This window comes from Cetorhinus maximus, chromosome 12, assembly GCF_964194155.1.
Source record: "Cetorhinus maximus chromosome 12, sCetMax3.hap1.1, whole genome shotgun sequence".
NCBI lineage: Eukaryota > Metazoa > Chordata > Chondrichthyes > Lamniformes > Cetorhinidae > Cetorhinus > Cetorhinus maximus.
In genome coordinates this window covers 88,057,824-88,202,002 of record NC_135890.1, presented here as the reverse complement: position 1 = coordinate 88,202,002, position 144,179 = coordinate 88,057,824, and the positions used below count along the sequence as shown (strand labels likewise).

The 144,179-nt window shown below is 42.2% G+C and overlaps 1 protein-coding gene and 1 non-coding gene across 8 annotated transcripts; one reads left to right on the top strand and one right to left on the bottom strand.

Annotated features, from left to right (window-relative positions):
• The first annotated feature begins 36,882 nt into the window (after positions 1–36,882).
• On the top strand, positions 36,883–36,967 carry trnal-caa (transfer RNA leucine (anticodon CAA)). Its single transcript has one exon. It is a non-coding gene; the product is annotated as a tRNA-Leu (tRNA).
• Positions 36,968–71,558: 34,591 nt separating this feature from the next.
• On the bottom strand, positions 71,559–139,478 carry tbx5a (T-box transcription factor 5a). Of its 7 annotated transcripts, none has more exons than XM_078554046.1 (10): positions 139,416–139,456; positions 87,348–87,509; positions 84,679–84,922; positions 84,245–84,339; positions 82,586–82,705; positions 81,858–82,005; positions 80,206–80,358; positions 76,867–76,958; positions 75,509–75,732; positions 71,559–74,051 (listed from the first exon to the last, which is right to left on the bottom strand). In XM_078554046.1, the coding sequence occupies exons 3-10, from the start codon at positions 84,826–84,828 to the stop codon at positions 73,462–73,464; spliced, it is 1,572 nt and encodes a 523-aa protein (XP_078410172.1). In that variant the 5' UTR covers positions 84,829–84,922; positions 87,348–87,509; positions 139,416–139,456; the 3' UTR covers positions 71,559–73,461. The 7 variants fall into 7 exon arrangements, with proteins under 7 accessions (XP_078410172.1, XP_078410171.1, XP_078410176.1 ...); XM_078554045.1 differs by lacking the exon at positions 139,416–139,456 and adding an exon at positions 97,181–97,290; XM_078554050.1 differs by lacking the exon at positions 139,416–139,456 and adding an exon at positions 89,338–89,616 and having other exon boundaries at positions 75,509–75,708.
• Positions 139,479–144,179: the final 4,701 nt, after the last annotated feature.

Below are 144,179 nucleotides of genomic sequence, written 5' to 3'. Positions count from 1 at the left end.
GGAGGAGTACATCAGGAGCATGGATCCTGGTGAACTAGCTGTATGCCTCGTGGCATACAGAGAGCAGAGACGAAGCAGAAGAAAGTGCAGAGGTGCCTGGCTGGGCAGAGGGAGGAGAAGCACCCTCAGGAACAAGGGGCAGCTGGGCTCCCACACGCACCGCTGGGCAGCCACAGAGAGCCATCGCTGGTTGGCCTCTAGCTAGGCCCAGGGTCTATAGACACCACCTTTCATTCCTGCAGATGACCAAGTACCAGTGTCAGTGCAGACTGTGCATGTCTAGGGAACTGGTCGGTCATATCTGCCACCTGCTGCAGGATTTGGCACCATGGAGGGCAACCACTGCCAGTGGCTGTGAAAGTGACCATGATGCTCAATTGTTGTGCCAGTGGCTCCTTTCAGTGCTCCACAGGTGACCTCTGTGGGATATCACAAGCCTCCACCCACAAACGCATCCAAGAGGTCACAGACGGCACACAACTTTGTGCATATCGTCTGGGACCAGGAAAGCCAGGATGCAAGGATGCTGGGATTTGGCCAAATGTCAGGTTTCCCATTGGTGGAGGGTGCCACTGACTGCATTCATGTGGTGCTCAGATCTCCATGGCAACAAGCGGCCAACTATGTCAACCACAAGGAATTCCATTTGCTGAATGTGCAGCTGATGTGCGACTAGCACAAACATGTCCTGCAGGTCTGCACAGGGTTTCTAGGGAGAGTCCACAACTCCTACATTGTCAGTAGGTCTCAGATCCCTGATGTATTCCGGGGTCCACAGCAGCTGCAGGGTTGGCTTCTCGGGGATGTGGCTGACAACATCCATGCAGCAGCCTCAGACTGCAGCAAAGAGAAGGTGCAACAGGCTCATGCTGCAACTCACACCTTGGTGGAAGAAACCATCGGGATGCTGAAAATGAGGTTCTGGTGCCTGGACTGGTTTGATGGAGCCCTGTAAAACAGTCCACAGAGGGTGCCACACATCGTCGTCGCCTGCTGTGCCCTTTACAACCTGACACTGCAACAGGGAGGGGAGCTGGCTGAGATGGGGATGGAGGAGATGCACGTCTCCTCCGATGAGGAAGATAGGGACGACAGTGAGAGGGTCCTCAAAGGCAAGGATGACGGCGATGAGTGCATCACACTGGCCAGATGAGGGAGATGCTCTCGGGAGGCCCTCATTGCTGCTAGATTCATGGAGGATGATGACGACATGTAGTGAGGAGGCACCACAGACCTTCACATTTATCTATGAATGTTTGCCTCCAGTCTGGCTGATGGCAGTGCATGTATCCCCTGTGATAAGGCTTCTGTCATGGATACGCAGTGGAGGCCCTAATAGCCACAGGAGTATGATGATGACATACAGTGAGGACACTCCATAGATCTTCACATTGCCTCTGTGAATGTCTGACTCCTGTCTGTCTGAGGGCAGTTTGCTTGCGCTCTCTGATCAGGGTCATATCATAGAGATGCAGTCATGAAACTTTAAAAGCATTTGATCCTTTGTCCGCCTTCAGCACCTGACCCCTTCAGGAGCACAGCGTCACTGGTCACAGATGCTGAAGAGATGGGGGCCAGTCCCACCTTAAAGGTGCTGAGAGCACACAGAGAGAATGATGGATTCCTGTGACGCCTGCCCACGACATTCTGGCAGCAATGACAAGCACCATCGAGGTGCAGACATCAGTGATGTGTCCAGTGAGCATGAGGCTGGACCATCACTTTGGTCTGAAAGTTACACACTACACAGGGAAGAGGCCCTGGACAGAGACACCTGCCTTTATCTAATGCAGGAACCAAGGTTTCACATGAGTGACACGAGTACTGCTCATCAGAACAAGGAGGCATAGGCAAGGAGACACTCTTGGGAATTTATTTACAATAGGGAGCATTTTGTACATGTCATTAACACCTGTGCCCAGGCCATTCAACTACGCCTCTTAACCTTCCTAACCCTGCTGCTATGTCTTGGTGCTCCCCCGACATCCACAAAGGGGATGGAGGCAGCCTGCTGACTGCTACACCCTGTCTGTGATGACCTTGAAGGGGGTCCTCTGGAAGGCCGAGACCTGGGTCCTGCTGTGTGGCAGTGGCACCCTCCTCAGCCTGTGGCACTGGAGCTGTTGGGGTCACAGGAAGAGGGGATTCGGATGGGCCAGACATTCCCAGAGTCACCTGGGCAGACGGCCCTGGGGTGTGCACCTGCTGATCCTCCTCCCTGTGAGAGCCCAAGGGCCCCGGCTGACTCTTTGCAAAGAAGGGAAAGCTGGAGTGAGATCGAGCTGCCCTGCGACCCTCTCGTATCGACACTGTTGGAGGCCAACAATGGCTTCAGCGATCGGGTTCAGCCGGCACAGTAGTGCAGGACCGATGTCCTGGACCAAGGTCTCCATGGCGGCAGCCATCCTAACAGTGTTAACTTCGTGGCATGCCTGTGCTATCACCTCAGACTGAAAGCAGACGGACTCCTCCATTGTACCTTGCAATCTGAGGAGAGCATTGGACATCTTTCTGATGTTCCCGAGATTGAATTTGAAAATCCAGCAACTGAGGAATGACCGAATCTAGAGGTTCCTCATCTGACTCAGTTTCAGCATATTTCTGGCCTCCAGCACTTGGAGGAGTGCTGGAAACCTGGGAAGTCCCTGCCACTGCTGCTATGGACCAGACTGTGCAATGTGCTCACCAGATTGTGACTCCAAGGCTACTCCAGAGCTAGGTCCCACTGAGGTGTGTGTCACTGCGCTGGTGGAGGGTGTGGGTTAGTGCTGTGTCAAGCCTTCAATTGGGGCTTCAGCAGATTCTCTTCCGAGTTGTTTTCGGGGTTTGAGTCAATGACCCCAGTCGTGGACTCTCTCGGCTGTTTCTCAGATGTGCCTTCAAAAGCAAGGAGAGATAATTAGTGCATGGGGGTGGCCTGTGAAAGAGGACACATCACTCATAGCATGGTTGTCTGATGGATGTTGCACTGCCTAACCCTCACTTGGTAGAGCACCGGCGACCTCACCATCTGCACAGGAATGGTCCAGATCTTCACCAACTAGCTGTATGACTTAATTTTCAAAGTTCATGAGGACCTTGATTTCAGGCATTCCTCCACCGGTCTGCGACCTCTCTCTTTTGTTGTGTGCTGGCTTGTCCTGCATGAAGATAGATGGAGAGAGTGTAAGCAGGACGCATGCCAGGCCAGATGATAAGTATGCTTGGCATGTGTGGGTGGTGAGTGGTGTCTGGGATGAGGACCATGAAGATGTGTTTGAGAGAGTGAACGGTGATGTTCCTTGAACTGGCAGTGAGTGAGACCCCCGTGGATGTGTAATAGGTTTGCGAGTGTATGAGTTGAGAGAGATGAGGAGTGATTTATCCTGGTGGAACAGAGGAGATCATTCATCCTCTTTCAACACTGGGTTGCTGTTCTCTATTGAAGGGCATTGGCGCTGACCACCATTGCCACCACCTCCCAAGCTGGATTGGAGATGTTGCTGCCCCTCCTGCAGCCAGAGGAAGGGGTAGAGGACATCACGGCGGCCTCCATGACATTCAAAAGGCATCACTGAATCTGGAGGCTGCAGTCTTCTTGCCTTTCGGGGCCATGTTTTCTGTGCAGTAATCCTGGTCTGGAAGCACAGAGAGGTGTGAGCATGGCTGCACTCTAAACATGACACCTGGCATGAGGAAGCAGCGAGATGACAGCATGGCGGGTGAATGAAAGCCCACCCACCATCAAAATGGTGTGTTTCCCAGAAATGCATGATTAATGGGGCGTGTCTGGGATGATGCGGTGTGAAAAACCCACCACAGTGGCTTGCGGGTAAAAATTTCATTTCCGGCCCGCTACCACACTTAGTGCAAATCTGGGACAATTCTGCCCACTGACCTGGAAGGGCTTCAGGCCAAATTTATTCAAATAGTTAATCCACACGAGGAAACCAAAGCAAAGGTTTTATTAAGTAAATAAAAATAAAAACCAGCCGTGGACCTGGTTAATATCTCAACAAGTGCCTCAGGCCAAACTCTGTCAGTAGTTTCTACAGATCAGTTTAAGCTGTTGGTAAATACACAAAGAAGCCCACTCTGGACTCCACATTACAACTGCTCCATAGGAGTTTTTATTTTTACTGTGGGACATTAGCTAATATTTTATCTTACTCCCGTTTTACAAGGAAAAATAAAATTTGTGATTTGTGATTTTGAATTAAATGGCAGCTCCATGCACTGGTCCAGCGGAAGGAGTCTGTCCAATGTATCCATGCTACATAGTGCTAATTAGCTTCACCTTCACAGCAGCAAGTATTCCCTGTAGCAAATTAACTAACCCTTATTGTACACAAAGGAACTTGCTACCCCAATTTAATTCAACACACTGTATATAGCAGTTGTGACTTTGGTAATAGAGATTTCTATTACATCATCTGAAAATACTTACTATATTCTTTCATGAGATACCAGCATCAGTGGCAAGGCCAGCATTTGTTTCCCATCCCTAATTGCCCTTGGGTAGGTTTTGGTTATACATGAGCTTTAAATGAAGAAGCCTCTCTGAAGGGTGAAAACCCAAAGTGCAGGTTGCCAGCAAGGTTCAAAATGTTAATGAGAAAAGACGACATTAATGAAAAAATAATGCTTCGATAATGACTAGTTTCAAAAGCTGTAGCTTGTGAGAAGAGTGGGGCTGAATTTTAGTGGGATGTCCGAAGCCGGCCCTCCCCCACCACCGCACCATTCGCCATCCACCACCCCCCTCCACCCCTGGGGCCAAAAGCGGGAAGCGACCCTACTTCGGCTGGCAGTGGGACCCGGGAAGGCATGAACTGGCAGTGGCCTATTAAGTAGCCACCGCTGGGGCTGCCATCCACTTAAGGACAGCAGCCTGCCCTGCCCACCCCACCCCAATGTTACTCCATTGCTAACAAAGGAGCATTTACATTTTTTTAATGAGGAGGTCAATAGCCTGCAATACGTGTGAAAAGGGGATATTCACTGAATGAACTCATTACCACCAATGTGAGGGCTAATATCACCAAAGGACTATAGCTATGTGGCTATAATGTTCATGCTATCATGGAGTCAGTGGGCTTGATTTTACATCCACAAACCAGGCGGTCCACTCCCCCTGCGCAAACATAATATAGGGCGTGATGACATCAGGTCGGGTCATTCTGAAATAACTAATTAACCAACTATTGAGCATGTTAACCACCCAATGGTCTGAAACTTTTCATTGCCCGCTGCATCTTACAGGCATTGGCCATGAAAAGGTTTGGGAGTGTTTTATGGCAGCCAGGATGGGGTGGCACAAGGGCAGAATAAAAGGCCTTCCCTTGGGACCTTGGCTGAATGTAGCAGCAGGTTCTGGCGGTGGAGGTGAGAGCGTCTCTGCGGTTTCTTTTAAACACATTTTTGAGGTTTTATTGAGCTTTCAATAAAAAGTGATGAGACATTCAGAGGGGGTCTTTAAACCTGTAGCTGTGACCTACTTCTTGTTCGTGGCGTTAGGTCTCTGCTTCATGATATCCCGGCTATGGTCCCGATTTGATGCGGAGCCCCCCCCCACCTCACACCTCTAATTAGCCTTCGTCCCACTGGACGGCCTCCAATTGGCCATCTGACGCTTGATTGGATGAGCCGAGATGGTGGGGGAAGGAGCGAGCGAGCCATTCAGTTTTCATTCCGCCTCCCTCACCCTGCCGAGAAACGTAAAACCCAGCCCAATGTTTCTGAATGGCTTTCAATGTTGATTTAACCCAAACTGATGATGGAAACTCTGTCAACAGTTTCTACAGATCAGTTTAAGCTGTTGGTAAATAAGCAAAGAAGTCCACTCTGAACTTCACATCACAACTGCTCCATAGGACTTTTTATTTTTACTGTGGGACATTAGCTAATATTTTATCTTACTCCCCTTCTACAAGGAAAAATAAAATTTGTGATTTGTGATTTTGAATTAAATGGCAGCTCCATGCACTGGTCCAGCGGAAGGAGTCTGTCCAATGTATCCATGCTACATAGTGCTAATTAGCTTCACTTTCACAGCAGCAAGTATTCCCTGTAGCAACTTAACTAACCCTTATTGTACACAAAGGAACTTGCTACCCCAATTTAACTCAACACACTGTATATAGCAGTTGTGACTTTGGTAATAGATATTTCCATTACATCATCTGAAAATACTTACTATATTCTTTCATGAGATACCAACATCAGTGGCAAGACCAGCATTTGTTTCCCATCCCTAATTTCCCTTGGGTAGGTTTTGGTTATACCTGTGCTTTAAATGAAGAAGCCTATCAGAAGGGTGAAAGACTTTCCATCATCAACCAGGTTATGCAGGTGGAAATGGTTGAATATCATGACTGTAATAACAAAATAGGCCTTTAGAAAGTGTGAATAATTTGAGATCAACACCTGCCCATCTTCTCAGCCAGGTGAGATTGACAGCCTTTCCACATGGCACTTTGTATTGGCAAAAGCGTTTTCATCTCACGACTGTTTGGAGACTGCTATCTTCATACAAGTTTTGAAAATGTATGTAATGCTTTACAAATACCCAAATATATATGCTTCCAAAATTGAAATATACACAGATAAAGCCAATGCCCTTCTCTGAACTTTACTTTTCTTGTTTGTTCTAATGACCAATGTGCTCTTCTACTCTTCCCCTACTGCTTACTACATTCTTTCATGAGATACCAGCATCGGTGGCAAGGCCAGCATTTGTTTCCCATCCCTAATTTCCCTTGGGTAGGTTTTGGTTATACCTGTGCTTTAAATGAAGAAGCCTATCAGAAGGGTGAAAGACTTTCCATCAGTTACTGATGGAATTTACTGCTCTAACTCGTACTTCTATAGGACCTCACAACTTTGAAACCATTTATTCAGTATTTCAGCCCTGTTGCAAGCTTCTAGCTTTAAACCCCAAGCTTGGAAGAACTTAATCACTGGTTGCTGATTTACTTCATCCTCTATTTTAGTCTCTTCAATCTTGGCGGTGCGTTGCATTCTATGTCTTGGTTTCTCAATAATAAAGCTACTGCAGCCTTTAAACGTAATGCTTATACATGATATGGGATGTCCGTGACTCTATTTCAGGCAGTCATACTTCTAAATAGATTACAGATGTGATAAAATATTATTTGAATGCCAAAAATACAACCAATGTTGGAAGCCCCAGATGGTCTGAAGGGTCGATCATAAATTAAATAATAATGTGACTTTGAGATGAGTTGGATGTTAACCATCATAATCGCAGTCTAAAACAAACTGTGGTTTTGCCAGTAATGACACTGGTATCTATTCTTTTCAACATTCAAGGCAGCATTCACATATAGGCTGAGTTTCCTTTATGCAGAGTTGAAGAGATCAAGAGTGGCTTGCACATCTGGTGCAGACTGGGCAATGACACTGCAGCCACCCACAAACTGTTGATTACGTATACGTATGATGGTCAGTTTTGTGTTGGCATGGAGGTGTTAAATATTTTTCCATGTAGACAGTATTTAATACTGACATCAGGGGACAGTTGTTTGATGAGGTAAATAAGCACTGTCAGATAGATTGTAAATAGTATAGGGGCTATCACACAGCCTTGCTTGACCCTAATCCGTATTTCCAAGACATTTGTTTCAAATCTCCCACTAAAGACATATCAGCATTTCATGTCACTCAAAAGGCCACCATTGACAAGGAGATCGCCTTCGCCAGCTCAGCCTCCTACAAACTACGACAGAAAGTGTTTGACAAAAAAGACCTCCGCAAGTGAACAAAAGTATACAGAATAATTGTCGTCACCACATTCCTATGCTGCAGTGAGGCCTAGACTGTGTATCAGTGACACATAAGAACGCTAGAGAAATTCCATCAGCAGTGCCTCCACCACATTCCTGGATCCAATGGGAGGACCATCAAACAATTGCAAATGTCCTCCTTGAAGCCAGCTCCACAAGTGTTCAGGCAAAACTCCTGCAAAATAAACTTTGATGGGCTAGACACCATGTCCTGATGGCTGAAAACCATCTCCCCAAACTGATCCTTTTTTTCTCATCTCTCAAATGGCCTACGTTTCAGAGGAGGACAAAGAAAATGTTTCAAAGATACTCGGAAGCTCTCCTTGAAATGCAGCAGCATTGACATCAATGACTGGGAAGAGCTTGCTATTTAGTCATTCAGAATGGTGACAAATTGTCCAACAAGCTTCATCACATTTTGAGCCACAACATCTTCATAATGAGGCAGAGCGACAGTAGAGAAGGGAAGAAAAGGAAGCAAATCCTGCACTCTGTATCCCACTACTTTTTGGGATGTCCTGCCCCTTGTGCCCAAAGTTCTGCAGGTTGAGAATTGGCCTCTTAAGGCATGTGAAGACCCATGGCAGAAGCTACCAATCCTGAGTAGAATATTATGCTTAAATCAAAGGACAATATGATGATAACAATGTTTTCCCTAATTGCATCTGGGACAGTTACTAACATTTGCATTATAGCTTTTTAAAAATATTTTCACACCTTAATATGGAAGCTTCAGAACATGTTGACTAAAACTGTATAAATGAGTAGTTCGATTTTATTTAAGGGGCTTGTTTTGCAATGTCCCTTTTCATAATAGTCTAAAGTAGCAGCATGACCATATTATTGCTGCAATATGCTCAAATTCTATTCCTTAAGAGATTTGAAAGAAGACAATTGCATATTACTCTATGATAAATGGAATTTAGCTCCTCTCAAATTCAGAGATTTTGATTAAATTTTAAATTGGCATTCTATCTGGCATACATAGAAATTTATTTTGCAAGTTAAGTGAGATGAAGAATTCCTTATGTACTCTTTCATGGCTTTGGAAGTCATCATTTAAATGCTTCTTACACATCTTGAAGAAAGGGGAATGCTCATTTTTCATAAGCCCAATTAATTAACACTGACACTAAAACTATTATAAAACAGTTAAGAGGTGAAGAATATTTTTGGACACACATTGGAAAATGTCCGAAGAGTAAGGATTTGTTGATCCAATGGATTCTTTGTAAAGTGGGATGTTGAAGGGTGAGATGGAGACACTGACCTCTGTGAAAGATTTAAGTACAAATCACCCATTCCTAGCTATTTAGTGACGACAAATCACACCAGCATCTGAAAGTAACAGGACAGAAATGCTTGTGGTTATGAAGTGCATGTCAGTGATGTAAACTTATGAAGATGAAGCTTTCAATGCTTGCACTAACTGTCCTTTAACTTAATGTTGAAATGGGACCTTACTTAGCTTCTTGCCTATGCATTAGAAAAGTCAAGTGTACTTCTTTTTAAAGTTGATGATTTCCAGTCAAAAATTCTTTTTCACATTCAAAGCTGCACATCAAAATGATATGACATTTGTATATGTAATTTTACTTTCTGTCAAACTCAAATATTTATTGTTTGGAATATGTCAGCAATAGTTCACTTGTAGTTGACTGTCAATTATAAATAGGCTGTATTTGTTCTCAAATCATTGTTTGTCTAGTTTGGGGTATATTTAGCTTTCAGGAGAATTGGCAGTGTGCTGACCACAGTATCAACAAATGTGGAGAACATGGAAAATCCCAGCCCCATTAATAAGGCCTTTTTTGTGCTAAACTTAAATATATTTACATTAAATTGCTGCATTACTGTGACTATTTTTCAAGTACAGGCCCAGAGAGGAATGGCTAATCATGGTGTTCTACAGTTTCAGAGCATTGTCTGTAGTATTTTTAATGGTGCTGGATCATATTTGACATTAATGAGCAACAATCACTGTTTTGAAGGACTTGGCTCTTCTAGGATAAGAATCTCCCCCAATTCTGTTATGTCTGTTTTCAATAAAATAGGGTGCAGATGCCCAATGTTTTGAATGTATGTCACAGGACCAAAGCATTAACAACACGTTTTTTTCAAATAAAGTTGTTATGGTATCACATGGCAAGACCAAAATTTAAGTGATTTGGATACCTTTCCTCCTAAAAGGTAAAATTCTCCCGTAACCACATTAAAGTGGCTTATGTCACTGATCTCAGTACAGATAAATTTGAGCTCCATATTTCAATGACTTTAGTTTGAGTCCCATCTAACATGATGGGCAGAATTTTACGCCTCGTGGGCAGGTGCACGCCCGACCCGAACGGACATGAAATAATGCGAGATGACGTCGGGCGAGGGTCCTGATGTCATCCCACACGCAAGCAATCATCAGGTCGGCAGACGTGCACAGATGTCAGTGTCGCATTCGTCCACAATTAAAAGGCCACTTAAGGCCATTAAAAAGTCAATTGATCTCTCTTTACGTTGCCTGCATGATTTTGTGCTCATTGCATAGGCAAAATGGACAGGCGGGCAGCCCACTTTTAACAAAACCTCATCCAAGGACGGGATAAAAAGGGTCAGCAGCATTGCCAGTATGAGTAGTGAGGAGTGTAGGAGATAGTTTGCTGCTGGTCTCTTATTTGAACTTGATAGCTATATCTTTGTTCTGAGCTTCAGTCTTAGTATTTCTAGGCTTCATTTCAGGACTCATTGGTGTCTCCAAGGCCCCCAGAGAATTTTGACCTTGTGGACCCTCCCAGGTATCAGACAGGCTTCTGTAACCCTGGTAAAGGGGATTGTGATCTTTGCTGGAGGCGCCTCCCCTGAGGAGGAAGAAAGGGGCAGAAGGGAGAGGAGGCCAGGTATACCAATGCAGCTTCCAGGGGAGTGACCTGTGGGAGGAGAGGTGCAAGCACAAGGGGAGCAGGGCCAGCAGGTAGTCCAAGGTGTAAGGGACCGCAGTAGATGCCACTATCCTGCTGCCAGGGTTTTCAGGCAGCAATGCAGCTACCTCAATATGTCCAAGATATAAGCCGAAGGAGCTCCCCCTCTCCAGGGAGATTGACACCCATTTGTCAGATGATTGAGCCTGAAATCAGCAACTAACTCAATAGTTTTCAGCATGTCTGAGACATCCAGTGCTTTTCCTTCTAGTTCCTTGTGCTTCAGTGTCAGATTTACATTTTCTGATCTCATTTCTGTCTTTTCTTTCTCCGTCTGCCACAGAACTTTGTCCTTGTCCTTCATTTTGGTTTCACTGTTAGCCAGGTCTGTCTCCTGTGAAGTCTTAATTTGTTTCAGTTCTGTAATTGTGCTACTCATGGCTTTGTTATCCACTTGCAGCTTGCAAAGTTCTATGTCTTTTCCTTTCAATGCCTCCACATTTTCATTCAACTGGTTCTTCAGCTCTTTAGTCTTTTTCTTGTAGCTCTTGGCTTCCTCCTGGAATATGGAACATTACTGAGTCTTCTCTGCCAACTGGTTCTTCAGTTTCAAAAACAGAAAATGCTGGAAAAACTCAGCAGGTCTAGCAGCATATGTGGCGAGAGAAACAGAGTTAACGTTTCGAGTCTGTATGGCTCATACAGAGTCAAAACGTTAACCCTGTTTTTGTCTCCACATATGCTGCTAGACCTGCTGAGTTTTTCCAGCATTTTCTGTTTTTGTTTCAGATTTCCAGCATCTGCAGTATTTTGCTTTTATCTTGGTTCTTTGGTTTGTTCAAAGTGATGTTAAATTCATATTGCTTCTCTTCGTAATTTTCAAGAGGCACAGACTTTGACCTGAAGGGCTTTTGTAGTGTGTGAAGGTCTTTCAACAGGTTTTCCTGTTCTTTGTGAGGCTCGCTTGCTATATATTGAGTTTTTATGTAATTTAGCAGAGTCTCCATGAGTTTCTCCTGCTGTTCATGCATGCTGCTGTTTAAGACAGCCTCAGTTTCTTCATGTCGCTCAATGGTTACATTCCTTTTGCATTTGATCTTGAAGAACAATCAGTTGTTCTTTCAACTGTTTATCTTCTTGTTGACCTCTTGCCAACTCAGTCTGGGCTTCAGTGCATCGTTTTGTTGTTACTGATAGTTCCATCACAGCTTATTCTCAATGTCCTTTTAGCTCCTCATGTTTTCCATGGCTACATATTGATTCTTCAAGGAGCCTTTCAGGATCACAACTTCTTTATATGCCTTTTCTGCCTGCTGTTTCACCTGGCTGTATATCTGGTTGAGTTTCCCAATTTCTGCTTTGATTTGCCACCTGTGGAATTGGGGGTCATTATTTCCTCCTTGTATCTTTGTGTTGTCTGAACAAATTTGTTTGTTCAGATCTTGAACAGCTTGAAGGCTTCAGTTTATTGTGCATTTTCAAAAGTATATACTCAGCTTGAATCTTGCACTTCAAACCTTCCAGTTCAGCTCTGATACAAACATTTTCCTGTAGAAAAGTTCCATTTACATTTTGCACATTTTGCTTCTGTTGAGCTTCCTCAGATAGCTCTCCTTCATTCACAACCAGCTGCTCACTCCACACTGCCATCTGCTGCTGCAGTTTACGTACTGTGTCAGCGTTTTCAAAAAGCTCTATCTTTAAGTGTTTTGGCTGCTTCTCAGCCATTTCTTTCTTCTGCACTAAAATCTTTGGCTCGTGCATTTCATTGCACTGACATGGTCGGCAACCATCTTGTGATTTACTTGAATATTATCACCCCTGCTCTAGGGTATTTTGACTCCCTCTCTGGAATTTGCTGCTGCCCCCTCACTGGAGTCTTTTGTTGCCCTCGCTCTGGGGTCTTTTGTTGCCCACGGCGCTTTATTGGGAGTGTGTGAAGTCTTCTTCTAGGGCCTGCGCTCTCCACAATTTAGAGTTTAAAATATCTGTCAAAACCTTTCAAACATTGTTGAGCATTGACCTATACTTTGGCTGTGGTGTACTTCACCTGCAAATGGACCAAACACAAATAAAAACTTGTCAACTTGTACTTTTTCTGATTCCTGATTTAATCCTGTAATTCTCCTGTCAACTAAAAGTTATTTTCTCCAAGGCTCGCACTCTTGGGTCTGGTTTAGCAATTTCCTTAGCCAAAATGGATCTGACTCTTCTAATTTTCTGTCCATGGCTGTTTTTTTGTAGTAGTAGTTGCAGCTTTCAATGTGTTTGCTCCTTTAAGGCAGTGACTACTTTTCTTGACTTCAGCTGTCTGCAGCTGTCGGTCCTTTCTCTGTGTGATTTTCCTGTGCTTTTTTGGGTTCAACAGGATCCCTGTGATCATGGCCTTTTGTTTAAACTTAAAGCCACAGCACTTCTGTTCGCTCTGCTTGCCATGAAGGGGATTCTTTTTTTACTTGCAGCTGCCTCTTTTTTTTGCTCTGCATGTTCTTCTTTTTAACTTTTTAAAAATTCAGTGCAGCATAGCCACCACATGCTATGGTGCTGCTGCAGGCCCCCTTCTGCAGCTCTCTTTCAGCTGCTTTCTGGGTGCTGAGCCCCTGGGACTGCCACCTCTTCTACAACATAAATACAGCTTCTTATTTTGCAATTTTGCTCATCTGTTTTGTGATCTGACCAGGTTTCCTTCACTATGGATCATTCAGGGCCTTGCAAAGGAATTCCATTCACTCTGGCGGATTCCTCAACTTCCAAGCCTGTAGCAAAGCTTCTTCAACTGTTTCTTCAATTTTTCTTCTCGTCAGACTCTCTAATCAGGTTTCAAATGCTGTTAGTTTTTCATATCTTGGGATTCTGTTCTGGGTTCATCAGTTAAATGTTACTTTTAATACCACCGCTGATCACCATGTGATGTTACGGATTCATTTGGCGTCTCATTGATGAGATCTTGAGACTTGTATGTTTAAACATGAACCATTTATTAGTCATCCTTAAAAATGTACAGATCTCAGTTATTGCCATGCATGGTACAGTTTCCATGCTGGCTCCTTCTAGATTGTTCTATGAGCCCATTACCATGTGACTCTACACATCATACTGTGGGTAGTGATATTCTCCAGCCCCACTTTAATCCTTTCTCTGCTGAGGACCTTTACATTACAATGGCATGCAGGCACACACAACATAAAAGGGTGACTCTCAGCCACAGTGAAAGAGCTGAACAGGAGCAGCTCTTCCAGCCTAAAATCACTGATTTTATTGGGAACAGCAACTTGGTGCAACATCTATCAAATACCTTGGATTCCATGAGGGGTAACCTCACCTCATTGCCTGTGAGACTCCCTGAAGTGTGTGCATTCTGAAATTGGTTGTACCTCTGAGGAGGGGGTGCAGCTCACTTCAGCAGTCCCAGTGATAGGTACAGCAACTCCAGCAGCCCCTGACTTCTCCACAGCCACGTGCAAGACCCATAGGGTGGAATTTTCAATGCACACTAGTGTCGAGCGTCATGGTGGCTGTGAGCAAACAATATGGTGGGAAGGCCAGAAATCAGTTTCATGACATCGTGAAACTAGTTTGCAATCACCCACTCCACCTGTTAATGGCAGGCTGCATTTCCCCCCACTGCACACTGGGAACTGCATTATAATACATCTGCATATCTTTATAAGTCAAGCTCGCTGAAATCACCCCCCATGCTGGATCATCTGGGCACATCAGCGTGATTGCATGCAGACGTGTTTCACAACTGTACATAAGCGACGTGCACCTGGTGAGCTGCACTTCACTCGGTACTTTGAGGTTTGTTTGCCTATCTTGCTTCGGGCAGCACTCACAGTCATCAGCACCAGGCTTCTCTGACAATACCATATCCGTTTTAGGGGTCTCACGGGCAGGTCTCTATTTATGAGACCAGCAGTAAGGCAGGGGTGGCTTTTCAATGGCTGCAGGGCTAGTGCTTGCTTGGGAAGGGGAGAGAAATGGCCTCAGGCAAGGGAATAGGCTGCAAGGCTGGGGCATTATTGGGGAAGGGGGGTGCCCCAGGGTGTGTGTGGGGACACATGTGATATGTGCAAGTGACCTCAAGAGGGTGAGGGCTGAGGAGGCAGTCTCCACAGGGGATGAGGCCAGATGGAGATGTTAGGGTGTGTGTGAGAGAGTGAATGATGATGTCCCTTGAGCTGGCAGTGAGTGAGCTTCCAGTGAATGTGTGATGGGCTTGTAAGTGTGTGAATTTAGAGTGATGAAATGGTTGCCTTACCTCAGTGGCACAGATGAGATCATTCACCCTCTTTCTGCATTGGATGGCAAACACCTGTGTAGCGTTGACACTAACCACCACTGTCACCACCTCCCAAGCCAGAGTGGTGACACTGATGGGCCTCCTGTGGCCAGACTGGAGGTACAGGACATCATGGCGGGTTCCAACGGTGTCCAGAAGGTATCCCAGGGATGCGTCACTGAATCGGGTGGCTGCAGTTTTCTTGCCTTTCGGGGCCATGTCTTCTGTGCAGCATTCCTGGGCTGGAAACGCTGAGAGGTGTGCATGCGGCTGCACTTTAAATATGGCACCCGGCGTGAGGAAGCAGTAAGGCGACGGCGTGATGGGCGAATTGGAGGCTGCCCACCAGTGAAATTATACCAGCTGCTGTGGTGGGATTTGAACCTATGTCCACAGGGCATTTGCCTGGGCCTATCGATTACTGGCTGTTAATCCTTTCCATTGACAATTCAATTGAAATTTTATTGGCAGATTGCAATTCTGTATTATGGGGCTTATTTTCCTCTAGTTCTCAATTGCAAAACATGCTGGCATGTTGAGATAGAGGATCAGCCATGATCATATTGAATGGCAGAGCAGGCTCAAAGGGCCTAATGACCTACTCCTGCTCCTATTTTCTATGTTCCTACCTCTGGTTTACATTCACATCTGCTGTTTGTAAATATTAGCATATGGAGGAAAATGTACACCTCTGCCCTCTACCATGGATAACCTCCCATAACATACAATTTTATTCGCTGTGCTAGCACTGTTGCAAACTAAAGTAAACTTGTTTGACATGCTTAACTCAGCAGTGTTAATTAATTCGAATGAAGCCAGTGTGACCAAAATTATAATATTCCATCTTTTTGTAATGTAATAATGAGGACAGTATGAATTGCTGCAAAAGGACATAGATAGGCTAGCAAGATGGGCAGACAAGTGGCAGATGGAATTCAATACAGAGAAATGTGAAGGTGGTGCATTTTGGCAGAACGGATGGGAGAAGCAATAGAGACTTAATGCAATAACTCTAAAGAGTGAGCAGGAGCAGAGGGACCTGGGTGCATGTGCATTGAACTTTTGAAGAGGACAGGACATATTGCGAGAATAGTTAACAAAGCATATGGGATCGTGGGCTTCATAAATAGAGATATTGAGTAGAAAAGCAGGGAAGTTATACTGAACATTTATAAAGCTCTGGTAAGGCCCCAACTAGAGTTTTGCATCCAATTCTGGTCACCACACTTTAGGAAAGATGTGAAGGGCCTCGAGAGGGTGCAGAGGACATTTACCACAATGGTTCCAGGGATGGAGTGGTTTTAGTTACAAGGTTAGGTTGCAAAGGCTGGGGTTGTTCTCCTTGGAGCAAAGTAGATTCACGGGAGATATGATAGAGATGTACAAGATTACGGCTGGTTTAAGGTAGACAAGGAAAAGCTCTTCCTATTAGCTGTTTGTAAAAGGGCTAGGGGACACAGACTAAGATTTTGGGCAGAAGTTGCAGGGGAAATGTGAGAAATAACTTTTTTTATGCAGCGAGTGGTGATGACCTGGAACTCACAGCGCATGAGAGTGGTGGAAGCAGAAATAATCAATGAGTTCAAAAAGTTCAATAGGCACTCGAAGGAAATAAACTTGCAGGGCATTGGGGATCAAATAGGGGAGGGGGGCTGACTGAATTGCTCTGCAGGGAGCTGGCATGGAATCAATAGGCTGAATAACCTCCAACTGTGTCATAAGTTACTCTACGAGTGGAATCTTGTGCTCTTGCTGGTGGCGAGCTTAGAGGAGGGAAGGGCATTTAATTGGAACTGAGGAGGAGAAACTCGTCTCCACAGATACATGAAACTGGAGTCCAGCATTGTTATTTTCTTCCAATATTCTCCTTTATCCTCAACAAGTATCAATAAAACAGATTACCTGATCATTATTCTCATTGCTGTTTTGCACCTTACTGCATGCAGACTGGCTGTTGTGTTTCCCTACATTACAACAGTTACTCCACAACAGAAACATTTCATTAACTATAAACATGTTGAAATGTCCTGAGATTATGAAAGGCACCATACGAATGTAAGTTCTAACTTTACTTTGAGGAGAAATTGTTCTGCAGCATGTTGAAGCTTGGCCTAACAAGAGGCCTAATCAGACTTGAGTATGGACCACCTCATGATGAATTATCTGGCCAGCATCATCGCCACATGGTTCTTGAGGTATGAGTAGCTGCAGGGAAGGTAAGTCACCCTACAGGTAATATATTTTATGGTGGGTCAAACATCTTCATAAATGTTTTGAATGCATATCTGCAAATATTAGTGGAGCTTTTATCTATGAAAAGAAATTCACCTGGATAATGGAGACTAACAGGCTGACATTGGTTTATAAGTAGGTAACAGATTGAAAACAGCACTCTGCATAATTTGGGCCCATACACACAAATGTGCAAGGAAGAGATCAAGTAAGTCATTAACCTACATGTCTATAAATGTTCACCAATAACATATGAACCTGAGTTATGCTGAGAATTTGGAGAAATCAATAAACTGATGTTTATTAAAATTGTTGGCAACTATTTTTGATAAAATACCACAGTGTTGCTAATGATGTGTATCTAGCTCAATGTGGTTTTAATTCACAACAGTGCTTTTGGCACATTTTCTGAGCTGAGAACTTTGTATTTTGGGTTGTTTTGGTGGTGACCATTTGTTGGGATTTGGAATCCTGACCATGTACACATAAGTAAACGCAGAAGAATCAATATGTTCTTTTGATTCATTTATGGGATGTGGGTGTTGCTGGCTAGGCCATCGTTTATTGCCCACCCCTAGTTGACCCTGAGAAGGTGGTGGTGAGCTGCTTTCTTGAACCACTGCACTCCATGTGGTGTAGCTATACCCACAGTGCTATTAGGGACGGAGTTCCAGGATTTTGACCCAGCGACAGTGAAGAACGGCGATATAATTCCAAGTTACTCGATGACAGAAGCATCTCTGATGTGACTAATATCAACAACATACATGTATGCACACTATTAGTGTGCATGTAACATTCACCTACTAGTTAAAACAGAAAATGATTAATCTTGATAACAGATTTCACAACTGCAAGTGCAGACATTCCTCTTTTCATGAAGCTTCATAACAAATCAATTTGCGGAAAGACTGGTGAAACGATGGAGAAAATGGCAATAATTATTCATTAACCCTCGTGAATTCACATTTCTTACAGCTATTGTTTAAGAATGAGGTGTGCTGTAGCAATTTTAGCAAATCTGATAGAAGTTTGAAAAACAGACTTTGCATATGTTTTTTTATGAGGGGTATCAGGCCCATTGTATTACAGAAAGTAGCTATTAAGCAAGACGTACTTCAAATGCATGGACTCGTATAAAGGTTCTGATGAAGGCGGCTGTAGAATTGAAATGTTTACAAGCTGAAGCATGATGTAGAGATTCTGTTGAAAAGCATAGACTTGTTCATCTTTTGGCTCAAGAAGCTACAGTCAAATTAAAATTATATCTAATACAAAAACAATAGAGCGAAGGATGTGCACACCTTGGAAAAAGAATATTGAGACAATTGGAAGTGCTATGAATTAAACTACATACCCAATCATTTACCTATGCTGAAATGCAGCTCTAAAATACATTCACTGGAAAACTGCATGATTTGGTAGTTTCATATATTTTGCAAAATTGCAGCAGTTTACTCATGCTGCATGTTGTCACAAATTCTATTGTAACCTTTAACATAATGCAGATACAGTTTACACATGCTGCATGTAATGGAAATATTTGAAAGCAACTATAATAAAAGAGATGTATAAATGTCAACATTGATAGTTGATAAAGAAGTCATCGGAAAATTTAAGTGCGACCATTAAAATATATTGTTATAGCTATTTATCACAATTTAGCTGTTTCTAGCCTACACTCCAAAACACTGAGTTGGGGTAGAGATCTATGGATAGATAGGATCATGTTGGGATCAATTAAAGCTCCACCACAGGAAATTAGAAAAACAGTAAAACATTGATTTACTTGTCTGCAGGGATGGAGTTTAGAGCCGATCTTGGATTTTTCCTGAAGCTGAATATGTACTGGCTGACGCACATCAACATTTCAAAGTTAGGCCGGTGGGTGACTTGGAGGGGAACATGCAGGTGGTTGTGTTCCCTCGGGGCTGCCTCCCTTGCTCTTCTAGCTGGTAGAAGTCGTGGGTTTAGATGGTGCTGTTGAAGAAGCGAGTGCTGCAGTGTATCTTATGGTGCATACTGCTGTGTTTGTCTCTAGTTATTTGATATGTGTTATTGGGGAATTATACTTAAATAATTGTTTAATCAATTAAACATTCAACATAAATTGCTCCATTACTAGGTTATCATCAGTTTGGCACCCTATTGATCAGTACACCGGAGGAACTTCTGATCTCCTTCAAATGGTGCCATGGGATTTTTTACATCTGCTGAAAAGGCTGGTGGGGCTTTAGGTTTTCAAGTCACCTGAAAGACACCTCTTAAACTGTTGCATTCTCTCAGTGCTGTGTTGAAGTATCATCCCAAATGATGTATGTGGCAAATAAACTGGCATATTCAAGAGATCACTATAGATCGCTGGAGTAGTGCTCTGTCTTTGAACACAGTCAGCGATTCTGACACAAATTGTGCCCAAAATTGCACCTGTCCTGAGAAGTGTTTTTTGCACTCAAATTCATTTGCATATCAACGAATGCAAAATCTACCACAAACTAGCACTTTGGGGAGATGTTTTAAAATGTATTTTCCATGCATGTGTGTGTGTATATATATGTGTTAAAAAGTATTCTTTGACAGATATTTGCGAGTGGTAAGTTGGTAAAGTTTGCTTAATACACCTAAAAATGAGTTTCTCATAAAAATGAGCATTTACAATGACTGTGTCACCATGAACCAAATATATTAAGGGAGATGGGGCAAAGGTGGATATATAGAGTTGATTTGCAGGTCAGCCTGAATGATGGAACAGGCTTGAGGACCTAAATGGCCTACTGATGTTTCTATGTTCTTAACCTGATTTTAAATTACTGAAAATGGCTTTTAAAAAACATCCAAACATTTTTTTAGTTAGATTGGGGTACAGTAACAAGTTCCTTAGCAAATTTTAAAAAAGTAGTTCAGATCCTTTCATGACATACTTATTAGTGTCCTATTGCCAAAAAGCTTCAGTTTAATTTTGGACAAAGGCCTGCAAATGACTACAATTAGTGGAAACCCCCAATGGTGATTAATTCACCCTGAGGATGTGGCCAGCTTCGGGCGAGATGCTTTTAAAGCTAGCACAAAAGACCACAAAAGCTCAGGTTGTGCTGAGCACAATTTGCTCTTAAATTCCACCATCTTTTAAACTGTTTCCTCGCTATTGGGCTAACTGCACTGAAAAAATCCAACCAGGCGGAAACCCAGGGTCATGATCATTGTTTCAAAGCTCAGTATAATTGAGATAAAATCAAATACTTCTTGAGAAGGAAATCAAGTACTTTAGCATCTGAAAGAGGGAAGACAACTTCATGTTCAGGGTAATGCCCTTTATTAGAATATTCTCGTCATAATTTGGTTTCAAAAAATGACTTGTTATTTGCTGCCTTATCTTCAATTATCAGGTAACAAACTAGTAACTATGGTCTTTTGGAAGGGAATAGGTGGGATTTCTAAACAGCCCACGGATAAGATGCCTGGTGAAGGAAGTTCAGAAGTAAAGAAACCCTCTAACTGATTCAATGGGCAGGGTTTTCTTGCATGCTTTGGGACCAGTGCTTGGGGGTTCTTAAACCCCACTGGTGATTAACTCCACACTGGAGGAGCTAATTTCTTGGAGATGGCCTCCTAATAGGCCACTCCTGCATATGCTTTCCTGTTAAGGGTCCTGATGCTACTGGTCGAATCACAGGGTTTACAGCTATAGAGTCTTGGCAGTCCCACTGAAAGAGATGGGCACTCTTGAAGCAGGGGAGGGTGCTTTAAAATGAAGACCCCTTGAAGGCATGACAATAATTAAATATTTAGAGGGGAAAAGATGGCAGGCTCCTGGGATTGGAGAAGAAGCCCCTCCATTTGGATCATTGAGGCCACAAGGGGATGCCTTTATCCAAGGCCTCCTCTTATGGCTCCGATGGCCCCCCCAGACTGCTGCAGGGAGGCACCTCCATGGAGCTGGCAGCTTTCTCATGTGGCCATGCCACAAAATTACCCCTAATTAAATATTGAAATTGCCTGCCTGCCTCTGCACAGCAAGCGGGCAATCCGCTTCTCAGGCCACCTTTGGGAAACTTCCCTGGCAGCGAGAACATGTGGAGAGCTGACTCTATGAGGCTCCGCCCTATTTTCTCAGTTGTACCACTTCCACCCCTGCCACTATGGGTTTGGGAAACTGTAGCCCAATAATCCATTAACTAAACTAAGAGGTCTGCAACACTTAAGGGCATGGTTGATAATTGACCAGTTTCAGTAATGAAAAAGTATGCTGGAGGTTGAGATTCTGCAAACTCAGCTCCAGATAACTTTGCAAATCAACAGATAGGATGGTCCTAGCTGGATTGGCAGTAAGAAGTTAACTGGTGCTTTGTAGGGGCAAATTGCAGGTTTGTAGGGGCAAATCAACTATTTGAACTCCAGTAGTGCCCTTGTGCACACTTGAGTCCTTAAACCTTCGCAATGCCATCCTGCCCCTAAATTGTCTGATTTTAGGTAAACGGGTGTGTTGTTATGAGCAGAGAATGTGCACTCCACACTGGGTAAAAAAGAATGCTACATGTAGATTTCTACTTAACTTGTTCAGAATATTAAGGTATGGATTTTGTGTGTTTCAGATATTTCAGCAAAACACAATCATGTTGCTTTTCCAGAAAAGTTTGCTCTCTTAACTGGTTACATTTGGGCTCTGTATTGTATGTTATCACATTTAGAATGGTCACTTTATTTCCCAAAAACAATCACCATTTCTTAATTTTCAGTTGATTTATTACAATGGGAGTGAAAATTGGCATGACCAATTTTTTACTAATGACAGAACCATGCACAGAAATTATTATGCCATAGCAGTCAACATATGCATGTTGAAGTTACAAGTTTCTAAAATGCTCTTCCGATGTCATAAACAGAATGGCAATGGAATCGACTAAACATCATTTAGTTCATTAATTGAAGTTGCTGTTACAATCTCAGGGGCCACTGCAATCATTGCACACTTAACGGGTCAGCCAATTAAAGTCAACCTCTAGAGACCCAGGTTCGTATCCCATGGCAGATAAAAATCTAAAAATTCAGCCCAAAACTGGAGTGAAGGGGATAAAGTTTTTGCCAAACTCAGCAGCAATGAATGCTGTTCTTGGTCATTGTTATATCCTTTCAGCTGAGGATTAGAAAGTAAAGGAATTTGTAGAGAAGCTGATTGCCATTTATTTCAGTTAAAGTAATTCCTTGGGTCAAAGTGAATAATATTTGGTTAATAGCAAGAACTCATAATCACCCATCGAAACAACCTATAGAAACATTACATCTACTTTTATATTGAAAAATCATGACCAGACTATTTATAGAAACCTCCTCTCCATTTAATCAGTGATTCTAATTGAAAAGCTTTGATGCACTCTATCAGCAAGCGCCTAGAAGTACCATTTACTTCTGCAACTCAATGCCATTTATAGAAGGTAGCAATCAAGCAGACAACTTGTTGTACTGTTGGTGTAGTCAAGATATTCTTCCTATTTCTTTAAAATTGAACCATTTGATTGAATGTAATTGGTGTTATAAATATTGATAATTCAATCATATTTAGTAGATGATCACAGCTTTGGCAGAGAGATCGTGTTCCCCAGTTTCCATGTATTGACTGAGGGTAAACAGCATCAAACTAAGTCGAAAACTGAAAGTGTCCTTAAGTTGGTTCATTTTTATTCATAAACTATAACATCTTAGACCACTTCTAGCTTGTTTGTATCTGACCCGTTCCATGGCATCACACGAGTACAGGAAGAAAAAATGTTTCAGTCTATCCCTGGAATGCTCTTTTTGCTAGTAATTACCATAATTCTAATCATGGCAAGCAGTACCCACTTATCAAATCACCAGAATTTTAATTAAAAAAAGGCAGTTGTCTTGGATTCATTAGTGAATGCTACGAATTACATTCAGTAGATTCATGGTGAAGGATCCGCTGCTGCAATTATGGTATCTTTGTGGCACAGTACACATCTGATTCCATTCCTGCTCATTTTTATTTTAAAACTTTTAATGAATCACCTCCAATCCCTGAAAGTTTAATATTGACAGAATCCAATCCTTGGTAGACTAGTGGTGGGGTACACAATTAATTCAAAATAAGAAAATGCAGTTTAGTCTTTATCAATCAGTGGAGGAGCTCTAGATAGATTTTCATACTGTTGTACAAAATTAAACCATTTGATTGAATGTAATTGGTGTTAGAAATATTGATAATTTTCTATCATATTTAGTAGTTGATCACAGTTTTGGCAGAGAGGCATAAAACCACACAACCATCGAACCACAGAAAAGTTAATAGAAAATAGAGAAAAACATGCATTGCAGAGTGGCTGCTCTTTAAAGAAACTGCCTGATTTTCACCTTAGTGGTCTCTAGATGTGCCGAATGGCAGTTTTACATCTGGGCAATAAGTTGAATCCAATGTGACTTTTGCCAAAGTAGCTTAAGGATGATACCTGTATTCCTTAACAGTCAAACGATGAAAGTGCATCTAATCACATAAGCCTGCCTGCACTTGTTTCTAACTAATGTCTAAAAAAGGAGCCAATTTTCCATTTTGAGCACCAACTTTCAAATGGGTTGTACAATTTAATTGCAAAGAAGAAATCTTCCACTTGCCTTTTTAGCTATTAGCATTTTTGTACATATTTCTTATTCAGCATTCCATTTTTAGAAGTGTTAAGGAAAATAGGAAAATGAGTTAGTGTGTCTAAATTACTTCTTTCTTTTGAGAATTAACTGGATAAAACTTGCTTTTTGTCTCAGTGTTTCGTATTTAAGGTTTCTAGATAGCTCTAACAATTGCAGAGTGGCTGAGAAAAATAAGCACCTGCAGCAATTAATACTGCATGCCGAAGGATAATTACATTCTTAGCAGCAAACTATTGTAGTCATATTTTTACATATATCGTAAGTGCATTAAAAATGAAAACGCCTCTTAATTTGAGTTTATCAAGATATGCTGCACAGTAAATCCTGCAGATAGTCAGCCTAACTCATTCTATTCTTTCTGAAATTACTTAATGCATTGATCTTACCATTCAGTATCTGTGAACAAAAATACCTGGAAAAACTCAGCAGGTCTGACAGCATCTGCGGAGAGGGATACAGTTGACGTTTCGAGTCCGTATGATCCTTCATCAGAACTAAGACATATAGAAATGAAATGAAATATAAGCTGGTAGAAGGGGGTGGGACTGGAGAGCTCGATAGGGGGCCAGTGATAGATGGAGGCCAAGAAGAGACTGCCAAAGATGTCATAGACAAAAGGACAAAGGGGTGTTGATGGTGGTGATATTATTTAAAGGATGTGCTAATGGGGACATTAGGGAAGCAAGCTCGTGGCAGATGGCCCTAGTGCGGGTGGAGTTGGGGGAAGGGATCGAAATTGTCTAAAAGGTGGAGATGAACTGTATCCCTCAACTGTATCCCTCTCCGCAGATGCTGTCAGACCTGCTGAGTTTTTCCAGGTTTTTTTTGTTCTAGATTTCCAGCATCCGCAGTATTTTGCTTTTATTCAGTAACTATGTCCTGTTCAGAGCTGATTTTCCTGAAGCATTGCAGTATTTATTTGTATGCAAAATAATCAAACAAAATGAGAATAATGATTAAAAACAAGGTACAGTGCAACTTTGAAGACCAATGTACAATTTGAGTTGGAATCATTGGAATGACCCGGTAATACACACAGTAAAAATATTAATAACTTTTGCTCAATCTATTTTGTTGCTGGGTGAGAAGAATTTTGCAATGATCTATTTTGCAGCTTTTACTTTCTGTGATTCAATTTCTTCAAAAGATTGAGAGAATCAATGCATCACAAAATGTGAGTGTCACTTTTGAAGAAACAACTTTGATAGACTGACTGACCTTTCCATTGTTTGGGCTTCCCTATGTTCATTTGCTCTGAAGTTATGAACTGAGATGCATTGATGGAAACAGCACATTTTCAGGTTATTCATAATCGGGGCAAGTGATTTTTTAAAAATCACTGAATCCATTCAGAAGTTTACAGCTTTGGAGATTTTCATGCAAAGTTGTCATATTTGGACAGGATATCATGGGCCACATATGGTAATTCACAGGACTTGACATGGGATGTTGCACTGTGGCAAATTATTTATCCCGTTACTACTGATATCATTATCAGTTCTTGACAAAATATTCCCTGTCAGGGAATATCTCACTAACTGGCATCAGCTGTAGGAATAATTCCCCATCCCTTCCAAAAATAAAACAAATTCAATCCCACTATATGAACATACGAAAACCTTTTGACATGAGTGAAAACATACTTGACCCTGCTTTGCAGGACATCCCAGATTTCCACATTCATCTTTTTTGAGCTCTTATGTTATCTTGTGTAACATTCCAACAATAAAATGGATCGGTAGAATTTTTTGAAAGTGAAATGCATCGTCCATCAAAAAGAGAAATTCTTTGATGAGCTTGTCAAACAACTCATGTTTCTTCAGAACGTTTAACATTTATTTGTTGATCTTAGGACTGTTTATATGCACACATCACATGTGTAGAACAAGAGACTACATCCATGTTATCATGAAGCTGGCTACAGCCCAAAGACTGCTTCTCTCATTCTCTGTTTTGTATATTTGACATGATGGTTGCTGTACTGCTCAAGCTGGAGGTGGGGGTGGGTAGGAGTGTGGAGGACGTTGAGAGGGATGATAGGGAAAGGTTGTTCTCTGTTGAGTATACTAGACAGATTTGGATAGTGGTGATGGATTAATATTCTGGATAGTTTTGGGAAAGAAATTTTTAAGTAGCATCTTAAAGAAGACAATCGTCATCCGAAGAGGTTGGATACAGTATGGAGGACGTGGCTTTGATAAAATAAGTGATCTGACATCATTCCCATATTATCTTGCATTCTTTTCATAGGAGCTTGTATTATGCTGTTGGAAGCTGTATCAGAATCACTAGTAAATTGCTGAAGTTTGCATATAATGGGCGGAATTTATTTGTTGCGACAGGGGTCTCACCCGTCAGCTGAAGAGCTGGCAGGAACCTCACGTCACCCCCGCTGGTGAAGGCCCGCACTATTAAGCACCCATCAGGCTGTTGACAAGCCTCCCTCCCCCTGACCTAATCGGGTGGAAGTTGGAAGGCGGCACCCTCCTGCCTGATTAAATGCCCCCTGCCTCCAAACTTTCTGTAGGGGGGTGTGGGGGAGCATTAAATTCTGCCCAATTCATTACACATTTTTTTAGAGATAAAATGTTATCATGTTGTAATTTTTTAATGACCTTTCATTTCAACCTTGATAGCTGATACTTTTTCAAATTTAAAATCATCCCCATGACATTTTCCTCCCCAGTAAATTTTTGAAATTATCTTTTATATTATAGGCTCTTTTTGCAAAGCATTTGTGCTTTATAGCATTGGCCTTTTTTTGTTGGATTCATCCATCCTATGCTTTGTTTTTGTGCAACACTGGTCTGTCTACAACATTGCAAATCGATCCAGCGATCAGCTGCGTGCCGCCATTTTACATGGGTGGGCCAATTAAGGCCTGCCCAGTGTGACGTGCACCCGGAAGCACTCAGCGCTACCTGTGTGGGCGGGAGGAGGGAGGGAGAGAGACGCATGCGCACAAAAGAGCACAGAAATCTCCCTGAGGCACAGAGCTCCCTCAGGGAGATTAACTTAAGTTTTAAACGTGGAAAAAAATCAAAAAATAAAATTATTTAGACCTGTCCCCTCATGTTGCAGTGTCACATGAGCTGGGACATGTTAATGAATTTTCATTAAAAATTTATATTTAATTAATGAAACCTTCAGGAAATCTCATTCCGCCCATGGGTGAGGTTTCATGAAAAATGCGAAGGCCGCCTGGGCTCTTTGCCTGCCCGCTAACCTTAAGGTTGGATGGGCAGCTTTCGCAATAGGCTTAATTAGTTCATTAATGGCCTTAACATGCCTTTGACAGTTCGACGGGAGCACAGCCGATTCCGCTGCGTGCCTGCCGAAAGGAACATCAGAATGACACGTGGCGACATCGGGATGCACGCCTGTAGTCACCGCGCGTCATTTTACATGTCAGCATGCGGGGCCCGCCCCCACTCACCGAACGGAAGATTCTACCCATGGTCTTCTTGATGCCATAAAAGTTGCTATTGTGATATCCCTCCAATTTAAACAAGGATGTCATTTTCTTGTGGGTTTCACGTCTAATTTTTTTTGTCCTTTGTCAATGTTTTGCATGGTACAATAGATGAGGTTGAGGCGACCTGACACTAAATTAAAGCCACACAAATGTTTAGTTAAGCTCACTCAAAAATTTTGCTTGGAAGTTCATTCAATTTAGGGTGTATTATGTGGTCTGTCCAGATTTGTACCATGCTCTCATGTAACTCTGATTTTTCTGAACACTCTTTCAGTTACATATGTGGCCTCTCCCCTTAGATTTAAATGATTCAAAAAAGGATTTGTTCTACAACAATAGCTTAGAAAGTGTCACCATCCAATTCCACACCCATCATGAACCATTCTCTAATATTTAATTTGTTCTTCCCCACTATCATGCTCGTACAACAGTGCGCTGCAATGCTGTACCAGCTTCCATCCATTTTTAATTCCAACAGCACCTGTGATTACCTGGTGGATGCAGCAAATCCACAAGGATGTGATCAGAATTCCTTCACACCATCCATAGGCAGTATGAGCATAAGATCCACACACAAGGCTTTTTAAAGGCAACTGAGCAAAGTTTCAAAGAATATTGCCCTGCTTTACTGGGAAAAATAAAATTTGGTGGTAAAACTAGCTGAAATGTTATTGTTCAAGGCCGGTGCCCATTGATTTTGGGATAGAAGTAATCAAGCTTAGGTTTCCAATAGCCCACAGAATGTAATTACAGTCACAATTCAACACATCCTGTCTCCCTACCACTGCTGTGTCAGTGCTGCTCATATTTTATTGTTCCTGCTGTGGAAAGAATAACTAAAGAGATGTCTCCTATGAAGGCCCACTGCGGCTATTTGATTTGATGTACATGGAATTCTTCAGATAAACACTGCCCAAAGAGAAAACATTATCAGTATAGAGAAGGGGTAGTCCAAAAGGAAAAATGCAGCGGACAATCTTCCTTAAATTGCATTGCATATTTACCTAGTAAAATGGATTGGAAACTCAGTTTCAATCAATATGATTTATGAGCTCAGTGATTTGTTGGATGTTGTACATGAACCAGAAGATGTGCTATCTGACAAAAATTGCTTAATTGAATATCCTGCCTTGACTGGCCTTCTACATCTCATCTCACTCATGCCTAGCCAGGAAGCTGCTTTTACTTATACCAATTGACTTTAGGGCTTTAATTGGCTTGTGTTAAACTGGATTATCCAATGGTATCTATAACTATTACCGCAAACATTGTCAAAAATATTTCTTACTCTATTAATGAATATTTTAAAACAAATGAAACAAGCAAAGAGGCAAAAGTTAGTTGCATTTTAAGTTCTTATTTTTATTCAACTATCTCACTTGTGGTAAGAAAAGCTTTTTTATGAAGTTTGTCCTTGACATTAAAGAATTCAGTCCTGTGCCTAGAGGAATTCCAATATTTTATGGAAAGATTACTTTCCTACATACACAGGAAGGAAAATAAAAGCTGCTGGTATGAAAGGAAGAGAGGATTGTAGGAAAATAAAGAGACTGTGGAGAAATATATTAGTCCTGAAATTATGCCAGTAGAGGTATTTGTCTGAAATTTATTTCACCTCTTTCGTACTGGAGGCATTAAACCATTTATTTTAAAACTGATTAACGGCCCTGTTGAAATAGCAGAAGCTACAACATCAACAACAACAATTTGTATTTATATAGTGCCATTAATGTAATAAAATATTCCAAGGCTCTTCACACAGACATTATAAAACAAAATATGACACTGAGCCACATAAGAAGACATTAGGGCAGATGAACAAAAGCTTGTTGTTAGTTTGTTGGGGTGGATGAGATACAGAGAGAGAGAGGGGTAAGGCCATGAAAGGATTTGAAAATAAAGATGAGAATTTTAAAATCTATTTTTTTCATTTAAAATTTTAGAAAGGCATTTCAGATAAATGCAGCAAGAGTCTGGCTGTTAGTTTCAGCAACATATGGCAAGATCTGATCCTGAACTGGATGAACAGAAATTAAGAATATTTAGCTGTAATTTTAGATAAATCTTTTCCAATGTGGACATAAGTGAGTTTTATCTCTAGTTATCTTCTTGGAATATTAATGTGTGTATAGAAACAGTAAAGCAGCTTTTTAATTCATTCATGGGATGTGGGCATTGCTGGAAAGGCCAGCATTTATTGCCCATCCTTAATCACCCTTGAGAGGGTGGTGGTGAGTTTCCTTCTTAAGTTGCTGTAGGTAGACCCACAGTTCTGTTAGGGAGGAAGTTCCAGGATTTTGCCTCAGTCATCGTCAAGGAACAGCAGTATACTTCCAAGTCAGAAAGATATGTGACTTGGAGGGGAACTTGCAGGTGCTGGTGTTCCCATGTGCCCACTGCCATTGTCCTTCTGAGTGGTATGGGATGTGGGTTTGAAAGGTGCTGCAGAAGGAGTCTTGTAGACTTTCTGCAATTACATCTTGTATGTGATACACAGTGCTACCACTCTGTGCCAGTGGCAAAGGGACTGAATATTTAAGGTGGTGGATGGGGTGTCAATCAAGCGCTGCTTTTCCTTGACGATGTCAAGTTTCTTGCCTCATCCAGGCAAGTGGGGAAAGAGGAGATCACTGACTTGTGCCTCAGAGATGGTGGACAGTATGTGGGCAGTCAGAAGGTAACCCCAGAATTCCCAGTCTCTGACCTGCTCTCATCACCACAGTATCTAGTTGGTCTAGTTAAGCTTATGGTGAGTAGTGACCCCCAAGGAAGTTGATGGTCGGCCATTGAATGTCAAGAACTGATGGTTATATTCTCTCTTGTTGATGATGGTCATTTCACTGGCCCTTGTGTGGTGTGGATGTTACTTGCTGCTTATCAGCCCAAGTCTGAATGGTATCCAGGTCTTTCTACATGCAAGCATGGATTACATCATTATCTGAGGAGTTGCAAATGGAACTGAACGCTGTGCAACAATCAGCAAACATCCTAAACTTATAATATATACCACCGTGCCACCACCTCTCAAAGGTCCATTCTGTCAGTGGGTATACGCACGAATGGTGGTGGAGGAGTCTGGGACTTTGGCTGTAAGGTATGGTACTGTGACTATGACTATTTCAAGCAATTGCTTCATTAGTCTGTGGGACATCATACCAAATTTTGACACAAGGTCCCAAAATTTGCAAGGTTGAGTTGGCAGGACGTGCCTTTATCATATTCCCCGCCTAGTTCGATGACAGGTGGTCTGTCCAGTTTTCTTATTTTACTTTTCCATCATGTTTAATACAACTGAGTGGCTTGCTGGGCCATTTTAGGTAACAGTTAAAAGTCAATCACATTGCTGTGAGTCTGGAGTGTTACGACCACATGAGGAGGGGTGAAATGACACCCCTATTCACCCACTCCAGGTCTGACCATCACAGAGTTTTATGTGAATTTAGAGAGGATGCACTTTGCCAATTCTGTAACAGTCCCACTATTTATGCTTTTAGGTTGTAAAGAATTAGTCAGACATGTTTTCTTAGGTTAAACCAAAGAACAAGATAAGTTTATTGAAACTTTTTTTAAAAACTAGGTAATTCGCAACCACCGTTCATACATCACACGCATTTGTCTGGGCCCACACACACACTAGTACAGATTGCAGAGCAAGAGGATAGGCTGACAGAATTTTTACAGTTCATGAAAAATAAAATAGAGAAGTATAGAGTTAGCTGTTCCTTGACTGGTGATTCCACGTTGTGGCCATTTTGTTCAGTTGCCTCCCTGGATGTAGTTGTATGGAGCAGGTTTCCACTGTTTTTTTCCCAGGAGGCCTTGGTTCACAGTAGATTTCTCTTCTCAGGATGGTTACTTTGCAAACCAGGCAGCACTTCCAAGAGATAGAGAGACAGAGAGGGCACACAGCTTCAACAGCCTGTGTTTAGTACAGCATTTTCTTTTGTTCTTTCTTCTGCTTGGTAAAGAGTCCTTAAAGTACCTTGCTGGCTGTCTATTCCAGAGAAATTCTATTAGTTCATGTCTGCTGCAGTTATTATTTCAGAACAGGTAATTGCACTATGATATCTATCTCAGGAACATTTGAAAAGTCTCAGGATGGTGTGAAGCCAACAGGAGATGGGGTCTTTCACACTCCCCAAGGGATTGAGTGTCTGTTTTTTCATCCCACTTGGTGAAATGTGAAATTGTGGTTATTGTAGCAGTCTGAGCATTTCATCATTGCCTCTAAAGGGTTCCAGTTTTTTTTAATACAGCAAAATAAAGAAAATTGAGAGATTACATCTTTACAAATCACATCCTTGTAACAGGAGTCATATGTAAACCAGACTGGATAAGGACAGCTAACCTCCTTTGCTGAAGAATATTATTGCTTGTTAATAATGGTCATTATTACTGAGACAAGCTTTTATTTTCAGATTCATTGAATTAATTTAAGTTAAACTCTCCAAGCTGCCATATTGGGATTTTAACTCATCCAGATCAGTAGCCCCAGTTTCTAGGCTACCAGTCCAATAACATTCCATTATGTTATCACTCCCTTGTAGTGCTTACCAATACATTAGTTGCTCGCTACAAGCAGCTAATTAGGAATCCAGACATGACTAATTGCATTTTAAATAAAAATTGGGCAATGGACACAATTATTGGGCATGTGATCACAATGCTTATATTTGCACGCTTACACATGTGCACTTTAACGTACAAATTAGAAGCAGGAGTAGGTCATTCAGCCATCTTAAATGTGAGACCCCTGATTTTTAAACTGTGTCCCCTGGTTCTAGTCTCTCCCACAAGGGGAAACATCCTGTCATCAGCATCCACCCAGCCAATTCCCCTGAGGTTCTTATATGTTTCAATAAGATCACCTCTCATTCTTCTAATCTCCTATTGATAAAGACCCAGCTTGCCTAACCTTTCCTCATCCCAGGAATTAGTCAAGTGAACACCCTCTAAACTGCTTCTATTTCTATTATATCCTCGTTCAAGGAGGCCAAAAACTGTACACAGTACTCCAGATGTGGTCTCACCAATGCCCTGCACAATTGAAGCAAAGCTTCCCTACTTGTATAATAAAAACAAAAGTGCTGGAAATGCTCAGCAGGTCTGGCAGCATCTTTGGAGAGAGAAACAGAGTTAATGTTTCGAGTCCAAAATGACTCTTCTTCAGAACTTACATATTTCATACTTTTACATTTCACTCCCTTTTACTAAATGACAGCATTCCATTTGCCTTCATTACTGCTTGCTGTACCCACATACTAACTTTTTGTAATTCATGGCAGATGGTGGAATTTGAATTCAATAAAAAAAATCTGGAATTAAAAGTCTAATGATGACCATGAAACCATTGCCGATTGTTTTAAAAACCCATCTGGTTCACTAATGTCATTTAGGGAACGAAATCTGCCGCCCTTACCTGGTCTGGCCTACATGTGACTCCAAACCCACAGCAATGTGGTTGGCTCTTAAATGCCCTCTGAACAAAGGCAATTAGAGATGGGTAATAAATGCCAGCGACACACACATCCCACAAATGAATTTTTAAAAATACCCAGATCCCAAAGTTGGCCAGGGCATTGAAAGAAATTCTCCACTCTTCCTCAAATACTGCCATGAGAAATTTTAAGTCCATCTGAAGTCAGAAGACAGAGCCTCGCACTTAACACCTCACCCAAAAGATGACATTGTTGTTAATGCAGCACAAAGTGTCAGCTTGGATTATGTACTAAATTTCTGAATTGAGCTTTGAACCCACAAACTTCAGAGTCAGAGACAAGCAAGCCATTTGTAAATCGTTCAGCCTTCTATCCAGCTTCACTTGTTCCACCCCCCCTTAAACAGTATATATTTCACTACATTTCTGCTTTCCTTTATTTCTGTTGAAGAGACATATGGACTCAAAACATTAACTCTGTCTTTCTCGCTACTGATGCTGTCAGGCCTGCTGAGTTTTTCCAGCATTTTTTGTTTTTGTTTCAGATTTCCAGCACCCGCAGAATTTTGCCATTTATAAATCATGTTGAATCATGAAAGAAATCTGGAAGTGATAGACTCAATGTTGTTTATATCCAGTCTTTGCAAAGTTATCGTCAGTTGTGTCACACAGTATGGCACAAAAGGTGGAGAGTTGAACACAGTAAAGGGTAGGTCAAGGATACCCAGAACCTCTAAACATACCAAATATGAATAATCATGACTCAATACCTCTCCAGGAAGGAGTCAACAGAAAGTGCCAGGGAGACCCATTACAAAGGGAGTGGATGCGGGAGCACTTGCACTGAGGATATTCTGAAGTGTTTTTGACTGAAGAGAAGTGGCTTAGCTAAATAGGTTCAGCTGCAATAAAGAAACTGAGCTAACTTGGTGGTTATGAGTAAATAATAGTTATTTTGGGAATGTTTCTGTTTTGATTTTCATTTCCTAATCTTTGTCCATCTGTTTGTAAAATGTTAAGATGAAGATAAGTTATTTTTTCAATTGCTGTGTGTGTTTTACTTCCTTGGTTACTGTTTTTTAGTTATCTGTTAAAATGGTGTTATCAAGAGGGAAAACACCAGACTGCAGCGCATGGAAACACCGGCAACATTGTACGTAGAGTGGAACTGTCATCGTGGTCAGCTTGACTAATCAGAATAAGCCCTCCAAAGCAACAGAAGAAAGAAATCCTAGCCAATACCAAGTAGCTCCATCTGGGCTTGTCATTACAAAGGATGAGCAACATCCAATCATTTTCTGGTTGGAGAACAGGGTTGGGTACAGCACATCTTATTGTGTTAGTCAATATTCTCAGCAATCACTCTGATGATATCAAACTATCACTCACAACTACTCAACAATAGACTATAGGCAGTACTAAGATATGCAATGTCCATTAAATCTCTACAAGCATTTCAAACTTTAACCAAGGAGAAAATTGCAAACTTCACAATGAATGGTGGTAGTGGTTTGATAAGTAAATTGACATATCAGTTTGAATTTTGTGTGAGCTCAGAATTTCCGTACCAACTTTCAACAGCAAGGTCCGCTCCCTTGATTCCTTCTCTAGGTCTTCCAGGATGAATCATCCATTGAACCTAAATCTGTCCCACTCTTCAACCAGAGGATGAGTTCCCAATGCAATCCTGCCTGGTGGCTAACAGAGAACAGCCTTTTCCCCTGTTGCTCACAGCAGCTGCTATTTCCCTGCTTCTCTCTCCAGGACTGCTTCTTTCTCTCTCACGCTCTGTCTCTCTCCAGGAGCTCTGAGTCAGTAAGCCTGCACATGGCAAAGCCAGCTACTCCTTTCTTTGTGTTCAGGTGTGATAGTTGACACTTTAACCCCAAATTTACTACATACGGTACGGGTAATATCCTGTTATTACGTTTAGCCATTAAACATTTTGTCTTGGCAACATCATAATGCTTAACCTGTAACAACTAACTGCCTGTGACAGTCAAAAAATAAAGTTCAGTTTGCATGCGTTTTTAGAATTCCAACTCTCTTGGAAATGAGTGTTTACTACTGGTGGCCCCACTTCCATCTCCATTTTCTTTTTGCGTAGTTTTTCAAACTTTTCCATGTCCTGGGTTAGAAAATTGTTACTCGGTTTGGTTAACTTTGTCAAGAACAACATTGTCATCAGGGTGTTGACCTTTTAACATAGTCTTTGAACTACCCTGTTTATATTTTAACTCCCCATCTCCATTTTCTTCCATGACTGCAGGTTTTTTAATGTCCAAATCTGTAAAGAAATTCTCAACCAGCCACACACATTTGAATTGTTCTTATCTTGTTTAAATGCGGGATTAATTTTATCTTTAAATTCATTCCCATGATTTAAACATTCAGTGTTCTTTTCCAGGAGATGCAGGTTTAGGACTGCCTCCTTCTATGCACGCAGTTCATTTTTCTGTTTCTAACCTCTTTAGCTGCTTTAAGACCTTCGTTAAGCTTATGTTGGTGATCAGACAGAAAAAGATTGACACTCTCCTAGTCCGTTCATGAATACTTTTAAATTCTTTTTGTTTTTCATCTTTCCATTCAGCACGAGCATTGTCCAATTCTTTTCTGGCAAGAGCAATAGCTTTGTCATTCTGAGGTTTAATTTACATTCAAGAACATAAATCCTTCCTCATAGTTCTATGGTATCATTATTGGCTGTGGCTGAGTCTTTCGGTTTCAAAGCAATGCTTTCCTTTGTTCCATCATCAGCTTTGAGTGCTGCTGCTATCCGCTTTGACACCTCTTGCTTATGTTACAATCTGGTTCGGGACCAGTAACATTTAAAGACAAATCCAAATACCTCGTTTTAATCAATAGAACTACACCACAAGATTTGACTTTTTTTTAAACAAAACACAAACTCTACTGTATATAGAACAAATTAAACAAAACAAATACGATTAAGCTAACACTATAGCTTACACCCACATATACTAGGCCGTTAGGCTTAGTTATTACTTCCTCCTAGAATTCTCTCATATTACAATATCGTAAAGTTATTTACTTCCATAGGGAACAGTCAAAAAGGTCCTCTGGAAACGATTTTGAATTCTTCTCAGCTCCAGTTATTCTCAGAGGTAAAACTTACATTTACCATCTCTTGGACGTGGATGTCTCAGCCCCTTGTTGTGGTTACTTTTCCAATACTTTCAAGCTAATCTGGTGGTTGCTTTCTTTGCCACAGATTCTGTGAAGCCCACTGTAGATTTTTCCATAGGCTTCAAACCAAGTGACCTTCCAGCTTCTGATCCAATTCATTTCAAACTGAGATTAAGCCTCACCCGCATTCCACATGGTGAATGATGAAGCTAGTTTTTTTTTTTACTCTGCTTACAGTGCAAGTCTATCTGTCACTTACTTTGGCTATCTTCACTCAATGACCTGCAAGCTGTGCACACCTGGTCCAAGCTACAACTACTGAGCTTGGATGACTCTGCACCCCTAAAATGGCCTGAACCAGTTTCAGAGAACAGCCTTTTGCCCTGCTGTTCACAGCAGCTGCTGTTTCCCTGTCTCTCTTTCTGGGACTCTCTCCCTCTCTCTCTGTCCAGGGTGTCTGAGTCAGTAAGTCTGCACACAGCAAAGCCAGCTGCTCCTTTCTATGTGTCCAGATGTAAAAGCTGGCATTTAAGTTTCAATAGAACTTGAGCTGGCCCCCAACCCCCATGGCAACCACATAGGCTTGGCATTGGGCAGAACTATTAGGAGATCACATGCCCCTCTTCACTACTCAATTTTATCTTTAATTAAAAGAGACGGTTTAAAACATAACCATTGTATTGTTATAACCGCTGGACATTATAATTAGTTGCTTTTTTGATCTGGCAACCATCGTTCTCTGGTATACACTCTACTTCCTTAAACCTGCCCCTTTAACCAAGCATTTGGTCAACTAATACCTCCTTCTTTGGCTCTGTGTCAATATTTGTTTCAGTAGGGTCCTGTGAAGTACCATGTTGAGAAACCAGTAAAACTTGAAAATGACTGGTACTGGTCCAAACTGGAGCTCCATTTAAAGGTATATATGACCAGTTCCACTTTAAAGTATACAAATGCCCGTAGTCATGGCCGAGTGGTTAAGGCGATGGATTCAAAATCCATTGAATCCAACTTCCCACGTAGGTTCGAATCCTGCCGACTACGTTTCCTCATTATTCCCGATTTCAACCAAAAAAAAAAAATTATTTAAAGTATACAAGACCAGTTCTGACCAGTACCAGTCATTTCCCAAGTTTTGCTGGTTTTTCCCCTGAAAGGTCTTATTATGTTAAAGGCACCATATAAATGAAAGTTGTTGATGTGTATGACAAGCACTTTTATAAATGATCTCACATATTTGTAATGATCTAAACTGGCTATTCTCATATGGCAGACGCAGAAACTTTGTAAAATGTTTATGAGTCTACAGGCAAACAATTTCTGTTGTGTAGTGCTGCCAAACAGCAGTGCTTGGAAGCAGCACTGAGTGGGGAGTAGGGTCATTCTGAGTCTTTTCTCCTTCAATTTTTTTCTGGGTGCATTTGTTAACCTTACCTATTCTGAAGCCATTGCCTCTGTACACACATTAAGAGCTACTGAATGCATGCTTAACACCAGTCAATAATGAGATACCTTGAGTACACTGCATTCAATCCAATTAATCAAAATTATCATTGCAATTAACTAAGGTAAGACTGTGGAACTCACTAACACAAGGAGTAGCTAAAGCAAATAGCACGGATGTCTTTAAGGGGATGCTCAATAAAGGCATGAACAAGAAATGAATCGGAAGATGTGCTGATATGGTTAGATGGGGAGGCTTGTGTACAGTGTAAATGCTAACATAGACCATTTGGTCTGAATGGCCCGTTTTGTGCTGTAATTTTTATGCAATTCTATGAAATAATCATATCAACTCATTCTAATAGAATAGTAATTTGGTAGATGAGTATTATACTATAAATGCATTTTCAATCAGCAGTCATTCTTACAATTCAGAGCTTGTGCTAACTAATTTGCAGCTGAGAATTGTTTATTAGCTTAAAAGAAAATATTGATATATTATCCGCTCATATATTCTGAGGTTGTTTAGGGGGGAAAGTGAAAACACTTCATAGGAATTACAGTGTATCTTAGGAGTTCAACTGTCATGTAGCTGGCAAGGGGTGAATAGAAAGATCAAAGACACTGCCAAAGCCACAGACATTTCTCTGGAAAGTCAGCCATCATCACCACAGACGGCTCTTCTAGAGAGAAGGCATGAGACAGCCGACAACATTTGTTTAAAAAAAAAGCCCCCGTGTGAGGGCCTCATGTCTATACCTTGATTAAAAACTTGACTAAAATATGTGACCTGGGCAGAAAAAAGTTTGAAGAGAATTACCATTTCACCTCTGACAGCCTGATAGATATGTACCGAAGAGTGCAGCTTAGTGCTTATGTTATCAATTAATAATAGGTAATTTGGAAGTTTGAGTTGGAATGATGTGCCTGTTTTTTGATGTTGTAAAGACAATTCATAATTATGGAATAGCATTTCTTTATCTTAGAGCTGCCTAAACATTTTGCCCTGTAATTATTTTGCATACAAAATTAGCTACCGGGATAAATACAGATTTCATTTAATTGAAAAAAAGTTGAACAAGATGAGTGGTTAGCAGTAACTAAAGAATGAAACATTCTATAAAATATAGATTGCGTTTGTCAGTGTCTTCACATTTTGTTAGAATAGCTAAAATAGGTCTGTGCTTAATGCTTTTCTCTTGATCATTAAATCATTGATAAGACATTTCCTTTTGTTAGAGGAATAGACTGGACTTAATGGCTATCTGAAACTGTACCTGCACAACATCACTTTGACCAGACTCCCAACATGTTCCTGTATTAACACCATTATACAAAGATAGTGAAAATTAACGCAGTAAGATGTAAGCTTTTACATGGTGTTTCAGCCAAGTAACATTAAAAGTTAAAAGGAAGATTCTACAACAGAACATTAAATGGTTATTGTTTTGAGTTGTTCAGAAGTAGACCATAAAAGCCACTTTCAGCTATATTATTTTTTCAAAATGTGCACATAAAATTTGACTCTTTAGTTTGCTGAGCCATTTATATTTTTGCTTAATATGCAATTTTACATTGTAATTGAAATTTTAAACTTTTAGCACTGGGCACTTTATTTTCCAAGCCATTCTGTTTTGCTTCTGGTGGATTAAACCTTGATCCAATGTTTCTCCACATTTTAAATTTAGCTTCTGTTATTATAGATCAAAACAAAAAAGCCAGCCATTTGGATTGCAGCATTGGCTGGGTTCGGTACACTGAAAGCATGTGCAAATTTGGATCACAATCCCTCTGTTCTGAACTGTTTTAGAGTTTGAGCTTTCAGTTGGAATCTTTGGGAAATCCTATCATTTGCGGTTCATTTGATGTTTAAGAAAAAAAGAAAAACTTGCATTTGTCTAGTGCTTTTCTTGACCAGATGAGGTTGGAAAGAACTTTACAGCCAATGAAGCACTTTTGGAATTTAGTTACTGCTGTAATGTAGAAAGCGCAGCAGCCAATTTGTGTGCAGCAAGCTCTCACAAACAGCAATGTGATAATGACCAGGCAGTCTGTTTACTTTTCGATGTTGATTGAGGAATAAATATGGCCAGGACACCGGGGATGTCTCATCTTCTCTTCTTCAACATAGTGCCATGGGACATTTTATGTCCACCTGGGAGGGCAGAAGGGGTCTCGATTTAATGTCTCATCCAAAAGATGACACCTGTGACAGTGCAGCACACCCTCACTGCTGCACTGGAGTGTCAGCCTTGATTTTTGTGCTCAAGTTCTGGAGTGAGATTTGATACACAACCCTTTGGCTCAGAGGAGAGACTCCTCCCAACTAAGTCATGGCTGCCACAGAAAGAGGTCTATCACTGAAGTCACCGAAATGTAAGTTTTCAAGGAACATAAAAACTAGCAATTAAGCAGCATGTTCATAGGCTCTTGATCTATTAACTGGAGAAATGACTTGGGCATCAGTGCAATTTAATGCCTTTTTTTTACTAGCCAAGCCACTTGGACATAATGGTAGAATAAATGATATGCATTATTAAATGTAATTTACATCAGAGATCAGCAATCGAAATTAAGTTTATTTAATCAGAATTTTATTTATGCGTTGAAAGTGCTGACCTTTGTCGGTATCAATTGGATACATTTCCTAACTTTGGCTGGGATTTTCTGGCCCCATCATGGCGGGACCTGCCGCAGGAGATTCAGCAACCCAGCCAGAAGTCCATTGACTTTTGGTGGGGCCAGACGGTCTGGGAAGTGGGCGGGGCTGGAAGATCCTGGCCTTTGCATTCTGATCAGCCATGAACTTCAGACATTTGGATGGATGCCACTGTGATATTTTTGATTATTTCTATTAATGGTCATATGTAGTACACATCTAAATTTCTAAAACATGTTCACAGCAGCAGGGATACCCACCAGCAGGACAGTTGGAAAATTGCCCAGGAAGATGGGTGTCCCCATTGGCAGCAAGTATCATGGCGGTCAAGGAGGCGGGGGACAATATGGCGGGAAGACCAAAAATCGTTTTCACATTGTCGTGAAACCAGTTAGCCATCGTCCACCCCGCCTGTCAATGGCGGGCCGCCTTTCATGCAGTCCAACATTGGGAATGTAATTTCAATGCATTTGCATCTCATCATCTTGCCTGCCCACTGGAATCACCCCACAACGTTGAATTTACCTCCACATTGGCGTGACTTCAGAATGACGTGATACACAACAGCATTTAAAAGGTGAGCTGGTGAGCTGAATTTCGATGGGGACTCGGAGGTGAGTGCACAGTAACATTGCACAGCGCTCACGAGGGTCACCCATTCGAAATCAAGGAAGATGCACCGTGAATACAGGCGAGGGCACAGGCAAGTTGCTTTTTCCCAGCTGGCTGACAGTATGATGCCAGGGCAAGGGCTGCATTGTGGTTGGATCAAGGAGGGGGCAAGGCAGCATGGTCTGAAGGTAGTGCACAAGCACATGCGGGTGTGGGGGGGGAGGAAGCCGCTAGCCACGCATTAAAGAAACCTTGTATTAAGTGAGCATTCTTCCACAGCTGAGACAGTTCCCACACTGCCACATTGACATGTTTGGAGTTGGGCCTCTAGCTTATCTGCCCACTCAAGTAATGCTGAGGCATGAAAGTGCCACCAAATGTTGCTGAACCTTTCACATCTCGGGCACAGGCTACAAATTAATGAGAGTTTTAGGGGGCTGCAGAACAATTGGATGTCTGGACAAGTTGTACAACCTCCTTGCTAAAGCTGGCCAAGGAACAGTCACTGCTGGAGGCGCTCACAGCCCCTTGCAATGTCATCATCCCGGTTTGGACCAGTCTCCCCCATGGTTCAAGCTAACAGTGCAGCCCTGCAGTGTGGGTTAGGAGAATGGCTGTACCTGAGCTGACTGCACAACATCCAGTCCAATGGACGAAGCTGCCACCAATCAGTCAGATGGAGTGGGGCGGGAGTGGGCGGGGTTTCGAGCAGCAATGCAGCGCACTAAACTCTGGCCATCCAAGTGGTGGCCACCACTCTCTGGCATGCATTAAGGGGCCTTGAGACAGAGCTGGAACCACACACATAATCATGAGAAGTCCCTAGGAGACCAATGCTAACCCACTCATCTCTATCTTTCATCCTGTAGGAGTAGTACATCAGGAGCACGGAGCCTGATGACCTAGCAGTATGCCTCATGACTTACAAGGAGCGGAGATGAAGGAGAAGGGAATGACAGAGGTGCCCAGCTGGGCAGAGGAAGGAGCAGCATCCTCAAGAAGAAAGCGCAGCTGGGGCTCCTACGCATGCCGCTGAAGAGTCACAGCAAACCATCGCGGGTCGGCGCCTAGATAGAGCCAGACTCTACAGACAGCGCTTGTCATTCCTGCAGATGACTGAGAACCAGTATCGCCAAAGACTGCGTCTGTCCAGGAAACTGGTCAGTAACATATGCCACCTACTGCAGGATTTGGCGCCACGGGGACATGGAGGGCATGGTGACTTACCTTGCTGGAACGAAAGAGATCGTTCATCCTCTTTTGGCATTGTGCGGCTGTCCTCTTTTGCAGGGCATTGGCGCTGAGTGCCACTGCCCCCAATGCTGAATTGGTGACCTTGCTTGCTGGTCTTCACCCAGAGCGGGGGTAAGGGGACTTCATGGTGGGCCTCCACAGCATCCAGTAGGTGTCTGAGGGAGATGTTACAAAATTTGATGGCAGCATGTTTCTTTCCTTTGGCAGCCATGACTTTCGAGCACCTCAGATGCCTTAGAGAGAGAGCTAGCTTTGTTCAGGGGCACCCTTTAAATATGGCGCCTGGATTACTGAAGGCCTGGAGTGCCGGCTGGGCAGGCGAATCAGATGTTGCCCCATGAGCAACCTGGTGTGTTTCCTGGGAATGCATTATTAATGAGACAGGACGCGTTGGGAATGGGACGATACCAGCAAAAAGCCACCATTGTAGCCAGCAGGTGAAACGTCCTTTTTCCAGCCCACTACCGCACTTTGTGCAAATCTGGGACAATTTCGCCTGATGTCTCTTTCTATGGTACATGTGAAGAAAAGCTCAAAGTGGCCTGTCACCCTTCACTTATACCAGTGCTCAAGACAACAATTTTTTTTGGTTTATGTCAGAAATCTTCACTCAGTATAATGAACAAAATAAATATTTTTCATCAAATTGTGCAACTCCAATGCAGTGTACCTGATTGTGGGGATTTGTGCGCCATTGCTGTGTGACTCCAGTTCTCCTCTCAGTATTCACGGGTGAAATTTAATGCCCTCCCAGTGATATGTCAAATTTGGAGGCAGGGGCATTTAATTGGTCTGGAGGGTGTGGGGTTGGGACCCCACCACCTTCCAACCTCTGCCCGATTAAGTCCAGGATGGGAAGGCCCGTGGACAGCCTTCCCAGCCTGATGCTAACTGAGGCCCAGAAGTGCAATTTATGCCCACTTAAGGGCTTCATCCCATTGCCGCTGGTGGGTGGGAGAGTCACCACACTTGGGGCCCGAAAGCAAAGTGTCTTATTTGCGGGTGTCCAGGGTTGGGAGAGGTGGTGGTGCTGTCCCTCATTGAAAGACACTGATTGAGGGACCTGGCATTGGGAAGGGATGGTCCCATTGATAGCTACCTCCTGCCCTTTCGTCTGACCCCTTCTCTCACCCAGCCAGCGACCCCCTCCCAGTGACACCCATCCTGCCCTCTCTCACCCATGGCCTGGGTTCTGTGTGGATTACTGGCAGCAGCTACAGCTCCCAGTGGCGCTGACAGGTAATGGAGAGCTGTCAGCCTCTGATTGCCTGGCAACTCTTGAGGAGCGGGACTTCTGCCCCTGGGGTCCTAAGTCCATGGGAAGGCCCAATATTGGCCAGTTAATTGCCTGATGGGCAGTTAATACTGGCAGGCCTTGCCTGACAGAGACGACATGGGGCTCCACCGGTTCGCCAGACAGCGAGCGAGATCCCCATTGCCAACATTAAATTCTGCCCCATATGTGACATGTTGGATCTAAAATTGGCTGAGAGGCAAGAAGAAGAGGGTGATAATAGTGGGATGTTTCTGTGACTGGAAGTCTGTTTCCAGTGGGGTTCCGCAGGGTTCGGTGTTGGGGCACTTGCTGTTTGTAGTGTACATAAAATGATTTGGACTTAAATGCAGGGGGTATGATCAAGAAGTTCGTGGGTGACACGAAAATTGGTAGGGTGGTAAATAGTGAAGAGGATAGCTGTAATCTGCAGGAAGTTGTCAGTGGACTGGTCAGGTGGGCAGAGCAGTGGCAAATGGAATTCAACACAGAAAAGTGTGATGTAATGCACTTGGGAAGGGCTAACACTAAGGGATTGCACTATGAATGGTAGGACCCTGGAAAGTACTGAAGATCAGAGGGACCTTGGTGTGCATGTTCACAGATCCCTGAAGGTAGCAGGGCAGGTACATAAGGTGGTTAAGAAGGCATATGGGATACTTGTCTTTATTAGCCGAGGCATAGAATACAAGAGCAGGGAGGTTATGCTGGAACTGTATAAAACACTGGTTATGCCACAACTGGAGTACTGTGTGCAGTTCTGGTCACCACATTATAGGAAGGATGTGGTTGCACTGGAGAGGGTGCAGAGGAGATTTACCAGGATACTGCCTGGGCTGGAGAGCCTGAACTATGAGGAAAGATTGGATAGGTTGGGGTTGTTTTCCTTGGAGCAGCAAAGGTTGAGAGGGGACCTGATAGAGGTGTATAAGGTTATGAGGGTGCACAGATAGGGTGGATAGGAAGGCATTTTTTCCATTAGTAGAGGGGTCAATAGCCAGGGGGCATAGGTTTAAGGTCAGAGGTAGAAGGCTAAGAGGGGAGATGAGAAGAAATTTTTTCGCCCAGAGGGTGGTGGGAGTCTGGAACTCACTGCCTGAAAGGGTGGTTGAGTCAGAAACTCTCATAACATTTAAGAACTGTTAAGATATTCACTTGTACTGCCATAGCCTCCAGACTATGGACCAATCGCTGGAAAATAGGATTAGTGTAATTAGATAAAAACAAAAAACTACTGCGGATGCTGGAAATCCAAAACAAAAGGAGAATTACCTGGAAAAACTCAGCAGGTCTGGCAGCATCGGTGGAGAAGAAAAGAGTCGACATTTCGAGTCCACATGACCCTTCAACAGAACTGAGTTTAGTTAGGAGAGGGGTGAAATGTAAGCTGGTTTAAGGTGGGGGGGCGGGGGGAGAGAAGTTGATTAGAAGTAATTAGATCTTTGTTGACTGGGGCAGACAAGATGGGCTGAACGGCCTCCTTCTGTGCTGTATACATCTATGAGTCTACAAGCCTTTGTCTGTTAAGCTATGCTTAAACCAGTAGCAGTGTTACTTTTCATTGAGCAAGCCAGTATCTGCTTCTACATCTTAAGTAAAGTAAGCCAAGATAGATTCAGAGATAAAGGCTGATGCAAATTTCCAAAATCCAATCCAAATGTCTGAATCTGGAGTATGCTGTGTTTATAAAAAGATGAAAGTAAAAGATACATAAAAACAGAATATACCTCTCAATGCTTTTTATTAGCTCAAGGAATTTATAATTCCAAAGATATTAGACTACTTATTAGAACATAAATTTTGACAATCATGGCCAAGCAAAAAAGAAACATAAACTAAACTGTCCAAACAAGTGAACATTAATAATACAAAATCAAAATACTGCTGATGCTGGAAATCTGAAATAAAATAATGGAAAATGCTGGAAAAAAAATGCAGTTCAGGCAGTACTTGTGTTGAGAGAAACAGAGGCCAGAATTTTCCCATGCCCGCTGGCGTTGGGCATGCTCGGTGGCATGAGCAGAAAATACGGCGAGAAGGCCAGAACTCGGTTTCACAACATCATGAAACCAGTTTGCAATCATCCGATCTGCCCATCGATGGCGGGCCGCGTTCCCTGCCATCAGACGTCGAGAAACTTATTGCAATGCACCTGCATATCATTATAAGGCCAGTCCGCCGGAATCGTCCCACACTGCCGCTGGATCGTCCGCCTACATTGGCAAGAAAATACGCCGGTGCAGAACACGTCTTGATAATTGCGATGTGCAGAGGTCGGGACTTACCCCCAGGGCCTTGTTCACATCGCGGACATTCGTGGAACATAAGATGCTGGAGCCCAACAGCAACAGGATCCTGGAGAAATGTCCATGACATGCTGGGTGGGTTCTCATGGACGTGGCTCTGCAGCGAAGCAGTTCACGGAAGGTGGAAGGTCACCGTTGAGGGTCTGCTCACAACGGATAATGGTCGACGGGGTGGAAGACGAACAGCTAGGATCGGCTGGGAGAGGAAGGGGTGTCAGGGGGAGGTGAGGTTGGGAGGGGGAAACAAAGGTGTCAGAGGGGTTGGGAGCGGGGAGGGAGTACATGGAGGGGGTAACAGAGGAGGAAGAGGCGGCTACTGGGAGGTAGGTATAAGGGGGGTGGAAAGTGTAAGGGAAGGAGGTCAGAGGGGGAAAAAGTGTGGAGAGGGGAGGGGGGGGAGGGAGTCCAAGGGTAGGAAGAAGTGCGGAGAGGGGAGGGAGTCCAGGAGCTGGAAGGAGTGCGGAGAGCGGAGGAAGTAAGGGTGGAGGAAGAAGTAAGTGTGGAGGAAGGAGTCAGGAAGGGGAAAGGAGTAAAGCTGAAGAAAGAAGTATGGCTGGAGGAAAGAGTTGGAGGAGAGGACTAAGGCGGAAGATATATGGGTGTCTGAAGGAGTCAGGAAGGGGGAAGGGGGAAGGGCTAAGCGGGTGGGGAGTCTGGTTGGGGGGTGGGGGGGGCGAGGATTACGGGGGTGGGTCCGGGGTAGGGGGGAAGGGATTCCAAGGGGGGAAGGGGCCCAGTGGGGGTGGTGGGGTGCCAGGTGAACATGCAAGAGAGGGCTCCGATGAGTACATGACTGCCTCCTGGGGGGCGAATTGAGGGTGGGCGTGGTAGGAGAGAATGGTGAGAATGACCGACAGCAGAGTGAGGCAGTAGGATGGGAGGGTGAGGGTTCAACGGTAGCGGTAGAAGGGATGATGAGGGTGGTTGGTAGGCAGGTACAGACCCTGGGGGTGAGAAGGAGGAGGTCAGGGAGGTGAATGTGGATGGGGGTGGGATTTTCAGGAAGGGAGGGAATGTGTACGTTCACCAGGACATCCCTGAAGGAAAAGGGTTGTGGCTGATAGGTCCCAGAGGGGACATGGAAAGAGATGCTGGCGGGGAGAAGAGTCAACTGTGATTGAGGAAAGGAAATGGGTAACTGGGGGAGGGGAAACAACGGGGGAGGAATGAAGAAATGAATCATCACCATGCTTTCTAAATCGAAAGTGAAACAAGAGCCGTGGAGGGCAAGATCAGGTGCTGCATTGGAGTGTGATCAGTAGGTGGGCGGAGATGCAGGTCAGCTCAGATGGCTGTCTGAAAGTGAACCCCAGCAGGAAGCATTGAAAATGCTCAGGACATTGAGGTGAGTGTGATATGGGAAGGATCCATGTGCCTGGGAGAGTGCTTGCACGAAGCTCCGAAAGGCCCTGCCACACACACACTTCTCCCTCCAGAATCAATCATTGACCCGCTGCTCTCTCTGTGGTGACAGAGGATGAGCTTGAGGGGCTCACAGGCAAAGGGGACTCGGAGGGAGAGGACAGCCTCTGAGATTCCTGAGTGGATGACCCAGGGGTGTCCAGCTGCCGCCCCTCCTCCTATTGGGTGCCCGAGGGCCCCGGGCTGACTCCTTGAAGGCAAGGAGCACCTGAAGGGGCATCGAGGTGCCCTGTTTCCCTCTCGCATTGCCACTGCAGGAACCAACCCATGGCCCCCACGGCAGAGTGCAGGTCTGCACACATCTCCACGTTCTGCTAGACCAGGGTCTCATGGCGTCCACCATCCTCCCCATGGAAACCTTCATACGCGCACATCTGGGCACCACTTCATCAGAGAGCAGGCAGATGCGCCCCTCTGACTCACATGCCACTCTATTGAGGGCTTCCAACAGTTCTGCATGATGTTCCCACGCCTTCTGCTGACTCTCCAGGGTGAGTTAGAAGGCCAGATCCAGAGGATTGTCATCTGCTTCGGATCTCACAGATGCCTCTTCCCCAGCAGTCCTACAAGTGCCGGGGAGCTTAGCTGAGCCTGCCTCCTCCTGCTGCAGACATGTTTCTGTGTGGTGACCACCAGATTGTGAACCTGAGCCTGCTCTAGACCTAGGTCCCACCGGGGTGTGTGTCTCTGCACTGGTGGAGGTCATAGGTAAGCGCTGTGACGGGTCTTCCAGACTGCTTATTTCCAACTCTTTAATGGAGGAGGTGTCCTCTTGGCTTGAGATGAGGACCTGGATGGAGCTGAGGGATTGGTTGGCTGAGAGTGCCGGTCGCTTGGCAGAGCTCCCTGTGAACCAAAGTAGAGATAAATAGAGCATGAGAGCAAAGTCAAATTTAGGAGAGAGATAGTACTCACACTTGTGTTGAGAGAGGGATGAAGTGGTGCAGGATCCTCACGAGGGTGTTTGCCGCCTACCTCGCCATCACCGCAGGCACGGTCCATGTTCTCACCAGTCAGTGCGATGCCACACTCCTCAAAGTGAGTGAGGGGCCTAATGTGGGCCACTCCATCCCCGGTCTGGGACCTCTCCCTGCTGATGTGAGCAGGTTTCTCCTGCGTGGAAACAGATGAAGAGTGTGATCAGGACACATGGCACTGCGTGGAATGTTTGTGTGGTTTTGTGTGGTGAGCAGAGTCATTGATGGACAGGATGAGGACGCAATCTCGAGAAGATATGAGCCTGATGGAGATATGAGGGTGTGTGTGAGAGTTAGTGGTGTTGTCCCTGAGGCGTGAGATCCCTGAGGATGTGTGATGGGTTTGTGAGTGTGCGAGTTGAGAGAGATGAGAAGAATGAAATACCCTGGCAGAACGGATGAGACCATTCATTCTATAGCAGCACTGGATGGCTGTCCTCTTTTGCAGGGCATTGGCACTGACCATCGCTGCCACCGCCTCCCATGCTGGGTTGGTGATGGAGCTGCCCCTCATGCAGCCAGAGTGGGGATAGAGGACATCAAGGTGGGCCCCCATAGCGTCCAAACGGCATTCAAGGGATGCGTCACTAAACTGAGGGGCTGCAGTTTTTTTTTGCCTTTCGGGTCCTTGTGTTCTGTGCAGCAGTCGTGGGCTGGAAGCACTGAGAGGTGTGCATGCAGTTGCACTTTAAATATGGTGCCCGGCATGATGAAGTGGCGAGGTGATGGCGTGGCAGGCGAATGAGAACTTGCCCGCCATGGGAACAGCGTGTTTCCCAGGAATGCATAATTAATGCAGCGAGTTTGGGACAATACGGCGTGAGAAGCCACTATTGCAGCTGCCGGGTAAAACGTCATTTTCCCTGCCCGCTTCCGGACTTAGTGCAAACCTGGGATGATTCCGCCCAGAGTTAACATTTTAGGGTCCTCGAGAAAGGTCATCGACCTAAAACCTTAACTCTATTTCTCTCTCCACAGATGCTGCCTGACGTGCTGGGCATTTCTAGACTTTGCTAATAGTTTAATTAGTAGGACTATATTAGCGATTGCCTTTGAATATGCAAAAGCTTAATGACAACAAATATTCAGTCACTAAAACACATTAACTGAATCATAAAAATAAAAGGTAATTGAATACAATAAGTATTAATGCAACTTAGCAGTATGGCCTTTGAGTTAGTCTGGTCTAATCTTGTTGCTCTCAGAATATAACAAAATTTGCAGTACTACATGGCTGTGAACACTAATCAGACTCTCTTTATTTTTTAATTGGATGGTAGCATAATTTTGTATACATCTCCTTGAAACCCAAATACAAGACTAAACCAGATAGAGGATTAAACACATAACTCACCCACTAATTGACCAGGGGTATAGAGAGGCAGTTTCCCATTTCTAGTTCACACATGAAATTATATTACTGTCAAGTTTCCTTTATAATTCTCCAGCTGCTTGGTCTTTATTTCAAATGCTTTGGCCTAATAGCATTCAGTATAGCTTCATCCTTGGGAGTCTGGAATGTGTGCCTTTTCAATACATTATGGCATAGCTATGTGTGCTATGCTTAGAACGTTACGCAGAAGTGTATGTAAAGCACAAACAGGGTCAAGCCACCCCCTCCAGTGGGTGAGAGTTTGCTAAATGAGTTACTCCTGCTGAAGTCATTTGTGTATCATTAACAGCTCCAGTATACATCCAGGCATGGCTAAAGAATGCAGAATCAGTAAATTACAATATCACATAACTACAAAACTGAAAGTACAGGTAATTGCAATAACTATTTTCTCCCTTCAGCTGCACTTGCACACTCTGTATCCTGCAGTTACCAGTGTTGAACTGACAGTATATCAGAAATGATGTAAACAATAGGTGCCCACTGACCTACATTGACTCCTCATTAAGCAAGGCCTCAATTTTAAAATTCTCACTCTTGTTTCAAAATCTCTCCATGCCTCATCCATCCCTTTCTCTGCATTTTTCTCCAGCCCCACAAGCCTCCAAGATATCTGTTCTCCTCTAATTCTGGCCCCTTTAACATCCCCAATTTTAATTGCTCCACTATTGATAGCTGTGCCTTCAGTTGCCAGAACCTTAAGCTCTGGAATTCCCTCTTTAAACCTCTCCACTTCTCTACTTCTAAACTTACCCCTTTGTCCAAACTTTTGACCATCTGCCCTACACTCCTATGTAGCATCTTGGAACATTTTATTACGTTAAAGGTGCTAAATAAACATAAGTTGTTGTTGCTGTGATTTGCAGCCTTGTGAAAGGGCTTAGGCACAGCATTCCGCGACCTGACTTTGGAACCATATTCAAACACATATGTAGAGTGCTGCGTTCTGGATCCAAATCACTGGGGAATTTTTTGAACTGAAAGAGATGACAAAACAGTCAATTCTTTGTTGGTAAAATTATGAGACCACCTTAAAAGGAATATTTTTAACAAGAACAGTGGGGGTTTCACACTGGTGCTATTAATGTTATTGCTGGGGGAAATCAAAGAATATGCCTAAACGCTTCAAGACAGCTCCATTTTCACTAATGCCAGCCTACACCAGTGGCTTTATACAGTACGTCTGCACCTGGCACAACAAAAAGCTCAACATGGCACCAACGCTATCTTGAGTAACCTAAGTGAATGGCCAAGGTCCATTGCACATGACATCGTCAAAATGGGAAATAAATATAATTTAGTAAATTAGGAGCTAAGGCTAATACATATTAAAAGCCCATATTCTTTCAAAAAGTGTAGGCTGACAAAAGTAAGGAGATCTAATGTCCTGATCCCTTGGAAACAGTAATCTCAGAGACCCTGTAAAGTTGTACTTCAAAAATAAATTCCTTTGTGAAGAGACTGCTACAATCTTTCAGTGATGTGCTACTCTGGGTTCCAGGCATTTAGCCAAATTATCTGACAGGGCTATCATCCCAACATATAAGTTGATGTTACATTCATATCAACCTAGGAAACTAGCCAAGGCTGGCCGGCAGCTTCAAAAAAACTGGCACGTGCCCCATAAGGCTGCCAACTTAAAATACAGCTATTATTATAAACATATGAAGTTTAAAAACCAGTAATCACACGGGATGAATAACTTATGCTGTTGGTAGACACATTCCTTCAGTTGTATTGGAGGAAATAAAAATGGAACTATGTGAAAGTTTGAAGGACAATTTATAAATTGTTGACAGCACAAACCTGGTTGTGCAATTCTATGGTGAGTCCAGGAGTACTTCCGAAAAGGTTGAATTTTTGCATTAGAAATTATAGCTTGCTTAATTTTAAGCACATTTTTATTCAATTAAATAGGTCATCACTTACCACAAAGTTAACTCAAGAGTCACCATCCCCATTCCAATCACTCTCCCAACACAGTTCATAGGCAGGTTCTATCACCCAATCCTGTCCCAGTTCACAGACGTGTTCAATTTCTGTGACCCAGTTCATAGACTGTTCTATCCCCCTATCTCATTTCATAGACATGCTCTATCCCCTGACCCAGTTTGCAGAGGCAGTGTACCCCATTGAATTCCCCATGATTTCACAGATACAGAATTGGATTCTCATTGTTAGTCAAATTCTGGCTGGAGGTAGAGTGGGCTGGCCTTTTGGCTGTTTGGCACACTGCTGAGTGCTGATCACTGTTGAGTGATCCTATCCCCTTTTCATAGATTGGTGATCAATCAAACATTCAGGGCTGGCTCTTAGTGTTACCTCTGTGCTTCACTGAGCATTTACCATTGTAGTGGGGTAGGGCTTTTGTGGGCTAGAAGGAAATGTTGTATTCGTGCAGCCATTCACTCATTTTAGCAGCTTAAAGGAACAGGCCAATCGCTTCATTAAACACAGATTTCTCAAAGGGAAAGAATTCTGCTGTACATAACCCTTATAGTGAAGGGTCTGAAATAGCAGCTAATAAAGGGATTGCAGAAAATCACCTGATGGGATTTACATATTGCTTGGTTCCCAGCACCATTCATCTCTGACCACTACCTTGACATCACTATGCCTCTCAATTATATTACTGCCACTTCTCCAGATGTATAATATTCTATACTTTAATGTTTATCCAAGGTAATTGATTTCATGTGATTCTGAAATGTGTTCTGCATTTATATGGCAGTATCTAAAATTTATTTTTCATTAATATTTGCCAGTTCTTCTTTGCCCTTGCTGTGTTTTAGATACAATGTCCTTCATTCCTATAGTTTCCTTGTCTGTATGGTCAGCTTCTCTTTCCATCATCTTTTGTTCTCAACAGAAATGAGGAAAAGGAGCAGATTGTACATATGAGAAGTAGCTGGGTGATAAATATGTATTAGAGTGATATATACACACATGAGCATGCACTTATGTAAGGAAGAAGGAGAAAACTCACACTTATGTAGCACCTGATCACATCCTCAGAACATCCCAAAATGCTTTACAGCCACTGGGTGACTTTTGAAATGCAGTCACTGTTGATAATGTAGGTAAACAGTGCAGCCAATTTGCACACTGCAAAATTCCACAAACAGCAAATGAATAAATTAGCAGAGAAACTGTCTTTGGTGGTGTTGGTTGGTGGAAGAGTGTAGGCCAGAACACCAAGAATTAGACGACCGCTTTGCAGAAGCCTCTGTTCAGTCTGCAAGTGTGACTACAAACTTCCAGTGCTCTGTCATTTTAATCTTCCACCCCACTCCCACTCTGATCTCTCTAGCCTCAGCCTCTTACTGTTCCAAAGAAGCTCAACGGAGTATCACATCATCTTTCAACTATGCATTTTACAGTTTTCCAGACTCAACACTCTGTACAATGATTTCAGAACATAACATAACAATTTTTGAGGTTTTGGTTGTGATGCTGTCATTCCCATTTATATCTCATCTAGACCCATCTTGAGTCTCGTTAATTGTCCTATTACTACCTCCTTTCGCCTTACAGTGTTGGGAATTAAACTAGAGCTTCATATTTCTGGATTTCATGTTATTTGAGCTGTTTGACTGCAATGAATCTTGACACTTTCTGTCATCCTTCTTCTGCACGTTATTCACAAAGTCATAAGGGCTGAATTTTCCGAGCTGGGGCACGATGCAGGCTTCAACCTCAAACCCGCACGTGGCCGTGGGGGATGTCATTCACAATCATGCCGGAGGCAGGCAATTAAGGAGCCACTTCTGGAGCCTTGTCCAGCGAGTGAACCAGTGAAGTGGTAGTCCCAATGGAGGGGTTCACAGAGATATGTCCGGCTGGCAGCCATGACACTGCTGATGGAGGCAGGAGACCATGAGGCTACCTAAAAATGGTGGTGCTGTCTGCAGAATTGTAAAAGTTATAAGTTCCTCATGGCCACAGCTGTCAGGCCATCATTCTGGTGGGAGATCCTCTCCTCAGGATAGTCTACACTACAGGCTATGGCAATCAAATTCTAGCATATCCATGCTGGGGTGATGGAGAGGAGGCACCAATGGCTCCCCACCAGTCTGACATCGAAAGGCTGCCTCCAGTTAAATGACGGACTCCAGACTCAGCATGTGGCCTAGCTCTGACAGTTTCCGTTTTTACTAGAAACTCCCACTATGAAAGTTCAACCTGACAGCTGGGTTCGCATTCGGGATGATCCCAGCAGCAGCACCTTTCCCCCAGTGGCAATAATGAGCCTAATTGGCTATCCACCGCTGTCAGGTGGGTAGCCTCTAGCTCACTCACCCCACCTCCGGCAAAGTTGTTTGGAGGGGGGAACATGGTGGAACAGCTACCTGGCTCGCCTCCTAAACCATCTCTGCGGGACTGGGAAAATTCAGCCCATAATGCTGCCTAGAATCATTGTCATTATATAGAGTATTATATATATAAGCCTAGAAATTATATTGTATGATATTGTTATATAATTGCTTAACATATTGTCATAAAATCTGCTTTTTAAGTTAAGATGCTAACCACTTTTAAGAGCTCTGTGCCATGGACAATGGAATTTGTATAATGTTATCCCATAGCCCAATTGGCAGGCTGTGCTGTGCATGTTAGACTAATTTAATCAAGGACAAAGAAACCTGTTTAATCCAAACCAAAAATAATAACTTTGCACAGAATTTGTATTTGTAATGTTTCCTTCAATGACTCTAGAAGCCCAGGCAGTATACTTAAAAGGTTATCTCCTAACGCAAATAATCTAATTTTGATTTAACTGTCTTGTGTGTGAGGTATTTTGTCAGCCCGCTGGTGGAAGAGACCACTAGCTCTGACAGTTTCTGTTTTTACTAGAAACTTCCACTATGAAAGTTCAATCTGCCAGACTTCTTAAAGGCTTCTGTTTGAGATCAAAGCAACACTTTTCTCGAGAAGACCCGTGAGAAGCTGTCTGCATTTCAGGCAGGTACTCAACTTTAAGGAAGCTGATCATATACCGATAACACAAACAGTAAGCATCTGCGGGGGGTTTTAGCTACCATCTAAAGGCCTGCACTTCGCCCACTAGCTTTCCTTGTTTATCGAATAGTCTGCACCATTCATATCAAGGTGAACAACGTCTGCCAATCTGACACGTGCAGAGTTGACCTTTAACCTGCTGGGAGTTAAATGTACAAAATTATACGTATGTAAAGCTTAGCAGTTTTCAGCGTACCAAGGCTATCAGGCAAACTCACGGTAATATTGAGCACATGAACCCTCCTTACATAATATTCATTCAACAAAATACAATAGTTACTGTATCAATGTTTTGTAAGTAAGCACTCCTGTTTGAACATTAGGGAAACATAATTTAAGGTGCCTATTAAAATACATTCGGGATACGTTGAACTGTATGAGAGATTTATGATGCAGCAGAGACTTCCCAAAACACTGTTAGTAACTAAAATGCTCTAATGAGTAACATTCCAAAACATGTACACTCTATGGTAGAAGAATTATTTCCTTGTGTTCAGAATCCAAGGAAAGGATGTGAATTAAGGGATCTCAATATTACTAAGGAAACTCCTTGCACAATAATAAGCTTGAGCAAGGCTAATTCTTGGGAGACTGTAACTATAAGAGGAACATTTCTCCTTTTTGTGTTTGTTTAATCAGTTAAATTGGAATCCATCATCTTTTAAAATCTGATTAAACAAACAGTGCACAAGAGCACTACTTTAGTGTAGAGTCTTGTGAACAAAGCAGGGCTGGAACCAACAGTAACATGCAGCCATTAATATAACCCCACTACAATTATTTTTTCAACTATTTTCATCCAAATGAAATTTGAACACCAATTCTGCTCACTTACAAAAGCATAGTTCTGATATTCTGGACTTTGGGCGATAATGTGATAGGGGCTCTGTCGATTCAGCTCGTTGAGGTCAATCAAATGAAAATCAGGGAAGATATATAATGGATTGTTGGTCCAAATTACCCACTTTATGCTATCAGGCAAATACAAACTTACCCCCACTGAGCTTTAAATCTCATCAGTTTAGTTTAGATAAGTTTGAATTGATATTCACGTGAAACATTTTGAAGTTTAGACTTACCCTGTGTGTGACTACGATGATTAATGCCACTTAAATTTAATACGATATGGATTGAACAGTGTTTTTTTGGGACTGGAAAATTGCTACACATTTCAGAGCTCTCAGGCTTGGACAAGAGTTGCAGGAAATATAGTCAGAAGGCTGGCTCGAGGCACTCGTTGCGAACAGCTGCATGCGTGATACTCAGAGAGGCAAGAGCTCCAGCCGAATAATTGGTCCACAAACTTCAAATATGAAACCATGTGAATGAAAAGTAAAACACAGGAAACTTTTTTTAATGAGTTTGAACAGCTGGAGACAAGTTCACTTGTTACCTTTTCAACATAAGTGAAATGTTTTAATCACATACACTTGCTGCAAGACAAATTTGTTCCACCTTACAAATATGCTAATTCGCAAATACTTTTTAAATACCTTTACAAAAAGGTAAGTACATTTGGAGGATAATGAAGGAGTTTTGTCATATTAATTGTTTTCTGAAATATGCAACTTCTTCCTCTACTGCAGTCAATACAGCTCACACAAGTAACCAAATATTTCCATAATGGAATTAATGTTCAATTTATGTTGTACAATGATGTAACGCTAAAATTGTTTTATAACTGATTGTTAAATGTTAGAGATAAAGCCTGTGACTGCAGAATGCTGCTCATACCTATTGCTTTGGTATTCAGCCTGTTCTTGAGCTAAATTTATCTTTTAACTCTTACAGCCAGCAGCAGGTCCAGACAGACCAGCACAGGCAACATAAGCCCCAGCCCTCAGGCCACCTCAGAGAATGATGAGGATCCATTTGAAGACGACCTGTATTCATCTGCACCCTCCACCAGCGCAGAGACACACACCCCCCTGGGTCATATTCTAGATTAGGCTCGGGGTCACATTCTGGAGAACACCTAACTGACACGTTTCTGCAGCAGTCAGAGGCAGTGACAGCCCAGGCCTCTGGCACTTGGAAGACTGGTGGAGAACAGGCACCTGCTGAATCTGAGTCAGGTGATGGAAATGGCCAACACACATGCTGAAGATGCAATGACAGGTGGCAGAAAATCAGGTAGTGTTGCAAAAGGCAGTCAACAGACTACAGCAAAGGATGGAGGAGTCCATCCACATTCTGTCTGATGTCGTGGTTCCGACAGGTCACCATGGGAAGGGTGTTGGCTGCCTTGGAGACCTTGGTCCAGCAAGTTCTGCCAGATTTGCACTCGGACCTGCACTCCATCGCTCTAGGTACAGACGGCATCTACCAGTGGCTAGGCAAGAGGAAGGCTGGGCACCGTAACTTCAATCCCAGTGCTGCTTCTCCTCAAGGAGTCAGGCAGGGGCCCTCAGGCTCCCACAGGGAGCAGGACCATCAGCTGGACAGGGCCACTCACCCAGGTGACTCTGAGAGCATTCAGCCAATCACAATCCTCTCTGCCTGTGACCCTACCACTTCCAACTCCACAGGCCAAGGAGGGTGCACCTGCCTCACAGCAGGACACCCAAAGCAGGCCAGGGCCCTCCAGGCCTTGGCCCTCCAGAGGATGGCCACCAAGGTCATCACAGACATCAGGGCCTCGTAGTCAGCAGGCTGCCTCAACCACTGTTGCAGATGTCAGGGATGCACCAAGACGTAGCAGTAGAGTTAGAAAAATTAAGAAACGTTGATCTCACAATAAGGGCACGGGTGTTCACTCACTCTATATATAATGCATCTTTGTAAATACATTTGCTGTTCATGATAATGGCCTCATCATTTGAATGTGTGATGTATATGCCTCTGTGTGCCCTTTTATTGCGAGAGTGAGCCAAGCTCCCACTCCTTTGTTTGCCTCAGATTCATGTGATGTTTACCGGGCTCATGTTAGTTACTTGTCCCTTGTGTAATGTCAGGGAGATGTGTCCAGCTCGTTCCTGAAAGTGTCTGCACTTTGAGTGTGGAACTTTTATTCCTCACAAAACACCATGGAGCGGTGCGTCCTCATGTGCCATTAGTGATGTCTCATTGACAATGAGCTGTCATAATTGTTTGTACCAAACTACAAGACCTGCAGCCATGATGGCATCTTTGACCATGCCTGCATCTCTATTGTCCCAAGAAGTGTCTCATTCAGGTGGCCATGACTGCATCAAGTCCAGTAGACGCAGGATTTGTGCTGGAGAGCAGCCTTTCACTTCCCAGAGCGGCTACATGCAGCTTTGGCTGCTGACCTTTTCAAAGAGTAGGGCCTGGTGATACATGAGGGTTGCAGGCCCAAGGTGGTATGCAGACCTTGCTCTCGATATCACTGCTTGCAAAGGCCTTTCCGAACACTGGCATGGCACTAAAGGACAGGAGCTATGCGCTGGGTCACCCTTGCCTGGACCTTACTCCTCCTGGAACCTTGTGGCTATCGGTGTATAATGGGCACATCTTCCAAGTTGTGCTGCTTTGAGGGCATCACCACTTGGAAGGTGACCCTCATTGCCCTTTTCAGGTTTCTGCCCTTCCAGGTCTTCATCTTCTGAGTAGTTCTCCCCTTTGGAGCACCAGGTTGTGCAGGGCACAACAGACCACGATGATGCGGGACACCGTCTGTGGATAGTACTGCAGAGCCCCACCTGAGCCACCCAAACATCGGAAGCACATCTTCAGGATGCCAATGGTCTGCTCTATGGATCTTGTCGCATAGTGCACCACGTTGTATCTCTCCTCCGAGGCACTTTGAGGGTGACGCATGGATGTCATGAGCTATCTTTTCAGCAGGTAGCTCCTATCACCTACCAGCCAACTTCGTAAGCGCTGCAGCCCCTCCAATATCTGTGGCACCTAGGGATGACTTAGGATGTATGTGTCATGGGAACTCCCAGGGCACCTGACACAAACGTACATGATGTGCTTCTGATGATCATACACCAGTTGAACGTTCAGGGAGTGGAAGCCTTTCCTGTTAATGAACATCAGGGACTGCTGCCATGGAACTCCCAAGGCCACATGTCTGCAATCAATTTTACCCTGTACTCTAAGGAAGGCTGAGATAGCTGCGAATCCTAGAAATTTAGCAGCCTGCCTAGCGTCACCCATTGTGAACTTCACATATAGATCAGCCTTACTTTAAGGAGCATGTCACCTCTGCTGAGGACTTAGGGATGCCACATAGGTCCCCTGTGGACCCCTGGATCATGCTGTTTGCAAAAGTTTGACTGCAGCGGTGACCTTCAGGGACACTGGCAGAGGATCATCTCCCAGTCCATGCGGCGTTAGCTCCTCCCGCAGAATGTGGCAGATATGAGCCACCACATCTCTTGACAATCATAGATGTGCCCAGCATTGTCTCTCACTCACCTCCAAATAGGAAAGGCATCTTCGGTAGACCCTTGCTCGTGCCAGTCTCCTCTGTGGGATGCGCCTGATGTCCTCACTCTCTGGTTCTTTTTGGGTTCCCCTGGACCAAGGACCTCAGGCCAAGGCTCCTCTCAAAGTTGAGTGAGGCGGCGCTGGACCCTTCTTCTCGACCTCAATCGGAGACTGCCATCAAGAATGCAGCATTGAGCACAGCCTCCATCCTGCAATCCTCCTTCTTCCTATGTACACAGAGATCCAACTGATTAATGAGAAATGCCCAACTATAGTAGATCTCCCACTCTCAACTAGAAAGCCACTGTCATACCTGAGTTATGAGTTTGCGTTACTTATCTTCCCTTGATCCAGCCTTGTAGCTCAGGCACCACCACACAGATCTAGGTGCCTAAGAAACCACCCCAGCAACTACACATATTAATCCAATTGAAGTTGGAAAGGCTTGAGCACAACCATGCTATGTTCACCCTCACTGAAGACACTCGCGCGATGCCTGATTTGGCATAGTGATGATGCCAAACATGCACTTTTGGAATGAGTGGATGCTGTTTGGCCTGTGAAACATGCCAATTGGACAATGCACTTTACAGGGTTTCAGTGATCATCTTGCAGATATCCAGTACCTGTGTTCCATGGTGGGCTGCATCTTCCCTTCTCGCATTCCTCTCTTTAATTGATCACCATAAACGTGACCCCAATCATTCTTGCAGTCTCACGTTAAAGCACACCATGGGCAGGATTTCCAGCTTGGCATGTGGGTGTGTGCCCGACACATACGAGCGTGAAATAGCACACGATGACGTTGGGCGAGCGTCCTGACGTCATTGCGCACTTGCACGATATTTCGGTCAGCGGGCGCGCACGAGAGTCAGCAGCGCCCCCGCCAACAACTAAGAGGGCTATTAATCCCATTAATCAATTAATTAAAACAAATTTTTCGCTGCCCATCTAACCTTACGGTTGACAGGTGGGCAAATAGGCCAAGCAGCCTTTGCATTTTTTTGCGAAACCTCATCCACAGGTAGGGTGAGGTTTCCAATAGTGACTTAAAAGAAACAATTAAAAAATTTTAAACTCATTTCTCAGATGTCCCTATTCATGTGTGGGGCATGCTTTCCTTATTTTTAAAACCTTTATTTTTCATTTTTAAAGTCTTCAGCCCCCCTGAGACAGCTCTGTGCCTTCAGGGAGCATTGACTGAGCACTCCCCCGTGCATGCGCAAACTTCAGCACTCACACTCCTCCCGCCCCCCACCCCGGCAGCGCTGAGGCTCTCAGCGCGCAATTCACACTAGCCGGCCGTTAATTGGCCAGCCAATGTGAAATCGCGGTCAGGGCCCGATTGCGGGTGGCGGACTGTTTCGCAGCTGCTCCTGGACCTGCCCATCACACCCGCCCGACAAGGGGAATATCCTCCCCCATATGTCAGTGGTCTCAAATCTACATTCTCAATAAAGTGTTCATGAGTTCTATCAGGTGAGACCTCACCTCCATGTTGGGAACCTAAGAAGTATGAGGGTGCCGCCTGCGAGGGCCCCTGAGTTGGGCCGAGGGTTCCCCCAACACTGCCCGTGGAGAATTCTTTCCAGTTTCGATTTTAAACTGTGTCAGCGCTTTAGGGTCTCAAGATGGTGGTACTGAATTTCCACTTTGAGGTCAGCTTCAACCCTCCCCCTGTTACCGTCCTGCCCCCCGATCACCCTGGAACCTCACAATTTGCAGGTAGACCTCCCTCTGATTATTCTGCAGCCTCCACCAGTAACCCTGAATCCCATCGTTATTGGTGTGGACATTCCTGCCCTCCCCCTGAGCCCATCACTGTTGACATCGCATCCCCAAGCCACATGTGGACCTCACCCCCTTCCACCTTGAGGCTGTGTGCATGGTGGGGAGGTGGTGGTATTGTGGTATTGTCATTGGACTGGTAATCCAAATAACCAGGGCAATGCTCAATAAAAAAGCTAGAATTTAAAGTCTGATGGTGGTCATTAAACCATTGTCAATTGTTGTAGTGAACCATCTCCAGATCCACAGCAATGTGGTTGACTCTTAAGTGGCCTAGCAAGCCACTCAGTTGTATCAAGCCACTAAGGAGTCAATAAAAAGGAATGAAGTCATACAGACCACCCGCTGTTGACCTAGGCACCAGAAACGACAGCCTTGTCAAGACTGCAAAGTCCTCCTTACTCATAAGGCACAAGTAGTGTGATGGAATACGCTCCACTTGCCTGGACAAGGGACAGGACGGTAACAGGGGGAGGATCGAAGTTGGTCTCAAAGTAGAAATTCAAACTCTTTGGAACTCCCTCCCTAACAGCACTGTGGATGTACCTACACCACATGGACTGCAGCAGTTCAAGAAGGCAGCTCACCACCGCCTTCTCAACGGCAACTAGGGATGGGCAATGAATGCTAGCCTAGCCAGCGATGCCCACATCCCATAAATGAATTTAAAAATAGAAATATAAAAGCGACACCTCTCCCCCCCACCCCCCAAAGAGAGTTTAGAGTAACCCCCCACTTTATTATCTTTTCTCCATTTACAGGCTGCAGATACCTCCCCTGACCATGACTATCCCATCTGAAGCTAGGCAACCCCATCACCACCAAGTGTGAAACAATGCCTATGCCTGATCTCCACTGAGCACACTGGCCTTGCCCCTCCCTGCATTTTAGTCTTCCATGTCGGGCTCCAGCTTCCTCCCCTTCAATGTTCCCTCTGCCTGCCATCATTCCCCAGCCAAGACCACCCTCCCCTGCACCCTTCACCCTCATGTCTCTGTCATTTCCCCCCTCCCCACACCCCCAGGCACCATGCTGGTCTCTGTTTTAGAGTGCAGTCCTGCCTGAGACCAGAGGCACAACACGAGTGCTCTCCTCCAGGATAAGTGCAACAACCACCATGAGCAGACCCACTGCACACCCGAGGCACCCTCCCTGAGCAGCCCTACTGCACACCCGAGGCACCCTCCCTGAGCAGCCCTACTGCACACCTGAGGCACCCTCCCTGAGCAGCCCTACTGCACACCCGAGGCACCCTCCCTGAGCAGCCCTACTGCACACTCGAGGCACCCACCTTGAGCAGCCCTACTGCACACCCGAGGCACCCTCCCTGAGTAGCCCTACTGCACACCCGAGGCACACACCGTGATCAGCCCTACTGCACACCCGAGGCACCCTCCCTGAGTAGCCCTACTGCACACACGAGGCACCATCCCTGAGTAGCCCTACTGCACACACGAGGCACCCTCCCTGAGCAGCCCTACTGCATACCTGCCGACAATTAAGAGGTCCATTGAGCCCATTAAAGGCGCAATTAACTGGGATTTTTCGCTGCCCGTCCAACGTTACATTTGCTGGGTGGGCGACTCAGCCAGGCAGCCTTTGCATTTTTCAGGAAACCTCATCCAAGGGCGGGATGAGGTTTCTGTAATTAAATAAAATAAAATAAAAATCTGTGCACAGAATTTTGATAACGTCCACACACAGGTGACTCATTCTGATGTGTGGACATTTTTTCTGGATTTTAAATTCAGTCCTTAATGATTCATCAGCTCCCTGAGGCAGCTTTCTGCCTTCAGTCGGCTTTCCTTTCGCGCTCCCCACGCTGACTTCAGTGCTCGCCGTCTTCCTGCCCCCACCCGGGCAGTGCTGAGCTTCTCAGTGCGCATTTCACACTGGCTGGCCGTTAATTCAGCAGCCAGAAAATTCTATCCATGGTGTGCATAGACTCTTCCATAATCCGTGCAAAGCTATGCATAAACTCTGGCATCTCCACCATATGTTCCCTAACCTCTGCTGCATTGACAGCAGGTTTATGGGGCTGAAGTCAGAGACCCATTATCAGTGTTAGGCTCAACGCGGGTCTGTTCCCAACAGTCCTTCAAGTGTCTGGGTCATCGGCTGTCACAGCCTCTCTCAGCTCCTGCGGTGTGGCTGTGCTGTGCTCACAAGAGTGTGGCCCCCATTCAAAATGCAACCCCTCCTGGGGTCGGGATTACGAGGCCCTGTAAAGAAGAACTGAAAGAAACACATTAAGGTTCCACAGAGCCTCTGAGCACAGCACAATTCCCCACCTGATCCTGAATGCCCATTCTGCCAGCACCAGGTTTGATGCATCCTCACTCTGATGCCTTGGCAATCCAGCCTCGCCATCAACAACAGATCAGCCTCCCTGCTCCCCAGAAATCTGGAAGGCATCTTCCTCAGCAGGGGTGAGGGCCTTGAGATCGAGCACCCCTCTGCCCATCTTCACCCTTTCCTTTTGATTATGGGTCTGCTTGTTCTGCAAGATAAAGTGGGATTTAGTGAATTAACAATGTCAATTGACCCCCTCGTCTGCATGCATCTGCACCACACATACTGGCCCATCGGTGTGTTAGGTTCAATCCAATCACTCACTCAAGCCAAACTGGCACACACTTTGGTTTCAAGTGTCCTGTGGTCATGAGACTAATCAAGCATTCACCTGCCTAACCTAGCTGAATAGTCACTCAAATACATAGCCTGATTCCCACATTAGAGACAATCCCATGCCACAGTGACACTTACCTGGCGCTGGGCCCAGGATCTTCAGTGGACGCCAGGTTTGCTAACCTGCTCCGCAGTCTCTGCCCAGGCCAGCTTGGTCAAGCGTGAAGGTCTACTGTTGTCATTGCTGGGTGAGCACTTGATGCCATTCCTTGACAGCCAGGAAGAGAATCTGCACTGAACCATGGGGCCGATCTCTGTCTGGGCTCTGACAACTTCAAAGTAATGTTGAAGGATGCTGATGTGATGGCGGGGGTCCCAGAACAATAAAGATTAATAAGGGAGGGAGTGATGAGGGGAGGCGCTTGAGGGGTGAAGAAGGGAATGACGGGGTGCACAGAGCAAATGGTTCAGGCTTCTGAAAAAAAAGAAGGGGGCCAAGAAAGTTGAGGCCTGATGCAGAGCCTGCCCGCTTGTCCAGGCAGCTCTTTTATAGCCCACCCGGACCTGCTGAACTGTCTCCTGCACACTGGGATCCTCCAATGCAAACCCGCACCCAGCAAATAATTGCAGGTGTTTCATGTGCCCACCGCCAGCCCTTTAAATTTTCATCTGAATTGCATGGGCACTGGCTCCCAACACAAAACTGGAATTGGAGCCTAAATCTGGTTCCGTTGTCAGGGATGGCGCACCATGAATTAAATTCCGCCCTGAAAGATAGGAAATGATAAATTAACTTTTCATTATATAATAAGCAAAGGCCCCAAAGATCTAAACAAACAAATTCTGGCCACTGCTAGATGTATATTCAATGAGACATAAATCTTACTGCTTGCAGAATATTTTTACTTGAAATTTACATTTAGCTTGTTCAAACTCACAATGTCCCTGTTAACCTGGCCAGTGGCCAGTTAACTGCTTAGAATGGAAAGAGTCAAGATTAGTACTTTAGGAGGACATAGACAGAGGAAGAATACAGTACATAATTCAATATTTTAAGGACTAGCCTGGTTTATTAGTGGATCAAGTGGATCATGAAATCCACAACCATAACCCTGCCTGTTTACTTCCTTTTGGGCAGCAGAAAACAGTTGAAATTTTTGACTAGTTTTAGAGAATGATTGAGAACAACTGAAATCTAGTCTGAATATTGATTCTTAATAATGAACATTATGAATTCTTTCATATCTATTGTGTACATGAAGACATATTAATTGGGCCATGCCTTATTATTCCCAAGGCTGTAGCAATCTTATGTTTGCCACCAAGTCTCACTTACATTGAGCTCAGTTACTGAATGGTCCTATTCTGATGTTAGGGAATGTCTTATTTAGCAGGATTAGCTTATTCCATGGCTTTTTATTCACTGTAAACCATTTAATATTGTTAAGTGCGTTTCTTCCTTGTGCCACATGTTGCCAAATTTTATAAGTTTATTTGTGTTAGTTTTGAAGGTCTGAAACAACAAAATGATTTTATCTTATTTCAATTGATGGCATAAAATTGCTGCACTACGATGTATCTGTATGATAACCATTCAGTTACATATTGATTTAATGTATACACTATGGAGGGGTAAAAATAGTGATCAAAACTTTCATCTTTACTATATTATGGCAACCAAAAGTGAATATTGTAGTTAAATATTAGGTGTAATGGTGGAATAAGTTATTACAAGTGAGGAAAATTTAAAGTGTTTGAGGTGCATTTGCCAATGACTGCTTAGAATAAATTTTGGAGGCAAAAGTGCAAGCTTTAGAAATGATCCTCTATCCATTGATAATCAGTTATAGAAGAGGGTTCTGTATCACAGTGATCTTGCTTGGAGATCTGATCCTTTTGCAAGAGAATTACAATGATGATGGACTGGGATTGCCTGAAAATTGTCAAATTTTGTGATAGGCCAGTGAGCACTGAAAATGGCCTGTGTTAAGAAGATAAGTATGTCAATTTTTAAAATATTAAATCCTGTGGCTGGAAAAATGGCCCTCAGAATTTACAGAGAAAATAGATTTGTTTTTAATGGTGGAACCTAGAAAATATAACAGAATAAAAATGTTAAAAGTCATGACAGAATTGATTTACTTTTTAATTAAAATGGAACAATAAGAGAGGCCATGGAGAAAAATGGGAAGACAAAATTAACAAAGTTTTCATTTTATCTATTTCAATTTAAATTTGTTTTGTAGATTTAGTTTTGTTGTGTCGAGTTAACATTGCAGTAACACCGGTACACCTGATATCACAGTAACAATAGACCGTTTCAGTCTTGCAGTTTATGAGCTGCAAATATAAAAAATACGGCTAGCCAGGGTGAATGGGATTTCCTGTCAGATGTTCATGGTTTGGTAAAGGGTTTTACTGGCATTAATTTAATTGTTAATTAATGACTAGGATTTATGTAAACAATAAATATATAATGTACATTATGCTTCGATGTTAGATTTTCTAATTGCATTATTAATGGATATTTTCTGTTGAATATATTAAATCCTGAGAAAGAATAACTTGCATTTATACAGCACCTTTCATAGCATAGGGCATTCTAAAGTGTTTAATAGCCAATTAAGTGCTTTTAAAATAAAAATAAAGTACTGCGGATGCTGGAAATCTGAAATAAAAACACAAGAACATAAGAGTCCTTATGACCCTTCTTCAGAGCTGATGAAGAGTCATGCAGACTCAAAATGTTAACTCTGTTTCTCCCTCCACAGATGCTGCCAGACCTGCTGAGTTTTTCCTGCATTTTCTCTTTTTATTTACGTACTTTTGAAATGTAGTCACTGTGGTAATGAAGGAAATGCTGCAACCAGTTTGCACACAGCAACTTTCCTCAAACAGCAATTAAGCAAACAACCAGATCATCTATTTTAGCATTAATTCAGGGATGAATGTTTAGCCAAGACACCAGGAGAATGCCCATGTTCTTCTTCAAATAGTGCTGTGGGATCTTGTAGATCCACCTCAGAGGGCAAACAATATTACGGTATTACGCCTCATCCAAAAGACGTTACCTCCAATAGCAGCACTCCCTCAAGTACCGCAGGGAAGTGCTCAATTCTCTGGCTGATATTTTCCGGCCCCGTTGTGGTGGGACCCACCGTGAGAGATTCGGTGACCCAGCCAAAAATCCATTGACTTTCAGCGGGACCGGACAATCCCAGCGGTGGGCAGGGCTGGAAAATCCCACCCTCTGGGTAGGAGTTAAATCCACAACCGTGTGACTCAGATGCAAGAAAGATATCACTGATTCAGGACTGGAAACTAATGGTATAGGTGCTTCCATTTCATTTTGTTCCAAAATCACGTACATATATTCCTCTTTACCAGTTGTAGACTGGGGTTGATGAATAGTTTTAACTTAATACATTCCTGAACTAACATGTTTTCTTTGTTAGTCGCTTCATCGCTCCTAATAAGTCTGCCTGGCTGATTCCCAGAGTGTAGTGACTTGCAGTAACAGTTCACAGCCTCCTTTCATTTCAGGATCTCCACTCTACCTTTAGTCTGGTGTGTTTTAGTAGCTACTTTTACATCATTGAAGCATTTTGAGCCAGTTTTTATATGTGCAATTTAATTAAGTATCAGCAGCTGTGCAGTAGATTTATACATAATATTTCTAAAATTAAATGTAGGAATTTGTATTAAATATATTTATATAAGCAAAGAAAGAAAAAGAAAGAATTGAATTTATAAAGTGATTTCACAGCCTTAATAAATTCCATAGCAGTTTACTGTTAATGAAGAACATGGAATGTAAGAACTAAGAGCAGCAATAGACCATTTGGACCTTTGAGCCTGCTCCGCCATTCAATGTGATCATGGTTGATATTCTACCTCAACTCCAGTTGCCTGCACCCTCCACATTTCACTTGGCTCCTTTAGAGATCAAAAATCTATCAATCTCTATCTTGAATATAGCCAACAACGGAACATCCACAATCCTCTGCGTAGACAATTCCAAAGATTCACCTCAGTCCTGAATGATTGGCCCCATGTTCTATATTCCCCAGCCAGGGGAAATAACATCTAAGCATTTACGCTGTGAAGCCTCTTGAGAATCTTTGTATTTTGATGAGATCGCCTCTCATTCTTCGAAACTCCAGAGAGGATAAACCCAATTATCTGGATCATCATCTGAAGAAACATTTGCAGAGCTACAGGAAAAAAGCAGTGAAATGGCACTAGGAGCTCTTGTAGAGAACCATCACAGACACAATGAGCCAGGTGGCTTCCTTCTGTGCTGTAACCATTCTATGATTCCATGATTTAGTTTACTCAGCCTTGCATCATAGGAAACCTGCTCATCTCAGGAACTAATCTAGTGACAAAACAAAAACAAAAATACCTGGAAAAACTCAGCAGGTCTGACAGCATCTGCGGAGAGGAACACAGTTAACGTTTCGAGTCCGTATGACTCTGCAACAGAACAGGGTTCTGTTCTGTTCCGTTCTGTTGCAGAGTCATACGGACTCGAAACGTTAACTGTGTTCCTCTCCGCAGATGCTGTCAGACCTGCTGAGTTTTTCCGGGTATTTTTGTTTTTGTTTTGGATTTTCAGCATCCGCAGTTTTTTGCTTTTATCATCAATCTAGTGAACCTTCCCTCTGCCGCCTCCAAGGGAAATATATTCTCCTTCAGATATGGAGACCAAAATTGCACATAGTACTCCAGGTGTGATCCCACCAAAGCCCAATACAATTGTAGCAAGTCTTCCTTAATCTTGTACTCCAATCCCCCTAGCCATAAAGGTGAACATGATATTTGCTTTCCTACCTGCTTGTCATACTTGCATGTTAACTTTCTGTGTTCCTTATGTGAGTACACAACTAAATTTAAACTTTTCACTTTTTGAGAAAATATTCCGCTTTCCCATTCTTACTATCAAGGTATATCCTCACAGTTTCTCACATCATATTACATCTGCCACCTTTTGCCCACTTACTTAACCTGTCTATAACTCTTTGCAACCTCTTTGTGTCCTCCTCACACATCCCCACCTAACTTTGTTTGATCACAAATGTAGATATATTACTCTTGGTCTCTTCATCTGAGTCACTAATATGGGTTTTAAATAGCTGATGCCCCAGTATTGATCCTTGCAGCACTCCACTAGTTCCAACCTACCAACTTGAAAATACTCCATTTTTCCCTACTCTCTGCTTCCTGTCCGTTATCCTCCATCCATGTTTTACATATTACCCCCAACCCCTGAGCCCTTATCTTGGGTATTAACATTTTGTGTAGCACCTTATCGAATGCCTTTTGGAAATCCAAGTGTACTACATCGACTGGTTCCCTTTTAGCTATTGTACTTGTTATATCTTCAAAAAACCAAAGTAAAAGTAATTTTGAGGTATAATCACTGTCGTTCTGTAGGAAACACTGCAGCATACTTGTTCACCTTAAGCTCCCAAAAACAGCAATGTGTTCAGAACTGTGCACACAGATCTTGGTGAAGACAGAGTTGTGTGAATCTGCTAAACAGATTGATGACGGGAACTCGATGACAGCAGGAATCAGATGCAGAGGGGGAAAGAGGGGCTAAGTGATTTAAACTAAGGGAAAACAGTAACTAAATAAATAATCAGAGTAATTAATTAGATCTAAGGGGATAAAATTAAAATCGACTAAGTTGAGGATACCAATATTAAAGGGATTCAGATCACATTAAATAAATATCTGGCAATCATAAATAGATTATCAATAGAAGTAAGGGAATACTAAAGTAAAAGCACTTATATTCAGCTTAAAAAAATTGACTTTTAAGCAAAATAATGAAAAGCTGCAGGTCTGGAGGCTACCTGAGCCAAAGGCTACTTGCCCCAGTGATGGGGCCATGTGGGTGAAAAGCCACAGCTCTGTCCATGCATAGTCTAGTGGAGGAGTTCCTCTCCAACTCAATGGCACATCCAGCTTTGGGCCTCTTTAATGCATGACGCTTATGCAGGCAAATGAAGGCCCCTCCATGATGAGGTGCCCTCCCTCTCACCTGCCTGCCTCCCTCGCTAAGGGTCTAGCAGCCTAACATCACTGTGGGCCCTCTGTTTGGGCCTCCAGCACTAGGGGCCCACCTGCGTGCTATTAGGGCAGTGTCCGTGAAGGCAGCCAATTTGGTGGCCACTTCTCAGAAGATTGCAGCAGCAGGCTAGGGACTCGCATATGGGTCTAACATCAGGGTCCCAAAATCCACCAGTAAATGCAGCCATTTGATTCTATGACCAGATAATATGTTGTTCCGTGTTGTCAGAAACTGTCAGTAATGCAAAAGAATTATTGTGTGGGTGGCTCTTTAATGGTCAGTAAATCTTCAAAACCATAACAATTCTTCAAAAATTATACTTTATGCAAATTCATCAAAATTATATAAATAAAATGTCTAGTTCAGCTCATTATCAAAGATATATTGACTGAAAAGAATTAAAGATCACAGAATAATGCAAATATTATTAATGTCATACTTTGTACGCTGTTCTCATCCTAATTATTTTAGCAACTTTAGATTTATGCCGGTTCCAACTAGACAGTGATGAACAGCATTGCTATTTTCAATTTGGATCAAGTCTCTAGCAGTTTTTTTGCAAGAATATTAATCCACAGTATGCTTAAGTTTCTTCCCTGATGGTCTAAGCAAATCTATCCAATTTAGCCACACAGATTGGGAAGAACTCTGACTTCAATCTCTGACTTATACTGAGTTTCCTCTCCTCAATGATGGAGATGTTAACAATTTACCTTGGCCTCTTGAAAATGGTGCACAGACATTTCCTTTTGATCACTGTCCGACGATGTCTGCTAGGAGTAGACATTGAGTATAGACACAAGATCAAGTTGGCTGTGGTGTGTCACCAGTTGAATAACCTGCTGCTGTATATCACATATGGACAACAGCTACTTGGTGAGGAACTGGAGGCCACCCAAGAATTCTAGAAAAATAGGAAAAAATTGCCTCAGATCATTGTGGAAGAAATGAAGTCAATTTTCATTAGGAATGTTCAGTCAAATGTTATGTTTTATCCAAGATTTAGAAAAAAAGACTCCCCCTTTCAGTTTTTGCATTTCTAACAATTACTTATGAAGGATGCAAATCATTTCAAAAATGTACATTTTCATGGCAAGAGATACGTCAATGCTTTGTTCAAAACTGTGTGTGCAAATATGTTATATGCAGCAGAGGATTGTTGCTGCCATTTAGCATGGAATACACAAGTGAAGGCTCATCCCTTATTATCATATATTTCACAAGAAGCGCTGAATGAGTATTCAGTTTTTGGCTAACTTCATATTGTGGTAAATTAATGCTGATTCATAAATTTTGCCACTTTGGATGGAGGAGCAAAAGAAGGGACAGTGGGGTACTGAGTGGGGCTGGCAACATCTGCCACTTTTAATGCAGATAAATGCATATTATAGAAACAACGAAACATATTTTAAATGCATTTTATCTATGGTTTTGTGCAGCTATTATATCTTCAAAATCAGTTATAACTCTCTTATGTACAGTGGATGGCCAAGTCTTAAAGGTTCGGACTGTGGAAAATCACTACCTACTTTATTAAACATATCTTGCATCCTCGTGACAAAGGACTGGGGGTTGGCATAATTAAATTGCTACTTTTATATAGGTCTGGAGTGCTTTCGCAAGATTGCATACATGTAACTACAGTTGTGGATTTAAACACTGCCAGCAATTAGAAATGCAATTGTCACCCAATGCTATTTACATAATACAGGTAGAGTAATCAAAGTTAGTGGAAGTGGAAAGGAAAAGCAATAATTTACAAATAGTGCAATAACTATCATAAACTAACTGGTTCTTTACCAATTTGACCTGTCAGTTAATTATTAAGTTTGGTCAAGCACTATTTCATACCATGATATATCACATGAAAATACCATTTCCACTGTTAGGTATGTGTTTAAGATGACTATATGATAGTTACAGGAATCTTACAAATTATATTAATTGTATTTTTGTGACTGTTTATTTTAAAAGGGCCACTGTTATACTTTTTAACAAGGCTTATTTATTTACCACATGATATTTCCCATGGTTGTGTTTTTCTTGGCAAAATACAGTTCAAAACTGCTTACAGCCTAAAAAATATCTATATAACTATCCTTCACAGAGTCTTCACACAAATCACCACACAGGCCAATAGCACACAATGAAGCCATTGATACAAGATCGTTTCTGGGTCTATAGTATTCAATTTTGAAGTGGCTTTAGCACATTATGACATAGAGTTTTAGTGACGACAGTTGCTTATAACAAAAAATATTGAGGACCTTAAATATAAAGGTATTTTCAAAAAATGTAATCAGTGTCCTTTCATCTTTAAAAGTCACAACTATAATTACTATAGCATGTGATTCAACCTGAAACCACAAACACAAAGGCAGATATTCGCATTTGCGTGTTAACTGCATTTAATGTAATGAAAATGATTTCACTATATTTTCTATACATGTTTGAGATCATGAGCCTTGATCTTTACAATACTTTACAGGTACGAGTATTTGACTTAGTTAACCCATTCTTCACAAACCCCTATTTGTATGGATAGAGATTTAGAACAAGGTGCCAGAGAAAAGGTAAGTCACTCAAATATAGTATTTGAAGTTATTTCATTTCAGTATATACACTTGTTTTATTTACAATGAAGCATAATTGATTCCTCTCTTTTATACACCAAAGAACTTTCAACCACATTTCAATAACAACTTTTCTCTAACAATAAATCATTCTTAATACTCCAAAAACAAGCACTTTTAGGTTGTCCAACAATAAATACTATTGACCAAAAAAAACACTAATAATTAATACAAGCAATTTCTGCACTTTGTTCATGTTGAATAAACAGTTACTTATTGCTTGATACATAATTTAAAATATTATCCTTTGCCTTATGATGTAAACACCAGTATTGCTCAAAAGTGGAGACTAAACTTTGATGCTAAGAGTCACATGAACAAAATATAATACATACATAGCTGTAATTGGGTATCTGTATAAAACATTTACTGTATGTGAAACAAAGAATGTCTGTGGGCTCTCCATTATTTACATCCATTAATTTTTGCATGTACCTGTGTTGAGTTGTCTCATTGCTTTATATATCTGTAAATAGGCCTAGCAGATAACATGGAGCACTTTGCCCCACGTTCCCCAATCTTTTCTATGAACAAAGCAAGTAACACCAATCTAAATTGTTTCTGAAGCACAAAGCATTTGCCTGCACACTGAAGCATTAGTGTGTCATCGGTATCATTTGGGTTTAATGGACTACAATGAATATCTTATTGTATTCTGGGATTTATTTCTGTTCTCAGCTATTGTCACACTTTACCTTAGGTAAGATAAATAGTGGAACCTTTTCAAGAGTACTGAAATTCAAAGTTCTCTTTTAGATAAGTTTCATTCCTGTTTGTGTTCTTGACATTACCTTGTATAAAAATGAATTTAATTAGGTGTTAGTCATGTGATGTTCCTACTTATGTTTTTAGTCACACAGTATTGCTAACTATTCCTTTAACAATGTAGGAGGAATTGATTCCCTTCCCTCCGCCATCACTGCTATGTATATTATATCTCTTCAGGTTTGTTTTGATTGGTACTTAATTTGGAAATATTAAAGGTGTAAGTGTAGTAAAAAGTTATATTTATTAAATGAAAAGTGTAATTTGCAAATCAGTAGGCCTCATAAGCAGTTTGCTTGACTTAGTTTATATAGGCCCTACTGGTAACACTTTGAAATAGTTATAAAAGAAATGTAATGATAACTACCCAAAGAGATGGAGGTAAATATTTCCTCCTTTCAGTGATATGTGTGGGCATGCAGGTGTCAGCATGAAGAAATCCTTCAGTGCTAATTACTCTGGACCATGCCTCTTCACCAATACCACATAAGTTTATAGCAACAACAAAATTTAAAGGGATGGGGAAATTTCATACATATTGCTGATGATTCTTCTGTTTGTACAATAACTATCATGCAGCTTTTTGAAACAACTCCAAAATATTAACTATACAGTGCAGAGAAACATCCACCAGATGGAACCCTTCACTCTTGTTTTTTGTGAATAACTAGTTCAATATCATTCAAATAAATAGTGCTCATGTGCATGTGTGTGTGTGCTTCTGTGTGGAGGAGGGGAAAGAATATTTCAAATATATATATCTTTTATAAAGTTTTGTCACTTGAAAAGTACAGTCAGTTTTGGTGTTTTTAAATATTGCTTGAAACAATGTCCAACTTCAACAAATGCAAACATTCATGTATGTCAGATCAATGGAGAGTTCTTTGAATTAACTGTTTTCAGTCCACTCGGGCACTATGCCCACTCCATGTACTGAGTGGTATTGATGTGGTGAGAGGGTTCTTGACATGCCATGTGGATACAAGTAGTCAGCAGGTTGAAGATTGCTTGCAGACTGGATCCCAGCTTGAGGGGCGCACGGCCGGACTATGGGCTGGTGAGAAACTGAGCTCTGATGCTGAAACATGTTGTGGGTGTCTCCTATCTGCGGAGACGTATGGTTGGCAACTCCAGAAATGCGAGGCATTAATGGGCCTGATGTGAAATGTGCTGAGAAGTGTTGGTAGGGCAGTCTGTCCATGGGTTGCATTGTAGTCACTGTGCAGCTGTTGTATGAGGGAACGGTGGCCCAAGTGTTACAATTAATGTCATCGAGGCTGGAACTGGGGTCCGTGTCTGTTGTTGAGCCAGCATACATGCATGCTTGCCGTTGTGCTGAGTCAGTCCTATAGGAGGGAGTAAGACTTTGCTGTTGGGTGTAACTTGAGGACCTGTAGAATGGATCATCCTCTGGAGGAGAGCTTTCTAGATATGACTTCTTGTATGGATGTTCTGTTGAGTTGCAATCTTCTTCCACTGCTTTCATAAATAAATCGGAGAAGAATAAAATTTCAATTAATGAACAATCATTGTATAAAACAGCACAGACATTATTTAGTTATTAGAAAGATTGTTTTTGTTAGTCAATAAATTTGTTGTCAGTGTCCTTAGAAAAAGTTAACCAGTATTGTTATGTGTGCGCATCTCAAGGTCACATGGGACTTAGTGACCTACTTCTCTCTGGTCACTTCTGAGCTAGAAGATTCTGCTTTCAAGCCCCACTCCAGAAATCTGAGCATAAAGTCTTCACCGATGCTGAGGGAGTGCTGCACTCAGAGGTGCCATCTTTTCAATAAGACCAAGGCCCCATCTGCCCTTCAGGTGGATGTAATGGATACCATGGCATTAATCAAAGAAAAGTAGTGCAGTTCTCCCCAGTGCCCTTAACAATATTTATCCTTCAACTAAAATCATGAAAACATTAATTATCTGGTATTTGAAAAAATTTGTTTATGGGATATGGGCGTCGTAGGCTAGGCCAGTATTTATTGCCCATCCCTAATTTTTTAAGAGTCAACCACATTGCTGTGGGTCTGGAGCCACATATGCTGTCTGTGGATCTTGCTGAGTGCTAATTGTTTGCTCCGTTTCCTACATTATAGCAGTGACTGTGTGTTAAATACACTTCATTGGTTGCATCCAGAGGTTCTGAAAGGTGCTATATAAAGGCAACTGTTTGTTTTCTTTCATGGAGCAAGTCTGAGTTCATGTCTCCACTGCCCCACCCACCACCCCCAACACACACAAACACACTGATATTCAGCACTGAATTACTAACACTTTCTCCAAACATAAAAATGTTTTAGCGTTATGTAGCTCCATTTTTTTCACCAATCTTGTTATGTTGGCAAGTATCTGTGTTAGTCAAGATTTCTGGGTCCTGAGCAACATTTTCCTAAAGATGTATTTCCACCAGCTAATCATCGCGAAAGCTATCTCTTGCTTTCAGCTTCCTGGCAATGGAGTATTACTACAATGCACTTTGAGGTAAAACAAGATGTTGACAAGCCCAGTCTGTGTGAGGTGGAGCTCGGATTTGGAAGATGACATGCTCTGTTCACGTCACAGCATTCCAACTTGCCACTGGAGCCCCCAGAGTTGTTTATTTTTTGACACTCGAGTGGAGCAGATAACTGGTTATTTAGAGAAGCCACCCACAGAAGAGACATTTAAATCTCTCTGTGGGAACTCTTGAAGCGGATGACAACTTGTCAGTTTATTCTTTAAATCGGTTGTTTCCTCTATAATAGGAGACAGCAGAGTGCTGCACTCGTCATGATTACTAGAGGCGGAAAGTAGCTCATTTCTGATTCTATTGTGTACTGAAAATGCATCTTTTCATTATATAAAATGTGTACCTGATAATGACATGACATTCACATTGAAAAGCGTCCAAGCCACAGAAGCTTTGAAGCAAAGGCTGAGATCTGTCTCACCTTTCCTCTTGGTGCAGTGGTACAGCGGGCTTTGCCCCTGGCACAGTGAGTATGGGTTGGGAGGCAGAAGCTCCTGAGTCGAACTGGAAACCCCATTCTCGCACTGATACTGGGTGCTCAGGTTGTTGGACACTGGCAGCACTCGCACCTCTCCACTGAACTGATTCGCAGTGGACCCCACGCGTTGTCTGACTGTGCTCCTGGGAACCACAGGGTATTCTTTACTGTAACCATATTACAAAATACAAATACCTTGAAATTCAAGGGGGAAAAAAAAGACGCAACACAACCATTGTTGCTTCCATCGGGTACACGGCGCAACGCTTTGTTATATAGTTCAGTAGTTATGTGGCTTAAAGATTTAAGTTGCACATGCTATTTTGAAGGATTTTTCCATTCTCTGAAAATCCCAGTTGAACCATTTAAAATGTGGAAGTGATTCTGCCTGTTCTTGTGCCCGTGTTCTGCCCATAATTCTATGGGTAATTTGCAGGGGCTATGGGGAAAGTGGGGGAAGGGTGGGGGGGTGCGCGGAACCAACTGGGGCGCTCGTTCAAGGAGCTGGTTCTTGCACGATGGACCGATTGGCCTTCTCCTGGACTCTGATTCTTATTGCCCCAGGTAAAGGGCTTGTTGTTTTCGACCAATGCAACGAATTGCACCTGGACAGGAATGTTTGCATCAGGACCATATTTGGGCACCGACTCCCAACCAATGACATCGGACCGTCCTATCTTCCGATCAAGGATACTTGGATCGGGAATGTGTTTAGAAAGTCTGGGCTGCATAACGTAGACAGAAAGCCAAGATTGACCGCATTTGATATGTCTGCAATAGCAATTTCGTGTAACAGCCGGTCTCATAATCTACAAATTAATGTACAGAGACAGGATATTGATACAATTTAACTGGAAAGAGTCTTAACTCTTCGTTCCCTACAACAGAAAGCAGCTAAAGTCGGCCCACAGTGGAAAAGATACCTTATTTGAATCGCCACATGAGAGCAGTGAATAGGTTTCATTGGCTGTTTCGGAGCATCCTGAGCTCATGAAAGGCACTAGATAAACGCAAACCTTTTTCATTCTTTACAAAGGTATCACCCATTTAATCATATTTATAGGAGGCAACATGACAATGAACTTAGTCCAGCCTCTGACTGAGTCAGTATTTGTGCATGCACACATAACAACAATCCCGAGAACACTAAATGGAACAAGCGTGGCGATTATTTTACTAAAAGTGATGGGGTTTGGTTGAGAGTGAAACAGCTAGATTGATGCGAATTCATTTATATCTCAACCCTGACAAAATATTCTCGGTTCCTGCTCTCATATGTCATTAATGTTTGTGTGTCTTACCTCTGCATTCGGGACATCCTGTGGAGCTCCATGTCATCGCTCCCTCGAAACCCCTTTGCAAAGGGGTTATTCTCGATCTTGAGCTGAGTAATCTAAATTAGAAATTAAATCAGCTTTAAATCTTTGATGTCACATTAAAATAAAATATTGTCAAGCGCACTCCGCTTAAACATCACCTGTTCCCCCTTATGAAACCTAACCATGGTGCAACTTGAAGAATGTATTTTAAAACTGTCTACCTCATCGTTTCGCTTTTTGGACGCTTTGTGAGAAAGTGGATGCCTCTCCTCCATACTTTCCTAATATTAAAACGCCAAACCGGAGTAGGATTGCAGAGAACTGCTTCTTTACAGGCCTCAATGCAGTCAGTAGTAAAATTGTGGACAATATACGTTGAGGCCGTCGGGGAGGTCTGTAAGACAGGGATGGAATGTAAACCTTATAACTATGTTTGTGTGTGTAGGATATGGCTCGGGGTTTGCTTTGATGAGAAGGTGGCCGGGAATCGGGTCTGGCTCCTGCAGGCAAAGAAACCATACCTCCAGTGGGAAATCTCAAAGCATTGGAGTTCGACCTTGGTGCAGTACAATTCTCAGTCTGACTTAAAGAGGCGTTATAAAGTGTCCAAGCTGTCTAGGAGACTTCCTGGGGATATACATCCACAGATATTAAAAATACTTCTCACATGCTCTCCAAGCAGACGTGTTCAAAGCAGAATCGCTTGAATTGGTTGGAAGTGGGTTGAGTTGGCAGGACCTGACAGGTGATTGGGGCAGACTCCAGATACAGTTCTGAGAAAAGTATAATTGCCGCCCGGGTCAGCAACCAAACAAATTAATCATTCCCAAGTGAACATGTAGAACCTGGCGTTTAATAGCCTTTAAAATTAACATATCTCTGACAAATGAATAAGACCCAAACGATTATATGTATTATTCTCACCGATAGCGTTTAATTTGACAAACAGCGAGGCAAAAGTAAAGCCAGTAATTCAGGCAACTGAAACACGTGGAGTGTATGGATTGGACACCTCTTTCTTCTGAAGAAACGCGTGTTCAGACATCAAAACGTCCTTTATTTGATGCTTACGCCGTGTGCAAATTATGTGGTGGTTTCTGGAAAGTCAGTTATCTGAAAATTCGTTTTCAACTGCATCGAACGTTAGCTAATATTTACCGTGCAGGTCCAATTGACCGGTTCAGCATGTGCAGCCCACGTTGCCAACAATACCCCTCATGGTATCACCAAATCTCAGGGCCTTCTGCTTAAACTGAATGAGTCGGTCGTGGATGTGAAATAAACCCGTCCGTCCATGTACAGAAATATTGAGTGATATACGGCGAGGACTCGGTATATCAGGGTAAAAAGATACCCTGATCAATTGAAGGAAATTCGTGCGGATGATATTATTATATGCAACGTGATCCCCAAAAAAAGCCAACTTACATTGCATAAAATAACTTGCATTCCAATCTTATTGGGTGAGAGCGAATTTGGATTTCGATCCTCAAGTAACATGTGCGCTATTTTTGTTTTAGGAAGTTGTATATTAGAAGAAGACACGCTGTGTATCTAATAATACGATATTACATGGAATATTTATGAGTTGTCTTTCTTGCTATTTTCAATGAATATATTGTAAGTGTCACTTTTTCAATGCTCACCAAAAACACGCAGTCTGGCGATCTGACCATTTTAATTTTAAATACGGGTCAAATTTCAATGTATTAAAGAAACACGAGTGAACCCAAAACCTGATTTTATACATCTTTATATATTCGTCTTTAATTAGGACGATTAACAAATTACAAAAGTAATAAGCACAAGAATTTAAAATGTTATGTGATCTTTGCGAAACCATTCTAGTGTGTGTGTCTGATGGAATCGTCCTCCTGTTTACTCAATATTTGGGAGAAGAGTGCCAGACTAAAGTCGAAGTTTAGGTGGCTTCGGGTTGACGCATTTACCAGAAAACTGAGCTTTCAAACAATGGGTCCTAAAGAGTTAAAGGTGATTTGGGTTACAGGCGGCTGCATTATTATACTGCTTCAGTTAAATGTCTTCATTAACGAAGTCTAAATCAGTTAATTCTCCTCCACAATTATACTAACATTTTGCAGCATGCTGGAGTTTCCAGATCACTGGGAGCCTGTACGCTTTGAAAAAAACAAACACTGGAACCGTAAACTTGCAATGAAACTTTTGTACCTAGTTAAGAAGTACAATCTTCCACCTCCAAAAGGCCACTTATATAAAGTTAAGTATTTTCAAAAACCTCCATTCAAAATAAAATGTACCAACTCCTTGGGATACTTCCCATCCCAGAAAAACTGATCTTTCAGTCAAAATAGCCCAAGTCTGATGCTGCAGAATCTTGGGCTTGGTGGGACCACATGATCCCACAATCTATGCGTTTTTATTAAAATGATACATGTTAATTCCGTTTCACGTGCAGGTTAGAATTCTGCTTTATTTTGGCTGTAAAGTTAAATGGATTCCGACTCCGAGCCTATCACCGGGAGTAAATGTTCACCGCATTCCCGTCTCTTCAACCATCAATCGTTTAAACGGGTCGGTAACTGCAATTGAACGGAGATCAACGGTTCGGGCCCCTCCAATGGTTAAATTACACATCACCAAAAGTGATTGCTGATCTATGAAACTTTAACCTTCAACTAATTCCACAACTGGCGTTCTTTCAATAGAGGCGGAAATTAAAAATTAGACTAGACTTTATATATGTGGCGAATTATTAAAGTCTCCCCTTAAAGCGCCCCCATTCCAATAAACTTAAGAGACGGAAGTGTATGGGTATTGAAATTTAACGCAAAGGTTGGGTGTATGAAATGAAAGTTGAAAATAATCGCCATATGCTGTGGGTCCATTAGCATCCGTAAAGAGCAAAGAACGGTTTGAGCGAGTTAATTATTAGTCTGAGCCTTTTTTTTCTCAGACTCTCTATCCCAGTGTTAATCTATCTTATTGTTTCCAGATGCTTGCGAACTGTATTGCTTGATACTGCTCCATGAACAACATATAGACGCGATCTTTAAATCTTCGAATAGGTAGGTGATCGCGCATCAAACTAACAGTTCGTGAGCAGTTCTAAAACTATACATTCCCCTGTTTACAGCGTGACCCAGAAACAAGGGGAACCTGCAGGCTGCTTACATAGTGCAACCTGGCGGGAGTGTAGCCCAAGTCTCCGATGGCCCGACATGATCCTAGATGTTACATTTATTCTTAAACAGTGCGTTAAAACAGGCATTGCAAACTGCAAGAGGCGTGACTGGGCGAATGGTTTCTGCTAAGGTTCGAGCTCGCTGGGTCAACGCTCACCTTGTGGTTCTGGTACGACGTCACCGCGATAAAGGCGGTTTCAGAGAAAGCGTGGGTACAGAATGCGGTGTTTTTGGAGCCGAAGCCATTATTTTCGTCAGCCTTTACAATGTGCAACCTGGGCTGGTATTTGTGCATCGAGTTTAGGATAATCTACAAAATAAAAACAAATGCAGTCACTTCGTCATCCCCACCCAGCATCAAAACTGCCTCACGTCCGCGGTAGCATTTTTAGCAACATGATTCTGGGGAATTTGCTCGAACGGGAAGCTTGTGTCTGGATGCTCTTCGTTAGTTGCCAGTCTGTGGTGATATCAAAGTGGCTGTCTGAAGACTTCTCTCTCCAATTATTCCAAGATCGTAAAGATTGTTGGTGTGGGGTGGGGGAAGGTTGGGAGAGAATCTGGCGACAGAAAGACGCTGCTTGTCCCGCCATCGCAGACCCTGCAAGTCATCTCTACTCGGAGTCCCTCTCATCCCTCAAGCTTAGTTAAATTGCTTTGACAGCCCCGTAAGCCGTAGACATCAGTGGTGAACGATCTAATGATTTTTAATTTCATTACATCCCGCTTAATTGAGAGGCTACCAGTACTGGTTTCATCTAGCAATTTGTTAAATGAATTTCTCATTGTTGCCTCTCCCGTTTGTTTAGAGAGATTTTTGCATTCGCCGCCTTTTCACAGTAGGGAAGGCTGCCTTCGCTGGCCTTCCCCATCCATCGCAAGGCAGTTTCCAAGGCTACCGTAACCTAACGAAGTGCTTAACGTCTGCCAAGCACAGCTCCCCTATTCTGGTAAGCAAACCATAGGAAACCTAAGCCGAATGCTCAAAACCGAGCATGTTTCCTATCCGTGCTCTGCTTCCATGTTTTAACCTGTATTCTCAGCTCTAGGCAAACCTCGCAGATTAGACAGATCCCGCTGCCATTGCTGGGCCAGTTTACGATGTGGCCTTTCAGAGTATTTTATTGAGTCAAATGGGGGGATTGAGGGCACTTTACAACGGAAAATCACAAAGTTGCGGGAATGCTATCAAAAGATTTAAATCGGGTCCCAGAACTCAAAATACAATAGAATGACTGGATCTTTATAATGCAGCGACACATATACAGTGCATGCTACAGAATTCCTAAGCCTGGCTTAGCAAAGGCCTTCTCCCATAATGCTCTTATTGTTTATGTCATGGCAGACCTCCACATCCCATAATACACAGCATCACAATGAGGCAATATGCAATCAATTTCAGGTGGAAAGATTCAAATCTCCAATCATGTTTGTAAATCCCTTGTATGCATCGCTAAAAAAACACTCGCCGACCCTCTTCCGCAGCTCACATCGCTTTATGAATGTCCCTTCCGAATAAGTATCACAACATGAGCAAATATTCGCCTTACACTAAATGTTCTACCAACATGTAGAGCAGTTCACCACACAACTTTCTGATTAACCCTTAGTAGACCATCGCGCCAGTTAAATGAGTCACTGCAATATCAGCCGGGTTAGGTGTATTTAGTTTTAAGGGCCAGCAAGTTTCGATAATACTTAGTATTAATTTTTCTCGATTAAAACGTTGTACGTTTTGAAGACAACTGGAGTTCTTTGACAATTAATGGAAAGAAAGAGAATTTAAAATACAAGTAACTACGCACTTACGTGCCCGAAGGGATCGAGGTGGTTATTGGTAAGTTTGAGTTTTTGGAAGGAGACTAACTGTCTCATCCAATGGGCCCCGGTGGCAGGTGAATCTGGGTGAACGTACAACCTGCCTGGCATTGCAGGCTCTGCTTTCCCAGTCACAGACCTTGGGAAAATAAAGCATGGAAAATGTTCAGATTACTCGGAAGTGAAACTCCAACAATTTGCCATCAGTCCAGACAACGGGTTTAGACTTGGCCCACAGAATATGTTATATAAATAGTATTACCATTAACAAAACAGGTGCCATTCTCTATGTATACGTTGAAACCAAACTCCAAATTTATATTACACAATGGACGCTAGTAAGTGGATAATTCCAGATACTTAACTGCGAAAAAAAACTTGGCGTATTGTAAAACTTCTGTTCTCATATCTCTTTGAAAGAATTAACAAACTTTTATGCAATATAGTCAGTATTGAACAATACAATCAACACGTGCCGTTTAGGAGAGGCCAGTCACTTATCAACACAAGAGTCTTCTTACATCCTATCCAGGAGGGGGGAATGTTATACGCTCCATATTCCACCGAGTAACGCTTTGAAACAACTCTCTATTCGCATCTCCACGATTGATTAACTCTGATACAGTGATAACCTGAACCTATTCAGGCCAACCACCATTTATTCTGCATTGCTCGACCCAAAAGTAATGAATCAGATGCAAATAACGCACAGCACTTACCATTTATTATCAGCGAACTTATAACGGTGATCGTCCGCTGGCACAATGTCCATGAGGAGGATGTACTTTGTCTTCGGATTTAACCCGGTCACCTTCACTTTGTAACTAGGAAACATGCGCCTGAAAAGAGACAGACTAAACCATTTTTGTACATGAATAATAAAGTGTACAAAACGTTCACGCTGGAAAATATTAACATATAGGCTCAAAATAATAAAATATATTATTTACATGAAATGATCTGCCAACCGCTATTATTTGTTTGCATTTAGTTCGATATAATGGTTAGCTGTGACAAATTTCCTCTTTTACTTCGTATTTATATTATTTAAGAACATTTACACAGTAAGTCACACTTTAAAGATGTGCGTGGCAAAGAAAATCTGTTCCGCTGTCCTTAAGTATTTACTGACAAATTGTCTTATTTGGAATAGACTCGGTAACATTAAGAAGCCAACTTGATAAAATAAACAATTGTTCAATGTCAAGTAGGCGATCTGTAATTCATGTGCACAGTAAACACGGGTTATAAAAGCCGCGGTTAAACAGGCGACGTTAATGCACCAAGTAACACATACAAACATGGCTTCGATCATGGCCTAATTTGTAACATGCATACAAAGCCTAATGTTTCACCTCCTTGTACCTAGACTGTTGATTTGAAGTGCTAGACGTGTTTACAAAATACTTTTGGAAAATAAGCTGGATGTGATTTTAGTCGGTAAGGAGTCGCACTAGAAGTGAACTAAAGAGCTTTTAGATGGAATAGCTGGAGTTGTTGTCTTGCCGAATTATCAGAGAACAGCTTGAATATATGTAGATCTTTATAAATATTTATCACTCGTTCAGCGTAAGTAGGATGAAAATGAAAGCCCACGAGGGAACATGTTGTCTGCTTGCAAAAAATAAATGTCGTAACAACAGTATTAAAGTAGGGAATCTCACAGCGCCGTTTGTTCGAATGCCCTGCACTTCTCTCAACCTGCAACTTTGTGAGTTATTTGGAATATTACCGTGTATATGTTCTTAAATAATATATACTCGAAATAAATTAGGAAATTTGCCATTTCTAATCATTATATAGAACTAGATGCAAATAAATAATAGCGATGGGCAGACGATTTCATGTAAATAACTTCATTATTTCGAGTCTATATGTTTATTAAAATACGTGTTCGTGCAATTTTGCAAAGGTTGGTGTACTTTTTGATAAACCTTTGTATTATAGTTTCCACAAACAGCCTTAAGGACAGTCATTGCTAGGTCAAAATTTGCGGTTTTCGGGGCAATTATTGAAAGCTGTTATTTACATCTCATAAAATACTGGACTGTTACTTCATGCCTGGCAGGTTCTGCTCTCTCCAGTCACTTTAAATATTTCATATTAAAAATTGATTAATCTGAATCTGTCTCATGTTGAGCATTGCCGTTATTATCTATTATATTCCCCCCTTAAGAAACACTTAAAGATTCCCCTTTGGGACCAAACGGACTTTGAATAGGCGTAAGGAGTTCTATCACTACGAAGTTTAGGTAGTCAAAATGATATTTACAAATCCATTTTGGATCATGGTCGTGCCGTGAGGACGATTCTAATAATTGTAAACAGTAGCGGTTATTACTGCATCATTGTATTTAAATATATCGATAGAGCCTTACCTTCCTGCTTTAGTAATGATCATCTCAGTCCCGACTTCGTGAAATTTTAACCATAACTCTCGTTCATGCAAATAAACCTTGATTCCTTCCATGCCCTATGACAAGTGGAGATGGTAACTAATATATGAATGTTCTCAAACTTAACACTTTACAGCAAAATAAATGCAATCCAATGTGCTCGCGCGATGCTTCCTAACCATATTTATGTCTGGTTGCTGACCAGAGGCATTGTAAGTAATAGCCCGAAAGTCTGTAACAAGTAACGAGATTAACCAATCAGGCCCGTGCGTACACCAGCAGCAATAGAGGTGTCAGAAATACATTTCTGGGCATTTACATACAACACCTAATTGTTACTCGTGTTAAGCAATAGCCTGCACTCACTACGCTGTGCTCTTCATGGTTTTGTCAGTGTAAGGGTGTCTAAGACCAACCTGTTGAGTATATGTGGCTTGTTGTGGGGAGGGAGGTTTGCTGGCGGCTCCGAGCTGGCTGTCCTGCTTACTTTCAGATGAATGCTCCTTGGGCTCGGACTCGCTGTGTGTTGTTGCTGGCAGCCCGAAGCCTTCCTCAGTCTCCGCCATGTTTCGCCACACAGTTCTTGCAAAAGAGGCACCGAAACCCAAGCACTGTCAGGTAAATCAACGTATAGCGAGCATCACACTGCAGAGCTCCCTCCTGACAAATATACAAAGAAGAAATGCTTAGAAGACGCCAAGAGAAAAAAAGAGGGAGGGGGTGGGGGTGGGGGGGTGAAACGCCCTCAACAAGAACTATTTTCTAACCAGAGGTACTAAACTAGGTATTACAGACTGCAGGCCTTTTATATTAAGTTATGGAAAATTGAGGGGGAAAAGATAATGTCAATCTTAGCTGACTCCAAAAGATAAATGAGGTATTCACGAAATTCGTCTGGACTTCTGGAAAGAGTAATAAAGATAAGATTCCAGGCAGCTTTTGAACAACCGTTTGATTGGAGTATAAGCAGCAATTACATTTCCTCGACTTTATAGAGCCGTGATTGTGTGGTATACCAACTTCTTCCACTGGTTTTATTGCCTTGTTAAAGTGTCGGTAGCTTTCGACATTAGCCCGAGGTTGCAGCCGTATTATTACAATGACTATTGTTTCCTTGGCTCTAGTGCATTCATTCACGGTACAGTCCGAGTTAGGGAACGACTGAGCACGTGACCGTATTAATAATACGTGTAGTTTTCAAAAAGTGTGTGACCTCCTGAACATCAAAATACTCGACACTACACTTATCCAAAAAAGGCAGTTTTAAGATCTGAAAGGCAAAACGTTGTCCAATTTTAACGCCCCGCCACCCACCCCCCCCCACCCCCCCACCCCCACCCACCCCCAAAAAAACTGTTCTGACTACAACGATATCTTCGATGAACGTCTTTATCGCGCTATTTCATTCCTGCTATGGTGTACAATTATGAGTCAAGTGTTGCATTAGTCAAGCATTGTCAACTACTTTCATTTGGGAGTCCAACCTGATATATTCATTTCTCAGCACTTCTTGCTGCCTTATTTGCTATGGTCATAAATTATTCACTGCCCTAAAGTATAAAAATAATAACTGGGCTTTGTAGCACAAACAGAAAACACATGAAATATAATTTCGTATGTTATCGCTAAATTGTTTTGGAGTTTATTGCAAAATCTTTATAAACAAAATTAATTTAAGCAAACAATAACATTGAATGCTACCAGATCAACTCCACTTAAACTAGGCCTCTGTTGATAACATGGCAAAGGATCAGTGATGAGGAGGATTATAATGTGAAATTATGTGGGCCAGATTTACCCTGGATATGAGACAATTAATGCTATTTATGTACATTAAAATTATATTTCCTCGGCTCATACCGCTATTAGTTTAATGAAGAACTGTTTATATAAAAATATAGTATTCGAAACACATTGAATGTAGAATCTTTTACGTAACAATAATATTTTAAATATTGCTTCGATGCTAACTTGTAAATGACCCGTAGTTTGAATTTTATATTAGTGTTTTGTTTTAAATGTAGGAGACCATAATGCTCATGGGTCTTCAGGCTGTGCACTTAATTAGCCATGCGTTTTAAGCATTAGAATACTGTTATAAATAATTCACACCAATCATGAAACACTGCGTGTGTATCTGTGATCGACAGCATTAGCTTGCAAAACATAATCATACCGAGGGTAATGTGTTAATAATGCAAATAATGCATCACATGTTTGAAAAAGAAAGCAATGGATATTTAGAGGCTTTACGTATTTTAAAAAAAAAAACAGTTGTTCCTTTTTAGTGAATTTCCCTTTACTCTATGTAACTTAAAAGGCCTTTAAAGCAATGTGTATGAGCATGACGGCAACCAGCACTCCTCTGTGAGGGTGACACTGCTTTACAGTTTTGCAGTTTTGTCAAGTTAAAAACCTTGATACTTGTTTCGGAAGATATTGTAAATTGTCCAATATCCAATGGAAACGTGTCACCCTGAATGCAGGAAATGAATTGTTTGCAAAGTTTCTCGGTTAGGTGGAAGGCGAAAGGAAAGTATTTCTGACGATATTAATCTGGCGTTTAAAAAACGATAGAAATTAGAAATGCTCAATACTGACTAACGGTTTACTCGAAATAGATCAATGTCGTGCTAAACTCTCAGAATTTGACCTGCATGATTAACACTGAAGTTGAGTGTAAAATCGGGGCGCACTGGACGTTCAGTGTTAAACGATATCTGTCTGCAGATAGGCCGCGACACTGAGAGTGTGTGTGTGTGTGTGTGAATACACACTGCCCACTGAGCAGTGTCCGTCATTAGCGTTCTGGTTATATTATTTTGTACACGCAGGGCTTTCTCGATACCAGTCAATAGATGACCAGCTCTTTACATTTCGGGAAGACTCGCCGACTGTCATTTGCAACAACGCGAAATGCTCCCTTTTGTTTCATTTTCCACGTAGGCCCCGTTATTCGCTGATGAACACTGAAACAAGTAACGACCTCTGTCTCGCACGCATCGCATATTTGAACACCACACGTACAAGCAAAAAGCAAAACGCAAAGAATGAAGGTCAACCCGAAGAAGGGATAGTAATATACCTTCCGATCTCTCCACGGTGAAAGGGTATTTATACAGCCCTTCTCAATCGTTGTTTTCCCTGGTTAGGCACAGAACACATCCCAAGCTGAACAATCCATAGATCTCCAGAGGTACTGCACTTCTCCAAACACTTCCAGGTTGCAAGACGCACAAGAGGGATCCTGAGAAAAGAAAGATAAGGCCTTATCGCACTGTTTGGGGCATCTAGCTTCAGTAAAAAAAAAACTTGCCGTTCAGAGTGCTAGTGGGGAAGGAGTTCCCCCATAAGGTGGATTTGATGGGTGCTGAGTGTGTGTAATATAGGAAATGCGTGCACATCCAGAGGAGCGCGCTGACTGGAGTGACGTGGTGGGGAGCCTTTCGTGCTCTCAAAGTGCTGAGCGTCTGTCCAACCAGCGCTGCTCCTCACAGAACGACTCGTCCCAGACCCCCCAGCATCCTGGCAGCTCAAGCACAGCACAAAGACACTGTGAAATTCAACAGCACCCCATCATCCATCTTGGTCCATTCTTTTAAGCAAAAGGCAACGCCCCCACACCCCCCCTTCTCGCCCCCTCCCCAACTATCCCCGACCCCTCAAAAAAAAAGAGACCTTTCAGCACAGACTGGACCAAAAGATCACTGAATAAAACTTCACTGAGCACAGTGAAATGCAAATCCCATTCCCCCTTTTAGGCTGTAGATAACTTCGCAGCTCACCATGACGTTATCCAGATGGAGAAACAGAAATCAAGAAAGTAACAAGCCTGCCCGAGGAAGCAAGCGTTGAGATACAGTACTGGGTACTTCTGCGGTTTGTTTTGTGCCTGTCAGAAGAGGGGAAGAATTGTAGGAGCAGTTTGTTTTTTTGCAACTGGAATCCGAGGTGGTTACGATCGATGTTAGCGCATTCTATAAATGACTGTCCGGGCCACTCCGATTTAAATACATCTACATAATACTTTGGTTAAAACAAGCAAACACCATTTCAGCTTGCAGGATTGTTTCCGCGTTCATCTTTTTTTAACGATTATATTTGACGTGTTGTTGAACCGGTCAGTCTGCTAAACGGCGTGCTGTCTCATTCTGCACTCTGAAAAGAACCAGATCAGAAACTGCATTTTTGATAAGGAAACGGGTCCCGCACCAGCCTTTCCACGATGGGTGATAATTTTCGATGCACTATCAAATATGGTTTACATTTAAATGTTAGATGTGGTCCTTAGCGGCTTCTGGACTGAACGACATATTAATAAATTTCTGCTAATGCACTTGAACATCTCCCTGTAAAACGTACGGACAAATATACTTATGTCTAAACTTTCATCGGTGGGACATCAGATCAAAAGCCAAGGACACACAACAACTTTCGGGCAGGGCCACTGTTGTATACATTACACATTTTGCCATTGCTGTGAGGCTCAGAGCACTTGACTATAGGTACTTTTACTATAGAATATTCCTGCAAATACTAAGATACAGAACTCGCCACATATTTGAATGTAAACAGGAGAAAACTCTCGAAATTACCTTAAAGCTGCCTTGGGTACTGTCCAGGTAAACTTGGCATGAATAAAATACACGTAACATGGCGAATAGCAATTTCCATTATCCTTCCTAATGCTTTAAAAGTACTATTTAAACTGACTTATCCTGCCCCAAGCATTCACCTCGTTAGTATGTTTAATATTAAGGCAACAAAAAATAGCGTTTTAGCCGAAGGCAGAAATTCCCCCCATGCACCAAATATTGTTTAGGGTGTTTGGGGTACAAAAGTATTGCTGGGGTATTTGGTAAAGGATATATATATGACATCGGATTCCAACATCTCTAACTGGATATCATATTTTTTTAAAAACAAATAAAACGAAATATCATTCCAGTATATGCGTCTTAAAGCCGTGATAGCAAATCTGAACATTCTAAATGGAAACGCCCATGATTAAAATACATTAAACCGATTTCTAAAATGCATCAAGTAATTTTGTAACTCAGATATCTTTTACCTACCGACAACGTGTAAGATTCCTGTACTCTGTGAAATAAAGCAATAGGCTTCCTTCCAGTTGGGCTCAGGCTTGTTTTCTGTTTCTTTTTCTCTAAAAAAAGTCTGATTCAACATCGAGAATTCCTCGGTCCAGTTGCACCGACAACGCCAAGAAACTCTCGAATTCAGACGGGTTCAACGTCTTGAACGAATGTAATATTGGTGTTTATCCCTCGTCGCAGGCCAATAGATAAAGAATGCCGCGAGAATATCCGCGGTATCATCAGCCATTCACCTATAGAACTCGCCAACGTCACCACCACGCAACTCGGCTTTTTGTGTTGGGTTGACTGCAACCAGAGTGAGAGGGGGGGCGGGGGGTTCATCTGAATCAAGATTATTCCTGCCAATGGGAATGACATTCTTATAAAACCAGTGATGTTCAACCGTTGTATTTTAGAGCAAGCTTTAAAAGCTCAGAATGTTTGTATTTGCAGACTTGTCTTAAGAATTGCAATAATTAGAGGTTAGAATCACGGTTAAAGTGACAAAATCCATATTTTGAATTTAACGCGGCGCCAGCTTGCTAAATTTGTGTTATTAGTTGAAATCTTGTACAGACACTTCGGTGACAAGTACTTGCTATACATAGTAATTGATAACCTGTGGGTTCACCAGTATGAAACGATAAAAAGCTAGGAACCAATTATTCCCAGTGATTAAAAACAAGCTAATCCTCTAACACGGCCAACAGAAACTAAATTTAAATCGCCAGGTTCTTCTAGAGCCGAGTTGTTAAAAATGCTAAGAATTTTTCAAGTGACGTCGTGCGCCTGGCACATTTAATAATAAAAGTATAATGCCAATGTTAAAAGAAATGTTAAGATTACATTGAGTGAAAAGGGGTTGGGATTGTAAAGAGCATCAGTGGCCTAAAAATTTTATGTTTAGGAAATGATATTGGCAGTCGCGATTGGCAAGTACCTGCGGTAAGTGAAGCCGAACTGGTGTGTAATACTTCTTAGTGGCTATTTATAACGTGCAGTTGTTTATGTGCAGTAAAACATTTATAGTTACTTCTGGTTACCGTAAACTCCGTAGTAGTGATAGCTTTTTGAAAGAACTTATTTTTAGTATCGCACTGCATCTAGTTAATGGAATTTAAAAGTCACGGTTGCTTGGAGAGTGCGAGAAAGATATGTACGCAAAGATAATGTCAAATAAGAATGATAAAAGGACCCTATGCATTTCTGTGGTAAAATAATGCATTTTATTGCTCAAGTGACATAATGATAATTGCATATGCGAATAATGTCATGTGGCTAAATTATTATTTGCTTCACAATGTCCGTTTAAACACGTAGAGGCGTCAGATAAACTTTAAAATTCTAAAGGTGGAAAATAGCGTGTGACCGCAGCTATTTATCCACCTTATGCTAATAATTTTTCAGAAACAGGCGGAGTCATACTTTACTACCAAGTTGTTTTGACTGCAAACAGCGCCATGGGAAGCCGATCTGATTATTAGGTACAACAAGGCGCAGACACCCAATTCAATCCAATCCGTGCACAGGCTCACTTTTAGTTGCACAGCTAGTCGTGTCTCTGTATATGTCTTACAGAAAGAGAACGCTCACGTGGAAATGGGAGTGCATAAGTAACCATTGTTGAATAATCCTGTTTGTTCCCCGGGACTTTTGCCTTGGATTTTCTTCTCTCCACAAAATGGTTTGATTAGAAAAACTTTGCTCTAGCACAACATTTGTTATAGAAATAATGTTCCAAAAGCCAAGGACAAAATAGGATGCATTTGAATATCATATCATATACCGGCCCATACAAATTTAATACGGGTTCCATGAAGTACAATCAACTCAATATACTATTGCATTATTATGTATTCAAGTAGTTTTATTCTTTAAGAGCACCACATGATGAATAATGCAAAACTACCAATTGCACTTTTGCATTAATGTCTCCCACAACACTTGCCACTGTAATACGGGTTGTAGCAGGTCAATGTGAGATGGAGTTAAGGTCTAAAAAGCACATTTGACATGATTTTAATAGCAGCGGAATAAAGAATGGTAATCTTTCTGGATTTCAGAAGTTTCCAAGCATTCCAATTCACAACAGCACCAGTAAGAAAGAACTGAATTCAGCGAGTATCGTATTGCATTTAGTTTCATTTTACTTTGCATGCAGAACCTACCAATCGTTAAAGCATATATAGAAATATATATATATATATTTCTAAATAAAGTGTAAAATCCTTTAAACGGGTAACTGTAAATGAAGCAATTTCCATTTTACCACTCTCTCATAAACGAGCGGTCGTTAGAGATTAGGCATTCTATTGAATCACTCCATTATTGTTTAGAATTCCTACATACACACACCGAACTGAACACTATTTTATCTTTTAAACACGCTATCATTTGAAGAGATTAGTGTGTAAATACATATGCAAATCTGAAACTCCGTGAATCTGAAATTAACTTTTTATCATAAACAGTTCATTCTATGCCGTCTTACCAAGTCTATAATGCACCTTAGTGTATTACTAACGATAATGTGAAATGTTCAATCACTTAAAACCAGTTTCGATTATATTTTAATTTTGACTGCGATTAAGAGTTTTACCGTGACTTTCGGAATTCAACTTGTCTTATGCATCCAAACGTTGTTTACTTATTATGCCGAGTTCTCAGTAAACTTTAGTACCGTCCATACTTTGGGGTTTTATTAAATGTCTAAATGTAAATATTACATAGGTACGCCACAATAGAAGTTAGCTCACGTCAAATGTAGATATTTGTAACAAAGTTTAAGCAACTGCTATGTTGGGCATTACAAAGCAAATAAAAATATTGATGTTGCATTAAATCATTCATCAGCCTCAAAGTTGCTCATGACAAATTTAAATTAATCTGCGTTAAAGTGAACACTTCAATCGCTGTTCGTAAGTATTGTAGCTGTAGCACTCCAAATAAATGAAAGATAATGCATAACATGCAGCGAATAACAAGTTAAAGGAAAATGTAATTGTTGCAGCAAATTGAACTGGGAACTTGCCAAGCGATGCACTTACGTTCAAAGTTTAAGTGAATTCCTGCATCATTTCTCACAATTCTCAGCACAGTATTAGGGTCAAGCAATTGGAAAATATGCTGGCATAATTTCAAATTTATTTGGAGGCAATTGTTCAATTGTAACACCCATACTTCAGAGTTGCGCTTACATCGACCCGCTTCCAGTGGGTTACATTGCCAGACTGGGAACATTTAAAGAAAATTAATAATTGCACAGTTAACCACTTAACAGAGAAACACATAAGGAACATTTAGACATAAATGAGGGCGTATCCAGTTATAAACGATTTGCATGGAGAACATCGTGGAACCAATGAAAAAGAAACCCCTGTTTAATATTGTCGACCGCACAATCAAGCCTTGAAGTTTATTCACTTCGAACTTTTCAAATTAGAAATGATCTCACGCTTAGTCCCTCAAATTCTGACCAACAACCGGTACATTTGAATTTCTGTAAATGTACTGCTAGATTTTTTTTTGTTTTGGAATGTATTCATGGAAAGAAAACAGCTAATGGATCCGAAGAAGCATCCTGCTAAAATCTTACTTTGGTTTTATAGATCACTTGTACAGCAAGTATACATGTGTAACCCCAGGCAGGTTAATCAGTTCCCTATCAATCAAAAGTTTACGAGTTAACAGGAAATGCTGCAAAGATGAAAAGTACTGCAAAACTGTTGGAGACATCAGCCGAAAGAACATGTCGCTTAGTCTTTGCGATCTCTGTTCTCTCTCAGTAGAGGATTAAAGGCATGTATCTTTAACGCGGCCTGTTGTTGGCGCCAAGTGGTGTGTTATTAATCATGACTTTTAGCTCCATTTTACGTAAAGGCTATGTTGCTACAATTCTTCATTGCCGAGTTAAGACAGTGAAGCAAACACATATTTTACCCATTCTGTCCAGTAAGGTATCTTAACTCTGGCCACTCGCTAAAGTCAGGGGTCGTTCTAATAACCATGCAGCTGTAAGTCTCTGGTTTAAAATGACCAAGTGATTATATCGGTGAAAAGATGCGAGTTCTCTCCGGGAAAGCTAATCTGTTCCTGAAGAAGACAAATATATCACACACTTTCAGATCTAAACTCAAAAGGGGCCTCAAATGTATTAACATATTCTGTGGGGAATCTTCGATGGGGTGTTTTCTATGAGTTAATATAACCTTGAAACCTCATAACGTAGCATTATTTTAGTTTAGTGCTAATTTGATCAAACGCAACGTACATTTATGACATCCAGCTGCAATTGGTGACTATGCCAACGTGTTGAGAGGTATGTTTTCAATATGTGCCCTTACCCAATCAGGAAAAGTTTATTTTTCGTTTTGCATAACGGTGAACATGTAAGCTTAATGGTCAAACAAAGCAACGTAGCAACGATTCGCATAAACATAAGAAGTTAGGGATTTAGCTTGTGATATAAATGGTTTAAATATTTTGTTAATAGAATGTGCATGCAACACTGATTATCAGAAAATACGGGCAATCTAAAGCATTCGCAGAATACACACCAATTTTGGAAAGGAGGAGCACACTCCCCAAATTTCTATCAAGGTTCTCGGATAGAACTGTGTGCATTGTGGGTTTGCATATTTGCAGTTTCTTTTCTGACCTAGTTCATTTTCAGTGTATTCTTCGCGTCCATGAATACTGACGCAAGCACACATACCTGCCCCTAACATGGCTAGAAACGGAAAGTGGCTAACATACAATTAAAGGGTTACTGTGAAACTTGCCTACTTCCCTTTTAAATTCATTTCACCGTAATCTGTTTCGTTTAATTATTCTTCACTTTCCATCTTCATGGAAAACTACAAACAAATTTGGTGAGAACCGTGTTCAATCAGGTGGAGGCTTTGACCGAAACACGTTGTATTTTCACGGTATATAAAGCTTTGACGAGTTTGTGACCGTTTACCGACTTGTGTATTTGCCTTTTGAAGTTGATGATGCCAATGCGTAATAAGCAAGAACAATCACCACCCATTTCTACTCGAAATTATAATAGTAGTCTTTATAATAGATACTTAACGGCCTGTTGTAATCTGTAAATACCGAGAAATGTTACGATAGATGTACATGTGAAGAATACACATCTCTTAAACTATAACTAAAGGATGGAAAGTTAAAGGCACTAAAGTTAAAGTCAACACTGTGCACAGGTTGGAAATACCAATTCTCATTTATAAGTAAGTGCGTATTTGAGGAAAATGATCGCATCTTTTAATCAACTCATTTTTTTAGGGTAGGTATTGAAAGTGGGGCTGATTTATGCTGCTACTAACAAACGGATTTATAATCTAAAGTGAATTGAAACAATCAAGTTTTTTCTGCTTCGAGATCAACGGTTTTGGCCGTTGCTTGAATCATATATCTTAACATTGGTTATCTTGCAAAAGTGTATTACAGAGGGTTTTTACATTGCATCTCTGCTATTCAAGCGGCAGCGCTGCTGTTTCGTTCTCATAAACTTTGAAGGAATGCATTTTACTTTTAAAAAAACTGCCAATTTTTTTTTCCACTGTAAATGGACATACTATTCGTCACCAACATTGCATCAATATCGAATCAACCATTAATATAATGGTATTTTGAGCTTGCGTCTATCATATTCCCTTCCTCCCCTTTCCTTCTACACATGGCAATTCGACAAGTTTGGCAATTCAATAATTTTATGACATTTACAAATGGGAGGGCATCTAGTCAACATCTCAAGGCCCCACAGCTGCGAGGACATGTGATAGTCCAACTGAGACGACGTTTTTCTGTGTGTGGGACTTTGCTGTGTGCAAACCGGCTGCAGTAACTACATTTCGAAAGTACTTCACTGGCTGTAAAGGAGTGCTGGGACGTCCTGAGGTCGTGAAAGGGGCTACTTAAATAAATATTCCAATGATATCAGGTCAACATAGGATGAATGCCCATGAATGCCCATGTCTTGAATATTAAATTTGCTTCGGATGTACTGTCTCCCTCGTTGATCCAAATTGTTCTCTTACCTGGATGCTTGCTAGAGATTACTTTCACTACCTGATTTCTCTTCGAACCCACAATTATTATCCATCAAACACGTTGAATCACATGGGAAGTTTGAGTAAACATTGGGAAATTGGGCAAACGACACAATACCAAACTGTACAGCAATAAAAGAGACACTTCGTACACATTTTAACACAATATTTGGCAATATCTCTTGTGTTACTTTGTGCAGATTATTCATATCGGCCCAGTCTCAGTCCAACAGTTGTCCAAATATTTACTTATAAAAACATACACATCCTAGTTATCAGCTGAAATGATTTCATAATTAAACCCCCCGAAATAATTCAACGATGATTTCAAACACATATCAGACACGATTGTTCCCATAGCCTACTTGTACACATTAGGAGCTCGGGACAATTTGGTTTTAACGTTGCTAGTCAATAGTTTAAATTGGTAAAATGTCTTCGGTTTTATGTGTTACCGGTTATAGGAATTCCCCCTTATTTCAGGTTCTATTATTTATGGGCAATTTAGATATGATCGAAAAACACATTTTTATTTTGGTAAGCCCATTAGTACAGAAGATTGAGTACTGAGCCCCATTTCAGAAAGCACGTTGAGCAACTTTGTAGTGCGGTGTCCACTGCTTTACTGCTAATCCCATGCTAAAGTCCCTGGCTGAGATTTTTGGTTCATTTTACGGAAACTGACCGTTCTTTTCCCCGTAAGGCCAAAGTTGTTTGTAAAAACTGCTAAGGCATAAACAAAAAAATGTTTGGTCGATTCTCTACATATTAATAACGTTATCTTCCTTAGCTTAGTTGGTATGGGCGAGGGGGCAGTAGTAGCTCGCCCATTAGATCCGGAGTCTAGCGCTTGCGGCCCATTCCGCTACTACCCAAAAACCTGAAGCCAGAATCATATCTCTAGGTCAACAAGCGCGCTGGTCCAACAAAGCCCTCCTCGTCGAATGACCCATAGCCAAACTCACTTCTCACTCGAACCAACTGAGTAAATGAATTATAAATGAAAAGAACAGTTTTGTGCAGGTATTTTAAATCAAGTCAATGGTTCCACCACGTCCTCTATCCCACCCATCCCCCACCACCCCCCACACCCTCCCCCCCAATACTCTCACACACAACACACACAGCTGGAAAGCGCCAAATCTTGCATGTGTTTCCTTTAAATTCACGCTGTTTAACAACCCTGGGCTGCTTTTGTGCACAGGTAACGAGAGCTTGGCTTCTTTCGAAGGACAGTGGCAAATTCTGAATTGACTTCAGATCATGAGCATACCATGTTCGAAGTATATCTGCGCGCACCGTAATTAGCAATAGTCCACATAGAATGACAATTTCTGCAGTTACAAAGTCAGTTACAGGTTCCCAGCCGCCAAAAGGCGAGGAACTTGTTTATTCCGGACTTGCTAGATTTGCCACCGTTGGCACTTGGGAAGCTAATTCGTAAATTTACAATAAGAGGAAGGGAACAGTTTGGCCAGCACAACAGCAAAGACTCCATCGAGGACGTATCACATTCGTTTTCTTTCTATTTACTGCCCTTGATTTCACAAAAAAATCGAAACAAAATTCTCAGTGCACGTGCTGCGCGTGCATTCCAGGCCCAATAAAAAGGGTTCAAATGTGGCCGACTCAATTAGTGTATCAAAAGTTGCTCATGGCAAATAAAACTTTATTTAATTGCGTATTAAATTAACTTTTCGATCGGCCCGATCCTCTTCCCGGGAACTTAACCCAGATAAATATTTCCTAAAGAAAATAAAACGCACCTTTTGGAAATGTCAGGTGTTAGTCGATGGGTGGGGAGAAATACAACCGGTGCATAGGTATCCAATGAGGCAGAGAAAGCAGTGCATGATTGGAGATTAGCACAAACATGCTGCTGCCATTTGTGAGGCAGTCAAGTTTTGTTTCTGTTTCTTATTTGTCAAGGCTCGGTTGTTAACTCCGCCCCTCCCTCCCACCCCACCCCACATCTACACCCCCAGCTTTTAACTGTCAAGTGGAACAATCCAGCACACAGTGTAAAAATCCTACTTCCATAGCTGGATGAATAAAAAGTAATTAGCAATAGCCCACATAGAACCATAGACATCCCTCTCTATTAGATAGAGAGATACACATACATACAGTTCGTTATATATAGCTCGAAGGACAGCATTCTACAGGGGTGGGGCAAGTTGAGGAGGTAGGCATCCATGAACTACCACAGCCACTAGAGGGATTGAACCCACGCTGTTGGCATCATTCTGCATCACACTCTCGCCACTTGAGCCAACTGTCTCACCACGAGTATATGTTCATTTAAATGGATTCTTATAATAGCTAGTAGTGTGATAGGTACATGAGACACGAGTTCAAAGTTCCATTTAAATCGGATATAAACGGTAGGATAAAGCTAATGTTATAATAACATCTTTATTTTTCATGAGTGCTTACAGCACAGAAAGTGACCATTTTACCCAACTGGCCAATGCCCGTGTTTATGCTCCACATGAGCCTTCTTTCACTTAACTTCATCTCGCCTCATCAGCATATCCATATTTCAAACTATATAAAGATTTATTCCATTCTGTTTTGCAGAATGGGGTGCACCAGTTGCTGGATGGCACAATGGGTCATATCATTAGCCTGTTTCCACTGAGAGCTGAGTTTGAATCTAGTCCAGGGGTGAATCAGGTGATAAATTCCTCTGCCTACCAGCTGTAGCGGTTGGTAGTGAAGTAAATCAGAGCATTCTCAACTCAATTTCTAATAGTTGTGAGTTCAAAGCACAATAATCCCATTGTTCAGAACTACTTATGCTGCTTTACCAAACTCATTGGGAAAATCTTCGTGAACTAAAAGATTTTGAACTTTCACCACATCAAAGGAACAGGGCCATAAAAGTGAAATCAACAATATTGTGCAGCACAACAATTTTACAAAAGTTAGCACTTGTTAGCATGTAAATATTTTAATTGTATCTATTTCTTTAGTACCTAAACATCTGACCACATGAACTGCAGCCCATACACAGTTACAGACCACAGAAATATTGGTACTTCTTGCTTTCTATAGGATCTTCGTTTTTTTTTGCAGGATTCAGTTTATCACAAAAGGAAAATGCACCAGATTCAGTTATACCCCAGATTCTAGATGTCTAACTGAACAGCCTATGTACTGAAGATTCATAGTGGACACAATGTTTCAACAGTGCTATTGACTTTCCCTGCTAAACTAATGTAAAATTCCCCATTTGTATTTAATCCTAATTAGAGCTACAAGTATAGGTAATTTGAATTAAAAGCTCATCGTTCATTATAACCGCCCGGAAAAAAGAATGCATCATTTGAATTTCTACATTTAATTAACAACAGCAGGGAAAAGGGTCATTCAGCACAACAAATCCTTATCACTGTTTCCTTTTGAGCAACTATCTTTAATTCATATTTACTCTCACATTCAACCTTTATCCATTTACCAAATCTAACCTTGAATGTTGGCATTGATTTTGCTATAACCACAAACCCTGAAAGTGAATTCCACAGCCAAATCCCATTTATAGAAGAAAATTGTACATTGAACATTTTGTTTCTGTCACTTTAGTAAAAATATCAAGTTTCTCACTGATGTGAGGACTTCTTCTTTGCTTGAATGATCTCAGGCAATATATCACAGTCCAGCTCCACACAACACAGTGGTGAATTCAGTTTGAAACCAGTCTGAGTGCTTATTAACAGTGACAAAATCCGAGCCGGGGATACAGGTTTGCTAGATCCAAGTAAAATTTCCCAATTCAAATGATCTCAGAGCAGTTCTCAGACCATAACTTCAAACTATTGTAATCATTTACTCTATGAAGTTGTTCCAGGGAACACAAGATGTGTCAGATAAAATACTTAAATGTGCAGATAAATATCAGATGTAGTTTAATATGGATAAATGTAAAGCATTGTTTGTTGGAAGAAAAATTGGACTTACATATTTCAAGTATAGAGTTGAAATAACTAAAGTTGAAGTTGAAAAAGATCTAGAGGTGAAAGTAAACTTAATATGTTTAATTAGTGAGAAGCAGCAATTAACAAGAAATAGAATGACAAACTATGTAGCTAAATAAATAGGACACAAGTCAGATGGTACAATCCCCAAAAATGTGCATTGCTTTATTTTGGCCATACCTTGAAAACTCTGTTGAATTTTAATTACTGAGATTATAGACAGACATTGAAGCCCTGAAGGTGGTGCAGAGGAAAACCTGAGGCTGATTCCTAGTGTCACTGATGTGAACTGGAGGAAAGGCTGGAGAAACCTGGGCTTTCCAATTTTGAAAGAAGATGTGATAATAGTGTGCAATATAGAAAAGTTAAATCCCAAGCAGTAAATTAAGTTAAGAAACAGTGGGAGGTGTAAGTTGAGGAACTGCAAGCATGTTCCAAACAGAAGAACTGATTTGTTTTGAATGGTCTTCCCTGTCTGTACCTATGTTGTGATTTCCCACTATTGATTATGACATATCTATATATTAAGGTTTTGGAATGTGGACAACATTAGTAAGGCTGCATTTATTACCCATCAAGTTGAATTGAGAACATACCAGTGGGAATCTTCCTCGAACCACTACAGTCTGGTTCCACTCCTCTTGCCAAGTTAATTTAAACCCTCCCCCAAAAGTACTAGTTAAACTCTCAGTGAGAACATTGGCCCCGATTGTTTTCAAGCACAATTCGTCTATCTTATATAGGTGCCCAATCCCGCAGAATTGGTCCCAGTGCTGCAAGAACCTGAAATCCTCCCTACTGCACCACCTCTTCATGTGCTGGGCTTTGAGTTTACAGGTTATTCCAAGTTTTATATCTGTGTGGCTGTGGGTCTGAGCAATACATTGCTTAGAATTCCTGAAACCAAACGGATTATATAATTGGAGGATACTATCTTCACAACTTGTCAAACAGCTACAATATACTCTCCCACCAGATCAGCTGTATTTCCTGGCAGATTGTCCTGAAATGGACACTAAATATCTTCCCATTTGCAGTTTGCAGATCCTAATTCAAATCAATTCCCAATTTCCAACGAGCAATGTTGTGAGGTAATCTTCTGCATATTACATTTCCAGGTGGAGTGGAAACAAATATTAGCCAAGAAAACAGTGAACAATGACAGTCCTTTGAGAAGGAGGAAGTTAGGAGATAGAGAGCTTCAGCAGTGGTTAAATTGAGGTAGGGTTGTAGCTGGCAAAATTACAAAGGGGAAATAGACAGTATTAATACAGCAGATTTATGGTTGGAAGCTCGTCTTGGGGTCAAACACAACACTTAGATTACGAATAGTCTGATTCAGCTTCCAAAAGTTGCCAGGGATGGAAATGGTGGTCAGGGAATGTAGTTTGAGGCAGGGACCAAAGGCAATTGCTTTAGTCTTCCCAATATTTAGTTAGAGGAAATTTCTCCTCATCCAATACTGGATGTCAGACAGGCAGTGTGTCAAATCAGAGATAGCAAAGGAAGTGAGAGAGGCAGTGGTAAGAGTTGAATATTGTCAGCACACATGTGGAACCTGAAGTGTTTTTGGATGATGTCACCAAGGGGCAACATATAGACGAGAAATAGAAGGGGACCAGGATTGATACTTTGGAGATTCCTGAGGAAATGGTGTGGGAATAGGAAAAGAAGCTATTGCAGGTGTTTCTCTATTTATCATTAAATAGATAAACATGGAACCAGGCAAGTGCAGTTCCACTCATCTGGAGGGTGGAGGAAAGGTGTTGAAGGAGGATGGTATGGTCAGGTATGTTAAGGACTGTAGATGGACTGATAAGGATGAGGAGAGATACTTTAGCAAGGTCAGTCACATAGAATGGCATATGTAATTTTGATTTGATAAGAGCCATTTCAGTGCTGTAGCAGGGGTGGAAACCTAAATGCACAGTTTCAAATGTGGAATTGCTGGGAAACCTGAGGTGGATCTCATAGACGAGAGGATCTCTGAGAGAGGAAGGCAGATAATGAGATAGAATCTAGTGCAAAATGTGGTTCAGAGCTATGACACATTAAGGAAGGTTTGGCTCGGTGGGATACAGGGAGAGAGGAAAGTGGCATAAGCAAGTGCATAGATGGTTTTGATCTTTATGACAAAAAGTACATGAACTCTTTATACATATTGTTGAAGGTAAGGATGGAGGAGCCACCGGAGGGTTGTTTAAGAAGAAAACCTGTGGTGAAGAGAAGCCGGGGTTTATCTTTGCATTCCAGGATAATCCTTTTCTTACAGTGCCTTGGAGATGATAAAGAGCTGCATAGGTCAGTGTTTATTCTTGTAATATGACCTGATTGTACAATTACATTAAATGCCATGTGATGCCTAAAGTGGGAAGGAACTTTGCATACCTACACACCAAAGATATCATAAAGAGTAATGATATATTATTATCGCCAATTACAGATTCGATCACCAGTCTTAATTTGCAAATCTTCCAACCTGACGTTTTCTCTCTGGTAAGTCTCTCCTAACTATCAGTAGGCAGCAAGTGCACAGTGCATCATCCATTCGTTAGGAACTCAGAATTGAATCAGGGTGCTGTAGGACACTTACTGGCATCTTACAAATAGGCGCCTGCTTGAAACAGATGCATCACTGGGCTGCCCATGTAGTAGCCCCAATCATAATGGTGATGGGTGGCAATAGATAGGGACTGGAGAGGTAGGTACATGATTTTTAGGGTTCTGTCATCCATTTGCACTAGGCGAAGTGAATGAAAACTTGGGGCAATGAGTTTGAAAATGTGGTTTTGAGCAAAATATGACAAACAAGGTGCATTTCTGTGATGCATGTCTTGTACAATGTTCTTTGTTAAATGCTCCATCGACATACACAGTAGCTGTCTGAGGCCTCCTACAGATCTGGAGACAATGAAAACATCCAGAGGAAGACAATTGCTGAATATGGTATCAGATGTTCCAGCGCTGACACATTCCAAAATTGTATTCTGATGGAGTAAGCCTATGTCATTCAGGGATGTGATGGCATAGTGGTATTGTTGCTGGGCTAGTAATCCAGAGACCTAGGGTAATGCTCTGGGGACCTGGGTTTGAACCCAACCCCCCACCCATTGCAAATGGTGGAATTTGAATTCAGTAAAAAAGAAACTGGAATTAAAAGTCTAATGATGACTATTGTTGATTGTTGTAAAAAAAAAACTCATCTGGTTCACTAATGCCCTTAAGGGAAGGAAATCTGCTGTCCTTATCTGGTCTGGCCTACATATGACTCCAGACCCACAGCAATGTGGTTGACTCTTAAATGCCTTCTCAACAAGGGCATTTAGGGATGGGCAATAAATGCTGGCCTAGCCAGGATGCCCACACCCCATGAATGAATAAAAAAAATTACCATCATAATTGTAAAAGAAAAGCAATAATATGAACAATACCAATTCTAGGTATTTAGAACATGAAAATTAACAAAAATTTTAACCTTCTACTTAACTGGTAACTCTATCACATCAGACTAATAATTGTGAATTCAAACTCAGGAAAGCATTTAAAACAGTAGCTGAAGTGAAATCAATGTCAATAATTGTCAAATCTCATTTTTATATGATGTGTGTGTGTGTATGCATGTGTGTGTATATAAACTCTCAGGTTAAAAAAGCTTCTTTTTCTGGCCAATTTTTTGCCTCAGTTTTCTCTCCTCACCCACCTATGGAAGGCCCCTTGCTTAGTTCGAATGACTCTGGTCATCCTAAAGAATTTCATCCAAGTGGTCATTTTCATGCATAAGTCTTAATAGTGAGGTGACAGTCATGTCAGTAGAAATAACTGCATTGGGGTAGGGCATCATTACCAAGCCTGATCCATCCCCATCTGACATCCATGCTTGTGCACTTCCAGAAGGTGTCTTGGATGGCAATCAGGAGCAAAAGATGGTTGATTTCCCCACTTCACCAAATAATCATAAGACCAATTACATTCTGTCACCACTCCTCTAGTTTTAATTAGTTAACTCACTGGATAAGCTAAATGGGCCATCAATCAAGCCAAAAAGCACGACGTTAATAACAGCAAATCTATTAAGAATGGCATTTTCTTTCAAGTTACAATTTTTTCTATTTATTTCAATGGAACTAAATTTCATTGAAAACTGAACATCTCCATCAAGCAAAATCGAACAATGGCACATCCCAGTGCTCTATTCAAAGGCATGCCTCTCTGCAAGTATAAAACTAAATGAAGACAGGGCATATTTCTGTGCTCATTAAACATGTGATAAGTGTGGAAGCCAATTGGAAGGCCTTGGGTATTTTATTTTGTTATGATTAATAAAATAAACTGTTTCTATGATCCATGTAGAGATCAATAACTTATAAAAAGAGATATGAATTTTCCAGTAACCAACTCAAAGGATCATATGTTAAGATTTCATGTTTTAAGACTTTTACTGCAACAAACACACAACTATCAACATTAAAACATTACTCAGTAGGAAGCTAATACAGTAAGCTACAGGAAATGTATTCCTGAGTAATCTCATAACACAACCAAAAACCCCATGCCACATTTACATATTACACCACAATCTCAGCAGAAATTCAGTCTTGTTTTTAAAGTTTCAAGCTCCTCTTAGCTTTAACAGTATATCTTCCCCCTGCCCAATCAGGGTGAACCTTCCAGTGCTCTTTTAAATAAAGTCCCTTCATTCAACCCCTTGAGCATAGTTCAATGGACTTCCAGTATCAAGGTACCCTTTCATAATTCCATAATTTTAACTCTTCAGATGCTTCTTTGAATGGGGAATCCATCCTCACTAGCACTCTGCTTGGTCGTTAACCCGAAAAAATTCCTTTTTTTCTGTTTGGTGTAGCAGCACCTGTTGTGGGGCTTCTTTCCCAAAATCTCTCAACCTGACTGAATCTGAGGCCGGGATTTTCCAGCCCCGTCACAGGCTGGACCCGCTGCAGGCAAGGTGTTGCCCCAGCCAAAAGTCCATTGACCCGTGGTGGGACTGGAAGATCGCAGCAGCGGGCAGATGTGGAAAATCCCATGCTGAGAGTTTGAGAGTCTGGGCAGCAGCATGGCCAGCTGCTTCCACCTTTGTGTCAAGGTGTTAAGACTTGCACTTTACTTTGACTAAGTTTTGATTTAAGTTTCTGCCTCCATAGCAGGCAGGTCACATGGGTTTGTCTCCAGGTAGATTTAGTTTGAAGCCACATGGGCTTGCCTCTGGGCAGATTTCATTGGAAGTCATATCTCCCTCTCCAAACTATTCTATTTTACCTTGAGTTAAAGGAAAGAGTTTAAAACATAATCATGTTATAAAGTCCAGCCATTATAATACTGTTAATGGGAACTCATTAGCAGATGAAAGTTAAAGCAATTATTATTAACACAAAGTTTAATTGGCTCTAATTGTCTTAATCACACATCACATAAAATGAATAAATGTACTGCAGCCAATAATTCCGGATACCAGTGCCAGGAAGGCAGCATTATGTTTAATTATTATTATGACATCTTCATGATTATGACTTTTCTTACATTCGCCAATGGAAGCTGGGCTGGAGGTGAAGGGTGTGAGAGTTGGAGGTACAGTTATGTCTCAAAACCTCAGGAAGAATGTAATACTAGGAACAATGACTTCATATTTGAAGTTAACTTTTGGAGCAGATGATTATTTTCTGTTACAGGGAATGGAAGGATATTTAAAGGAGTCAGAGCAAATCCAATATGTACCTCATCTATTAGGAGGTAGAAGGATATAGATTTGGTCCCAGAGCAGGAAGGACACAAAAATGATGTAAGCCACTGGGAGTCTTGCTGAAGCATTTTGAGAACAGAGAGGTGAACACAGTTTTTAAAAACAGCATTTATTGATTTTTGTGACTTTTTAAATATCCAATAATAACTTGGATTTATTTGGTGCATTTCATGCAGTAAACCATCCCAAGGCACTTCACAGGAGCGTTAGCAGACAAAACTTGACACCATGTCACATATAGAGAGATATTAGGAGAAATGAAAGGCAGCATGTCAATAGGAGAGAAGGGCACAAGGGGTAAAGAGAAAAGGGAAGTAGAAGTGAAGCGTTTGAATCTGGTGCAGCAGCCAAATTGGACACACAAATGGACACAGGGAAACTATAAACTGAATTCATGATATCAGGAAAATTAAATAGTATGCAATGATAAAATACATTCAAATGAGAAAGGTCAATTATTCCATTTTAGTCCAGACAGATAAAAAATCTGCAGTTCCCCTCCCCCTCACTGGATACAACTGGCTCTTGAATGACTCTAAAAGTTTTGCCTCTGCTCTTTTGGCAGTTTAAATCTTCATTACTCCAAGGGAAAGAAAATATTCTTGCCATCGGTCTTAAATTCACCTTTCACCAGCTTACTGTCTTTGTCTACTGCCATGATTTATCTTCAAGTAGTTCTCTTGATTTACCTTTCAAAAACTGTTTAATACCAAATACCTAAAAGAATCTAAAGGCTAATGAAGCAAAGTTTCTCTAGCTTTTCCTGAAGGCTCAGCTATTGGACTCTGGGGATCAGCTCCTTGGCGTTTCTCTGTACTGCATCTACACAGTCTAACAGCAACTTATTGCTACATTTAAAACAGCTAATTGAAAGCTCAACTCTAATCACTATTTTCATGCATATAAACAGATTCTCCAAAATAGATAGGGAAAATGTCAGGGTTTTTGACCAAGCAGGTACGCAGCAGAATCATATTGTTCTTTCCAAAGCAATCTAGAACTCCTTGCACCTACCACCCCGTTCTCAACAAGGGAGGCAGCATTGTGTGGCCAACCAAAGTTGGAACAAAGGTTACCCCACAGGGTTTATGCTTCACTTTCACTATCACGTGAGTTAAAGGATGGATTTGCATCGCACCGTCCCCTCATTTCCTGTAGGTTTGCAGGGCCAATTCACATTAGCTCATTCCCATTAACTTCTTGTTTTGAATTAGATGCACTTTTGGACTAGAAGTGTTCACACTGTAGTCTGGTATCTGTAGCTCAGGGTCACCCCCCTGACTACTATTAACCTCCTGTTTACCGAATCTCTGCTCTCTGCTTGCATGTCAATTTCTGTGTCCCACTTTGCTATGACACTGACAAGATCCCCTCTCCCGGGATTTGAAATCCCAAATGTTCCAAGGTGGCCTACTCTTATTTGCATCTCAGGTGAAATATTTGGATTTGCAAGCTGGAATATTCTCCTATTTGTAGGACTGGAGGAGGGTGGGGGGGTGGGGGGGAACTAATTCCCCCCATCGGGTGACAGGAGTCAAGCTTGTTTTGAGGTTTAACAAATACGAGTTGCATTTAATTTCTAGATCACCGCTGATTGAATTTTCACTAAGGTTCTGTCCTTCGTCCACCCACCGGAGAAGTTACAGAAAAATAATGGAATCAATATGCAAATAAAAAAAGTGATTATTCAGAGAACTGTTCCTGTTTTGGAAAATCTACGTCCCAGAACTTGAAAAAAATATCGCAACCATTCGAAGGGCCAGGGTGCCGGTCAGTCTAAAGATAAGTCTGTATCATGAGGATACAAGCAGGCTGAAGCTGCTTTGGAACGTAATCGAAATATCATGCTTTCAGGACAAACGATCACTAAATACTAAACAACATAGGCCAGTTATTGAACAAGCCAAGGTGCAATGTGCACTCCAACCAAAGTTGACGTACTTTGGCAGTCGGTCAGCTTGGTGTATGCTGGAATTTGGCACCTATGATTATTTATGAAACCATCTAGTTTGCCAGCGATTTGCACATAAATGGATTCGCAAGAAGTACTGTAGCATTCATTCCGCCCCATACCTTTAACGCCCCATAGTTCCAGAGCAGGTCCGCTATTATTTCGCTCTGCCCTTTATGCCGGCTTCTACTTAACGATGGGCATTAAGCATAAGCAATAGGTTTTCATCAAATCTCATCAAATATTTCATATAGGAGACAGTCCCTGGCATTAAATACTGCTGCGACCACGCTCAGACCAACACGGGAATACCTAAAACAAAAACAGAATTACCTGGAAAAACTCAGCAGGTCTGGCAGCATCGGTGGAGAAGAAAAGAGTTGACGTTTCGAGACCACATGACCCTTCAACAGAACTGAGTATAGTTAGGAGAGGGGTGAAATATAAGCTGGTTTAAGGTGGGTGGCGGGGGGGGGGGGGGGGGGGGGGGGGTAGAAGTTGAGGGTGGGGTGGTTGTAGGGACAAGCAAGCAGTGATAGGAGCAGATAATCAAAAGATGTCACAGACAAAAGGATCAAAGAGGTGTTGAAGGTGGTGATATTATCTAAGAAAAGTGCTAATTAAGAATGGATGGCAGGACACTCAAGGTACAGCTCTTGTGGGTGTGGGGTGGAAAGACTGACAAGGTATTAGTTGTAGATTTAAAAATAATGGAAATAGGTGGGAAAAGAAAAATCCATATAAATTATTGAAAAAAACAAAAGGGAGGGGGAAGAAACGGGGTGGGGATGGGGGGAGGGAGTTTAAGATCTAAAGTTGTTGAATTCAATATTCAGCCCGGAAGGCTGTAAAGTGCCTAATCAGAAGATGAGGTGCTGTTCCTCCAGTTTGCGTTGGGCTTCACTGGAACAATGCAGCAAGCCAAGGACAGACATGTGGGCAAGAGAGCAGGGTGGAATGTTAAAATGGCAAGCGACAGGGAGGTTTGGGTCTTTCTTGTGGACAGACCGCAGGTGTTCTGCAAAGCGGTCGCCCAGTTTGTGTTTGGTCTCTCCAATGTAGAGGAGACCGCATTGGGAGCAACAAATGCAGTAGACTAAGTTAGGGGAAATGCAAGTGAAATGCTGCTTCACTTGAAAGGAGTGTTTGGGCCCTTGGACGGTGAGGAGAGAGGAAGTGAAGGGGCAGGTGTTGCATGGATGGCAGGACACTCAAGGTATAGCTCTAGTGGGGGTGGGGTGGAAAGACTGACAACTAATACCTTGTCAATCTTTCCACCCCACCCCCACTAGAGCTGTACCTTGAGTATCCTGCCATCCATTCTTAATTAGCACTTTTCTTAGATAATATCACCACCTTCAACATCTCTTTGATCCTTTTGTCTGTGACATCTTTTGATTATCTGCTCCTATCACTGCTTGCTTGTCCCTACAACCACCCCACCCTCAACTTCTCTCCCCCCGCCCCCCACCTTAAACCAGCTTATATTTCACCCCTCTCCTAACTATACTCAGTTCTGTCGAAGGGTCATGTGGACTCGAAACGTCGACTCTTTTCTTCTCCACCGACGCTGCCAGACCTGCTGAGTTTTTCCAGGTAATTCTGCTTTTGTTTTGGATTTCCAGCATCCGCAGTAGTTTTTTGTTTTTATCTACGGGAATACCTTCTACACCTGAAAAGGACGTGACATTTGAAAAGGCCCTCAGAATGCAGTGGAATGTGTATTCCTCTATCTTAACTGAACATTCTCGACCTTGCCCAATGGTCAGATGTGGTCAGTTTGTTATCTGATCTCGCTAATAACACGCCAAATGATGTTTTTGCCTCTCTCCGGTTAGGAACCGAGGGCAATGATTTTGACCACTCCCCAGAGTGTAGACGGAATGACAGTAGCTTCGTTGCAACAACCCTCGCCGATTGATTGGCACCCTGGCTGCTCGAGATACGCAAGACAACTGATGCTGTGCTAAAACGATCGTCCTTTTCGTAAAGCTGAACACATGTGTAAGGTCGCGACAGAATGGTTTCATTTTTGAAGCGAATGTAATTTCTTTCTCGCTTTAAGCCATAAGTCTGGAATCGTCCAGATGCGCATTAATAACGAATCCCCGAAACACAACTGTTGTGTTGTATCTAGGAGAGTGCAGCTGTTTGCTAAATGCTGCAAACGCTATGATGGAAGATCATTCTTAATTCCCCTAATAAATCATTTTATTTCTAAATTCCCATTGGTTTATGTTCAAAGCAGCTATATATATATATATAGTTCATGCGAGATCTATGAAAGATGGTGCATAAGATCTGGTGATAACACTTTGCGCCTTGTCCGACAGAAAATGACCGATCTGTACAGAAAAATGGGGAAAACTAGGACCACAATTAAAACCACTTTCATCCAGGTTTCGATGTAGGGTCACTTTCGACACACGCTTGTTCACTGTTTACACATCACCCAAATACATAAACTACCCAATAAAATAGATTCAAAGGAGCAACTCTGGAGAAACCTTATGAAATAAAAAAAAGAACGAGTTCGGAGGCGCATTAGACAGCGGTAAGGAAGCAAACATCTGGAGCATAGAGGCAGTTCGCAACCTCTGTGCTGCCTAATGTCTCACCCCATCGTCAAGTTTTTGCGTGATAACAAATTCTAGTGTCAATGAGAAACTGAAACTTTCGTTAGGTGTCGTTGTTCATTTCTTGTAGGTTCAGTTTTTCTCTACATGCTATGTCCAGACTTGGGAAGAATGCCTCCGTCTGGCCGCTTAGCTGTCCCTGCTAACTTGAGCGCTGCCCAAGAGCCGAACATGAAAGCAAACGTTCATTATTCGCTCAAATTGAGGACGGTCGGGACGATGAACGGAAGCTTAAGCGCAGATGTTATAACACATGTGGTCACGTCTAATCGCAAAACTATTGTAACAGTCGAAAAAATTTCAAGAGAGGAACTGGACAACAAAATACACGCCCGAAACTGCCAATGAACCTAAACGTTGTTGCCTGTTTGCTCCGATATACAATCTTGCGGCGATAGCTGTATATGGTCACTTTTTCGGTTTAAGTAGAAGCCAGTTTTAAGTCTACCTGCAATTTATGTAATTACCTTTCTCACTGCTCAAGGAGACAACGAAACCCATCAATGGCATTTTAATATCGGACTTACTCGCCATACGGATACCTTAGGTAAAGATACCTTACATTAGTGGGCGCCTGACAGAAGGAACAGGCGGTGGTGGCGCAGATACGCCGGGTTGCAGTAGCACCGGGTCTCTTTCCGCATTGAACACGAGCAGTTTCGCTCTCCTAACCAGGGCGTACCGTTTCCCCTCACGGCTGTATTCCCTAAACATCAGCCTGCAAGCAATAACGGTAGGAAGAGATCAAACTGGAGATGCAGTGGCGACTAATTCTGCTTTCCCAGTTACACGTTAGGAGGGTAGCTTGGCAGGAATCGCCAGAGCAGCATTCTGGCAGCACGCTCTCTCGAGCAGTCTACGATTTTGCAATCATACAGGAGCAGTTTGGATGGGTGTCAAACGAATACGATAGATTCTGACATGGTAAAAATTGTGCCTGAAGGTAATCGCTGCTCACTCTAGATACAAGTCGATTTATAGACACTGAATAGATATTGGGCGCGTTGGGGTGTTAGAACTTCTGCAACTAAAAGCTTTGTTGTAAAATTCCACTGTCAAATAAAATTGTGGCAGAATCTATTCACCCTCGCTCCACCACTTTTACTTTAACCATGCTTCCGGATAAGAAGGGAGCATGTAGTAGCGGGACTCACAGCCTTCAGTCTAAAATCATAGGAACATTCTAAACAAGAATAAGCCATTCAGTACCTCGGGCCTGTTCGATCGTTCAACTAGGTTATGGCTGCATAGCACATAACCCTCGCGATTATAGGCTGGGATGCCATCAGGAAGTGCCGGACGGGCAATTTTATTTTGGGTGCAGACTTCTTAGACTTGGTTTAACCAAGATTGTTTTTGGATTATTTATTTTGGAAAGCCGGGCTGTGGTTAGAATTGGAATGAGTTGTTGGGAAAAGCGCATCGTGCGTTTTCCAATTCCACTAAATTCTTTGATACATTTGCCTGTTAAATTGTAGACTCGGGGATCTTGTTTTTAAAAAAAACACCTTACTTTCTTTTAAAGATTTGGATCTGCCGTTCATATTCTGCGTTTGATCGTGAGAAATGGGAATCCTTCTAAATGGATAGAAGCCATCATATGTACATATATATTCTGGAGTATATGTGAAAAGTGAAAAATTATAACAAGCAAACATCAGAAGATCGGGCCCGCAAACGAGTTTCTCCTCTGTCTGCACGTCACTAAAGTGAAGCCCCTTATTGCACCTTGGCTAAACGAAGATAAGAGCGCAGCTCATCGATAGTCACTTCCCCCTTTCAATTTCCGCCGTCTGCCTTACAGGAACTCCGCCGTAATTCGCACAATCTATCACACCGCTTCCCTTCCGAATTTGAAAGGACCAGTGAGACATTTTCAAACCAGTGAGAGGTCCCGCACGACCGCTACAATGCATACGCTTATAGCAGTAAAAAGACTATTTTGTGCTCAAGTTTTGTGCGCATTAATTCTAATCAAAGTCCCAGCTACAATCGTCAGTAAACAATTCGAATTAAAATCCATCTGAACCCATCGTTTATTACACTTTAAATCTACCAATGATGTGTGTTGACTTTAGTATTGTCGTGGATTAAAGATCCGTAGTAAGATCGATAAAGCAATTGAATCGTCAACATTCAATTTCCCTGTGAAAATATTAATATGATTACAACTTTCCAATTAAACTGGAACACTAGTAGAAGTGAGTTAACAATGTTGCTAATGATGCGTTTTTTGTTGTCGTTATAAGTGCAAAGGACTTTTTGAGAATTTTATGCTCTCACTTTCCCCGGTCAAAATTTTCAACGCCTCGGTCGTTAGTGTTATTTATTAATTCAAAAAAAGTTAATTCACTGTAATGATATTCATACATTTCATTAAACAGTCATTAAACTGTATATTCAATAAGCTGTTATCATGCAGTTTGTGTGTGTAACGATTTGCTGTGCATTGCCCGCCGGGGTGTCAATCCCCTCCTTGTTATGCAGAATGAGCGCAAACAGCTTTACGCCAATCTACCTCTCCTGTATCATGCGGGTCCTTAGCATCGTGGCACCCCTGTGTTTATGGAAATAGCTTTCACCTGGAAATCTGATCTTTAAAAATTAACAGTATAACTTTCAAACCTCTGGATATTAAGTTCATATAAAAGTTTACTAGACGCAATAAACAAAACGCAGCCTGATTACTAACCAGGGATTCAACTGCCAACCCCATTAGCAGTAAAAATCCAACGACAGCGCGGTAGATTTCTAACAGTATAGGTTTCTAACGTAGTAATTATAGAAATTTACATTTATTTACGCCACAGTTTGACCGTGATTTACCTAGATAATATAGACCTGGGACTATTTGAACGGGCAGATCAGGTTAAATTGTTACTTTGGATTAATCATGTAACCTGGTCGATAACTAGGGACAAATACTAGCCCCTGTTTTCTGGTGCATAGTGAAAGATTTATGTATCACAAGGCAGAACTGAAATTGAGCCAACTTAAACTTGCAACTGCGTAGGAACAGACGGTAAACTTCATAGGAAACCATTGATGGAATTATCAGTTTCACTGCATGCGGAATATCTGCAGGAGTTCTGCGTGTTTGTTCGATCGGTGATTCGGAATGCCAATTGCAAACCAGGTTAAACTCATGATTATATCCAGCTTCTCCGTTGGCAGCCAGTAATGCGGAACTTATGTAAATTAGCTGGATATTTTAAATTCCACAGTTGACTTCAAATCTCACATAAATCCACAAATCACAGAGTAAACGACGCAGGATACACAACGGAATGTTCGCTGAACAACGTGTAACCCTATCACGCCATGGCATGCTGTGCGAGCACATTAAGGAACCATAAGAAAGTAAATCTAGGGTATTTTGGAAGCAGACTCCCGTCGCAACAACAAGCAAACTGTCTTTGGAAATTTTGAGTTTTATTTTGAATTTAAGCAAATCTAGAATTTCCGAAGCTAGCAATTTACGAAGGTGCTCACCCGCGTCGATGCTGAGTGACAGGAAACAGAAAGTAATAGTTAGGGTTGTTTTTTTTTTCCCGATTTGGAGGAAAGTTTATGGTGGAGTTCCCCAGGGGTCGGTATTAGGACCCCTGCTCTAATCCTGATATATATAAATGACCTAGGCCTTGGTGTCCAGGGCACAATTTCAAAACTTGTGCGCAATACAAAACTTGGAATCATTGTGAACTGAGGATAGTGTTAAACTTCAGAAGGACATGGACGGGTTGGTGGAACGGGCTGACAAATAGCAGATGAAATTTAATGCAGAGAAGTATGAACTGATTCATTTTGGCAGGAAGAACGCAGAGACACAATATAAGATAAAGGGTACAACACTAAAATTGGGTGCAGGAGAAGAGGTGCATATGTGCATGAATCATTCAGGGTGGCAGGACAGGTTGAGAGAGTGATTACTAAAGCAATATGACATCCTGGGCTTCATCAGTAGGTAGGAAGAGTACAAAAGCAAGAAAGTTACATTAAACCTGTATAAAGTATTTGTTCAGCCTCAACTTCAGTGCTCATCTAGCTCTGGCGCCACACTTTAAGAAGGATGGGAAGGCATTAGAAAGGGTGCAGAAAGGATTCACAAGAATGGCTCCAGGGAAATTAAGTTACGTAGGTAAATTGGAGAAGCTAGGACTGTTCTCCTTGGAGAAGAGAAGGTTGAGAAGAGATTTGATAGTAGTATTCAAAATCATGAGGAGTGCGAGCAGAGTAGATAGGGAGAAACTGTTCCCGTTGGTGGAATGATCAAGAACCAGGGGCTCAGATTTAAGGTGATTGACAAAAGAAGCAATGGCGACATGAGGAAAAACTTTTTCATGCAGCGAGTGGTTAGGATCTGGAATGCACTGCCAGATGCTATGGTGGAGGCAGGTTCAATCAAGGCTTTCAAATGGGAATTGAATCATTATCTGAAGAGGAAGAATGTGCAGGGCTACAGGGAAAAGGTCAAGGATGAGTACTAGATGAATTGCTCCTACAGAAAGCCAGCACAGGTACAATAGGCTGAATGGCCTTCTTCTTTGCTGTGGCCATTCTATGATTCAAGCTGTGCATTGGCGTTAGATTGGCAGGACCATTTGGCTGTCAGCTGCTAATTTAACATCCATGCGGACTAAAGTCAAGGAGTTATGCCAAGTTTCTAAGTACATTCCCATAGTCAATACTTGCATAAAATAATCAAAAATGCATAATTTAAAGGTCAAAATCCTGGAATCCCTTCCTAACAGCACTGTGGGTGTACCTACAGCACATGGACTGCAGCAGTCCAAAAAGGCAGCTCACCACCAGCTTCTCAAGGGTAATTAGGATTGGAGGATAAATGCTGGCATTGCCATCAAAGCTGATCCCAAAAACAAATAGATATTAAATTAAAAGAAGAGGAGTATAATGTTGCAAAGAATAGTCATAAGCCTGAAGATTGGGAGTGTTTTAAAATCAAGCAAAGGGCCATGAAAATTTGATAAAAAGGGGGGAAACAGAATTTGAGAGTAAATTAGCCAGGGATATAAAAACAGATTGTAATAGTTTTTGGTGGTGGTATATCTGACTGTATGTCCAAGTTGTCTACTGTATATCCTCCACTGGCTGAAGAATCCAATGCGAGTTCAGCATGGGCATCCACAGAACTGGCAGTTCATGTTGAATTCCTGCAGCTGTGCCACAACATCCAATGTGGCTTCCTCTGGATACACTGGATGTTATGAGTTTGGCATACATGGTCCTCAAAGCATGCTGAACAAAATTTCATTGCTTGTCTCCACGTGGACCATTTGGCTGCACTGTTTTCTCAAGAATGGTGGTCTGCAGTGCAGAAAATGGTAAGGCTTTTTTTGAGGGTGTCCTTGCATTGTTCGTACTGACCACCATGATGTTTTTTCCCCTGAGACTGTTCCAATACAAATATGCTTGGGGATTCTGTAGCCATCCATGTCTACATGCTGTTGAGTCAACATGATGAAAAGCCTCATTGAGCTTTGACAAGTTTATAAAAAGGAGAGCAGCCAAAGTAAACGCAAGCAGCGAGTAGCCCATTAGGGCAATTAAAGGCCCAATTAAGGCAACTAAACATTTGCCGACTAAAATTTTCTGGTCGGCATGTGGGCACCCCCATGAGGCTGAAACATGGCCGAGGTGGCCTAATGGCAGACTGGGGAGGGGTGGAGGCCCAGCACTTCATCCAGCTAGGATACAGCTCTGCTCCCATGCCCACGATAGCCATTGGGCCAAAACTGAGGCCACTGGCCATCCACTGGAGGGCTCGCCCATTCACAATTACAGCCTGGCAGCTGAGGTATTTTTGATATTAAAAGTTATTGAAAGGTCTTCAGATGGTACCTCCTTCTTGAGTTGCCCTCCATCTCTCTCCCACATACTTCAGCGGTGCCCACCTCTGATGGTGGGGCTGCTGATCTGTTAGTGCTGGAGTGCTTCTTATTGGCTGTCTCAGGAGTGAGTGACAGTGTGGGGACACCTTGGCCACTAACTGATCTAATTATTAAAACTCAGCATCAGTCTTTGGCGCGACCCAAAATCGTGACACCCAGTGTCAGAAGCCTTACCCTGAACAAAAATTTAACCCAATGTGTATGACAAAAGCAATATTAAAAAGATGCGGAGAGAAGATGTATTTATAAAACATAATCAAGAAGGAATAGATAATAATGTGCTTACGTTTTAAAAATAATTAAGTTTGAAGTACACACAGTTCCTAGAGTTCATGATCTGAAACGAACCTTGGTTTGCTGTGAAACTACAATAAATAAAGTACGACTGAACTTCTGCCTTCACAAAGACATCTTAAACGTTAATGCTCAGAATGTGGTCATTATTTGAGGGCAAAATATAGAAAGGAGATGCAAAGGGCTAACATGAAGAAAACGTGAAATGTGAATAGGAAAGAAAAGCAAATTGATAAATTATTAAAGAAATAAGAGCTTGGCCCAGGGTAGTCCATTTCTGTGCTGTAAATGCTACATAACACAACGTGGAAAGTCATATGGCTACAGCCTGTGCCAGTGGGTTGTTAGGGGTTGGTTCGGTTGAGGAATTTTAATTGATGTATTATTTGTAACATATATTTCAAATCTGCGACCTCTACCGTCTAGAAAGACAAGGGCAGCAGATGCATGGCAACACCACTACCTGCAAGTTCCCTCCAAACCACCATCCTGGCTTGGAAATATATCTTCGTACCTTCACTGTTGCTGGGTCAAAATCCTGGAACTTCCTTCGTAATAGCAGTGTGGGTGTACCTACACCACATGGGCTGCAGCGGTTCAAGAAGGTGGCTCACCACCACCTTTTCAAGGGCAATTAGGGATGAGCAATAATTGCTGGCCCAGCCTGTGTCACCTGCATCCCGTAAAAGAATTTAAAAATTTATAACGATTTATATGGTCTTCCTTCTTCGTTGATGTAGGTGGTTAGGGGAATTCCCCTATCATCTGAAAAGCTGGATCTGAACTTCAAATCTTAACAAAGGTAGTGGTAACAAAAATTTCCACTGAGCCATGTTGACACAACCATGTCTAAATATTGCTTGGCACCACCATTTTACATATCTTGCTGTAAGCTTTGGTGCCATTATTGATGGCTGCTAAAAGAAAGGCCACAGCCAGAGTCATAGCCTGGTGATGTAGTGGGAAGGGTGGTAAGGATGTTGCAGTTGGGGACTGTTTTGGGTGTTAGGATTAGGACTATTTTGAAAATTAGGATCGGGGCTGGGTGGGGAGCGTGTTGTGGGCAATTGTGGGGTGGGAGGTATGGAATGGGCATAGGAGAGAAAAAGTTTTATCCTGAATTTATCCTGTGGCTTAATTGGGAGAGCTAGGTGCAAATGGATCTGAATGTAGTTGAACAGTGGGCTACCTTCAAAGAAGACATAGTTCAGGCACATACAAAGTATATTCCCTTGAAAGGGAAAGGTACGGCAAACAAATCCAGAGCTCCTTGGATGGCAAAAGAGATAAAATTAAGACCAGAATGAAAAAGTGTGCTTATGGCCGGTGCCAGGTAGAAAATGCAGTTGAAAACTAGGCTGAATGTAGAAAGTCCAGAGGGGAGGTGATAAAGCAAATAAAAGAAACAAAGAGGGAGTACGAAAAGAGGCTTGCTGCTAACATAAAAGGAAACCCTAAAGTCTTCTATCGGCATTTAAATAGCTAAAGGAGGAGTAGGGCCAATTAGGGACCAAAAAGCAGGTTTACGCATGGAGGTAGAGGGCACAGCTGAGGTATTAAATGAATACTTTGCATCTGTCTTTACCAAGGAAGAAGATGCTACCCAGGCCATGGTGAAAGAGGGGGTAATTCAGACATTATAAAGGTTTGAAATTGATAAGAAGGGTGTATTGGATAGGCTGTCTGTACTTCAAGTTGATAAGGCACCAGGACCAGATAAGATGCATCCAAGGATACTGAGGGAAGTGAGAGTGGAAATTGCAGAGGCACTAGGCATAATTTTCCAGTCTTCTTTAGACTCAGGGGTGGACCCAGAGGATTGGAGAATTGCAAACGTTATGCACTTTTTCAAAAGTGTAAAGATAAGCCCAGCAATTACAGTTTAACTTTGGCGGTGGGCAAACTTCTAGAAACTTCTAGAAATAACCCAGGACAAAAATAATAGTCACATGGTCAAATGCAGGTTAATTAGGGAAAACCACATGGATTTATTAAGGGGAAATCGTTTTATATGTGTATAAGTCATTGAAGGTTGAGAGTGCAGTTAGTAAAGCATACAGTATCTTAGGCTTTATTAATAGGGACATAGAGTACAAGAGTGAGAAAGATATTTTGAACTTGTATAGGACACTGCTTCAGCCTCAGCTGGAGTATTGCATTCAGTTCTGGGCACCACATTTTAGGAAGGATTGGAGAGAGTGCAGAAAGGTTTCACAAGAATGGTTCCAGGAATGTGGAACTTCAGTTATGAAGATAGATTGGCTGAATTAGGACTGCTTCCCTTGGAGAAGAGAAGGCTGAGAGGAGATTTGATAGAGGTATTCAAAATCATGAGAGGTCTGCATAGAATAGATAGGGAGAAATTGTTTCCACTCATGAAAGGATTGAAAACGAGAGGGTGCAGGTTTAAAGCAATTTGCACAAGAAGCAAAAGTGATATGAGAAAAATAACTTTTTCACAGTGATTCACAGAGTCTGGGATGCACTGTCTGAGAGTGTGGTGGAGGCATTCAAAAGGGAATTAGACTGTTATCTGGGAAGGAAGGCTCTGCAGGTTACGGGGAGAAGGCCTGAGAATGGCACTAAGTGAATTGCTTATTCAGAGACCCAGTGCAGACACGATGGGCTGAATGGCCTCCTTCTGCACTTTATCAGTTTTGTGATTCTGTGATGTGGAAAGATATGTATTATTAATATCGCTCGTCCTGATCAACACAAGGAAAATACCTCTCATCCTGTTGAATTATTTGTTTATGCACTACAAATAAAATCTCTTTCCTCAGCCCCTCAGATTCTTCCACTCTTTGCAAAATAAACTTGCTCATAACTGTGGAAAGGACATTGTTGCCTCACAAGTATTCAAGTGTGTAAATAATCTTAACAATCAACCTAACTTCAATATCTAAGATTGAATTAGTAATAGAGACTGCATGAATTAATAAGGTTAAAGGCTCAGGGTAAATACTTTCTTTGTTTTAGGCTTCTCTATTATTCATTCTCACTGTCTCTTATTTAGGGTTATCTGCTTTCTTTAACATCAGGCATATACTCCTGTACAAGGATTATTCTACGAATCATTTACACAGTCATTTTTACATCAGTGTGAAGCAATTTCCACTCCAAACTAATGTTAAACATGCAGAGCAATTCTGAATTCAGGAGCTGACCTGACTCTAGTGAAATAGTGAGATAATTACTGAAGGGGATAGGGTCACACAATTTATATTGACATTGCATGCAGTGTAAATCCTTTGCCATATCAAAGCTGGCTTGCAAAGTGCTTGAGGGTCTGTTGGAGCACCAGACACTGGCAAAAATACCTGATTTTAATTTAAATGTATAGAGATTGAGGATTTCTCTATATCTGTTTGCTAAACAATACAATGTTTAATTTTTGCAAAATAGCTCTGTGCATTCATTTGTTCAGGCATGCACAGGATAACTTCTGAATAGGACGGTTAATGTTCTAGACAGACAACAGCAATGCAATATTAATGGGATTCAGTCTGTCTGGAACCCTGAACTGCATTTTCTGATCGCAGATGTGCAAGTGCATTTTTAATATACCTTACGAGTAGAACTTCTGCAGTGCTTCCCCGCTCCCTCCTGTGGTAACTTTGGCATTGGGTCAGTGCCATCCCTGGAGCAATGGCATTAATGATCATTTATGGTGCAAATTTGTGGTTGGAAAGCTGGACTTGGATGAAAGGACCAAATGCATGGTTGCTAAATTTGCTGATGGTACAAAGATAGGTAGGAAAATAAGTTGTGAAGAGGGCATAAGGAATCTGCAAAGGGGTACAGAGAGGTTAAGTGAGTGGGCAAAAATTTGGCAGATGGAGTATAATGTGGGAAAATGTAAATTTTTCCACTTTGGCAGGAAGAATAGAAAAGCAGCGTATAATTTAAATGAAGAGAGATTTCCAAACTGTGAGGTACAGACAGATCTGGGTGTCCTGGTCCATGAATCAGGAAAAGTTAGTATGCAGGTACAGCAGGTGATTAGGAAGGCAAATGGAATGTTGATATCTATTACAGGGGGAGTGGAATATAAAGGTAGGGGTGCTTTGCTATTGTTGTATGAGGCGTTGGTGGGACCATCTCTGGGGTACTGAGTACAGTTTTGGTCTCCTTATTTAAGAAAGGATATAAATGCATTAGAAGCAATTCAAACTTCCTATAGAGCTAACAATAGAGACCCCGACCTTAGAAGAGGTGCATGCAGTGTTCACAGCCTTTCTGACCCATGAGAACAACCATGCAAACACGGCACATGGCCAGAAAGGACTTTCAATTTGAAATTAGGTTTTGTCATTCCCAACCCCATTCCCGCTTCCTACACCAGTCAAAAATCTGGCCTGAGGATTTTGCACCACAGAGCCACTTAGTGACCACTTAGAGGCTGCAACTACAATGTAGCAGATTACATAGCAAAATTGAATGGAAAATGTTGATAGGGATTTACAGTGACAAATAGTGACAAAAATCACGCCAACAGGAAGCAAAGCTTGTGCACATGAAGTATGTGACTTATGCAAATGTTTTAATATTATGTTAATATTAGTGCAGAATGAAGCTTCTAGCACTATTCAAGCTAAAGGATAGTGCTAACCAATCTGTCATAGATGTTACAGTAACACAAAACAAACTTTCTACCATAAAGAGAGTAATTTAGATTTAGTTCAGCTCAATAACTGGTTGGGGACTTAAAGCCTACCCCAAAGTTTATATTATCTTGGTTTAGGTAAGGATATTGGAGTGCTGCATTTTGTTAAGGCTTTAAGCCAAGGTCACATGAGCATATTCTGGTGGTCCAGATGAATATTTACAATCCCATAGCACTAACTGAAAAACAGAAAGGAGTTCAACAGATGTCCCACACAACATTTTCCCCTAAATCATTGTAGCTGGGTAAGTTGATGAACTTGTCATTCACCAGTTATTGTCTGATGGACATATTAGTGAAAAAAAATGCCTGCATGACATAAGTTAAAATTCTTCAAAAAGCATTAATTATCTAAGGACATTCCAGTGTGCTAAATTGAATCAGAATTGCCAGTGTTGTTTTATTATAATGGGAAATCTTGCTTTCTTGAAATGACCAACACAGTGTTGGCTTTTACTTACTCAGAGCCTGAAATGTATTTTGATATACAATAGAAAGCTATGAACAAGCCACAGGTTAAAACAGTAATTCTTAACTCAATGGAACAGATGTAAATATTGCACACATAGAAGTTGTTTGCAATAGTTGTGTTATCTATGCAATAGCATTTACACTGTGTTTATGACGATGAAATGAAAGAAAATGGTGCCTGCCGTTGCCCCATAAAGACAGCATTATGTATTAAATTGTGTTTGCATTGTTAAATTATGTTTTAAAAATTGAATATAGTAAGCATAATGGGCATGACATTCAACTAAGTGCAATTATTGCCACATTAAAGTGTGCACAAAAATATCCTGTGGGTGTTATTTTAACAATTTTGTTAATTAGTTTAAAATTAAACATTGTATTAAAAAAACACTCTGTGGAATTTCAATCCCTGCAGTTTGATTTTCATTATGAGGCAGTGACTCTATGAACAATTTAGTTCAAGGACCCATTAAATTCACTACACAGTAATTACAGGTTTTGAAAGCAATTTGTTGTGATGATTTGCATAAAATACCACAGTTAGGTGCCAGTATTTTGCCATTTGTGTTGCATGGTCCAAAGACTGTGCATATTGGTTATGAAAAATACAATTGGTTTATTAGTATCCTTCAGCTTGGCAGCTGTATTCATTCTGATGAATGCATGATTCTAGTCCCATCCAATGTGCTTGGCTTATAATCAAACTACCACTCAGGGAAACTAGGGATGACCAATAATGCGCAGGATTTTCTGGCTCTGCTCACTGCTGGAATCGTCCGGTTCCCCCAAAAGTCAATGGCTGGCCTGCTGCATACCCCCGGAGGGTCCCACCATGGTGGGGCTGGGAAATCCCAGCCAAAGTCTTGTCAGTATTAATCACAAAATAAGAACTACTAATGAAAATGGAATATGTGATATTTGCTGACACTAAAATAGGTTCCTGACTAAAAAATAAAGTGAGGAAATATGGATAAGCATTGAAACCCAAAAAGCTTCCATTTTGGTTATATGATGATGGTTATCTGTCTGATCTGGGGAGATTGAGTGTACGTATATCCATCAGTATCCTTGGAGGTTTTATTGGGACAAAATTGCTGATTTCAGAATTCACAAAGTAGCTAAGTTGTTAGTCCTCCAAATCTGAACCATATGCCAAAGTATCTAAACAGTCATCTCTAGGAACAATAGGGTAGAGTTTCTATGAGAGATCAGGGAATGCCCCCACAGCAATTGCTGGTGAATATCTCCAGCTGAATTAGAAATTATCATTGTGTCTCCATATCTAACGATTTTGTCCCCTGGAGAGCAACAATTGCTGTTGCTGATCTTAATTCAGAGGCCATCTAACAGATATATCATGGGGCCTTCAGTGGAGTGATATAATAACCATGGGGACACCCAAATCACCCAATGGAAAAGTGGGATAGATACTTGAATTTTACATTCTCTTGGATTTTAATTTCAACTTTTCCAATTGATTAATTCAGAGCTCACATAGAGCTCTCATATATTTAAAGTGATTGGTAGAAGGATTAGAGGGGGATGAGGAAATATTTTTTTACCCAGAGGGTTGTTGGGGTCTGAAAGGGTAGTAGAGGCAGAGACCCTTAACTCATTTAAAGGGTGTCTGGACATGCACCTGAAGTGCCGTAACCTGCAGAGCTACAGACCAAATGTTGGAAAGTGGGATTAGGCTGGGTGGCTTGTTTCTTGGCCAGCACAGACAAGATGGGCCAAGTGGCCCCTTTCTATGCTGTAATTTTTTCTATGATTCTATGGCAGCAGTCATTTGACCAGCAAGCAACAAAATTGTCGAACTGTATTCGCTGTCACCAATGGTTTTGTCTACAAGTGTTAGGAGCTTTTGGGCTTTCAATGTTAATTGAAGCAGGCTCCCTTTCCCTCACTGCCACAAATTTTAAATTCACATTTGGATGCTTGAATCTATATGTGGCCTCAGCTCTCCCTACTTAACCTGATCCAGTGCTGCCACCTTCTCTGTCCTAAACTACCTTTCCACTGAGTCTGGCCTGTTGTTCATTCATTTGCCGTTTTCCCATTATGGTGGCTGTGCCCCATGCCTTGGAATTTCCTCCCTAAATCTCTCCACTTCTCCATCTTCCTCTCTTCCTTTAAGATCCTGCTTAAAACTCCACTCTTTGAACACAGTGTAGGTCGCCCCTTCTTTGGCCCAGTGCCTGATTTTTGATTATGCCTCTGTGAAGTGCTTTGGGATGTTTTTTCTATGTCAGAGACACTATATAAAAACAAGTTATTGTTGTTGCTAATGTTACATCCACAAAAAGGGTTCAGTTGATTAAGGTTACTCCACCAGTCAATAATGAAACAACAGCAGGCCAATGTCACCAACTTACAGAAACCTGGTTCGCTACCAAAGTGAGTATGATTATTTCAAATGCAATTAAGTTTGACTACTATTGCAAAATATGAGCAGGACCCAAACTGAACAGCAAGAAAGCAGCGGTTCTGAAGTAAACATGACTACTACTGTCTGCTGAAGATTTGGTCAAATTCAGAAGTGTCACTGAAAAGAAGCAGACAGAAGAATATAGAAAAAAAAATAGCCTTCTAATTAGTTTTTTTTTCTCAGGACACAATTCTCCAATTTCTGCCGAGGTTTTTCCAACCTTCAACTTACGATCAGAAGAACCTCTGTGGAAACTACAGACAGAGCACAACATCATTGTTCTTGTGTGATTCCGTTATTGGGCTGCATCTTTGGTGATGATCTGACTTGTCGCTGTGCAAAAACATTGAGGGAGTTATTTTGGAGAAAGGGTGAAAACAGATGCTGGATGGGTGCTGTGTTAATAAGACACAACTCTTTAAACGTCTGGTTTTAGGCCAGAATTTTGGAGCTAATTGCTGATTACCATGATTTAAACATGCCTGGAGGCACTGAACTGGAGATCTGCATAAGAGCGCTCAAGCTCTGATTAACAGTAATTTTACTGAAGCAGTATATGTAGCCTCCACACGCACAGTTCCACTGAAAGTGTGCAGCGCATTGTCTGACAAACAATGGCATGTTTAAAAATGGCTCAGGGACTGAGGGAGAGGTCACACAGGTTCAGAGGTGGCATTGGGTGTCCTGATGGAGAAGGCATAGCAGAGGGGGGATGCGCTGTACTTGCAGGGGGAAGGAGGCCACAGAGGCAACTAATGGGGCCAATGTGGGAGGAGATAACCCAGAAGGTCATAGCCAGGAGCATTCCCCAGGACATAGAACTAACTTTGCTGAAATAATAATGAATTGACACAAGTGGTCAAGGTAAGATCCCATTTCACAAATGCACTTCTCAATATTGCACCAGCACCAACATTACAACCTCAACACACTGTATCCACCAGTGAACCATACGCTGACATTCACACAACTCACAATATTCCATCTTTCAGAGGCAATACTCACAGCTCAGACACATCTCACAGCTCTTCAACCATGTGAGGCATCAAACAACCACATCTTCCAATGCACTCATTTACCATCTCTTCCAGGTCAAGCTAGCAGATAACAAGTATCAGCTGGACCTGATTGGGGGAGGGGAGGCATGGTTTCATGAAATCCCTTGAAGAGGCAGTGTTGGCATCAATCAGGAAGAGACTGGCAGACACCATGGTTGTAGACAGAGCAGGATGCATCTCATCTAGAGGTATGTGCCACTGCAACTTCCTTACATATCCACAATCATTCCTGATCTCAAATCTCCCCCAGCTATCCTCACTCACAAGCTTCATATGGTCTCATCACATACATCTTCATGTAGTGACCACACGCACTGCACCAGGACTCTTCTAGCTTTATCATTCAGGCTCCTAGGAACAAGATAAACCTCGTCCTCTTGGTGGAACTGAAAGAGGACTAAGAGCCACCTTGTGCATGGGAATCGTGGAGCAGCTACCTATTGGTCTTTCTCCCAATGCCAGCATTTTGTCCCCCTCTCCCACTGATCCACCATTACCCTTGCAGTTACCTGTCAACCTAATGGCCCAGGCTGCTTAAGCCCCATGCTGAGATAGTGCAGCCTGAGCCAGGAACATTACAGCCTGTAGCTTCTCAAGGACATTGTAGGAAGATACATAAACTGCAACCCTCAACCTTGCCTGCTGCTGCCATTTGGGTTGCATGTTGCAGCAGCACCAGATTAAGTAAGAGCACTTATAGGATAGCCACTAAGGGTAAACAGCAGTGCGAATAGTTTAATATTTGTAAGAGCTGATGATTTTATTATGTTTTCATGGTTTTTGCTTTAGATAAAGTGTGACCATTGTAATTGTACAGTCGTGGAATTGATGCTTTTTTATGTTCTTTATGGAGAATGGGTTAAAAGAATTGAGGAATCCTGAGTCATGGAAGGTAAGATGTGATAACAGTGCTCCAAACGTTGAAGGAGGATATGTCTCATAAGTGGTCTTGAATCACATGGTGGCAAGTGTCCCTCCCAGATGTGGATCATCTATCTGGAACCCACTGGTGCGCCCTGGTCTACCTCATCTGCCTCCTCATCTTTCTCTTCCTCTCCTTCCTCTTGTGGCTCCTGAACTTGACCCTCGGGCACATCTGATGGTGGTAACAATTGGTCTCTCATGATTGTCCATTGTGGAACATGCAAAAGTCACCATGAATCTGATTCACCCTCCTATCCCTCCTCTCTGTCTCTCTTACAGCAATTGGTGCTGCTCCATCTGGCCTCAGCTCCTCATTCCATTCTTTCTCTAGACCAAGAGGGACCCCTAGCATGATTCCTTTCTCCAGCTGACCCCTGTAAGGTAGAGTAACACAGCACTCACTCCCTTTATGTGAAGTCCACAGAGAATTTCCTGAATAAATGTTGGTAGAGTGTCCTAGAAAGTCCTGACATACTGTCCAAGAAAGTCCACAACGTGTATTAAAAGTCCTCTTGAAGTGCAGTGCAGTCAGTTGATCTCCAGCAGCAAATGAACAATGAAAGCTGAGTATGCTTTAATTAACACTTGCATTCCTCACCAATGTATTCTTTACTCCTGTTCAGCTGGTCACCTAGGAAAGGTCATTAATTAACATACTAGTCAGCAAAATGACAGTCAGCCTCTTTAATGAGCTTTGGAACCACTTTAATTGATCATCAGAGCCTTAAATCACTTTTGGGGTGGCAGTAGCTTTACTCAGATGGCAGCTTGCGCTAAGGTGTTACAGCTCCAGACCCTATTTTAGCCACCTTGGGGATTCTTTAGCACCTAAAGTATTCAGAAAAAGTAGCCCCTTGAGAATTAGCCACCTCTCTCATGGGTTGGCAATGTTTAGAATATTAAACTCCCTTAATGGTTCATTATGTAATTACACAGTGTGGTCTGGTGTGACATTGAGCCATCTATTCCAGGAGATTTACAACTACAATCCTTGACCTAGTCTGGGTTGGCTCATTTCAGTTGGAATGACAGTGATCACGCAATAATGGCTTTAGCATCCCACGTTTAAGGAAGTTAAAAAATCAGCCTGGTTTTTTATTCCTGGCTGCTGACAAGTGAGCCATGATGGGCATTATGTAAGTAAATACCATAGGAAGTTCAACTGTGGTGGTTGCAACAAACCAATAACTTGTCAACACCACGGCTCATGGTTTTACATGTGCATCTACTTAAATATTGTTTATTGAGATTTGTGGAATGTCGAACCATGATCTGCCATGATCATCACTTCAGAACAGGAAGGATAAGAAAATGACAAAGTATTAAGCAACCTGCTGTAAGAAAAGAGCAGAAGGTATACAACTTAATTTCTACATTCACATATTGTGCATTTAAGAGTAGCATGGTCTGTTTTGCAATTGATAATATCCATAGATGGATATTAAACTGTTTCTTCTGCCAACTCTTTACTCAGGATCCATATCTTAATGAAAAACCTGGCTTTAATTAGGGGACAGCAAAATAAACACATTCTTTATCATTGATAACAAATATATTGAAGCTAGTTTACAGCTTATCATTGTGCTATTTGTATTAATTTAAATCAGATTCTAGTTCTTTAGCAGGTTCCATCCAGTGGTGGTAATGGTCAGCATTGCTAGATAACATAGGACACTCTCCATTTTAACTTCATCACATATCAGTATACCATGATATGTACTCCAATAGTTGTCACATGGCAGATAATTCACACCACCATTTCCCAATTAGGGCAACATTTCATTTCAAAATACATACAAAATGTTAAGGCTACAGACACCTGTTTCTTTGGCCAATGAAGGAACTTGTGCTGTCTTACATATTTTACTTTGCATTTTTAATTCCAAATTAATCCTAATGAAAATGTCACTGCTGTTTAATACTAAACCATGTTTTATTCTGATGATTCTTCTCCGTTTGAGATAAATTTAGACCCCTCACTATGAGCAATGTCTGCAAAGGAAGAGTTAAAGAGGCTAAATCAGGACTATCTAAACTGCAATATGATATGGAATATCAACAAGCATGATTTTGCCGCAATCTATTCCACAATTTCTACATTATTGGAATTCGCAGACTCTGTCCATCAATCACTGATAGAGGACTCCTAGCCGTGGCTGTGTTTCCAGATAACAGAAGTTTGATGAGTGAATCCTTTTGTGTTCTATGGCTGGCTTGGTTGCTGTCACTTCAACAATGTACTAGTCTAGTGATTCTTCTCATGACTAACCGGATGGTCTCGGATACTCACATTCAAGGGCATTAAGTCCAACACTGAAGACTCTGGGATTACAGTATCAATTCTTTATGCACTTCTGTTTGTTTAATATAGCAATAAACTCTTCTTATACGTAATAGTAATAGAAATATTTTAGGTCCATCCAGTCTACCCTTCCATAGCACTGATTGCTTTCCTACCATAATTCTGAAATTATTGATCTCATATTTCCTTGTCTAATTAAAGCTTATAAAGTTTATCCTGTCATTTTTTATAATCTTCCATGGCTTTCTGCCCTACCATCTCGGCTATTAATCTGTTTCATGATTTTATCACACTCTTCCTAAAAATAGGTTGCCTAAATTTCCTCCTTTTATTGACACCCTTAACTTTGCACTAAGAGTGGTAGTGGGCATAAAAAAAGTAATTTAGCCGCTGGCTGCAATGGCAGGTTTTTGCACCGTAAGGTCCCATTCCTGTCTCATTAATAATGCATGCATGAGAAACATTCCAGATCACTGGCAGGGTGGCATCTGATTCGCCCACTCTGCCATCACCTCAGGCCTTCAATAATCTGGGCATCATATTTAAAGGTGTCCTAGCATTCTCTAAGAGATCGAAAGCTGCTAGAAAGTCATGGCTGCCAAAGGGAGGAAACATGCTGCCCCCAGATTTAGCAATGTCTCCCTTGAGTGCCTACTGGATGCAATAAAGGCCCGCCGTGAAGTCCTTTACCCTCGCTCTGGGCGAAGACCAGCAAGTAAGGTCACCAATCCAGCATGGGAGGCAGTTGCAGTGGTGGTCAGTGCCAACGCCCTGCAAAAGACGACAGCCACCCAGTGCCAAAAGAGGATGAATGATCTCCTCCATTACACCAGGGTAAGCCACTTTTCTCATCACTCTCAACTCATACACTCACAAACCCATCACACATCCACAGGGATCTCACTCACTGGCATTTCAAAGGACATCAGCATTCACTCTCTCACACGCACCTTCACCTGCCCTGTGGAACATGTCCTCATCCTTACCATGGCAGCACTCACCACCCAGATGTGCCAGGTATCCTTCTCATCTGGCCTGGCAGGCGTCCTGCTTACATTCTCTCCATCCATATTCATGCAGGGCAAGTTGGCACACAACAAAAGGGAGAGGTTGCAGTCTGGTGGAGGAATGCCCAACATCAAGGTCCTCACAGACTTTGAAAATAGAGCCATCCAGCTGGCTGGCAACAATCTGGACCATTCCGGTGCTGACGGTGAGGTCGGTCCTGCTCAACCAAATGAGGGTCCAACCATGCAACATCCATCAGGCAACCATGCTGTGAGTCAGTTCCCCTGTTCTGCAGCCCCTGCCATGCACTAATTATCTCTCATTGTTTTTGCAGGCACATCTGGGAAGCAGCCGAAGGGGTCCACAAGCCAGGTCTTCAACTCAAGCCCCGAAACACCTCAGAAAAATAATCTGAAGGCACCCTCATTGAAGACCCATCAGATGCTAACCCACACCCTCCACCAATGCAGAGACACACACTTCAGTGGGACCTAGTTCTAGAGTAGCCTCGGGGTCACAATCTGGTGAGCACATCACACTGTCTGATCCACAGCAGGTGGGGGCAGGGACTTCCCAGATTTCCAGCACTCAGAGGACTGCTGGAGGCCAGAATTCTGCTGAGTCTGAGTCAGATGAGGAACCTCTGGTTTCGGTCATACCTTAGTTGCTGGAGCTGCAAAGGCAAGCTCGGGAACGTCAGGAAGGGATGTCCGCTGCACTCCTCAGACTGAAAGGCACAATGGAGGAGTCTGTCCGCCTTCAGCACTGAGGTCAAAACTGGTAGGGTGCACATTGGTCCTGCACTGCTTTGTGGGCTGAACTCCATCACTGGCGCCACAGTTGGCCTCCAACAGTGAGTATGTGAGAGGGGTGCGGGGCAGCTCGATCTCACTTCAGCTTCCCTTTTTCCTCAAGGAGTCAGCCAGGGACTGTCAGGCACCCATAGGGTGGAGGACCAGCAGCTGGACACCCCAGGGCCATTCACCCAGGTGACTCCAGGAATGTCGGGCCAATCCAAATGTTCCTGTGACCCCTGGAGCTCCAGCTCAACATGCTGAGGAGGGTGCAGCTGGCCCACAGCAGGACACCCAAAGCAGGCCGGGGCCCTCCAGATCTCAGCTCTCCAGAGGACACCTGCCAAGGTTATCAAAGACAGGGCGTAGCAGTCACCAGGCTGCCTCCACCTCAACTGTGGATGTCGGGGGAGCACCAAGAAGTTGCAGCAGGGTTAGGAAGGTTATGAAGATGTAGTAACTCTTTCGAGTTATCAACAGATCGCATGTAACTCTTTCGAGTACATTCTGTTAATCAACTCCCAAGAATGTCTCCCTGCCTCTGGTTCTTTGTTCTGATGAACAGTGTTTGTGAATCAGATATGAAGCCTTGGTTCCTGCACAAGCTAAAGGCAGGTGTCTCAGTCCAGGGCCTCTTCCCTGTGCAGTGTGGAACCTTCGGACCAAAGTGATGGTCCAGCTTCACTCTCAATGGACACATTAGTGATGCCTGCACCTCGATGGTGCTTGTCATTGCTGCCAGAATGTCGTGGGCAGGCGTCCCAGAGTTCCATCATTTTCTCTCTGTGTGCTCTCAACACCTTTGAGGTGGGGCTGGCCCCCATCCCTTCAACATCTGTGACCGGTGATGCTGTGCTCCTGAAGGGGTCAGGTACTGAAGGCTGACAAAGGATCAGGTGCAGTTAAAGTTTCACGACTGCGTCTCCATGATATGACCCTGATCGCAGAGCACAAGCGAGCTGCCCTCAGCCAGACAGGAGTCAGACATTCACAGGGGCAATGTGAAAATCTATGGAGTGTCCTCACTGCATGTCATTGTCAACTTCCTGGAATCTAGTGACTGTTAGGGCCTCCCTTGCATCTCCATGACATGAGTCTGAGCACTGAGGGTATGTCCGCTGCCATCAGTCATACAGGAGTCAAATGTTCACAGATGCAAGGTGAGGATGTCAGGACTGTCCTCACTGCATCTCATCATCCTCCATGAACCTTGCGGCTATGAGGACCTCCTGAGCACAACTGCCTCATCTGGCCAGTGCAATGCTCTCATCGCTGGCATCCTCATTTTAGAGGATCTCATCATCATCATCCCCTTCGACATCCTCCTCATCGGAGGAGATGTGCAGCTCTTCCAACTCCTCCTCAACCAGGCCCTCCCCCTTTTCAGTCCCAGGTTGTGTAATGTGCAGCAAGCTACGATGATGCACGACACCCTCAGTGGAAGGTTTTGCAGTGCTCCACCAGACCTGTTGAGGCACTGGAACCTCATTTTCAAAATGCTTATTGTTTGTTCCACCAAATGCACGTCACGGCATGAGCCTCATTATTCCATTGCTCTGCTGCAGTGTGAAGATGTGGTATGGGCATCATCAGCCACATCCTCTGTGGGTAGCCCTTGTCCCCGAGGAGCCAACCCTGCAGCCTCTCTGGTTCCTGGAAGATGTCAGGGATCTGAAATCTGCTAAGGACGTAGGAGTCATGGACGCTCCCTGGGAATCGTGCGCAGACCTGTAGGATGTGTGTTTGTGGTGGTCGCACACCAGCTGAAAATTCAGTGAGTGGAAGCCTTTTATTGACATAGTTGACTACTTGTTACCATGGAGATCTAAGTGCCACATGAGTGCAGTCAATGGCATCCTGCACCTGTGGAGAACCAAAGATCTGCTCAAATCCCAGCGCTCTTGCTTCCCTGATCCCCGGCTAAATGCACAAAGTTCTGTGCCTTCGCAAAGATAGCGTCTGTGACCTCTTGGATATACTTATGCATGGAGGTTTGCAAGATCCAGCATAGGTCACCAGTGGAGCCATTGGTGTAAAAATTGAGCGCTGCAGTAACTTTCATGGCCACGGGCAGTGGATGCCCTCCATGTCCCTGTGGCACCAAATCCTGCAGCAGGTGGCATATGTGACCAACCAGCTCCCTAGACATGTCTTTGGCGACCCTGGTTCTCAGTCATCTGCCGGAATGACATCTATAGACCCTGGGTCTAGTGAGGTGCCTACGAGTGATGGCTCACTGTGGATCTTCAGCTGTGTGCGCAGCAGGCTCTGCTACCCCTTCATCTTGAGGGAGCTGCTCCTCCCTTTGAGCCACGCTTCTCTGTCACACTCTGCTTCTTCTTCTCTGCTCTCTGTAATCCATGAGGAGTACCGCTGAATCACCAGGCTCCATGAGCCTGATGTGCTGCTCCTGCAGGATCAAAGAGAGAGACTGTGGGTTAGCACATGTGTCCTAAGAATCTCTCTTGGTTAAGTCTGAAGGCCCATTCATACATGCAGGAGAGTGCTGGCCACCACATGGATGGCCAGTGTTTAGTGCACTCATTGGCTGTCCAAAACCCCACCCACCTCCACCCCACTCCACTTGACCGATTGGTGGCAGCTTCAGCCACTGGACTGCGTGCTGTGCTCTCAGCTCAGGCACAGGCATTTTCCTAACCCCCACTGCGAGGCTGCACTGTTAGCTTGAACCATGATGAATACTGGTCCAAATCTTAATAAAGACATTGCAAATGGCTGTGAGCACCTCCACCAGTGACTGTTCCATGGCCGCCTTTCACAAGGGGATTGTACAACTTGCCCAATCGCCCATTTGTTCTGCTGCCCCTAAAACGCATGTTAATTTGCAGTCTACGCCCAAGGGGTGAAACGTTCTGGAGCATTTGGTGGCAATTTCATGCTTTTGTGTTGCTTGAGTGGGCAGAAAAGCTTCAGAGGCCCGACTCCAAGCATGTCAATGGAGCTGCTACTGAATGGCCTCAGCTGTGGAAGAATGCTCACTTTTGACAAGATTTTCCAAATGCGAGCCCACTTCCCTCACCGTGCCCTCCCCACCCACCTCCCCCCACCCCACCCCCCCACCCCCACCCCACCCCAACCCCAGGCCTCCCTCCTCGGCATGTGCTTGAGTACTTCCTTCAGTCTGTGCTGCTTTGCCCCCCACCAGCCCCCTACCCCATCCTGACCCATACTGGAATCCTTGCCCCAGCATCACACTGAAAGCCGGCCCATAAAAGGTGACTTGCCTGTGCCCCCCTCAAACACGTGGCACCTCTTCCTTTATGTCCTACAGGCAAGCTTCGTGAGTGCTGTGCAAGGCTGTGTGCACTCACCTCCAAGTTCCCCTCGAAGTTCAGGTCGCCAGGTGCATACCTTTTAAAGGCAGTCGTGAAGCCGTACTGAAATCACGCCGACGTGGAAGGTAAATTTGATGTGGGGGGTGATTCCAGTGAGCAGGGCTTATAATGAGATGCTAAAGTATTGAAATTAGGTACCTGATGTATGGCGGCAGCAGACGCGATCTGCCATTAATGGGTGGAGCGGATGATCACAAACTGGTTTCACGATGGCCTTCTTGCCATATTGTCCGCTCACGCCCAACGCCAACGGGACCAAACGATTCTGCGCTTTAAGTTGTGCCCAATAACACTTTACCAAATGTTATCAATGCAGGGTATAATTCCCTTTAGCCCATGCACTTCCTTTTACAACCAACACCACTATACGCACATAGGAGCAGGAGTGGGCCATTCAGCCCATTGAGCCTGTTCTACCATTCAGACAGATCATGGCTGATCATTTACCTCTACGTCATTTTTCCCCACTCTCCCCAAAACCCTCGATGTCATTAGTCTCCAGAAATCCATCGATTATCTGTCTTGAACATGCTCAATGATTGAGCTTCCACAGCCCCCTGTGCTAGAGAATTCCAAACATTCACCACCCTCTGAGTGACAAAATTCCTCCTTATCTCAGTCTTAAATGGCCTGCCCCTTATTCTGAGACTGTGTCCCCTGGTTCTAGACTCACCAGCCAGGGGAAACATCCTATCCACATCTGCCCTGTCACACCGAAACCAGATAAGCATCATTAACTCAGATTCATCTTATTAGAATTTGTTGAACCTGTTGTCTGAGAAAAAATGCCTGCTGCTTTAGCCCACATAATAAGTGCAACTACTTTGTGACATCTTGAGAGATGTGAAGAGGTTTGACATAAATGCCCATCTTGTTAATTTTGACATATCACTGGGTGAAAAGCAGGTGATAGCAAATCAGCACCCTGTTTTACACCTTAACCGATTTTCCTTTTCAATTACTTTAGTGGAATATAATGTCAGTCAAGGTATAAAATGGACATCCGATTTGCTATCACCTGTTTGTCATCTAGAGATAGAAGTTAAACTTACCCCATTTGCTGCTCTGTCTCAATTGCTTTGCCGTGTTGCCACTAGGAGTGGCTCTGCTCTCAACAAAAAGGTAACAAAATAAATGGGTACGATGGCTGCAGTTGAAGACAATGTGACCCACCAAAAAGGATGGTGTTTAGTCTACACCTATGGCAGCATGTGTGCTGAATCATCAGAGGTGGAGTGAGCTGTGTTTTTGTCCATACTCAGCTGAGTGCTTACACCTTCACCTTGCATCATTAGTCGGCACATATCTTCCCGGTAAAATAATGCTTTTTCAAAAAATGTACGCATGGAATTTTGGGCAGGCACATTGTTTAAATGTTGATGTAAAGCTGTAAAAACTGCCATGCAACAAAAATGGTGCAGGTTCTATCACACATGGTGCTGCAGATTACATTATAACTTTATCCTCTGAACTGGCTCTGCAATATCGATGCAACACAAAATAACTAGACATGGTTCTGTATCCCAATCTAAACTTAAATCAGCAGAGCAATCTCTATACTTCATTTACTGCATGTGGAGCTTAATTGTGTGACCAAACGTCAGCCCTAGTAATGAATTCAGGTGGACTCAATTAAATTTAAAGTATTTCAAACCTCCACAAATTCAGGTAGCAGCAGTTAATGTAGGGTTGCCAGAAATATACACGAAGAACAATTCTTTATATTTAGGTTATAGTATCGATTCAATGTCAGGGCTGTTTTAAGAACAGAAGGAAGGGTGCACAGTGTGGAGATGTAGAATCTGCTCAAATTGCAGGGAGCTAGGATAAAGAATGGGGGAGTGGCAGTTAGCTAGATTGCATGTGGTTCAAACTAACACCAACATATTTGGTTCCTGTTCCAGCTGAAGTAGACTTGGGACCTGCTCCTTGCCCTGTTCCTGACAGTGGAAAGCAATGGTAAACCACCACTGACAAAATTGCCAAGAAAACAGTTCAGGCAGAATCTGGTGTTCCCCTGCTGGTGGGTTTGAAAGCAAGGAGGGCCTGTAAAATTCCTCAGATGGCTTGCCCACTGCGCTCGCGTCCGCCCCAACCTCTTCACCATTTTCTGGTAGGATGGGCACGGCTTAGGCCATTCTCCCGAACCCCACCCTTGCCCCAATTGAGGCCCATAAGTGGCCAATTAATGACCACTAAAGAGCTGTTTCCTGCCCTGCCTCAATTTTCAAGCTTGCAGGAGGAGTTCAGGGGCAGAGGGAAGCCCAGAGAGTGACCCTGCTCAGGCATTGGGCAGGAAGGTGGGGTGGGGAGGGGGACGCCTCCATCAACAGCCTCCTTTCAACATCAACTATCCCGCCCCCATGAAGTCTGGCCCCTGCAGGTGCTCCCACCCACCCGGCCTCTCCACCAACAATCTCAGTCCACTCTCTGCCCAACTTCCCACCTCCCCCCTCCTAGGGCTTCGCCTCCCCTCCCTGCACTGACACTCCACACTTACCTGGTCCTGAAGTCCCAGGACTTAGACTCTGGGGACTGCTTGTAATCCCAGACATGTCCACTGTAGCCTCTGGAGCTGCTGGGGCTAGAGAGCTGCCGCCAATTAGATTGGCTGGTAGCTGTCTGGGGTGGGACTACTTCCCAAGCGAGGAGCGTCCCATCTCCAGTCAATTAACTCTCATTGGAGCGTTAACTGACTGTAAGGCAATGAGTGTTGGTGGGATGTGTTCGCCACCAACTCTTTGGATGGTGGGAAGCAAAAGCCCTAGCCCTTAGCATCAGCAGACAATGAGCCAAGACAATTGCCTTTGTGCAAAGCACACATGACATGATAAAGAATAGCCATGCCTGAATATGCAATTATAAAAATTTGAATGCATGCATTATGAACTGACCCATTTACATGTTGTCAACCTGCACTGATCTTTGCAATTATTTTCTGCCTTCTGTCTTCAGTTCTCCTCCCATCATTTTGTATTTTATGATGGACAGTGCATGAGCATTTCTTTCATACTGACTCTTGATGAGAGTCATGTTTGACTGGCATCAGTGCATTATACTTGATATTGATGTAAAGCCACCTATGCATGTTTAGTAGAACGCCAGCATTAACTTTATTTTAGATTTTTAAAAATGGGAAAAATATAAATTTCCTAGAATTGAGAATGAAACAGGAAATATAGGACCAACCTTTACAAATATGTTAGTTGGCACATAACATTCTAACAAAGATTATAATAAGTTTAGTAAATTATGCATTTTTAAACTTTTATTTTAATACTTTCCTTCAATTTTGACTTGTTTTTTCTCCCTATACCATTTTACCTCTTTTTGATGTTTATGTTGTTTCTCTTGTCTTGTGCTGAGAGGGATTCTGCTTAAACTACCTGTTACGTTTAAAGCAATTAGAATTCTTGATAAATGAAAATAACGTGCAACAAAATTGCCACACATCAATGTGAATCTAAACCTTCAAAACACACCAAATGCCTGTCAGGATGTTTCTTTGCTGCCTCTTTACAATAATTAGTTCATCTGTATTTTTCATCTTTTCCTGCTTTTCTTCTCATCAGTTCTATAGAGAGGTTCCATTGCCACCCCTTTCCTCCCCAGATCAGTGCTGATCAAGACTCCCAGCCAAACTGTTAACCAGCCTTATTACTCTTTAAATGTTGATTTGCAGTGTGTTTCCAATACTTTCCGTTTTCATTTCACAATACAATGTAACCTGGAGGCTTAATCAGAGAGCAGGCTAATGAAAAGACAAGCTAGTTGGAATCTAGAAAGAAAAAAGACTAAGAAATGGACAAAACGTTAAGAGAGTTAAAAAAAGAGTGATTCTATGAATAGACAGGGGCAATAAAAGATGGGAAAAGGTGTGCAAACCTTTTCCTCTAGAGAGGTGAGGGGAGGTTAAAAAAATACAATTTCCTAGAATTGAGAATGAAACAGGAAATGGAGGGCCAATAAAAACATCCGACAGAGTTTGAGGGAGAAAATAAACTTAATATTAAAGTTGAGAGAATCCATTCCCTGGGGAATTTAAGCACCCTGAATTATTGGGCATCATCTTGTAGGGGGTGTTCAAGTTAAATCTCTGCATTTGCAGCAAATACCCCTGGATGCTGTTGTAGATGTGGAGGAGCAATAACTAAATAAAGTTTTACTTCACACAGGAGTTTGTTCACCACAACTGCATGGTGTTATTATGCTGCATCCTTCCAGTAAGCTTGCTACTGTCACTCAGAAGAAATGAGGAGAAACCTATGTCTATGATTTTCTCTTCCCAGAAAGACAGATACATTGTTGGTAATGAATGGCTGGCAGTGAGATTCAAGGCAAGAAAAGGCACCAATATAATTAATCTTTATGATGATTATCACAAAGCAAGAAAGAAAAACTCATGGTGTATGAAATTTGACAGAGCAGAGAGATTAAGCTATGTATTAAACTGACTGTCAGGCATCTGTTGGTCTCATATAACCCCATGTTTATGTTAAATAGTGACTCTGAACATTTAGTTTTCTGACTGGTTTCTAGGCAATATGCAGGAAAGACAACATGTCACAGGCGAAAAAAGGATAGTGCTGTGAAATAGGAAGGTGTATGGCATCATGGCATTGGTACTACAGAACAGCCAAACTGTTGTCAATGGTTGGTTAGTGGGGATAATAGACATCATATAAAATGAAACTAAAAGTCATTTCCAGATTTAGTGCTTAATATCAGTATAACTGTGTTTTATGTTTGGTATCTAGTCAGAATGAAAAGGAGTTATTTGAAGATTATAGTGAATTGTCTACTGACATCTGGCTCTGGAAGCTATTTGTTTCCTAATATATTAAAATAATTATTTTAGTGCATCATCCACTGAATTTAGACCTTGTGTTTGAAATAATCTGGAAAATAAACACTTTGTATCATCTCTGCATGGTTGAATAAACTATTGTACATAAACCATGACTTTTACTAATTTATGTTACTGGCAACAAATGCTGACCAGTTTGCTGCACATTGATGCCAAGTAATGTAAATCAGATATTTGCGAATCTGTTACATACTTTTCATGGCTAATTGACTGTATGTTGGAAATATTTGAGGTATTTTAATTATACAATAATTTTGGACTATATGTGTGGGGTACTTAGTTCAGTGAGCAGGCCAATGCTATTCTGCTTTGTGGATATTACAAATTGCACAGTCAGCCACACAGGAATTTGGGGCATTTGTACATTGACACATGCACAAAACTCCATATCCCCAGTTGCTTTTAATGTAGGATAATGTGGCTGGGAGAACCAGCCTTCTCATAGCATGGACAATATTGAAAGGCTCCTGATCCCATGATCTCCACTACCTAGGGCAACAGGTGTATGGGAACTCAGTACCTTGGAGTTCCACTCCCAAGTCCGGCGCCATCTTGATTGGGACATATATCACTATTCCATCTCTGTTCCAGGGTCCACAGTCTGGAATTTTCTACCTAACAGTATTGTGGGAGCACCTTCCCAATATAGATAGCAACAAGTTCAAGAGACCCACCAGCTTCTTGAAGGACAACTAGGGATGGGTAATACTACCAGCCTTGCCACTCTTACCCACAGCCTGAGAATGAATAAAGTTAGCAATGTTATAAAATGTCCAGAATACCCAACACATCTTTCACATATTTGTATAAATAAATTAGGCAGCAACAGATGTGAACTCAAACCTCGCAGGTGTCCAACTTCCTCGTTTTAACGTGCACAGATTAATACCTCACTCCTAAATTAAAATACCACTGTAACGTCATGGTGTGCCTGAAATTAACCTGAAACTCCAATAATAGTATAATCCGCGTTCTGTTTCAAATTTCACTTTAAACACCTTTATTAGAGTTAGCAAATGACATTTTTCTGATACAGCAACTTTGCAACAATACACATTCTTTCATTTATTTGCGAACCGGAACAAGCAAATATTTAGAGGTTTACATCAAAAGATCAAAAGTAAATGCAACAACTCGCGTTTTGATAGTGTTTATAGCGCAGTAAAATGCCCCAAGGCGCTCCACAAGATAACATTTGATACCTAGGGTATATGTGTGTAACACTAAAGAAATTGATACAGTTGTAACATGAAATCTTCGATTCACACTTGAATGATGGATGCAAAAGTAACTACCTAGCATCGGAGAAGATTAGTGACATGTGCCATAACTAATTTCAATGTTAACTCTCTGCAAAGGACCGAATTAAAGTAATCACACTAATCTGATGGTTTACCTGACATCAGAATACATTATTAAAGCTCTGGCCTGAAAACATTTTACTGGGGAAATTCCACCTTTACAAAACCCATTCTCGCAATTGTTCGTTGCTGTACCTGCTTGTTTACCCGTGACCTCAATGCATTCCTCAGGCAAGCGGCTGGAGGTGATGATAAAACAAAACAATTCATTTACAAAACACCACATGCGCGACAATGAACTTACTGCGTTCAACCTTTGCGTGTTTGGAAAACCCTCTGGCGGAATTGCTCACCGGACGCAGCAGTGGGGTAAGATCGCTCTCCGTCTGCCACTATTGAAAAGCAGTAAAGATCAAAATCAGAACCCTCTTCCGCAACACCGCACCGGCGGGTGGAAACCAGTAACTTCATTCCTTTTATAAATGCAATTCTCCGAGTTTTATTAACATAACACTTTATAAGTTTCAAGTTAAATATACCTGATTTTTAAAATACAGCAAGACCTCCGTTTTGGACATAGTACAGGCCAGGTTTCTCCATGAAACCATTCCCTGAGCATAACAATAGTTAAACAAGAGGCTTTCCATAGGGTATAACTTCTATCTTCACCCTTGGTAACCGGTGCTCGGCCCTGGCTTCAGGGTTGCCCCTCTTCCCGCCGCCCACATCCCCGTTAAGGGAAGGAAAACATCGAGGCAACTCCACAGAGGGGCAGGATTTTCCTAACACCTCCGAACCATACATCTGGAGCCTGCATCAACCGGCGAGGCGATCAGAGAAACAAGACTACACACGTCAGAAATTTGTAGCCGGGTCAAACTGGAGAGCACAACAAACGAGCAGACACTGTCACAGAAGTGCTTCAAATATTTCCTGCTAAGTTGAGCCAAATAAATTTGTGCATGGACAAAGTCGAGAGGGCTAGCCCTAGCTATTATCTTCGATCAAACAGTGTCAAAGGTGTCATTTCATAACAGTGGAACTTGTCTTCCAAAAGTAAAACAAGAAACAAATAAAATATTGTTTACAACGTTTATATCACAACAGGGTTGAACCGGTGTAGAAATGGGCGGTGAATGAAGCGGACTAAATGAGTGGTGGGATCCGGTGAAATGGTCACACTGAATTATGAAGAAATAAAATGTATAACACATTTCATTCAAAGAAAACGAAGCAGATGAAGGTGGAAAATGTAGACACGAGTAGTCATCTATTGAACTGCATTTTGATACATTCGTCTGGCATTACCCTCCCACCTTCCTCGCGTGGACAATAATTGTTACATTTTATCTCAATAACTCATTCACACCAAAGGTAACTTTAAAAATTCCTACTTACAGATCAAGAGTCCCATGTCGTTTTATTGGTGACAATCTTATGAGCCCAGTCCGAAGGAATCAACAATTAACTTTTAGAATAAAGGGGAATTCGGTCTCAAGTTGAATGTTTCACTCAAAGTAGAATTTAGAAATAACATATCTTCAGCGACTCGATTATTGAGTATTTCATGGCGACTATCCCGCCAGAGTCAGGAACCCGACAACAGATCCGTTTGGCACTTGGCATTTTAGTGCTGCCTCGTTTTTCTTTCTTCTGCAATGAGCTGCTTGGCTATCCTGTGAAGATTTGTGTGCCAACGTAAAGGTTGCAAACACCGTGAGAAGCCAGTTTTATTGGATAAGTGCAGTTTTTCTTTTGAGATTAACGTTTTGTGTTATTGGCGAACGAAAAAAAATATTTCGAATCTCTCGGATAAAATGGCACCTGAAATATCCTTGCTCGGGTCACAGCCATCAGCCCCGCATTTTGTTTAGGGGGCTGGGGGAGTTCATTTGAGCAGGTTTCAAGCTTCCAGTAAACGCAGACAAGCCCTACGGTGCAAGCTTTGAGTGAATTCAACGCCCTATTTCAGTGGGACCTGGTGTGATGTGAATAGCCAAGCTGTTTGGTATTTTCTGCGTGGGCTCTCCGTCTAATTGCAGTAAAAACAGGAGACAGCCTGAAGTCTTATTAGTCAGAAAACAAACGCACTGACTTCTGAACCTTGAGCTTTCTGGATTTCAAAGTATCAATTTATTTTCACGACTTTAAACAGATACGTTTATTCGTATGTCGCATTGTAATGGGTCGATAAGACGTGGATAGTTTTATATAGATATCTACACACATGTAGACATATACATGTAGTGTGCAGGGATTAAGATAGAGCCTACAGGAAACGTAGAAAACTCTACTTGGCTGGTCAGCCACTATTCGCATGTTAGTTCCATCTAACACACATTAATCATGGACGATATGAATTATTCCGTGCAAGCAACAAGTGGTAACATTAAATAAACGCTGTGAGTGTAATATGCCACGTTTCCGATTAATGTACGTTTGTCTTTGCTGTATTAATGCTGAGGATATGGGCGCCGCTGGCTAGGCCAGCATTTATTGCCCATCCCTAAACGGAATGGTTTGCTGGACTAGTTCAGAGGGAAGTTAAGAGTCTACCATGGTTGGTGTGGCCTTAGAGTCACAAAAAGGCAAACTGCGGAATAGCGAGTTTCCTTCCCTTAAGGATATTAGAACCAATGCCCTATTTTAAATTTCTAGGCTCTTTTGAAAACCGAATTCTAATTCTCAGACAGCTGTGCTGGAATCTGACGTCGCATTCGCTGGAGTCCAGTCCGATGAGGACTACAGTACAGAATCACTTTATAACATATGGGACAAACAACAGCGGGAATGGAATGGACATGTTCTGTGCATGTTCAATGTGTTTCCTGATGCAATAAGTATACAATGCTCGTATTCATTCTTTTGAAACGAAACATAAAAATGTCATTGTGGGTATTTTCTTTAAAAAGAGACGGACGTGATTACAACTATTTATCATCACGTTCACTATTTATAGGCAAGCTGTAGCTCTCTGAATGGGTATATTGCAATATTTGATCATTGCGGTGTAATGGTAAAATGATTAAGTAGTGCACAGCGAAACGTGAGAGTATTCAATTCAATGGATCGGGGGACAAACATCATTGAAACTTGCTGTTTTACAAGTTATTGGCCCAAGGACACTTCCCACCACAACCTAATGACCTTTTTCCATTTTACTACTTCAATCTCATTCGCAGTGCTTAGGTCTTTCTTTTAACAAAAAGAGAGTAATAATGCCAGTCAATCAGTCAAACGGAGTTTGTCATCCAGCCTGCTTTTATTTAAAAAGATGGGCGTGGTCAGTAGGACGTCTTACTTTACAAAGGCCCCGGGATTAATAAATGGTGGCTACAAGGGCCATCATTCTTTCTTATATCTGTAAACCAGTATCTATTCTTGACGCAGCTGACACGCCATTTCCTTCGGTTGAGCAAGGGCGACTCCTTTTAAAATTAAATGTGTCTCCAGCTCTGAAAACTCCAAATGTTCAGAGACAGACAGGAGTTTAGATTCCGTTTAGAGAATGTGCAGGCATATTTTGTGCAGTGATATATTATCGAATCTTCCTACATTGCCGCAAGCTGAGAGAAAACAATCACTGGAAGAGTATTAACTAATGACATGGGAAGTCCTTCTTTATCTAATCACCTCTCATGTTCCGATAGAAGCGCAACCAAAAGATAAGTAACTTGGCTCTTCGAAGCATTAACCACTTTCCTGGGCCCTTTTATTCTGAACACTATAGGTTCTATTATCTGTCAAAGCGAACAACACACACAAAAAATCTCCTGAATTCTGATATTCCCAGAACTCTGCAGAAACTATTGTTTTGGTTGACATTTAGTTTAAATTGGACGATCAGACTCTGTTCATTTCAATTAAATGCAACTATTACTTAAATGGATACTTGCAAGTCCTCTTTCGGCGTGCAAAAAACATTCTGCGGTTGCATGAAATGTTGTGCAGGAACGATAAATTAATGTTAGTATCTGTGACACTATCGTCTTAGATTGCAAATAGTAACAATTTACAGTAAATGGACCACGGCGACCCACCTCTGTCAGATGTTGTGCTTAATTTCAAAGACCGTCACTCATTGTAGGCTGTTGCATTTCCCTTTTTAAAAAAATTCAAGCTATCTAAATGTGCGTAAAAGATTAAAGGAAAAATCTCCAGGTTTATATAATTTGTTTTTAACCGGTATCATATTAGTCCAGAGCAGCCACGCTCCCCGGTGTGAGACCGCCCCCAGGTGGCAAACATCAAACTGAGCACCTCAAGAGTTTTTCCACATTACTAAAGATGGAACGGGACATACTAAATAAACTTCAAATTGAGGTTTCACAATTTATGCCTATGTTTATACCTATGTCATGCCTGGGGTTGCATTATTTTATGATTACGTGGCTAACACGTACTTAGAACTGTGATTTCCTGCAGGGTCTGCGAAGGTGCAAATGCCCATAGCCGGGTGATGATCTGACTGAGTGAGTGAGCTGAACCAGGATGCCACCACCTCCCGGGCGGCGCATGCGCTTCCTCGAGTGCCCTGTCATTCGAATAGAGTGGTTTCTGGTGAGGTAATCCATGACGTCATGCCATCGGCCATATTGTCCGCTGAGGGAGGCAAAGAAAGACAGTCAGTGATGGCACTGAAACTGTGTCACTCAAATTAGCCCACAATAGTTATTTTTAAAATTATTTTTTAAGAATACAAGGGATCTTTGAACTTGCAATTTTATTTTCAAGCCAGTTTATCTTTTCTCAAATTACTATTTTGTTTAGATTATTTGCATTCTCTATACATTTTCCTCTAACACTTGTTATTTTCTATTGTTTCTGGCAAATTTTATTTTGGACGATAACTGCCCCTTTTCTAACCACGGCCATACCGTTTGCCAATTTTGTTTTTAAAAGTGTGGTCAAAAAGCCTTGCAGAAACCTACCTTCAGTACATTTTTACATCCAGATATTTATTGGGAAAGATTTTGCAGTCAGCAGCAAAGCGACATAACTCACCGCTGACCTCGAAGAAAACTACCTGTAGACCTCCTCCTTTCCAATGGTAGTTTAAATCTCACAC

Coding starts and splice junctions, on each gene's coding strand:
- tbx5a (XM_078554047.1), bottom strand. CDS start 84,828: ATGGCGGAGACTGAGGAAGGCTTCGGGCTGCCAGCAACAACACACAGC. Junction 80,359..81,857: donor ACCTCGATCCCTTCGGGCAC/GTAAGTGCGTAG, acceptor TTTATTTTGTAG/ATTATCCTAAACTCGATGCA. Junction 75,733..76,866: donor AGGATGTCCCGAATGCAGAG/GTAAGACACACA, acceptor ATATGGTTACAG/TAAAGAATACCCTGTGGTTC.